This window comes from Phyllostomus hastatus, unplaced genomic scaffold, assembly GCF_019186645.2.
Source record: "Phyllostomus hastatus isolate PE091 unplaced genomic scaffold, TTU_PhHast_1.1 phas_scaffold_1066, whole genome shotgun sequence".
Taxonomy (NCBI): domain Eukaryota; kingdom Metazoa; phylum Chordata; class Mammalia; order Chiroptera; family Phyllostomidae; genus Phyllostomus; species Phyllostomus hastatus.
In genome coordinates this window covers 13,926,170-14,066,804 of record NW_025334004.1, presented here as the reverse complement: position 1 = coordinate 14,066,804, position 140,635 = coordinate 13,926,170, and the positions used below count along the sequence as shown (strand labels likewise).

General features: G+C 48.4%; 4 protein-coding genes and 1 non-coding gene across 8 annotated transcripts; 4 read left to right on the top strand and 1 right to left on the bottom strand.

The window, feature by feature from the left end:
• The first annotated feature begins 40,920 nt into the window (after positions 1-40,920).
• Positions 40,921-114,030, top strand: FBXW4 (F-box and WD repeat domain containing 4). Its single transcript, XM_045854680.1, has 9 exons — positions 40,921-41,704; positions 54,549-54,644; positions 56,982-57,167; positions 57,638-57,770; positions 62,937-63,031; positions 103,148-103,213; positions 112,356-112,496; positions 112,965-113,106; positions 113,294-114,030. The coding sequence occupies exons 1-9, from the start codon at positions 40,926-40,928 to the stop codon at positions 113,411-113,413; spliced, it is 1,758 nt and encodes a 585-aa protein (XP_045710636.1). The 5' UTR covers positions 40,921-40,925; the 3' UTR covers positions 113,414-114,030.
• On the top strand, positions 65,403-65,630 carry LOC123828997 (small nuclear ribonucleoprotein E-like). The gene has a single exon (XM_045854492.1). The coding sequence runs from the start codon at positions 65,424-65,426 to the stop codon at positions 65,628-65,630; it is 207 nt and encodes a 68-aa protein (XP_045710448.1). The 5' UTR covers positions 65,403-65,423.
• Positions 93,903-94,007, top strand: LOC123829192. Its single transcript, XR_006787577.1, has one exon. It is a non-coding gene; the product is annotated as a small nucleolar RNA U13 (small nucleolar RNA).
• Positions 114,031-114,682: 652 nt separating the features above from the next.
• On the bottom strand, positions 114,683-131,979 carry DPCD (deleted in primary ciliary dyskinesia homolog (mouse)). 2 transcript variants are annotated; one of them, XM_045854387.1, is made up of 6 exons: positions 131,875-131,979; positions 128,459-128,539; positions 122,760-122,884; positions 122,285-122,418; positions 115,391-115,493; positions 114,683-114,978 (listed from the first exon to the last, which is right to left on the bottom strand). In XM_045854387.1, exons 1-6 carry the CDS (start codon positions 131,936-131,938, stop codon positions 114,874-114,876), a joined length of 612 nt encoding a protein of 203 aa, XP_045710343.1. In that variant the 5' UTR covers positions 131,939-131,979; the 3' UTR covers positions 114,683-114,873. The 2 variants fall into 2 exon arrangements, with proteins under 2 accessions (XP_045710343.1, XP_045710344.1); XM_045854388.1 differs by lacking the exons at positions 122,760-122,884; positions 128,459-128,539; positions 131,875-131,979 and adding an exon at positions 118,963-119,008 and having other exon boundaries at positions 115,391-115,522; positions 122,281-122,348.
• Positions 131,980-132,164: 185 nt separating this feature from the next.
• Positions 132,165-140,309, top strand: POLL (DNA polymerase lambda). Of its 3 annotated transcripts, none has more exons than XM_045854622.1 (9): positions 132,165-132,423; positions 132,886-133,050; positions 133,796-134,090; positions 134,282-134,444; positions 134,815-135,132; positions 135,891-136,064; positions 136,565-136,693; positions 138,808-138,976; positions 139,404-140,309. In XM_045854622.1, exons 2-9 carry the CDS (start codon positions 132,936-132,938, stop codon positions 139,766-139,768), a joined length of 1,728 nt encoding a protein of 575 aa, XP_045710578.1. In that variant the 5' UTR covers positions 132,165-132,423; positions 132,886-132,935; the 3' UTR covers positions 139,769-140,309. The 3 variants fall into 3 exon arrangements, with proteins under 3 accessions (XP_045710578.1, XP_045710576.1, XP_045710577.1); XM_045854620.1 differs by having other exon boundaries at positions 132,291-132,423; positions 132,910-133,050; XM_045854621.1 differs by having other exon boundaries at positions 132,296-132,419; positions 132,910-133,050.
• Positions 140,310-140,635: the final 326 nt, after the last annotated feature.

Here is a 140,635-nt window from a genome sequence, read left to right as displayed (position 1 = left end):
AGAACATGGCTTCCCTCCATCTATGACAGTGCTGTCCAATAGACATGTAATGTGAGCTACCATATCATTGTAATTTTCTAGTAGCCATGTTACAAAGTTATTTTTTAAAATATTTCATTTATTTTATTTTTAGAGAGGGGGAAGAAAGGGAGAAAGAGAGGGAGAGAAACATCAATGTGTGGTTGCCTCTTGTGTGCCCCCTACTGGGTACCTGGCCTGCAACCCAGGCATGTGCCCTGACTGGGAATCGAACCAGTGACCCTTGGGTTTGCAGGCTACAAAGTTATTTTTGAGAATAAAATTAATAATACATTTTACTTAACCCAATATATAAAAAACATTATCATTTTGACATGTAATCAATATGAAATTATTAACGAAGTCTTACATTCTTTTGTTTATACTAAGGCTTTAGAATCTGGTGTGTATTTTGTACCTACAGCATACCTCAGTTTGGACTAGCCACATTTTAGGTGCTCAGTAGTCGCATATGGCTAGCGGCTACTAAATTTGACAGCTCAGGCTGTAAGTCAAGTCCAAACTCTGACATGAGTTTCCAGGCCCTTTGTTATTTGGCCTCATTCCTAAATGCTTCCTTAAATGCCAGCCAGACTGATCCATTCTGTGTCCCCTAACTCAGATGGAATTATTTTTTCTTTCTTTCTTTCCTTCTTCCTTTCTCTTTCTCTCTCCCTCTCTCTCTCTTTCTTCCTTTCATAGCTTTATTCAGACACAATTCACATCTCACACAGCCCACCATTTACAGTGCTCAATCAATGGTTTTTAGTGTATTCAGAGCTGGGCACCATGAACCCATCAATTTCAGAACATTTCATTACCCCAAAAGAAACTCCATTTCCCACATCCTCCCCCAGCCTCGGGCAACCAATCATTAATCTATTTCCCGTCTTCATGAATTTGCTTAAGCTTGACATTTCATATAAATGGAAGCGAACAAATATGCTCTTTTGTCACTGGCTTCTTTCACTTAGCACAGTGTGGTCAAGGTCCACCCCTGTTGTAATGTGTTGTAACAGTTCTTCACTGCTCTTTACCGCTGGATAATATTCCGTGGCTCTTTTCTTTCTGGTGTGATATCTTCCTCCAGTAACTTTCACTCAAGAGATTACACCCCAGGGTTCCAGCAAAAACCCAAGAAGAAAAAGAAAAATCTTCCCTTTGTAGTCCATAATATTTAAGATCAAACATAGGATCTGTTCAGATTTTTAGAGGAAAAAAAGAAGATAAAGACTTTGTCAAATCATTACATTACACTACAAGCAATGTATTTAGTAACAAAATACATTTTTTAATAACTCCTCCACCCCCACAACCTGGTCCAAAGGGAAAACTTCAGCTCAGATTGTTGGTGACTCCAGAGCAGCGTGCCGGTGGGGCCCATTCGGTGCACCAGTAAATTGAGCCCGCAGCTCAGCCTCCACCGAGAGACCCCCACAGCGTAGGCGGTGAGATGTCTGACCTCACTTCCAACTCCCCACCACCTGACACTCTTGCTGAGCTGACTAGTCTGCTGACAGCTCCATGGGCAACGATCCCCATGCTCCATACTTTCACAGCAAGGAAAAAACAAACCACAAACACCTCCTAAACTCCAACCCTTGTTCCTTCAGCCCCTAGGATTACGCCCCAGGTGACTCCGACTCCTCCAGGACCCTGCCCGCATTTCCTGCTCCCCCTGCCTCTGGTTTAACCCCATGTTCTGCCAGAGCTCCTTTCCTTTCCCTCTTCGGATTCTTCCTTTCCTGTTGTTCCTCCTAAAGCCTTCCCTTTCCTCCCCACTCTCCATCCTTTCTCGGTCTCTCCTCCTTTTTATCTCCTTGTTCTCAAAGTCTTCCCTGCTTTTCCACATCTCGGTTGCTGCCATCTTCCCTCATGGCCCCCACTGCCATCACTTGTGCTCTTGGCTCGTCTTTCCCTCGGAACGTCCCATGTGTGCAGGTGGAGCTGGGAAGGGACTGCAGGTGGACCTAGGAGTCATATCCGAGACTGAGATTTGGCGCCATCACATAATAGCTGTGGAGCCATGAGCGAACGATTCAACCTCCCTCACAGGACTAAACGAACACAAAGTGGCGTACAGTGAGCTCTCAATAATCTCTCTTCATCCTTTACAAGTCCGCACTGGGGAGCAGGCGACCCTTCCGCACGGGTCCCAGAGCCACCTGTTAGGTCTGCGATCTTTCCCTCACGCCTTCTCCTCACTTTTGTCCCTCCCCCACCCTGTACGCATGCTTTCTGTTTCTGGAGGTCACCTTTTCTCTGCCTCTCCCTGTCTTTGCTCTCCTCCCACACCTTCTACAGCTCTGCTGCGTTCCCTTCCCCTCCTTCTTCCCCACCTCTTCTGAGCCCCTCCTCAAGCCAGAGCCTTACTGCGCAGGCACCACCGGCACCCTGAACCATTTTATTTTTATTCACTTATTTTATTTATTTATTTTAGACAGAGGGGAAGGGAGGGAGAAATAGAGGGAGAGAAAGGTCCATGTGAGAGAGAACATCAATGGGTTGCCTCTCAAAGGCGCCCCAACGCGGAGGGAGGAACCTGCAAGCCAGGCCTGTGCCCAGACTTGACACCTTTGCTTTGCGGCGGAGACTCTCAACCAACTGAGCCACGTGGATCAGGGCACCCCCTAAGTCATGTGGCTGCACAGGGCCTGATCCTCCTAACAACAGATATGCTGGCTCACCTTAGTGCTTTCTGATTGGCTGGTCCCCTCAGCCAATGGTTTCTTAGTTCCACTGCCACCTAGTGCACAAATGCACCACGTCACAGGGTGCAATCCTTTGATGTCTGGGGTCAGTACTTTCTGATGGGGCTGAGTTAAGCTTGAGTTTTAAAATTTCTCCTTCGCCCCTTGCCCTCCTGTTTGTTTTCCATGTTTTCCTAGTCACTAGTTGCTGATGCTTGCTATAGAAGCTTTTGCAAGTACATAAAAGTGAAAATAGTCCATTTCTTTTCAAGCCCTGCTGTCCCTCCCTAACCCTAGTGTCTAGGTGGGGATGTGGGCTTATCTGTATTATATGTGATATTGTACATCGGGATCCTGCTGTAAAAATAGAAGACAATAGGTAAATATAGTATTGGGTTGGTCAAAAAAGTCTATGTTTTTTTTCTGTAAAATAAAAGACACATTTTTCATTTTTGTCAATAACTTTATTGATTTGGATATTTTGAGTGTGTCGGCTATCTCCTGCATGGTGGAACATTGATTGTTCTCGGTTAATGTCTCGATTTGATCACTGTTAATGTCAGCTGGTCTACCCGACCGTGGAGCATCGTCCAACAAGGAATCTCCAGCACGAAACTTCGCAAACCACTTTTGACATGTTCGATCAGTCACAGCACCTTCTCCACACACTGCACAAGTCTTTATTTTGCATTTCAGTTGCATTTTTACCTTTCTTGAAATAATAAAACATAATATGCCGAAAATACATTTTCTTCTGTCTTCAATATTAAAATGGCTACACAAAACTTCACCAATTTTGATAAGTTTTTTTTTTTTTAAAGGCATGCTGAACCCTCCCTGGTGTGGTTCAGTGGATTGAGTGCCATCCTGTGAACCAAAGGGTTGCCAATTTGATTTCCAGTTAGGACACATGCCTGGGTTGCAGGCCAGGTCCCCCGTAGGGGGCGAGTGAGAGGCAACCACACAGTGATGTTTCTCTCATTCTCTTTCTCCCTCCCTTCTCCTCTCTCTAAAAATAAATAAATAAAATCTTTTTAAAAAAATGCACGCTGATATGGCAGCTGTCATAATATAATCTAACAAAATTGTTTCGAATGAAGTTAAAGACAACTAAGTGCTACCAGAGACATCTTACGGAAAAAACCAAATGAGCTTTTTGGCCAACCTGTATTTCCTGCTTGCACTATGCTAAGTGCTATTTGCACTTATATTGGTACTATCATTATTTCCAAACCCAGCGGGCTAGTTTGTCCTAGATCCTGCATTTGGTAAATGATTGGTAGAGGCAGGATTCAAATCCGAGTCTGACTCCAGAGCTGGTGTACAGCCTCTTCCAGGTGAGGCTGTTTTTTACATGCAGTATCTATTCTCTTTCTGCTTTGGGAACAGTTTCCCTTGAAACTGTTAACTCCCCTACCATGTTATTTCCTGTGTGTAACATACCCTGTTGGCGAATGTCTGGGAGATGGAAATGCCAAATGAGAGGACTGGGTTAATTCCTCTGTAAAAGTCCATCAGGCCTGACCGAGAGCCAGCCATCCTAACCTGTCTCCAGGGATCCCAAGAGCTAGACCACAAAGAGGCTGTAGCCACAGCTGCAAATGCACAGTAACAACAGTGACAGCAAGGGGTAGATGCCAGACAATTTACAGACGTTGTTTCAATCAGACCTTACAACAATTCTACAAGGTGGAAGAAATGATTAGACCAAAGCCAGTGTTGTTAGGTTCAAACCCAGGCCTGTCTGATGCTGGATGCTGTGGTATTTCCATCTTGCTCTTTGCTTTTCTGTAAAAAGGTAACAATCACTAAGAGTGAGCCTCTGTTCCGTGCCAGCTACTCTGCTGGGTTTCTTACGTACAGGGCTGGACAAAAGTAGGTTTACAGTTGTGAGTATGCACAACAGAGTTTATTCTTGTATTACTTATTAATTATCATATTATTTTCCATATGAACAACTGTAAGCCTACTTTTGTCCCACCCTATATATTATTATATCCTTGAATCTGCACAATAATTTTTCAGAAAGATATGACTTCTCTTTTACAGATGAAACTGAAGTTCAAAAAAGTCCAGTAACTTACTCAAGATTACACGGCCTCTATGTAAGAAGGGGAACAACACCCACACCTTGACTGAATGACTCCGCAGCTCCTGCCCGGTTGGCCGCCCCATGCCAGGGGGCGAAGTTTTGATCTGGTTTGAGGGTGTGGGGTAGAGCTGGCTGTAGCCTGTTTAGGGAACCAATAGGAGATAAGATCTGTCTGAAATGTCTTCAGGACCGCGGGAATTTCTTTCGACACCCTCCATGGGGGTGAACCGAGGAAGGACCTCAGAGGAGGCAGCTGTTCCCCTTTCTGTGAGGGAGTCGCAAGGAAACTGACTCTGTGATGTTTCTGTTCTTGTGCATTCGTTTCCCCATCCTGTGCATCTGCAAGAGGCTCTGGCTCTCTTAAATTTAAAAGAAAAATAGCCCACGCACAGACTCACAGGCGTGGAAGGGACTTGGAATGAGAGTTACCAGGTGACCTTCCATTTGATGTCTCTGCGCCCCAGTTTCTTCCTCTGTCTCCCAGAATTTCACAAGGTCTTGGGTAGAAGAGGTAAAATAATGGAAACGGTAGCATAAGAACAGAAACAAATAGTTCATGGTTCTGAACACTTCAGATCGGCAACTCTCAAAGTGTGGCTTGGACACCCCTGGGAGTCCCCAAGGTCCCTTTGGGGGTCTGCAAGGTCAAACTATTCTCATAGTGATATTAAGATGTTACTTGCCTTTTTCACTTTCATTCTCTCACAAGCAGGACTTTGTGGACTTCGGCAGAAGGCTTCACTCAGTTCACTCACTGTGACAGATTGAATGAAGGAGCAAATATGAGAGTCACATCATCTATGAAGCCAGAAATTAGATAGGTGTGCAAAAATGCAAAACAACCCGGTTCTTTTTCCTAGTTTTCTGGGGACATGTAGTTATCTTTAATAAAAAGGTGTTATTTATGCCGTATGTAATAGGTTTATTATCTTAAAAATAAATGAAAACTACCTTTAAAAGTTCTCAGTTGTAATTTCTGATGTGAAAAACAGACCCCAGTATATTTCAGGAGTGTAAAAGTGCCCTAAGACCAAAGAGTTTGAGAATGGCTGCTTTAGGTCATCAGCAGCAGCACATCGACATTGCATTGGGCCCGGCTGTGAGCGGTGCAAAAGGTTTCCTAGAATCACAGTCCTGCCTAACTGGAGTTTCCAGTGAGAACAGCTGGGTCCTCTCGCCTCAACAGGACCCAGAGACAACAGCAGAACAATCTACAGCAGCCCTGGCTGGTGTAGCTCAGTGGATTGCGAGCAGGCTGGGAACCAAAGGGTCACCAGATCGATAATAAAAATAAATAAATAAAATCTTTTAAAAATCCACAGCAGTCAGGCTAAGCCCTATACTATTATTATAGCAAAGGTAAATGCATTTGTGGAAAGGATTTAAGGGATGGGATTTCGGGGGTACTTTTTTCCAACCTGATTGAAGTGTAATTGAAGTACCCTAACTTGCACATATTTAAAGTGTACAGTTTGGTCTGTTTTGACACGTGTACGGCTGCGGAAACATCACCACAATCAGCATTGCAAACATTCAATAACCCCCCTAATTCTGTGTGCCCATTTGTAAGTTGTCCCTCCCCACCCCCAGGCAGCCGCTGATTTGCCTTCTGTCACTACAGATTAGTCTGCATTTTCTTTGTGTTTTTAAAGAATTTATTTATTTGTTTTTTAGAGACATGGGATGGGAGGGAGAAACATCAATCTGTGGGCTCTTGCATGCACCCCAGCTGGGGGAACCAAACCTGAAACCTGGGCATGCGCCCCGACTGGGGAATGGAACCGGTAACATTGTGCTTTGCTGCACAATGCCAACCAACTAAGCCACACTAGTCAGGGCACATTTTCTATGATTTTATTTACATGGATTCTTACAGTAAGGACTCTTATTTTTTGGTCTGGCTTTTTCACTCTGCGGAGTGATTTTGAGATTCATACATGTTATTTTGTTGGGGATGAGATTTAAACTCTAGTTCTGCCACTTATTAACTGCATGACTGGAGAAATTACTTAACCTGTCTGTTCTTCTGAAGGGAAACAATAAAAAATTCCTATGTTGCATAGTTGTGAAGATAAAATGAGTCAATATAAGTAAATAAAACACTTCAGTTCCTGGTACTTACTGGGTGCTTGATAAACAGTGGTTATTTTTGAATATATGTTTGGGGTAGGAATTAAGGAGGGTAACTAGCACAGCACGCGATGGGGGAGAGTTTTGTTTAGACTAATTTGATTCATGGCTCCGGTTTAACTATTTGTGAAACATTTCTCACTTGCATACCCCAAACCTGCCAACCTAACCAGGAAATTTTTCTTTAGTGAGAGCTGGGGACATGGAAATTTGTAGCTTTGAAAGTCCTGCCAATCTGGAATTACCTTATTGGAAAAAAAACACCCAAATCCCACTGGGCTGCTTTGAAAATGGAAAAGGTGTGTTTTCTTCTTCATCCTCATTGACTCCAAGTCCAACTGTCCAGGTTTCCTCAAACTTGGAATGAGGACCCCTGGCCTGGGGATGGGGTGGACTTCAGAAGGAGGAGACAGGTTTTCTGTGTGACTCGTTGCAGCTGAGCCTGGGATGGGACAGAAGTGGTCGACGTGAGGCATTTCTCAGAGAATCTGAATGAGATTCCCTGCTTCTCGGCCTTTCTAAGTACCAAGGGCCAGGGGACCTGTCGCAATCAGCAATCACGGGTGTTCGCTGCTGGCAACTGAAGCTTCTTGTCTCCTCACGCTGCTGGGAGGTAATGCTTTTCCCAAGCCTGGAGACATCGTCCGAGAGAGGAAAAGAGAGAGAGAGAGAGAGAGAGAGAGAGAGAGAGAGAGAGGGAGAGGGAGAAGAAACAGCAACAACAAAGAGGACATGAGAGAAGAAGAGAGGAGGGGGCCGAGGGAGAGCTGAATTGATTGCTGTCTGTTCAGGTCTAGCTGGAAAACACAATGAAGTGAAAAGCCTTCTTGGTTGGTGTGCTTTTCTTCATTTTTTCCCAGGGTTTGAAGCGGGGAGGGAGGGACGGGAAAGAAGAGAGGAAGAGGTGGAGGACTGGCGGGGCCTGCGCAGGAGCAGCACGGAGCCCCCGGGGTTGGGGAGGGGGAAGTGACTTGCTGATTCCAGGACCCTCTTGTGTCACCCCTTTGCTGGCCAGTCCCCTCCTTCCACCAGAGACTGCAGCTTAGAGTGATGTCATCAATACTGTGTTTCGAATGAAGAAAAACCCAGTAGCTGAAGCCTGCCCATCCCTACCCTAGAAAAAGATACCACCTAATTTTTCTTCCAGTTGGGGTGGGTGGGCACTGATGTTGGTTGTATTTCTTTCCAGTATAGAGTATTCACAAACTTTTATAGTTTTGTGTCGAGTGCTAGCCTAAGTGCTTTACAGACATTACGTCACTTAATCCTTGCAACAGCCTTGTGAGGTGTGGGTTCTATTATTGTCCCCATTTCACAGATAAAGAAACAGAGGCTTAGAAAGGTTAAGTAAGGAACCTAAGGTCATGCAACTAGGAAGTGGCTGAAACATGTTTCACCCCCGGGTCTGTATGAATTCTTAGCCTGCATTCTTAAGTACTGCACCTTGTGTATATTTAGATACAGTCTCTTAAATAGCTCACAGTTTGCTATTGCTTGGAGGGAAGGAGGGTCGGGGCTGAAGAGTCATATGGGAAAGCAACTATAATACAATGCATTCTGGGCCTCACCAGCAAGCTGAAGTCAATGCTTTTGGAGGCCAAAGAAGAGAATACTTATTCTATAGGCCTGGGATAATGGGGTTAGGGAAGACTTTTAAAAACGTTAAGAGCTCAAGCTGCAGAGCTTACTGCCTGGCATCAAACCCAGCTCTGCCACTTGCTAGCACTGTGGCCTTGGTCCAGTTAGTTACCCTCCCTGAGATTCCAGTTCCTCATCTAAAGAAGCAGGACACATTCATTTAGCAAATGTTTATTGAGAGCGATTTTGTGTCAGGCACTGTGCCGGGCAACAGAGATACACTGACGGGCAAGTCAGACAAGGACTCAACTCTGCTCACGGAGCTCGCCTCCCAGTGGGGATAATGCCTGTACTGCCCCATGGGGCTGGCATGTCTGGACCATCCTAGCTCTTCACCCCATCTTTTCTCACCTCAACTCCAGCTCCCTTTTCTCCGTTTTTGGAGAAGTCTTCCCTGATGTGCTGGATCAGGCCAATCCCCCAGGACCATGGGCCTGTCCTTTATGGGTCCACGTATCGTTGTAAGTTGTGTGACTCTTCAATCAGAGTCTGTAAACTCGTTGAGGGCAGGCACACGTCTGATTTCTTGTTTTTGTTTTGTTGTTCAGGTCGCCAGTGACTGGTTCATATTAGGCGTTCATTAAATACTTAGGGAATGAGTAAATGAAACGAGACGGTGCAAGCGAAGGACTCGGTGTGTCCTTGGCACAGGCTGCACTCCAGGAAACGCTGTCCCCTGGGATTACACTACCTGACATAATTACTCTCAGTTTGGAGACTGAAGTGAGCACGTCCACACCCGCCTGCCTTGGACACCCGTGCACTGACCTCTGTGGGTTTCACTTGCCTGCTGTGGCCCCATTGCTCCCTGCTGGCAGGTGCTGGGTATGGTGTGATTGTCTGCCTTCCCCTCCACACCAGCAAAGGGCACTCCTGGGATTTGAATCGAAGCATTAGGCTCCATGGCCTGAGCTTTTAACTTTTAAAGAAGTCAAATATTGGTAAATACTTATAAAATATATATTTGATAAAGAATTAATATGTAAAAACTATAAAGAGCTTCTACAACTCAACAGTAACCTAAAGCAAACAACCCAGTTAAAAATGGGGCAAAGGACTTTGGGGAAATAGATATTTATCCGAAGAAGATATACAAATTGCCAATCAGATGCTCATGAAAGATGTTCAACTAATAATAATTATTATTATAATTATTAATTAATTATGAAAAAGTCAACCAAATCCACAATGGGGTAGTACCTCACAGCCATTAGGATTGATACTATATATATATACATATATATATACTTAATATATATAATATACTTTATATATATATATATATTAAGATTTAATTTATTTATTTTTAGAGAGGGAAGGGAGGGAGAGAGAGAGAGAGAGAGAAACATTAATGTGCGGTTGCTGGGGGTTATGGCCTGCAACCCAGGCATATACCCTGGCTAGGAATCGAACCTGTGACACTTTGGTTTGCAGCCCGCGCTCAATCCACTGAGCTACACCAGCCAGGTCTAGGATGGATACTATATTTTTAACCCCCCCCCAAAACTGAAACAAGAAAATACCAAGTGTTGGTTGATGTGGAGAAACAGGAACGCTTGTGCACCGTTGGTGGGGATGTCAACGGTGCAGCCACTGTGGGAAACAGCACGGCAGCTCCTCCAGAAATAAAAAGTATACTTACCGGTTGATCTAGCAATTCCACTTCTGGGTATGTGCCCAAGGGTACTGGAACCTGGGTCTCAAAGAGGCACTTGTACACCTGTGTTCATCGCAGCAGTAGCCAGAATGAGGAGCAACCCAAGTGCCCGTTGACGGGTGAATGGGTAGACGAAATGTGGTGTGCGTGCACACGTAAAAGGATATTGCTCAGCCTTAAAAGGAAGGAAATTCTGATACATGTTACAACATGGATGAACCTTGAGGACATTATGCTAACTGAAATAAGCCAGCCACAGAAGGGCAAACCCTGCCCTTCCATGAAGTATCTGAAGGAGTCGGCTCCACAGAAGCAGAATAGACCAGGAGAAGGAGGAACGGGGAGTTGCTGAGTGGTGGGCACAGAATCGCAGTGTGGCAAGGGGACAGGAGTTCTGGGGGTGCGTGGCGGTGATGCTGCCACAATGGTGTGAATGCACGTAAGGCCATTGAACTATAGGTTTGAGGATGGTTAAAATGGGAAATTTTATGTTGTGTATATTCTACAATTTTAAAAATGTTAATGATTAACAAAATTTTCCATTCAGAAAGAGTCAAATATCGGTATGGGACTTCTATTTCAATATAGCTGATGTATGTATGTCTGTATATGTGTGACATGGGTGCGTATACACTACAGGGTGGGGCAAAAGTAGGTTTACAGTTGTAAGTATGCAAAACCGAGTTTTTTCTTGTATTATTACTCATTAACTGGTGTATTATTTTCCCACCTAAACAAATGCAAACCTACTTTTGCCCCACCCTGTGTACGTATGTAAAGTCACATATTAAAATTAAAGTGAAGGGAGCTCTATCACCTGGGGAGTTCAGGCCCACCACCAACCATGGCCGTCCCCTTGGTCTAACCGGTAACTGGTATGCAGAGGAGTATGAGGGGAGATGCTGACCAGTGGGGTATGAGAGTAAGTCTGCTAGGGGGTTTCTAAGAGAAGTGTCCTCATGGTAAAAAGAGAGGCACAGGAAGACAGGGCCTGTGTTCTGCTAGATCTTGTCCGGTCCACACGAGATGCCGAGAACTGCAGCAGTAATCTTGGACCCGGAAAGGACGCTAACGGAGACAATGCTGACATGCTGAGGATGTCAGGGCCCAAAACCATTTTGTCCAAAGTGATGCCACTATGATGACATCACTGAGTTCTAAACAACCCTGGGGGCCTCCTTCCTGCAGACTTCTTATGATGAGATGATAACAATTCTTCATTGTTCAAGCCACTCTGAGTTGGACTTTCTATAACTTGTGGCCAAAGACCTCCTCAGAGGTACAGAATGACATAAAATCAGGGCTTGGATCCTTTGGCCCGTTGAGTGCTTTTTCTTTCTACGACCTTCCTCAAGTCAGAATAAATCACATTTCTTCTCTCGAGAAAGCACTGTGGCTCGGACAGCAACGCGTTTACAGGATTCCCTGTGTGAGCCCAGGAGTTCGTGGCAGCTGTGCAGGCACCACTGAGATCTCCCTTCCAGGAAGAACTTGCCACGTGGATGCCCTTTCAAGTCAAGTCCTGTTTGTCACAGGCAGCCCTTGCTAATGACTGAGCATGTTGGGAATATCAGGGCCTGGCCATTTCTGCCAGCGTGGGACTCCTTCAGCTAGCAGTCTTTCCTCTAAAGCCTCTACCTGCCCAATTCTGCTTCTTCCCATTTTTGTCTTTGCCAGGTGTTACCCTCTCTTCTCACACATACACCCTAAACTGCACACCTTTCTCTGTCGCAGTATCTGCTCCCAGAGGGCTCAACTGACGCAGAGTTGAAGACCCATAATGACTCCTTTGGAGGGATTTTTCCAGCCTGGTCTGCAAAGAGGAGGCCTACTTTCTCCTTTTTATTGTACTGCCTGTTTCCCAATATATTGTTCCTAGTCTCCTGAGTAACAGATCAACAGACTTGCAGTGATTTAGCACTTGTTAAACGCCTACTCATGCTAGCACAGTACTGGAGACCTTGAGCTCCTCATCTCGTTCCGTTCTCAGCAGAGTCCTGTGAGATGGGTACAAGCGTCCTTATTTAACTGATCAGGAAACCAAGTCTTGACATATTAGTGATGTATCCAAGGTCACATCACCAAAAAGGTGATATGGGTATCACCCCCTTAGGGAGCCTTACCTTCCTGTCTAAAAACTTCCCTTACCTCCATTATTCTCTGTGCCTCTGCCCCACTTTAACGCTCTCAGAAATGACAGATTTATGCATTTATTGTCTGTCTCTGTCTCCAAAAGGGAAACTTCCCTGAGCATTGGGCCTGTCTTATTTGTTGCTGTTTCCCCAGGACCTAGACCATTACCGGGCACTGCACAGTGCTCACCTCATCACTGAACGGATGTGTGGGGGAGGCCAAGATCATCTTTAAGGCATGTTTATAATCATGGTTTGCAATAAAACACACCACATTGGAATAATGCTACACTTTAGGAAGTGTTTCCTCTGTCATCTCATTTGACTGACACTGTTACTGCTTCTTCAGAGTCTTCTTACACTTTCTGTTCTTTCTGCCTCTTTCTATGCCACTTCCTTAGGGATGCTGGCCCCGATCTCACAGCTTGTCTTAGGAACTAGTGTTAACACACTCTCTTCACACCTCGTAAGTCCCCTGTAGCCCTGATCACAGAGCTAGCTCAATAATTATGTAGTTCTTTTATGACTATCTCCCCCACTAGCTGCGGCTCCATGAGGACAGGCCTCGTTATGCCTGCATATGTTACATGCCATTGTGCTGGCATACTGTGGTGCTCAGTATAGGATCATATAGGATCCTTAGACTTCTGGTCAAGATAGGATCACACTTTGAGGATGAGGTAGGTAAACACACTTTGCCTCCTCATCCAACCACAGAAAGAATTACGAGTAGGCCCTAAAACAAATAACACCCAGAACCATCAGAAGATCAAGCTTATGGAAGTCCAACAACCAAGGATTTGAAGAAACCACATTTATCCAGATGGGGAGGAGGAGCAGAGACAGGCAGAGACGTGCAGAAAGGCAGTGGCGGTGGAATGGGCGATCCCACATTGCTGTGTGGTGGATAAAAGTTGGGAGGGATACCCTGGGAGCAAGTGATCACAGCCCCAGGCCAGACTGCACAGCCCAGGGTTCCAGCACTAGGAAGAGAAACCTCCATAACTTCTGGCTGTAAAAACCACTGGGGGTTGGGGTAATAGGAGAAACTGCCAGATTTTCAGGATACTCCACTTAAAGGGCCTGCATAGACTCAGAATGTATGGAAACCACCCACTCTGGGATTCAGCACCAGGGTAACAGCTGGAAGAGTGTTGGTCACATATGGGGAGCAAGTTAAGTAACTGGAAACAGAGCAAGTGCTGAAGTCAGGCAGCAGCATTGTCCCCTCTCTGAGCCCTCTCCCCACTCAGAGCCACAAATTGGTGAAGTGGGTTGCCCTGCCCCAGTGATTACCTAAGGCTCTTCCCCACACAATTTATAAGTGCCTTTCCTACAATGGGCCATGCTACAGGGAGTCAAAGCAGCTCTACCTAATGCCCAGAAACAAATACAGGGAGACTGCTAAATTAAGGAGACAAAGAAATATGTCCCAAATGAAAGAACAGAACAAAACCCCAGAAAAAGAACTAAACAAAACAGAGATAACCAACCTATCAGATGCAGAGTTCAAAACATTGGTGATCAGGATGCTCAAACAACTCATTGAGTATGGCAACAACATTAAAAAAAAAACAGGAATGAAGGTTACACTAAGTGAAATAAAGAAAAATCTATAGGGGACCAACAGTGGTGGGGGTGGAGAGAGTAAGCTAGGATTCAAATCAACAATTTGGAACATAAGGAAGAAATAAGCTTCCAACAGAACAGCAAGAAGAAAAAAGAATAAAAAAAAATGAGAATAGTGTAAGGAACCCCTGGGACATCTCCAAATGTATCAACACCCAAATCATAGGGATGCCAGAAGGAGAAGAGGAAGAACAAGAAGTTGAAAACTTATTTGAAAAAATAATGAAGGAAAACTTCCCTAATTTGGTGAAGGAAATAGACATGCAAGTCCAGGAAGCACAGAGAGTCCCACGCAAGTTGGATCCAAAGAAGACCACACCAAGACACATCATAATTAAAGTGCCAAAAATTAAAGATAAAAAGAGAATCTTAAAAGCAGCAAGAAAAAAGGAGACAGTTACCTACAAAGGAGTTCCCAAAAGACTGTCAGCTGATTTCTCAAAAGAAACTTTGCAGGCAAGAAGGGACTGGCAAGAGGTATTCAAAGTGATGAAGAACAAGGATCTACAATCAAGGTTACTCTACCCAGCAAAGCTATCATTTAGAATGGAAGGGCAGGTAAAGTGCTTCCCAGACAAGATAAAGCTAAAGGAGTTCACCATCACCAAACCCTTATTACATGAAATGTTAAATGGACTTACCTATGAAAAAGAAGATAAAAACTATGAACATCAAAAAGGCAACAGATTCATAACTATCAATTGAATCTAAACAAACAAAATAAGCAAACAAGCAGAACAGGATCAGAATCATAGATATGAAGATCATTTGGAGGGTTATCAGTTGGGAGAGAAAATGGTGCAGGAAACAAGAATCATAATTGATAGGTACAAAATATACAGGGGGATGTTAAGAGCAGTATAGGAAATACTAAGGGGGGCATTGCTGCAGGGAGTGGGCATACTAGGCAGAGGGGGGGCAAAGGGGGAAAATTGGGACAACTGTAATAGCATAATCAGTAAAATATATATTTTTTAAAAGAAGTACAAATAGGTAGTTACAGAACAGCCATGGGAATGTACAGTATAGTAGAGGAAATGGAGTAGCCAAAGAACTTATACACATGACCCATGGACATGAACAATGGTGGGGGGATTGCCCGAGGGAGTGGGGGGTTCTGGGTGGAGGGGGAAATTGGGACAACTATCATAGCATAATCAATAAAATGTAATTAAAAATAAATAAATAAATAAATAAATAAATGACTGAATGAAAAACTACCATTTACAATAGCACACACATACACACAAACCCAAATACTTACAATAGCATCAAAATCCCCAAATACTTAGTATAAATCTAACAAAAGGTGTACAGGATCTGTATGTAGAAAAGTGGTGAAAGAAATAAAAGGAATCTAAATAGATGGAGACAGATTCCATGTTCGAAGGTTGTGTACAAAAGTCAATTGCTTTCCCCTATATCAGGAAGGAACTGCTGGAATCTAAAATTTTTGAAAAGATATCATTTAAAAGTCTTCTTTATTAGTGTTACGTGGTTCATTAGCACATTAGCTAGGTGAGTAGCAGTTTCAGCTCGACCACGCCCTTAAGTCGGAAATCCTGGGGTTGCCCAGACCTTCAGGGAGTGACCTGGACCTCGTCTTCAGTTTTGAGTCGAAGCTGTCCTTTGAGTGGTTCCACCCATCCCTGGACTCCTCTGAGGTCCTGTCTATCAAGCCTTTTTCTTTTTCTCCGAGCTGCTTTTATTTCAGCAGCCACATTTTCTCTGCAGGCTTCCTTTCCTCATTTTCAGACCTTCCTGCCTCTCTTGCTCCCAGCAGGTTGCTGAACTTTGGTCTGATGTGTCCAAAGGCTCCTCCGACCCCCAGCAAGTCTTACCGCCCCGTGTCCTGCTTCCCAAGTATTGTCTGGTGTCTCTGTTCTCCACTCTTCTTCGCCTCCAACTCCCCCATGCTCTTGGTCTAAGCACAGGTCAGTCTTTCAAGAGTGCATTTATTTGTGTTTTAAGATTTTATTTATTTATTTTTAGAGAAAGGGGAAGGGAAGGAGAAAGAGAGGGAGAGAAACATTAATGTGTGGTTGCCTCTTGTGTGCCCCCCACCAGGGACCTGGCCTGCAACCCAGGCACGTGCCCTGACTGGGAATTGAACTAGCAACCCTTTGCTTCACGGTCTGGCGCTCAATCCACTGAGCCATAGCAGCAAGGGCAAGAGTGCATTTATTATGTTTAAATCATTTCTCTGCAACAAATATTTGCATATGGGAACCCCACATTTACCATCTGGTTTTTCCCATTTTCCAGCCAGAGGAACTCTCAATTTCATATATATTTTGAGAAATGAAGTTTTCCCCAGATGGTCTCTCCAAAGAACCAAAGCAAGGTCAGGGTTTATGCATTCCTTCAAAGGTTCTGGGCAGAGGTTAGAATTACTCATGTATTCTCGGTCCCATCAGCAGTTACTTCGTCAGTGCACCTGATAATGGGACATGACTTGCCTCTTTTTTTTTTTTTTGTAGCTAAAAACACACCAGAGTTTGAGAGAGATGTTGAACCATAAACTGGTGTCCCCAGGGAAGGGAGAGAAACCTGCCCAGTTACTCAAATAATTTCAAACCAAATCCCCTAGGAATATTTCCACAGGGAGAGAAAAAAGTACGAATATTAGAAAGATGATGAACCAGGTGTGCCAAAAGATTTCTTAGTCATTCTTAGCCCTAGAAAGGGTTGGGGGCAGCCCCACATCTCTACTGGGAAACATATTTCCCCTTTTAAATCAGGAAAGAAAAAAAAAAAACAACAACATAGCCCCAAATAGAGAATGTTTTCTTTTGTAACTGGAAGCAAACATTGCTGATGGCTTTAACAGCTGCCTGCCAACACTGCCTGAGAAGCAGGCAAGCTCAAACATTTTTTGAGATCAACACATGTACAGACATACAGTATATTAGGTCAAATTATAAATCCAGGAATAAAAGAACAAATAAACAAGTTTCAGCTTTCTCTATCCTTCTGCATCCAACACCGGCTAAGCTAGATTCTGAAGCTGAGAAATCTAGATTCCAAGAAGGCATGTCTCACAGGGGTTCAAGGCAAAGCTCCCTCTGGTAGGAAAAGAAGGTGCTGCTGTAGATTAACTGGCTGATGGCTGGCCAGGTGGAGGCTGACGGCCCTGCCTGGCCGAGGCTTCCTTGGGTCCTAGCCTAGGAGACTCTGACGATGTGGGGCAGGCTGACTTTAGGCCTGCCATTGACTTGATCTTTGACCCCAGTAAATCATTTAATATGCCATGGGCCTTTGTCCATATGTTCCCGTTTGGTGTAATTTGGATGAGAATTCCAGCAAGTCTGGGTGTGCCACCCATTAGGGCTAAACCTTTCTCCGTAGAGCTTCTAGGAAGAACCTTCGGGACAGCTGCAGAGCAGAGAGCCAAGGTATCTGGACAAACCACACTGAAATGCCTGCAGATGATGAGATTAACTTTCCCTTAATTCTGGCTGAAAGGTAGAAGGACACATTTATTCTTTGGTTATCCAAATGGACACAAGACTTTTGTGATAGTTTTGCCTTAGGGCCAGAACCCCCGCAGCGTGTAGCGGGTAGCGGGTGGGAGGATACTGGGTTATTCTCCTGATCCCACCACCATATTAGCTGGGTGACCTTGAGCAAGTCACTCAGGCTGAGGTTGTTCAGACTTTAGCTGGTCAAGAAATCAACAAAATGGATCAGAACTAAACATTTTTCAATGAAGCCAAGTTGAATAAAATAAAAAATACAAGTGCTTAGGCCACATTAAATATAAGCAACTGTCACATGTGGGTGTGGTTGTATGTCCTGTGGTCAAGATAAGCAATACATATTTTAAAAATTGTATTTTATTGATTATGCTATTACAGTTGTCCTGATTTTCCCCCTTTGCTCCCCTCTACCCAGCACTGTCCACTCCCTCAGGCAATCCGCCCACCATTGTTTATGTCCATGGGTCATGCATATAAGTTCTTTGGCTACTTCATTTCCTCTACTGTACTTTATATCCCCATGGCTACTCTGTAACTACCAATTTGCACTTCTTAATTCCATCACCTTTTCACCCATTCCCCCACACTCCCCTCCCATCTGGCAACTGTCAAAATGCTCTCCATATCTATGATTCTGTCTCTGTTCTTCTTGTTTGCTTAGTTTGTTTTTTAGATTCATTATCGATAGATATATATTTATTGCCATTTTATTGTTCATAGTTCTTTTTAAAGATTTTATTTAATTACTTTTAGAAAAAGGGGAAGGGAGGGAGGAAGAGAGGGAAAGAAACATCAGGGTGTAAGAGACACATCAATTGGTTGCCTCTCACACGTTCCCATTTGGGAACCTGGCCTGCAGCCCAGGCTTGTGCCCTGACTGGGAATGCGTCCAGCAACCTTTTGGATTACATGCCGGTGGTCAATCCACTAAGCCACACCAGCCAGGGCTATTTTTCATAGTTTTGATCTTCTTTTTCTTAAATATGTCCCTTTAACATTTCATATAATAATGGATTGGTGATGATGAACTCCTTTAGTTTTTTCTTATTTGGGAAGCTCTTTATCTGCCCTTAGATTCTAAATGATAGCTTTGCTGGGTAGAGCAGTCTTGGCTGTAGGTTCCTGCTTTTCATTCACTTTGAATATTTGTTGCCAATCCCTCCTAGGCTGCAAAGTTTCTTTTGAGAAGTCAGCTGACAGTCTTATGAGCACTCCCCTGTAGGTAACTAACTGCTTTTCTCTTGTTGCTTTTAAGATTCTCTCTTTATCTTTGGCCTTTTAATTATGATGTGTCTTGGAGTGGGCCTCTTTGCATGCATCTTTTTTGGGACTCTCTGTGCTTCCTGGACTTGCATGTCTATTTCCTTCACCAAATTAGGGAGGTTTTCTTTCATTATTTTTTCAAATAGATTTCCAAGTTCTAGATCTTCCTCTTCTCCTTCTGGCACCCCTATGATGCAAATATTGGAAGATTTGAAGTTGTCCCAGAGGCTGCTTTCAATATCCTCATTTTTTTGGATCTTCTTGTTGTTCTAATTGGTTGTTTTTTGCTTCCTTATATTCCAAATCATTGATTTCATTCTCAGCTTCATCCACTCTACTGTTGTTTCCCTGTAAATTGTTCTTTATTTCAATTAGTGAATCTTTCATTTCTGATTGTATCTATTTTATACTGTTGAGGTCCTCACTAAGTTCATTGAGCATCCTTATAGCCAGTGTTTTGACCTCTGCATCTGACAGATTGCTTACCTCCATTTCCTTTAGCTCTTTTTCTGGAGTTTTGTTTAGTTCTTTCATCTGGGCCGTGTTTCTTTTTCTTCTCATTTTGGCACCCTCCCTGTGTTTGTTTCTATGTATTAGGTAGAGCTGCGTTGACTTGGTGTCTTGGTAGTGTTGCCTAGTATAGTAGGTGTCCTGTAGGGTCCAGTGGCACAGCCTCCCCTGTTGCCCAAGCTGGGTACTCAAGGTGTGCCCTTCGTGTGGGCTGAGCATAGTCTCTTCTTGTAGTTGAGCCTTGACTGCTCTTGGCAGATCAATGGGAGTGATTTACCTAGGCCAGTCACCTTTAAGGATTGGCTATGACCACTTACCACCAACCTCTACCTTCTACACAGGATCAGCTGTGTAGAACAGGGTGGTGGTGCTCTAACATGGTCTGTAGCTATCCAATGGGTACACCGGCCCTGGGGTTCCCAGGTAGTGCAGGCCAAGGTCAGTCACCTCCTGTGTTGTGCCTGGGACTACCCTGCCTGAGATATATAGCAATTTGAGATGGCTACTACCTGTGCTGGGCTTGGAGATTCCCAGGCAAAGGCAAGCTGTGAATCTAGGCTGGCTGCTGCTAGTGCTGGTCCTGGGGCCACTTAATAAGAGGTAAGGGGGCTGGGAGCTTACTGAGGCCAGCTGTTGCTTGTTTGAGAGGATTTAGAATGTTGTAAAGCATGATCCAAGACCAGCCATTCATATGGAAAAGCCACTGTTAACAGTTAGGTGGGCCCTGTAAGTTGGGTGAACCTCAGGAGATCTGGGCAGGGCAAATAGTGTTAGCCAGGTTGATGGAATCTCAGATATGGTACCCACCTGCTGGTTCTGTGGTTCTGTGAGGGAAGGGTTCAGAAAAGGAACAATGGCTTCTGCCCACCTTTCTATCTGGGAGGAAGCTGTTTCCCAGCTCCTACCTTGATATCAGACACTTCAGTTCCTCCCTGTATGTCATTCATATCTTTCAAGCTGTTACCCCAGTGCTGGAGCTCAGAGGGAGTGAGTCTAAGTAGGTGGGTCCATGTGTGGGTTCTTTAAGAGGAACTGCTTGGGGGTCCAGAAGTTCCTTCCACCAACTCAATCCCCACTGGCTTTTATAGACATAAATGATGGGGACTTATCTTCCTGGCACTGGAACCCTGGGCTGGGGGTCCTGGTGTGGGGCTGGGGGTCCTCACTCCCAACATATCCTCCAATATTTTTATGTACCACACGTGGATATGAGACCAGCCTATTCTGTGTCTGCGCCCCTCCTACAAGTCTGGATGGATATGGTTTCTTTAATTCTGTAGTTGTCAGGCTTCCATTCATATCAATTTCTGATGTTTCTGAGTGATGGTTGTTCTATATTTTAGTTGTAATATGGATGTGGTTGTGTGAGGAGGCGAGCCATGTTTACCTATGCCGCCATCTTGACTGGAAGTCTTAGTGTAAATGGTACTGTTTTTTCAAATTCAAGTCCCAGGACTTCTGGCCAAGATGGAGGCATAGGTAGATACACTTTGCCTCCTCACACAACCCAAAGAAGGAACAAGAACAAATTTAAAAATAAAAAAATAACCATAACTGCCAGAAAAATTGAACATTATTGAAGTCCAACAACCAAAGAGTTAACGAGGAAACATAAAGCACACACCAAGGCACATCATAATTACATTACCAAAGATTAAAGATAAGGAGAAAATCTTAAAAGCGGCAAGAGAAAAGGAGGCCATTACCTACAAAGGAGTTCCCATAAGACTGTCAGCTGATTTCTCAAAAGAGACCTTACAGGCAAGAAGGGGCTGGAAGGAAGTATTCAAAGTCAAGAAAGACAAGGACCTACATAGAGCTTTGCTGGGTAGAGTAATCCAACATTACTCTGCCCAGCAAAGCTGTCATTTAGAATGGAAGGGCAGATAAAGTGCTTCCCAGATAAGGTCAAGTTAAAGGAGTTCATCATCACCAAGCCCTTATTCTATGGAATGTTAAAGGGACTTCTCTATGAAAGAGAAGGTGATCAAAAATATGAACAGTAAAATGACAACAAACTCACAACTATCAACAACTGACCCCCCAAAAAACAAACAAACAAACAAAGCAAACAACTAGAACAGGAACAGAATCACAGAAATGGAGATCACATGGAGGGTTATCAGAGGGGGAGTGGGAGGGGAAGAGAGAGGGAAAAGGTACAGAGAATAAGTAGCATAAATGGTAGGTACAAAATAGACAGGGGATGTTAAGAATAGTATAGGAAATGGAGAAGCCAAAGAACCTATATGTATGACCCATGGACATGTACTAAGGGGAGGGAATGTTGGTGGGAAGGGGGTGCAGGGCGAAGGAGATTAAGGGGAGGAAAAAATGGGACAACTGTAATAGCATAATCAATAAAATATCCTTAAAAAAATTCAAGTCCCGTCCTGGCTGGTGTGGCTAAATGGATTGAGTGCTGGCCTGAGAACAAAAGCATTGCTGGTTCAATACCCAGTCAGGGCACATGCCTGCGTTGCAGGCCAGGTCCCCAGTTGGGGGTGTCTGAGAGGTAATCACATGCTGATGTTTTCTCCTTCTCTTCCTCCCTTACCTTCTCTCTAGAAATAAATAAATTAAATCTTTAACAAAAATTCAAGTCCCAGTAGTTCATTGCTGATCTTTAGGGGCGCATAAGAAACTTGACTTTTGTCTTTTTCACTGCCGTTTTGAGTTTGTCCCCAAAGACACTCTTAGTGAGGAAAAGCTGGGGCAGGACGGGTCGGTAATCACAGCTGTCCCCTCCCCATCTTTCCCTCCGTCCCCACTCTGTAAACGTTTATTTCATTTGAGTTGACATTATGCTAAAGAGCAGCTAGAAAAGAGCGGTTACTGTTGAGAAATAAGGGGAAAATGTCTAAGTCTCAAGGTTAAGATCTTTGGAGGAGTCAGGTTTGAGCGCTTAGTGTTTGAAAGAGAATGGTGGGTGTGGGAAAATCAGTGGTAACGTCAGGGCTTCACCAAGCGATGTGAGCAAAGGTGAAGGCATGTTGTACCTGGGGTTAGATACAACTTTCTACCAAAACAGCATGTGAATTGAGATTAAACTACCATTTTTGGCCCAGAGTAATAAGGATATAATTAAATCACTGCAGTATTAATATTTATGCTAATGTTTGTTTCTGAAAACAGTAAGAAAATATGAACAGTCCCTATGCATCTTAAAGGTTGTTGCTGATAAGAGGCTTGCTGGTTGTGAGAAAATGAGGCTTTCAGTGGAAACTGGGTTGAGAAAAAAGGAGAAGATTCCAGACCCCACTTCTTTCTCTTGTAGGCACTGGGAAGTAGTTCCCAATAAGTGTATATTGAACAAATCTGGAAGGAACTCAGCAAAGTTGACTTTAGTACCCAAGTGTCCAAGGGCAGCAGGGCAGAAATGAATCCACACAACTGTTATCAATAGAATTCAGGGCAACAGCTAAGTCAAGGTTCATGTCGCTTCTCGGGAGTTTTACTGGGACAACAGGTAGACTGACACCCCGGACAGAAAGGTTGCTGCTTACTCAGTGACTGAGGTTGCCGAGAAACGTGGCTCTGCTCTGGGTTGCCGGTGAACTCTGTGGACTCCTACCTTGCCTAAATCTGAAGGATGTCTCCTGAGCTGTCAGCGAGTTAAATGCTGGGGAGACAGGCTGGGTAGTAATAGGACAACCCTTAGAATCTCCTCAAATTAGGATCACCTATGACTCCCTTAAACTGCAGTTAAAGAGTTGTGCCCTTTGCTAGAGGGACCCCAGTTCAGGAAGGGCGACTGCAGGGTGAGAAGTCCTTGGAAGCCAGAGCCAAGGCCTCGGAGCAGAAGCTGTGGGGGCAGGTTCCCCAGGACGTTACAAGTCAAGTGCGGCGGGGAACCGTTTCTAAGAAGGCTGCTCTGAGTCGTAATTAATTAGGTGCAAGGGAAAAGACACCTTCTCACCTTCCCAGCTTTCATTCTGGGCCCCAAGGAAATAATTTACACAAGGTTCTCACCTGGAACATTTCCCCGAGAACTGGCGTATTGTGCACATTTCTTTCGTGCCTCTGCAAACACTACAGAAATTTCTTTAGGCAGTTACCGTACCCCCAAAACACCACCACTTTCTTCTTAAACAAGGATCTGAAAGTCAATGATCATATTACTTCAGAGAGGGACAAATGTCCATTAACAGTTAAATAGGGAGGGACGTTTTATTATGTGAAGCCAAGAGCAGGAGCTTTGCAATCAGTAGATCTGAATTCAATTTTCCATTCTGCCACACACTGGCTTTGTGACAAATCACTTGCCCTCTCTGAGTTTCTGAGAAACAGGGATGACGACAACAATATCCCGTCTGTTGCCCACATAGGCAGTGGTTGTAAGCAGGGACATGCTACACATTAATTATGATCATTGTTGGGGCAAAATTGGTACAAGCACCCCCTGAAAGCCGCCCCAGGGGAGAGTCCTTTTAGAAGGATACAGGCAGGTCACGAAGCGTGGGGAGAATGAAAAGGTCAGCCAACCAATATTTATTGACCATCTACTATGTGTAAATCATTCTTACTATAGAGGGGGGGCAGTGGGGTTGGGGGGAGAGTTAGTAGGCATGGCTCCCACCCTGTGACAGGCTCCCTGGAGAGGACAAATACACGGTAAAAAGTACAACTCACACCAGGTAGTATAGACATACTACAATACAGGTAGTAAGTAAATAGCCCAGTCAGTGAATGCTAAAAGTTTTGTGGAAGGACTTTCAAAGGGGCTAAAACATGAGTTTGCGTTGGTAGAGGGGCAGGATTCAGATGAAAGAGGACTCACTCAGAAAGAGAGCAGGTTGGAGCAAAGGCTTAGAGGCCAGGATAAATGAGACATTCACGTCGCCTGTCAGACGGGTCGCCTGGCAGACACTCACTGCAAACTCCGCACTGTGCTAACTCCTTTCACATGCTGTTGTTTAGTTTAACATATACATAGTAATACAGCAGATTGGCCCTTGTCATCTCTGTTTTACAGATGAAGAAACTGAGTCTCAGAGAGATTAAGTATTTTTGCCCAAGGCCACCTAATCAAGAAATAACAGAGCCAGGGTTCAAATCCAGATTTTCTGACGCCAAGCCCAAAAGTCTTTCCTTAGTATGTGTTGCTTGTTTGGAATACTGAAAATAGGTCAATATGAGTGGAATGGAAATTTTCATGCTGGGGCAATGAGAACAGTGAGAGGTAAGGGGAAACCAGAATGCTGCCTGTGAAGCCCGTGGGTGGCCCAGGTCTCTGAGTACGGGACGGAGGGACATAAATTCTGTCCAGGATTCCTAAGTCCACAGGGAGGCTCTGTTGGGGCACGGGCTATACCGACTAATCATTAGGCAGTTCAGGAGGGAGAAAGCTAGCCCCTTGTTATTCATTCTTGGGTAATTCCTCATCTTGAAGTTACTTTCTTGGTTGTTAACCTTGGGTACCTCGGCAATTTCTACCCCAGAGGTGGCATCGGGTTTTGGTAATGAGAATAAGTGAGGTTCAAGTTGGTCCTGGATCCCATGAACTACAGGGAAGAGAGTGCTCACACACAGACTGCATCGGCGCCCTGAGCGCTGCTGAATCGGGCCTTCCAATGACAGGCTTCTAACACTCTTTCCCTAAACTGAAGATTTTGATGTAGGTCAATGGTGACAGACAATGCCCACTCTTTACATTGTGTGTGGGAACTTCTCAACTCATTAAGTAGTAGTTTGCTTGGGGTCTCAAGCATGTGGCTGCAGTGGCGATTCTTTCTCCCTCCAATCCCTCTTTCTGAGTGAATTTTCAAGTGAATATTGATCTTCAAAGCTTTAAAAAAATATGCTCTATGACCCAGCAATATCACCGTTAGCAATTTATAAGCACATTCAAAGCAAAGTCAAGTATATGAATATGGACCACTCTTTAAAATGCCCCCCAAAACTGGTGACACCTAAGTTTCTAATGCTACAGTAATAGGGAATTGGTTGAGTAAATTATGGGGTGTCTTATTCAGTGGGATGCAATGCAGCCATTTAAATCATATTGAAGAATGTTTAATGGTGTAGAAAATGTCAAGGTTATATCAAGCTAGATTTGAGGCCACTTTTTAATTTTTAAAAGGATATAGCCATCTACAACTTTAAGATGGCTACTACATATGTAAAACCTTGAAAACAAGTGTTAGTTTGGATACAGAGAAACTGGAACCATGGTGTATTGCTGGTGGGAATGTAAAATGGTGCAGCCACTGTGGCAAACGGTGTGGTGAGCTCTCAAAAACAAGCACAGAGTAACCATTTCAAACAACAGTTCCACGTCTGGGTATATGCGCAAAGAACGGAAAGCAGGAACTCACACAGGTATTGGTATTGTACACCAGTGTCCATCTCAGCTCTTTCTCAAGAGCCCGAAGGTGAGAACAACCCAAATGTCCACCGATGGATGAATGGATGAACGAAATGTGGTCTGTACATACAATCAAGTATTCTTCAGCCTTTAAAAGGAGTGAAGTTCTGATGCATGCCGCAACACGGATGAACCCTAAAGACATTAGGCGAAGTGGAATAAACCTGACACAAAAGGACAAATGTATGATTCCACTTGTATGGGGGACCTAGAGTGGTCAAATCCACAGAGACAGACAGTAGGACGGTGGTTCCCAGGGCTGGGGCCCGGGGTGGGGTGGGGGGTTGCTGTGTAACGGGCGCAGAGAGTCGGTTTGGGAAGATGAAAAAGTTCTGCGGAGGATGGTGGGGATGGCTGCACAACAGTGTGACTGTGCTTGCCGCCACTGAACTTGACATGGCTAAGACTGTAAATTTTGTTATGTATGTTTTAGTACAATACATTTTTTTTAGAAAAGTATATAATATACTCAAAAGACTATCCAGAAGGCTGAGTAGTGGATTATGGGTGATTTTCTTTTCTTTTTAGTCATCTTCTAGTTGGTTTTAAACATCATTTAAAATTTACTTTCAATCACATAAGAATGATAAAAATACATTCTCCATGGAAAAGAATAAAACATGTCACACAAAGTTAAAATCCCCTTAGATCACCTCCCTCAGTCCCAGATATATGTATATACATCTGAACCCACTAAAATTATATAGGATTGTTTTACACGTAACGTGTTTCAACTTTTATTTCAATCGACACTATTTCTTAGACATGCCTCCGTGCCACGCTTTCCCAGTTCCGCTCTGTTTAATTATTGCGGGTCATTCTGTGGATGGAGATGCTGTAGTTTATCCAGCCAGTGGCCCACCAATGAACAGTTAGGTGGTTTCATTGCAATTTTTTGCTATTACCAACAATGCTGCATGAACACAATTTGTGTGTTTTTTTACATCGATTCTAATAAAATATTTTACATTTATAAAGAGCAAACAATTTTTTAAAATATTAAAAGTATTTGCTGTTTGAATTTGGGCTGGAACAAAGGCAGTGGCTTTAATTCACTGTGTATCCCTAGTTTCCTAGAGGCCAAGGGGGCCCGAGACACGTGTGTGCCCTCACACTGTGGGTGTGTTAGGGACCGAGTGATAACACTTGGCCTCTATTATTTTTTTCCTCACAGAATTCAGAGCAGTATAATCCATCAACCTACCCTCCCTCCAATTTTCATGATCCATTTGAAAATTGAAAAGACCAAAGCTGCTACAGATAAGGGATTGAATCCATTCCTAAAACCTCAAATCAAAGGAATTGAAACCTGGGGAGAGAGTGTTCAGCCTCTAGCAGGGAGGAGGTGATAAGATAGATATCTCAACCCCTATGGTACATCAAAATTCTTAGGTAGAATTGATATAATTCGGTCTCTTGGATATGTAACCACATTAGCTCCTGCCACCATCTGATCTTCAACTCCTAACCTTAGACTTGGGATGCTGGAGACGCTGGAATTAATGAGGAAATCAGCAAATTCTCAGCACCTCTACTTAGTCCCACGTCATCTTTAACCAAAGGTGCAACTGAGTGTAAAATGAGTAAAGTTCTTGCATTTGCTAAAATGAGTTACAACACAAAGGCTCTCCAGTTTAAAAAAAGAGAGAAAGAAAGAAAAAGAAAAAGGAAAAAACTCCCCTCTCTGCAGCCTCCCCTCAAGCCTCTAATCTCATCTGTGAAAAAGAACTGTACTTTACTGTCCACAAAACAGTCTATTTTCAAAGTGGGGGGAGAATCACTGGGCGAGGACAGCCATCAGTAACTGCGGTTCACGAATTCCTGCTTGTTTATAGAAAGCAGTGGCTAAGGATAGACACTTTGAAACCACCTGTGAAAGAATTAAAGACCGAGGGGGGCAAAACCCCCATCACAAACAGAATCTCACTGATCAAGTGTGAAAGAAAGGGAAGAAAGAAAAAGCCAAGTAGATCTTTGCAGGCAACCACTAGATGGACATAGAATTCAAAAACATTCTTTAGTGAGATCAAGGATGGCAGGCTTTGAAGCCTGGAGGGCTGGCGAGTCTCAGAAACGGCCTGGCCGTGGCAATCCCCACACCGAAGCATCCACAGTCTTGCACTTGCTGGAGGAAGGCATTTAAATGGGAACAATGTCAAATTTCACAGCTATCTTATGTCCAGTGACCTCACTGGACCCTAAGGGAGAGACAGATAAAAAATGATTGTTCTCAACAAGGTCCTGAAAGCGAAGAAGTCACATAGGCAACCTCGAGAAACAACTTCGAAATGAAAACACTCACAAATGATTGCAGGCAGGGTGGTAAGCCAACAGTGCTTATTTATTTATTCCTCTATTTATTCTTTTTACTGAGGACTCACGGTGAGGCTTATCCCTTACAGAACACACACAAAGGTAAAGCTCCATCGCCACACTACATGAATTCCTGAGGATAAAGTTATTGTGGAAAAAAGGAGGTCACAACTATCCTAAATTATTTAATCAATTTGAAACAGGCTTCATTGTTGTTATAAAGAAAGTGAGACATATCTAGTACCTGACAAAATAGTATGTGCTCTTTATGTGGGAGAGTAATTGGAGGACAAAGATGAGGTCTCAAACCTCTGCTGCGTTGCTCAGACGAGAATTTCAATTGTACTTCACGTGCCTTAACTACAACTTAGTGAATCATCTTAGCCAAATTGTTTTGTCCCCCCTTTTAAAACAAATGAACATTATAGACGCAGCTAAAATTCCCTCTCACCCCAATCTCATTTTCCATCTTCCTTCCCAGAGGCAGCCACTACTACCATGAGTTGAGATGTATATGAGTTGAGATGTATAATCCTGTAAATGTTTGTATTTCTACATACATATATATGGTCGCTAATGAATTGTGATATTGTTTTGTGTGTTAATTTTCCCTAAATTGTGTCATGCTATATATATTGTTCTGAACTTATTTATTTTGTGCATTACACTTAACTTTATGTTTTTGACATCTATTCAGATATGTGTCATTCCTTTTTTGGGACTTAATATTTTTATTTTTTAAAAGATTTTATTTACTTATTTTTAGAGAGAGGGGAACGGAGGGGAAAAAGAGTGGGAGAGAAATATCAGTATGTGGTTGCCTCTCATGTGCGAGCCTCACTGGGGATCTGGTCTGCAACCCAGGAATGTGCCCTGACTGGGAATTGAACCAGTGGCCCTTTGGTTCACAGGCTGGCACTCCATCCACTGAGCCACACCAGTCAGGGTAGACTTAATGTTTATTTTTAAAAATCATTTAATTTTTTTTCACTTATAGTTGACATGCGTTATATTAGTTTCAGGTACATAACCCAGGATTTAACGTTTTAAAGGAAGAAACCTAGGAGGAAGGAAAAGTTTATTCGTACCTGAACAGTTGCATGTACAATACCTAATGTTTCTGCCTGTCTTTGATTGGGAGACTAAAGTCAGGAGGCCTTCTTGGAAGAAGGCAGGCCTACATTAAGTTTTTGAAAGAGATGAAGAATGCTTAGTGACAAAGCATGTCACACCTAGGGCATTTCAGAGATACCCCTTAAAATAATTTCCCAAACCAGACATTGTGAGATTTGCTGTATGATTTTTTCTTCACTGTTAAGAATATAGGTTTTATGGCTAATTTTAAAAAAAACACTTTGGCTAGATGAAGATTCTGACTGTGAGAGATATGTTTAAAAAGGGATGCTGTATTAATTAAGTCAAGATTTACTAAAACTAAATGCCAACAATTCTATAGAAAAGTATCATTTAAGTGCAACAGGTGGACACAAACCAATTACAAATGAAGGAATCTTTGATCCATGGAGTCGTTGGTGTGTGCTGAATAAAACACATTCAGAATGTATTTGAGAGTGAGATAAAGACATGGAGGTCACAAGGGGTGCTGCTTATGTTAGTCGTTTTAATTTTACCTTGTCAGCACGCCTGTGCACAAAACTTGAGAAAGCAAGACTTTGATTTGTTCAGGTTTCCTCGAGGAGGAGTCACAGAATCCTTGAAGCATGATTTGTAAAAGATGGATAAGATATTCCACCCAAAATTCAACATCACCTTTAATCTTGCCCTCTCCTCCTTTAATCCCTAGGTAATGTTTTGTGCTTCTTTTGCAGGAAAGCAATTTTGTTAATCACTTTAGCGCCAATTCTTGCATCCCTGGCAATACTCAGAACTGCTTCCATCCAAGTCTTTGATGTGGGAAAGAAACACACACACTCTTTCGCATGTAATCTGAAAACAATTCACCTCTTGCCAATGAATGCACAGCACTCCACTTTAATAGAGAGCGAGTTCTGTGGAGGTTTCTAATCCTTTCTGCCAAAGAAGAGAAGAGAGAGAATCACTCAGGTAGCCCAACCTCATTCAGGAGTTAAAATCACTTGGAATGTTTTGTGGTGTGTTTGGGGCTTTTAAAAAATATCACTTGCGGAAGATTACGGCTCTCAGGGGAAATCAAAACAACTCAAGATTTTAAAAAATAAATAAATAAAAAATAAAAAGTAAAAGAGGCTCCCCATCCGCAACTCAAACAGGATATTCTTCTCAACTCAGATAACTCTTGATCTGAGTGTATTACAAGAAACCTGCTTTAATCCCTCAAAGCATTGGTGTTACAGATAAGTAGCGGTAACTGAGGTGGCTTAAATTCCAGAAATGTACAAAAGCTTTAGTTGAGAACAAAACTAAGAAAGAAAGAAAGCTCGATCTGCATTGCAGTGACTTGGAGAGGTAAATTTAGAGCAGTAAAAATGCAAAGAATGACCCCCTAAAAAAGAAATAGCCGTAAAAGTCCAGAGTTGTCTGCACGGCCTCACAGCTTCTCACGGCGTGTATCTGACGTTGTGTGTGTGTTTCAGGGGTGTGTTGGTGTGAGCATTTTAAGAAAGTGGAATTGTTTTACTGATTTTTGGATCTGACAGAGTTCATCTGCAAGTTTACTTATACATTTCACTGTGATATTACAACATTCTGAAGCTTCAGTACACAAATGATTTTTTCCTTTTGCAGTTTTTGAGTTCTAGTGTTTTCTCCATTTCAGCCTTTTCCCTAACATATCACTACTTACTGCAATGCAACAAGACAGACTTTATTCTTTCTCCCTCTGTCAGTAGTGATCATGTTTTCACAGTCTGGGCATTCATTTTGATCTACCTTCTGACACCCTAGTCAGCATATTGCAGAGTTCCCTAGCCCCCTGCTTCACCACGCCGCTTTATTGGCAGGTAAGGCAATTTATTTCATGATGGCCTCTTCCATTTACTCCAAGTATGCTCAAAATGCTCTTTTATTTCTCAAAGAGTCCCCCCTCCTTCAGAAAAAAGAGATAAAGCTTATTATTTGACAGGTAATATACACAAATACTTAATAGTTAGAAATTCAAAAGGTATGAAAGAGCATATATAATGAAAAGAAGCACTGCCCAACACCCACTCCTTAGAAGCAAACACTGATACCATCTTTTTGTGCATTTTTCCAGAGTTATTCGGCATACAAAAGTCAAAGCGCATAAATATAGTTCCCCCTAACAAATGGCAATGTGTTATATATAGTTATGCATTTTGCTTTTTTCACTTAATGTATTTTAGGGATCCTTCTATACCAATGCATGTGATCTTCCTTGTTTTTTTTTTTTTTCATAGCTGCTTATTATTGCATTCTATGGATGTTCTGTGACTTGTTTAAACAGTTTAGAATATATTTGTTCCAAACACTTCCATTCTCTTAGGTTGTTTCTATGACTCTACCTTGGGTGCTGTTGAAGATGTGTAACATACAAGGCTCTTGAACAAATTTAAAAATTTTATTTTCTAAACTTTGAAAACTTTAAAAAAAATTATCCAAAGAAATATGGGTCTATAGTTTTCAAAAGACCAGCATTATGGAAGTTGTGTGATGCCAAGACTTTCAGTTTCTTCCCCTTAGCCTCATCGTGGATCCCACCGAGATGGTGTCATGACCTAACAGCTTAAACATTTAAAATGCCGTTGTTCATTGATTTCCCTATGGGGGTTACTGTAGGGTACCGAACCGAGAATTTTCTTTTCTTTTTTTTTTTAAGGTTTTATTTATTTATTTTTAGAGAGGGAAGGGAGGGAGATAGAGAGAGAGAGAAAGAGAAACATCAATGTGCGGTTGCTGGGGGTTATGGCCTACAACCCAGGCATGTACCCTGCCTGGGAATCGAACCTGCGACACTTTGGTTCGCAGCCTGCACTCAATCCACTGAGCTATGCCAGCCAGTGCTGAGAATTTTCTTTATTAACTTTAATTCTTTTAACCTACAAAATAGTAAGTATTAAATATTGCTTTATACTCCTTTAATTGAACACTAATACAACATGCAATTTCATACATGACTCAAGACTCAAATCAAGGAAATTGGAACTTCTAGTTGACCCTAGTCTTTCGGAAGAGTGGCGCAAGTCATGGGCCCTGACCGTTGTGATTCCTGCCCTGTGGTCGAGTGGGCCGGGAGATGGAGCTCTTGAGAGACTGTAGATTAACAAGATTAACCCTCTTGGGTTATGTCACACATTCCACCAAGACTGGTCATGTGTAAGGGATGCTTGAGCACCTGGATCGAGTTCCTTTCTACTTCTTGGTGGCTCCACAGCACTTGGAGGCCCAGGCCCTTGTCAAGTGAGGATTTAAACTTTTAACTCTGTCTTGCCAGGGCTGATATCTATGCAATTGTTGTTTGGTTCTCCTATTAGACTGATTTCAGTTTAGCTTTCTAATCTGTCCACTTAGCTCCTAATTTATGAGCTCCCATCATAGATATGATGTTTAGCTTCTCTTTGCTATTCTTTTACTGGGAAACTCATGTTGTAAAGCCTGTATTCCAGGTTTTTTAAAAATATATTTTATTGATTATTACAGTTGTCCCATTTCCTCCCTTTATTCTCTTCCGCTTTGCACACCTCCTCCCACCTGCATTCCCTGCCTTTAGTTCATGTCCTTGGGTCATACATATTAGTTCTTCGGCTTCTCCTTTTCCCATGCTATTCTTAACCTCCCCCTGTCTATTTTCTACTTACCATGTCTGCTACTTATTCTCTGTACCTTTTCCCCCTCTCTCCCCCTCCCACTCCCCTCTGATAACCTTCCATGTGATCTCCATTTCTGTGATTCTGTTCCTGTTCTAGTTGTTTGCTTGGTTTGTTTTTGTTTTTGTTTTAGGTTCAGTTGTTAATAACTGTGAGTTTGTTGTCATTTTACTGTTCATATTTTTTTCCTCTTTTTCTTAGATAAGTCCCTTTAACATTTCATATAATAAGGTCTGGGTGATGATGAACTCCTTTAACTTGACCTTATCTGGGAAGCACTTTATCTGCCCTTCCATTCTAAATGACAGCTTTGCTGGATAGAGTAATCTTGGATGTAGGTCCTTGTCTTTCATGACTTTGAATGCTTCTATCCAGCCCCTTCTTGCCTGTAAGATTTCTTTTGAGAAATCAGCTGATAGTCTTATGGGAACTCCTTTGTAGGTTAATGTCTCCTTTTCTCTTGCTGCTTTTAAGATTCTGTCCTCTTTAATCTTTGGTAATGTTAATGTAATTATGATGTGCCTTAGTGTGTTCCTCTTTGGGTCCAACTTCTTTGGGACTCTCTGAGCTTCCTGGACTTCCTGAAAGTCTATTTCCTTTGCCAAATTGGAGTTCTCCTTCATTATTTTTTCAAATAAGTTTTCAAGTTCTTCCTCTTCTCCTTCTGGCACCCCTATGATTTGGATATTGGAATGTTTAAAGATGTCCTGGAGGTTCCTAAGCCTCTCCTCATTTTTTTGAATTATTGTTTCTTCATTCTGTTCTCATTGAGTATTTCTTTGTTCCTTCTGGTCCAAACCATTGATTTGAGTCCCAGTTACCTTCCTGTCACTCTTGGTTGCCTGTACATTTTCCTTTATTTCCCTTAGCATAGCCTTCATTTTTCCCTCTAATTTGTGACCATATTCAACTAATTCTGTGAGCATCCTGATTACACAGTTTTGAACTGTGTATCTGATAGGTTGGCTATCTCTTTGTTGCTTAGTAGTATTTTTTCTGAAGCTTTGATCTGTTCTTTCATTTGGGCTATTTTTTTGTGTCCGCATGCCTGTTACGTAGTAAGGGGCGGAGCCTTAGGTGTTCACCAGGGTGGGGCAACTCACCTCACTGCGTTGTGATGCTGTCTGTGGGGGAGGGATCTGAGAGGGGACAGTGCTGCTTGCTCCGCTCTCTGATGGTTTTCAGTCACTTCCCCTGCTACCCACAAGCAAATTGGGCCCTTCTGGTGCTGATTCCCAGGTGGAGGGGCTTGAGTACATTCTAGGACCCTGTGGGTCTCTCCAACAAACTCTCCTGTGAGGCTGGGAGTTTCTCCCACTGGCACATCAAGCCCCACAGGTGTTTTCAATTAGAGGTTTGAGGCTTTATTTCCCTTTGCTGGAACCCTGGGTTGTGAGGTCTGTCTCGCTCCCCGGTTGTTCCTCTTGGTTTATCTGCATGTGAATGTGGGACCACCCACTCCGCCAGCTGCCATCTTGCCACAAGTCCTCTCTGCCTGGCTGCCCATCTCCGCCCCTCCTACCAGTCTGGATGAATGTTTCCTCTTTAACTCCTTGGTTGTCAGACTTCCATACAGTTCAATTTTCTATCAGTTCTGGTTGTTTTTTGTTTTCAAATTTGTCGTCATCCTTCTTTTGGTTGTGTGAGGAGGCACAGTGTGTCTACCTACACCTCCATCTTTAAAGCCTGTATTCTGTTGTGAAGGAGAGCTGGTGTCGAAGCAACAGAGTTGGTGGTCCAGTGGTCACTGTCCTACATTGGAGCAGGTGGTGTCACTAGGATCCATGTGTTTGAAAACCTTTCTGACCAGTACCTGCCCTGAGAAAGGAAGGAGAGCTCAAGTTGTACGCCTTATTTTCAAGTCAATCTACTGACCCTGGGAAGATCCCCAGGGGCTAGCTTGGACTAACCCCTGCTTTTCTTTCCATGGTGGATTTTTAAATATAGGGAATTTTTCTCATTCATTTCTGCATTTGTGTTTGAAGTAGCTGCTGTAAGAGAGGGGAAAGGCACATTACACTGAATGTGTCATTTCTTTTTAGAAGCAATGATACAGATTCTTAAAGAATAACAAATTTTGATCCAAAAGCCATAATTGAGTTTTCCTTAGTATATGACTGTGTAGTGGATTAGTGTTTTTTAACTAAAGTAAAACCCCCCCAAAATTAAATAAGACTTACCCTTATCCTATTCATACCCAAACTTTTATATTTAACAGCCAAAGACAACCCCCCATCTGTCCAAAAGAAAGTATTTGAATAATTGAATAATACTCCAGAAAAGTTGCCTTTTGTGTTTTTCACATTTTTAAAAAAGATTTTATTTATTTATTTTTAGAGAGAGAAGGGAGGGAGTAGAGAGAGAGAGAAACATCAATGTGCGGTTGCTGGGGGCCATGGCCTGCAACCCAGGCATGTGCCCTGACTGGGAATCAAACCTGGGACACTTTGGTTCACACCCGCACTCAATCCACTGAGCTACGCCAGCCAGGGCTGTTTTCACATTTTTAACAGGACTCAAAACTTAGCACACAAGATAAATAAATTATATCCTGAAGTTCATTCGGTGTAATGAATGTCTTGAATGAAAAGATGCACCTGAAGTTAGGCACTCTTAAATGGTAATAGTCATTATAGAATCAGAAATAAGAATTTTATATTAGACCTGACACTTTCTTCCAGAAGAACTGAATATGCTTAAAGAAATTTTTAATGAGAACATATCATTCTTTTCTTAGAAAAAAACTCATTAAGGTTATATTTGCATATAATCTGTCTCAGTGGTGACCTTATTTTTATGTATCTATTTAAAGAAATCCTCAAGCAATCATAAAAATTTCACACAATTTTGGGGTTCCATTCATCTTCACATTTTATACCTTCCATCGTCTGTTGCTGAATGACTCAGTCTTCTGACAGAGATCAGAAAAATCACCGATTCTAATGCCAGATGGACACACAGGAATTCATCTTGGATCCCAATGCTGATGGCGTGCTCTACGTTTTATTCAAAATCTCTTTGACCACCACCTAGTGACTATTGACTAGTGACTTCTCCACCTAGTGAAGAAGGCTATTTTAGACTAATAAAGCACATCACTTCCTTGGCCAATCTGGAAATCTGTTTTCTGTACAAACTTACATTTTATATTTTTATCCTGCCCATCCCTTTTCTTGCTCTTCTATCCATATAGATATAGGATCCTTAAATTTTGTATTCATATGTATATATTTATTGTATTATACATAAATACATATATAATTTATAAAAAATTGTGCTTGAAAATGTCTGTTTTCTCACAGTTGTGAAGTCAGGATAGTATCTTGGGATGATGTCTGACCCCTTGGATAAAGAATCTTTCTAGTACAGCTGTTAATGTGGATAACTAGAATCATACGTAGTGGTTTGCTTTTTGTTGGAGACGACTATGGTACATTATTTTAACTTTTTTCTTTCAAATTTGGGGAGACAGGACAGGATTTCAAGATACCATAAATCTTTATAACTCAGAAAACACACTGCCTTCTTTTGCAAAGATTTTCTGTAAAAGTGACAAAAGGCCAAAGTGAACTTTTATAAAAACTTCATTTTGTACAACAGATTCAGACTTACAGGAAACTTGTGAAGCCAGTATAGAGAGGTCCCGCCTGGTCCCATTATCAACATCTTACATTAGTGCAGTTCATTCGTATCAATTAGTAATGGACAGGTCAGGTCTGCTGAGTTTTCACCTAAAGTTCCCTCTCTTTTCCATTCTAGGATACCACATTGCATGAACTTGTCATGTTTCCTTTGGCTCTTCTTGGCTGTGACAATTTCTCAGACCTTCCTTGTTTTCAATGACCTTGGCATTTTGGAGGAGCACTAGTCAGGCAGTTTTGTAAAACATCCCTCAATTGGGATCCATCTGATGTTTTTCTCATTATTTGGCTAGGATTATGCGTTTTAGGGAGGAAGACCACAGAGGTAAAGTACCATTTTCATCACTATATCAAGGGTCGATGTTGAACTTGATCACCTGGCTGAAAGTGTTTGTCAGCCTTTTCCACTGTAAAGTTACTCTTTCCCCCTCTGTCCATATTGTACTCTTTGGAAGGAAGTCACTGTATTTAGCCCCGTTAAGAGTGTGTGAGTGTGTGGTACAGTTATGCTCCACCTCCTTGAAGGTGAAGTATAACATAAATTATTTGGAATTCTTTTGCATGGGAGATTTGTAAAATTAACTTTTAAAATATTAAAATAAACTAGCTTAATTACATTAAATTATTTCTTATTTTTCTAACACTCTAATTTAGGTGTAAACACCTCTTAGGCTTTTTTTTCTTTTAAAGAAAACTGATTATCTGTGTAATACATGCTCACTGCAGAAAACTTAGAAAACGCAGACAAGTGTAAAGCAATGGCAAAATGAACTACCCATAATTCCACCTGTGATAAGCATCCATTTCTAGCATTCCATCATATTTCCTTCTAGTCTCTTCAGCATAAACTATTTTTAAACAGTACATACTTTAAATTGTTTCATATGAAAGAAAAATATTTTATATTTTCAATGAGAAAGATAGTGGATTTCCAGAAAAAAACAGAAGATCTTGCTGGTGTTTCTAATATAGTTTCTGAAAACAGTTTAGATTCCTTCCATTTATGACTTGCTCAAATGTTTACAGATATGGCATTCACTGTTAGGCCTCCTATGTCTTCTAATATGCTAACTTGTTCTTTATTTTACTGTTACATGACACGCATTTTAAACGCAGTAAGTACAGTGTGAAGAAGCTTAGGTGGCTAGATACAAACCCTGACAATGACCTAGGCTGCAGACCTCAAGCTCTCCTGTTGCATGGCGTGTTTGGACCGGGGACAACACTATTTTTCTTTTTGAGAGGTTTTATTAATTTTATAAAAGTGGTATATGCTTCTTACAAAAAAATTAAGCAGTGCAAAACATTACAGAGTAAATTCAAAAATTCTATGACCTAGAAATAACCATCAACATCATTCTACAAAATCTCCATGTGTGCGCACACACATACATACAGGCAAGTGCAGTGATAAAAAGGGTCACATAATACAAACCATACCATACATTGTTACTTAAATTTAACAGAAGAAACTGAAGCTTAAGCAAAATGAAGGAGTTACTAAAGTTTAGTTGAATGTTCTTTTGCAAGATAGTTTCTACAAATCTGTTTGAAGATTATGAAAAGCATTAAGAGGTTGTAAGTCTACATGGTTTCTATGAATCTGTTTACAGATGATCAAAAGCATTAAGAGATTATAAGTCAACATGGTTAACTCCTAAAAAGTAATTGAAACAAGAACAGGAACTAATTTAATTGCTTAGAAACAGCTTTTATTTAGATACTAGACTGCTTGATAGAGGTATAGTATTATTAGGTGTTCTTTATTAGTTATAAGGCATCTTAGAGAACCTTGAATTCAACGCCTCACTCCCTTTTCTGCTGTGTGTGGTGAAGGCATTGTTCAGAGTACAAGCTTTGGGGTCAGGTTGGATTTAACACCTGCTCCACCATTCAGGAACCATGTGATTGTAGGCCACGGTTTTATCTTCCACAAAAAACCGGTTAATAGTATCTTCCTCACGTGATTGTTGATAGGAATCAGTGAGAAAGCACAATGAAAAGCTCTTATGATAGTGCCTGATATATAGTAAGTGCTCAATAAACATAAGCTATTATTATAGAAGAACAACGGTGAGCATCAGAACCAATGTATGATATTGAAAATTGTAGGTCTCAAAATAATCTTTCATTTCATAATAATTCCCCTGTTAAATCTGCATATTTTTAAAGGCTGGGGCCTGAGGGCTTAATCACTGGGCATGTGGACGATGGAGTACTAGATATGGGAACAGCTCATATCTGAGACTGTCACCTATGTTTATAAGAATGGACAGAACACAAAATTCTAGCCTCTTTACCATCCTAGACATGCATATACACTACTAAAACAGTAATATTCACTACTATGCATGTCATTTACATGGACATACACAATGAACTTTGTACTTAAAAATTCTCTTTAAAAGTAAGCTAATACAGCATGTGTTTCTAAATACTCAGTATAAAAATTCACATTGATTTTTAAGTTTTAATATAGGTGGCAAAATTAGTTTATTCTTGTATTATTATGTATTATTTTATTATTTTCCATACAATCGTAAGCCTAATTTTGCCCCACCCTGTATATTATGAATTTCATGTTTTTGGCATCTTAAGTTTAAAGTAGTCCAATGTTTTCAGTTTACTTATTAACATGCAAATTTAGAAAACTTTTTAATAAGCCCTGACCCGTGTGGCTCAGTTGGTTGGGCATCATACAGCAAAGCAAATGGTCACTGGTTGGATTCCAGGTCAGGGCACATGTCTGGGTTGCGGGGCCAGGTCTGCAGTTGGGGGTGTACAGGAGGCAACCATCAATGTTTCTCTCAAACACCAGTGTTTCTCTCCCTCTCTTTCTCCCTCCCTACCCCTCTAAAAATAAATAAATAAAATCTTCAAAAAAAACCCCACATTGTCAAACAGTAGGAAATTACAAATTGTCTAACACAGATCTGAACACAAAATGTAGGAACCACATACTGTATTTATCTCTGTCTTCCTTCCAGGGTTGTTCGCAGCACACACAGGCAGCAAATCAATAAACGTTGGGTAGATGATGACATGGCCTCAATTTGTAGAGTTCCTACCTCAACAGTGTTCTAACAGTATGAATAAGTAAATTTCTTTACAGTGATCTCAAAGAGATGGCGTGAATTCTTTAGGTGTACTGAAGTGTTGTATCAAGTATCGCTTTTAATAAGTAAACCACTGGCTGAAGTTTGGAACTCTTTTTCCACACAATGCCTTTTTTTTTGGTAAGGGTATTTTTTTTTTGTAACAAGATTTGACCTGTAACTATTATTGAGAATTTTCTTAGCAGAGTTCAAAGCATTTTACAGGGATCATCTCATTTATCCCTCGAAAGTAAGGCAGAGGCATTATCTCTGCTACAGACTGAGAACACTAAAAAGCCAAGGTAGGTGGGGCTTTTTGTTGTTGTTTTGCTAAGATCAAAAAGTAATTCTAGGGCAAAGCCAGATTCCGGTCTGACCTTGTTACATGATGCTTCTGCAACACCATAGTGCAATGTAGTTGCTTCCTAGGTCTCTCTTTGGCTATGCTAAAGTGTTGAATAATTTCCAGAGTTGATTTTTTGTTCATTGTTGCTACTTAAAAATGAGTCTTAAGATGTAAACACAAAATAAAACCCTCGAATCCTTCCTATCAGAATTTGGGGTACAGGATACACAGGCAGGAATAGGTATTTTCTTCCCTTCCCTCCAGATCTCACTGTCTAGCCTAGTGCTGTCCCATGGAAAAATAATACGGGCCACAAATGTAAGTCACATGTATAATTTTAAATGTTCTTAGTCCAATGTATCAAAAATCTTATCACTTCAACATGTAATTAATACATTATCGACATACTTCACACTTTTTCTTGTATAAGGTTTCAAAATCTGGTGTGTATTTCACATTCATGGTCCACCTCATTTTGGATTAGCCACATTCCAAATGTCCAGTAGCCACGTGTGACTGGGGGTAGGTGGGTCGGCCATGCCAGCATGTCTGAACTTCAGGTTTTACTTAGCTCTCCCTTCAGACTGGTGCCCTTGTGAATGGAATTAGTGCTGTGGGGAAGGGCTTGTGGGTGACCCTGGAGAATCCATTTGTGTGTGGGTGGTGACTAATAACAAGCCCTAGCTTCGCCATTTACTGATGCATTGGGGAGTTAGGGATTCAGGATCTAGAGGGCTGCAAACCTTCCCAAATACCAGCTCACTGCCGAACGATGGTTCATACCCTGTGCGAGAACCCGGGCATGCCACCTTGAAGGGGGATGCAGTTTGTGGGGTGCTCGTGGCTTGTTGGAAAGGAGGCATCACCTGAAGATAAGAGTGCGCAAGCCATCGAAGTGGGTGCTTCTTGAGGGCAGGAGCTCCGACTAGCCGCTTCTTTAAGGCAGATGCTCCTTTTGCGTGCGGCCTGTGGCCAGGCTCTCAGTGGGCCTCACGTGCTACACGGATGAACGCATGTGCTTGCACCAAACGCTGCAGGAGGTCCAGGGACTGGGAACCGAGGTCCACTCTCCCGCCCGAACCCCGAGGCCGCTCCGCAGCCGTGGATGTTAAGGGGCGGGCCCAGGTCTCGGCCCGCTCCGCCCCATGTGACCCGGTCCGACATGGTGTCGCCTCCTCCCGGGGCGACGGCGGCCGCTCCGGTTCGCCTGCCTGTCGGGCCGGCCCCGCGGCCGCTCATGAGCAGCCAGGGCCGCTTGGGACCCCCCGGGAACGGCGGGCCGGGCGAGGGCCAGAGCGGGGAGGCGAGGAAACTGCAGGAAGGGAGGGTCGCGAGGAGGAAGCGAAGGAAGGGGAAGGGAAAAGCAGGAGCGAGGAAAGGCGGAAGAGGAAGCGGGGCGGAAGGGAAGCCGGAGCCGCAAACGGCGGAGGAGGCGGCTGGGTTGGGAGCCGAGGCGGGAGCCAGGGCAGGCCCGGGGGAGGAAGGAGAGGGAGGCGGAAGCGTGGAGGAAGGGGCGAGAAGGGTCGTCAGGGGAGATGAGGGGAGCGCAGAGGCAGGGAAGGAGGCCAAAGGAGGAAACGAAGGCAACGAGGAATGGAGGGCTAGGACTGGGCGGCGGGAGGATGCCAGGCCGAGCAGAGCACAGGAAGGAGAGGGTGAGGCTTGGGGCCGCTTCGCGGGGGCCGGGGCGGCCGTGGCGGCGGAGGCCGAGGAGGAGACTGCGGCTCGTCAGCCGGCGGGCCGCCCAGCCGCGGGGTCGGCGCTCTGGCGCCTGCCAGAGGAGCTGCTGCTACTCATCTGCTCCTACCTGGACATGAGGGCCCTCGGCCGCCTGGCTCAGGTGTGCCGCTGGCTGCGGCGCTTCACCAGCTGCGACCTGCTCTGGCGCCGGATAGCGCGGGCCTCGCTCAACTCCGGCTTCACGCGGCTCGGCACCGACCTGTAAGCGCCCGCTCCCCGCCCCGGGCCCGGCCCGCGTCCCGGGAAAGGGCGGGGCGCCGCGGCCTGGTCAGCCTGGGGCCCTGTCGCACCCCGAATTCCGTGGCCCCGGCCGGCTTCCGCCGAGACCCCTACCCGAACACCCTTCTCTTCTCGGAGGTCCCCATCCGAGGAAGCCTCCCAAGAGCATCCCTCAGTCTGCACTCTCCCCGTGGGCGGCTCCTCACAATTAGCCATCTTAAGCACTCCTTCAGCTTCTGATTGTGCCTTTTCACAGACCTTGACTCGCCGAGCTCCTCAGTCCCAGAGAGCCCGGCGGGTCTGTGGCTTTGGAGGCCTCTTCTGGCCCGGGTCTAGGACTCAGGTTCACGGTGTTGTCTATTTGAACGTTTTGTGGTCCTTCATCCGTTCACCCTCTTCTAACGGTTGTTAGGCTTCAGAGCTCAGATCAAGTCACATTTGGAGAAAAGGGCTCAGACCCAAAAAGGAGGCCCTTGGTCCATGTGTCAACTCTGGTTTATGACTTGATACGGGCTGAACGACACACACAAGGGTGCCTGCTTATGGCAGAGGGTTGGGTTAGGTTTAGGCTGTATGGGAGGGGATGGTATTGCAATTTGGCTTGTTCTTAGCAACTTTTTGAATCACTTAAATCTATTAAATAAAAGGGAAAAAGATGTATGGAATTGGAGGAGAAAAACCTTTCAGATTGCCCCCAACTCCATCCAGTTTGAGTTAAAAAAAAATAGTTCCGATATAGTATAACTTTGAAGAAAATCTTTTGAAAACATAGAGATATAATGCCACCACCTCTAGACACCAATTGATCTTAAAAATTACTTTTCAGTCTCACGCTTCTGAGTTGCTATCTTAACTGATCCTAACAGAATAGGTACAGAATTAATGTTTTGGGGCTGTACCATAATGAGACTAAAATGTTTGTTATATCCAGCTTTTTTGCTATTACAGATAACAGAAATGAGTAATTTAATCATTTTTGGTAGCAGCTTTATTGAAACATAAGTCACATAGCATCTAATACATATATTTCTTTTTGGATTAGTTACTTAGGATAAATTCTCAAGATTGGCATTATTGGGTCAAAGGTTATGGTTTGTAAAGGTATACCAAGTCACCGTGGCACCAGCAATGAATGTGAAAAAATTTTAAATCTTTGCTATATTGGGGCATATAATGCTATCTCAAAATTTTGTTATTTTGCATTTCATTTTACCACTGATCAGGGTAAATATTTTCCCATATGTGTGTTTCACCTGTGAGATTGTCTGTTCTTAGTCTTTGCCCATTTATTATTGGGGTCTTGATGTTTTTCTTGTAAATTTGGAATCCTTGAGGGTTATAGGTATTGGGCTATAGATATTAGGCTATAATTTGACATGTTTGATGCAAGTACTTTTTCCCAGTTCTTTTTACTTTACTGTTTTTAGCCTATAGAAGTTTTACACTTACATACAGGGTGAGCAAAAGTAGGTTTACAGTTCTATGGAACAATGATATGATAATTAATAATAATACAAGAATAAACTCTGTGTATTGCCTACTCACAGCTGTAAACCTTATTTTGCCCACCCCTGTATATCAGTCTGTCAGACTTTTGTAATTTATTTATTTTTTTCCCCTAAGTGTGAGAAATTTAGAACTCCTCCGTAGGCCTGAAAAGTCTTCTCTTTGAGTAGCTGCTGGTTTCTTTATTATTTGATTTTTTTAGAATAGTTAACACTTCAATCGCTATCACTTATCTGTGGAAAGGGTGAGTTAACTCTTATTTTCTAAGTGGCTACCTGGTTATCACTATACATTTTGTTAAATAACTGCTGTCTTTCCCTTGTTTTAGAAAGCTTATTTTAAATACTGTTGTTTTTTAATAGGCTCTAATATCTGTTAGGGTGAGGTGATCCTTGTTGGATTTGCGTGTGTGTATGTGAGAGAGAGAGAGAGAGACATTTCTATTTCCACTCAGCCACCCAAACAAGAAGAAATTCTGTGCCTTTTCAAAAGTTTTTGTGGTTTTCATTATAAAGTTCCCACACACCTGTTGTTTTACTTATTCTTAAATATGTTATGCATTTTGTTTTTATTATGAATGTAATCCTTTCTTAGTATGTTTTCCAGTTGGTTATTATTGGTGTACAAGATTAATTTTTTTTTGTAAATTTTGAGCTTGATCATTTTGTTTAATTTTGATTAATTCTAGTACAATTTTGTTGTCAGTGACAATGATTCTCTGGGATTTGGGGCGGATGTACTCTTGTTACCTTTATTTCTTAGAAGAAAAACTTTCAGAGAACATACCAGTTGACTTACAAGAGAAGTTGGCTAAAACGACTGGAATCCAAGCCAGCCAACGCATAGTTTGGCTTTCTCTCTCTCCTTATAGAGGTTGAATGGATGAGTGAAAGAATTGGTGTTTATTTTTCTTTTCTTTTTAAGTGCTCTAAAAGAGAGCTAATGGGAATGAGTGTGTGTTCTATAGGCAATAATAACAGGAAAATAAAAATGAGTTTACGTGTACAGTATACTCATTTATAGCGCTTTGAGACCGCAGAGGGACATGGCTTTATTATTTATTTGCCATGAGTGTTTTGGGTTTTTTTGCCTGTGTCCTAGGATGAGGGACGTTGTTTTTATCACAGCACTTGATGAAGAGCAAGGTCACTGTTTGTGTTTTCTGAGTTGAGGGGAGAAGTTATGTGTGTTAGAGCAGGTGGAGATGTGTTTACTAGTGTGGTCTCTTTCTGGACAGCTGCAGAGACGTGATAAGCCACCAAGAGAGGTGGCTGTCAACCCTGGAGGGAGATGGCTTGCACCCCATTCCTCTTACAGCATGAGGGTGCCAGGGCCCAAACTTCAGTGAGCGTATGGCTGCTTGGGTAGTGGCAGGGCTGCAGTTCATGCTTTGGGCTAATTAATTGCAGACTGGACAGTGGGATATGTTTTTGTAAGTACGACACAAAACTCCATTTTATCAGAGGCCACACATCACTGCACCAGAGTTTTATCCCCTATAAAGAATGGGAGTAACATGTCTCATAAAATGAGCCTTAAATGTGTAAGTGCTAGCAGAGTGTCCAGCACAGAGTAGGCACTCAATAAATTGTAAAATGGAACTTCTTAATTGCTAGGCTTCTCCTGTAGTCCGTCTGCATATAGCAAGAGTGGAGGTGGTTTGACTTGGAGATGCTGCCTAAAGAGCAGGTGAGGGAAAACACACACTGTGCTTCGTTTCTCTCACCTGCCCGAATGTTTTCAGAAACTTGACAGCAGACCCTGTGAGCTTAGGGTCTGCACTCCTGCCGAAGAGCCTCTTGATTCTCAGAAACACAAACTGCTACGGTTTACTGACCTTCCGGCCCAGGGCAAGTCCCATTCAGTTTGGCTGTTCCTAACTGATCATAGCTTTGTTGAGTAAGATGAACTGCTTTGGTTCCTTGTGATTTGTTAATGGTCTTATACTTGTGCTTGAAGGCATTTTGGCCACTTTAAAACCACAAACAAATAATTTGCTTCCCTTTAGGCCTCTTGCTCAAACACTAAACTCTGGTAGATATCCTGAGGTTTTGTTTTTTTTTTAAGCAAACACAGAGACAGTTTGAGGCAGTCATCTGGTTTGAAATCAGCTTTGTTTGAAGGTTTTATAAAGCCTGGGAGAGTGGCAATATCTGTAATATAAAAATCAAGGAAATGTTTAATATAGCGACCTTTTAAGTTTTCCCTGGAGTGTGAGGAAAACTAACCTACTTCAGTCTTCAAAGGCAAAACAGTGAAATTTGACTCTGGCAGTTTATAATGGAGGCTACACGCAGGGAGTGGGTATGATAGGCGGAAGAGCGAAGGTGCTATCTGCAAATATCCTGATGCTGAAAATTAACAAAGCAGAGAATGGAAAGAGAGAAGTGTATCCGTGTTTTTAAAAAATACTTCTGCCAGTCTTATGTTAAAGGAAGCTTACTTAATCCTTTTCCTTCCAAATTAAGTCCTACATGTTTTCAAACTTGACTTTTATTTTAAATATCCTTTGAGCAATACCCGGGTGCCCTTGCGTTTGCCTGTGGTAGATTCGCCTAGAACTCACAATAGGTGTTTAGGGAGTAAGGCGCTGAGGTGTCTGCCCTGGCATGCACATTCATTCCTCAGACAGGGTCTTGTGGGCTGGGAGCACTTTGAGGCTGGGGAGCTGGGGTATCTATTTCAGTGATGATTAACGTCCAGAGTGGTGAGATGGACACAGATAAGCAGAGTGTGTTTGTTTGTTTTAAAATGATTGCACCTAAGAGCATTTTTTTTGGCCCAGAAAGCATAAAGTTTCCTTTCTTAGCCCCGGACAGGGCATCGCTGACTGGTTACATTTAAGGTCTAAACAGTGGTTTTCAGGAAACAGTGATTAGCTTAAAGTCACTTTGGCTTTCCCCTTCACCTTTCTGCCTCACCTAGGGAGGAGAGTCACTCACTTGTTCCCCCATTCATTGCAAGGTTTCATGTATGGATCTTTTTTATCTTCAGTCTTTTTGGGAAGGCTTTCTTTTTAATGGTTCTGTGAGTTAATAAAAGTTGAGTTCAGTTTACATGCTTAAAATAAATAAAACAATAGACCTGTGGAAGCAGGAAATGGTCTAGTGCAGTCAGTACCTCCAAACGCAAACTGGGAGGATGGAAGAGGCCTTTTCCTCCAGGACCGCGAGATGAGAGAAGCTGCTTGTGTACTTCTCGTCTTGTGCCGTTTGAAGAGTAGAAGATGCGTTGGCTAGCTTTCAAGGCAGAAACGTGGAGAAACCCAAAGACCTCACAGTCTGGAAGACGAGTAGTTCTTACCGGGACGAGATCTCTGACCATGTTTCAGTATGCCATACTTTCTGTTTTCTGTGTCTGATGCCTTCACCTGAGGTAGAAATTGTGTTTGAGCCACTGGAATCAAACTGACAGCGAGGTTACTGGAAACATACAGATTAAAGTAAACTAAAACTATTTTTGAGTGTTTGACAAGGAAAAGAGTTACCTTTGTATGTCAACTTAACCTTAACTCTGGGTCGACTCTGGCATTGGATTGGTTTCTGGTCCAGACTTATAACCACGGGGCAGGGAGAAGTTCAGGTAGACTCTTCTTGAAGCCTGGCTCCAGGAAATTTGGAAAATTTAAGATGACCTAAACTGTTTAAAAGATGAGAAAGTTGAGTTCTGAATTTTCAGTGAAAATTGGCATACTCCCCACTTTGATTCTTAGAAACTGATTTTTGCTAAGCCCCAGAATTCACCTCGTGTGTTGACCAAATTCAAAGATTTGGTTTATTCTCCCTACTTAGCAGTCTTGCTCGGGAATGACTAGGATTCAGATGGAACTTCGGTTGTAATTCATAGAAGCTAGATGGTTGGGCTAATTAGGAATCTGTCTATGAACCCTGAATCATGTATATGCTTGAACTGCATCTGAAACTTACTGTGAGCCTGTCTGGAGAAGAATTTATCTCTTGTTAGAGGTTTGCCGCCTTGTCTCGGCTTTGAGTCCGGTCTTCGTCATATCCAAACTGTCCACACGGCCCTCCCTGGAAGTCTGGGCCACCCAATGGGCCCCCGTGCCTGCCCCTCTTTAGCCCACAATTAATTGCCAGTACATTCTTTCTTCTTCTCCTTCTTTTTGGTATTTGACATGAGCTCAAATTGCTGAGAAAGGTGACAACTGTGAAATGAAGACAGGGCTTGGAGACACCTTAAAAAATACATGTGAAGGCCACTAAATGACAAGAGCAGACTGCCAGGCTCTTTCAAAACATCACCACGTCTGTTGACTTTCCATTCCTTGTCCGCAGCACAAAATTGGAGGTCAAAGAATCATAGGAGTTAGAGATGGAAAAGACATTTGGGGTCAACCAGTTCAGCCCTCCGCCTTCCCCTGCCCCTGATTCCAAATCATTCCTTACATTATATTTTCTCCCCCAGCTCTTGTACAGTTTTCACGGTCTTCACTCAACCCCGGCTGTCACCTTTGGGGAATGATGCTGGAGGCTCTGTCCGGCTTCTCCTCAGCAAAGAAAGATATTGCTTCTGCCCCCAGTTGACATTTGTGAACTTCTTTGTTGGTGGTCTCAGCTGAGAGGCTGAAGGCTAGCTGGAAGTCTCTCTGCTGCCTGGTGATGGGGCTTTTCTGGACGGAGAAGTGCATTTGGTGTGTGATGATGTTGGGAACGGGGCAAAGGGCTAGGGTGCAGTGTAGCCATTGCTGACTTTGTTCCTAGACCTTTGTTTTTCAGGGCTCTTGACCTGAAAAGAGATGTGTGTGTGTGTGTGTGTGTGTGTGTGTGTGTGTATCTACAGGAGGTGTTGGAGAGGTGGATGGAGGTAAGGAAATTACACTGAATAGGAGTTTGATAAGAACCCTACCTTGCAAATAAGTAGGTTAAACAAAGAAACAAACAAGCAAATACTAGTTTGGTGAAGTAGTAGAGGATTGTTTCAAGAAAACATGTTAGAGAAGAAAGAGTGGCGGCTTACTGTATAGAAGTTTCAGCTCATAGTCAAGTTGAGAGGAACAGATGGGCTGGGCGCGAGGATTTTGGACTAGGGTACACAGTGCTGCTTTGGGGGGTCTCCCCTTGGTTTAAGTAGTAGAGAAAGAAGTTCTGTGTTTACTGACTGCAGGGTTTGGCAGGGAGAATGGTCATTTTTAGAGGCAGCTTTGGAAGGTTACCCCCGCTCCTCCTCTTGTTCAGCAGCTGTTGGGAGCAGTCCGAAGGGGGTATTATATTTCTTCTGGTAACTCTGCCAAGAATGAGAGGAAATCCACAATCTGTGGGCTTTGGGGGGAGGGGGGGTGGGGATGGTGGGGTGGCAGGTGATGGGACAGGGAAATTAAATTGTTTTATAGTAAATATGTTGAGATACTTTTCCTGGAAAGCTGTTTCCCTGAAAGGAATGATGTTTCCCCTGCTGACTAGATCTGTAATGGGCTTTTCTAGGACTTCATTTTCTTTCTTCCCTGTAGCTCCCATGTTTCTTTGAATTCTCCTTTCGAAAGCCCACATTGAAAAGGTGAGTCAAGATTCACGTACAGGTGGTGCACGTGCTTACGTGGCCTTCCTCTAGGAGTGAGTTACTAACAGAGAACCTCTCATTCATCACTTGTCTTGGCTGCAGCTTAGCTGCATCATAATGCCTAGGAACTGGAGACGTGAAACTTTCTGGGTGGCGCCTGGTTCCTGTTCTCGCCATCCCTTCCAGGCTGGAAGGGCACCAGGGATTTTGAAACTTGGCCACCAGGGCTGAGAATCTGCTTTGGTGGTGAATGTCGAATACAGTTACAAGATGAAAAACTATGAAATAACCCTGAGGAGTGGAGTAGTGTATTCCTCACATTTCGGGTGGGGAGCCCAGGTGGAAGTCATTTTGAAGGTATGAGAACAAAGTCCACTTCTGAGTCTGTTAGATGCCAGTCTATGCCTTGGTTAGAAGATGGCCCGTTCTCAAAAAATAATGGCATCTTTCTTGCTGCTGTCTGTTCTCAGAAAGTGCCAGATCAGTCTTGTACTGTGCAATTTTTTGAAAAACCGATTCTGTGACCCAGGGAGCGTGGGAAATGCTGCGCTGCACACCCCCTCTCTTGGGGACTCACCATGCCTGTTGGTAAACGAGAGGCATTGAATTGTCCTGTGATGGAGAGACCCATTTAGTTCTGTTGCATCCAGCACTGCACAGCATGTTTTGATGATAAAATTCTTTTTTTCACTGCTTAACATTTCTTGACATCTTGCAGAACATGCACAGTGGTCAAGTGCCCTGCAGGCACTTGATCAACAGCAGGAGGACATGAATGTGAACATGACCGTAAATCCTAAGCTCACCTCAGGAATCAGGATTATGCCCAGTTCTTCTAAAACTGCTCTGGACAGCTTTGACGTGTGGGTGCCACCTTAAGGTACTTTACCTGCTCAGATTCCTTCCCTGGAGCTTCTCTAGCATAAGAATTTGGAAGCCTTGGTTGAATTCCTGACGATGTGCTGTATTGTACATTTTTAGGAAGGGCCTTTGGAGCTTGAAGGTAGCGTGTCCAGGCTCCTGAAAATCTACAGACATTGTTGGAAGTGGGACTTGCTACAGGGAGAAGCTCATTTACTTGGAGTGCTCATTTAAGCAGTGTCTATCAGAATACCTGTTCTCCTAGGACTGTGGTTCCCACCTTTTGTGTCTACAGCGTACTTCTGGGTGATGTTAGAATTTTTGATAGTACGTTAAAGGATTAAACACTGAATGTCTTTTTTCTTTTTTCAAGCAAATTTCAGAAAGTTGAAAAGCTTGTACTTGTTTATCATGTAGTGTGTTCCTGTTTGAGTAGAACTATTACTGCCCTGACCTTGTTCTCTTACAACCTGCTTTGAGATAAAGTTTGTATCTACTCCTCTGAACACCCAGCCTTCCTCTTATTTTGCAGCAACTGTGTCATTAGTCGCACTGAGGCTCAGTGGTGTGCCTGACAGAAAGCTTTATAAAGGTGCGGCTCTTTAGTTGAATGGAAATAAATGCTGCACGTTGTTTAAAATGTGATGGCATACTTATTCAAGGTTCCTGTTATACCATTGGTTGAGATCCACTTTTAGAAGTGCTAAGAGGTTGAAGACTTGCTCCTGTGGAATTTATGCCTGTATTGGACAAACAAGACATACAGCCGTGAAAAACTAACAAGCCTAGGTTTACGATAGGTTTAGTCTGTGCGTTAGCAAGAGAAGGCGAGGCATGTTTGGAGGAATCAGGGAAGTAGAGGTTTAAGCTGGATCTTGAAGAATGGGTGAGTTTGACTAGTGCCCAGGAGAGGGAAGGAGGCATTTGTCAAGGACAGTGGTACGTTGGTGCTGGCATTGTAGGAGAAGGTGTGGATATAGTTATGAATGTAGAAGAGATGGATGTGGCTGGAGCTCAACTGCATAGTGCGGAGCTTTGGGAGGTGAGGCTGAATGAATAAGGTGAGCTGTCATTTGGGGCCTTTTGACGGAGATGCGGGTCTGCTCCATGCTCCCCTTGTGCATGGTTCTGTCTTCATGCTGATGTGTTCCCTACAGTCTCACTCCGCCTGCATGTTGGTGTTATTCCCTCTTTCCTGGCTGAAAGGGTAAGCGATTTAACACAATATAATGATTTTTCATTGATTTTTTTTTAACCTTAATCATGGACCTCTGCTGCTGAGGGCCTTTGGAGGATTTAGTCTAATGCCAAGTGTGAATGAAGAGATAAGTTTCTTGTCTTAGGCTATTTAAATGCTTGTTCCTAAAGCCAAATTCTTAGTTTTAGTAGAAGAGCTAGTGGGTACAGGCACTCTGCAGGGAATCTGCTTTCTGGAGAGCGAGCAGATCAAAGAAATCAAGAGACAGTATTAACTTAAAATTTCAGCCCCCCAAGCATCCTTTTGCATAGCTCTGTTCCCCCGCTCAGCCCAGTGCCCCTGATTGTCACTTGTGGACAGGCGCCCTCCTTTTCTGAATTTCCAAGTCTGCAGGAAGTTATGCTTACGGTAATCATGCCAGTCACGCAGGTAGGCAGCTTGGGTGGCATTGAGGGGAATCAAACTACAAGGTGAAGCAGGGAGGGGCACTGATTTGTGATCCAGGAGTTTTCTGATCTTAGGGACTATACAGGTTTAAGACCTCTATGATCTATCCACACCTCCCTTTCCCTCACCCCCCAGCCATTTTCCTTCTGACTAGGTTTATTTATTTGCTTTTGGTTTGGGGTGCGGTGAGGAGAGGTGAAATGAAAGGGGAATCTAGATAACTGACTAGATTAATTTCTATCCCTCTGGACCGACTTGTTGCCAAGGTTTTAAGGGGCCCGATAGCTTACTGTGGGTGCGTGTTGTATTGTTTTTGTTTAAAATAGGTCATGTGCCCAGGAATGCAGTCAAACTGTAATGGGGACTAAGTGCCGGAAAGCTGAGAAGGTGGGGGCCCAAGTGGAAAAATGAGCCTGAGGCAAGAGAAGGCAGGCTGGGAAAATGGAAGTTCCAGTAGGCCCACAGGCCAGGTTAGGGATCCCTGTGCCTTAACAGCCATGCAAGAGGTTTATTTTCAGCACACCAGTCGTTTTTGGACAGAGTATCCCCACTTTGCACCAGTAACCATGGTGGAGAAACAGCCAACCAGAGAGCATTTCAAGGGTGGGAACAAGGGTCCTTATTGAATTCCCACTTCTGCTGCCTTGTTTTACTGACTCCTGTTGGCTGGGCCATGACAGGTCCCCACAGGGAAGGAGGGATGCCTACTTTCAGAGAAGGAAGGCTTTTTTTTATTCCTTCTGATTTTTCAGGTCCTGAAGCCAATAAGGATATGTTTATGATTTGTCCACCAGCTAGGAAACCACTAGAGATGACTAAACCAACAAAAGGGATGAAAAAGCCTAGTTGTTGCTTTTAACAAAGTGGTACTCTTCTCAAGTGAAAGCCAAATGGAACGGCTTTAAAGAGCTGGAATTTGATGTGAAGGACCAGGGCCCATATCTTGATTATGGTGTGCATTCTGGGAGAGGGAGCCCGCACCTGCTCTTTGGTAGCTGCTTCTAAAGTTCAACTTTGAAAGTTTCTTGCTGCTGTGATCAGGCCCTCAGGGCAGTGCTTTGACCCTTAGTAAAGTGTCACCAAATTGCAGTTAAGTGAGCAGGGAGATGAGAGAAGTGTTGTCCTTATCCCAATTCAGGAAATATATTGATTCTTTCCCCCCTTGTTTCAGTTTTGGTTTCATCTCTACCTATGAACTTAGACCGAACTGAAGAGGAGAGAGGAGAGGTTAGCTACAGACGGTCTCTTCCTCTGTATCTGGGAGGGATATGCAAATAAGATTTCACAGGGAGTCTAATCTCTTTCATTAAGAGTGCAGTTCTTTGGGCCGTCCTGTTGACTGTCTGTTACTGTCCTCAGCTCTCTGTCTAGCAGTAGGCAGTACAGGGTGCTTACTAGTAATGTGAAACCAGGGACCATATTCACCCAGTGGATGAATTTAGTAAATTTATTTTAGCTTTAACATGCGTACACCCAAATCCTGATCATTCAGTCTGAAGGGGACTAAGTTTGACATGAGAAGTACAGTTTCTACTAGTTATAATTGAGTTAGAATAAAAACAAATGACTGTTGAGTTAGCTTTAAAGATGACACCATTAATGGATATTAGTCACTGTGTATATTTATGTAATAATAATTAACTGTTTTTTAGAGATTTATAACATGCTGTACTTTTAGTTGTCATCTCTAAAACACCACAGTTGTGTGAAATACTGTCCTCATTTCATAGATGAAGAAATTGACAATTAGAAAAGTTGAATAACCAGGTTTGGATCCCAGCTTCCTAAGTCTGCATTCTGTACTTTCCTCATAACTTCATTTAATCTATAATTTAGATGTAAATTGAAAGACCTAACACTTTATAATTATGTGATATGTTAAAAAAATTGCTCACTTCCTAAACTGCCATTTATTTACCTCTTCTGTCCTGTTATTTATGGAGATGTAATTTTGTGTAGTCTCCTCACCTTCATTTTATAAATTTGGCTTATTTAAAGTTTTTTTTATCCTCACCTGAGGACATTTTTTTCATTGCCTTTTTAGAGAGAGGAAGGGGGAGAGGAAGGGAGAGAAGCATTGATTGGTTGCCTTCTATACTGTATGCGCCCGCACTGGGGATTGTGCCCACCAGGACCAGGGACCAAACCCTCAACCCAGGCATGTGCCCTGACCAGGAATCGAACCTGCAGCCCTTTGATTACAGGATGATGCTCCAACCAATTGAGCCACACAGGCCTGGGCTAATTAGACTTAGTTTTAAAATTACTGCTCCTTGCTCTAGTCATTTCCAAACTATTTTATAATCCTCACATTTATCATTTCTAGTAGCAATATATTTTTGTGCATTAGTACACCATTCTCCCCCATTTGGACTATTGCCAGATTTTAGCTCTAATATATAGCTGCAACTATAAATATCTTTATAAAAATATATTTTTCTTTTGAATTATTTCTTTGTGATAGAGTACCCAAAGTGGGAATGCTGGGTCAGAAGCTGTCATTTAACAACTTTTCTCAACAGAATTCTTTTCTGAAAGGCTGCTCCAGCATGCTGCTAGCAGTGTATAACCAAACCCAAATCCTTCTATCAAACCAAAGCTAGAGTGTATTTTCCATTTAATAGATGTGAGGTGGTGCTTCAGTAATTGTTTCAGTGTGTATGTCTGTAAACTGTTGTTGTGGGGTGTTCCCCCCGTGTTTTATCATGTGAGCACTGGGGGGCCTGTTCTCATCTGTTGTTGGATGTGGGTGACAGGGTATTGCAGCCTGGGTGTGTTGTCCTGGCAGATTCCCATCAGTCCCTGAAAACTTTTAAGTGTGGAACTTGTACCTATGGTATTAATTGTTCATTTTACCTACTCTTTTGGGGAGATTTCAGTCTCTTTTTTTTCTATGCAGTATTTAAAATTTAAATACTTTAAACTCTTTTAGTTAAAGAGACTGTTTTAAGTTCATTGTTTCAGTATTGGGGAGTGTATTATATTGTGCTGTGAGACGATAATCTGAATCAGTGTTTTCTTTACGGACAGCCTGTGGTTCCAGCAGTGTTTGTCGTCTTTTCTCTCTTAGGTCGCTTTGGCTTTATTAGGGACACTTGAAAGGAAAAACTGTCCTCCTCGGATTTCTTAGTTACCCTAGTATGGAGAGTGGAGTTTTTCCTTTCTCGTTTCCTAGCCCCTTCACTTATATCCAGAAATGTTCTGGGTGTTCCCGAGTCCTGACTTGTAAGCCCATGGCATTTTCTCTGGCTGGTAGTTCGTCGGAGTGACTGGACTATCTGTTCTGTCTCTACACAGGATGGCCAGTGTGCCAGTGAAGGAACGAGTGAAGGTGTCTCAAAACTGGAGGTTGGGACGCTGCCGGGAGGGAATTCTGCTGAAGTGGAGATGCAGGTTAGTAGCCTCTTGACTCTGAAAGCTACTGGGACAGAAAAGCATGCTGGGAAGTGAAAAATCAGGTCCTAGCTGGGGCACAAATAGCCTCTCTTGGGTGGTATGGCCCTGGTGATCCTTTAAACACCACCAAGGGGCATCAGAGGGACAACTTTTATTCACATTACCAAGAGGATTACAGAAACTGTAATTTATTTTAATGAGTTTCATATTTTTTATGATTTTAAAAATAACATGTGTATTGTAGAAATTTGGAAAAATAGAAAAGTTTAAAACTTGTAAGTTACCACTCAGAGGTAACCACTGTTAAGGTATCTCATCAAAAGACATAAATGAAGCCAATATTTCGATGCATCTTGTTTTACAATTATTTTTCTTTAATTCTTCCAGTGTAGGGAGTTAAACCTTCACTCCTGGCTTCCTGTAGTTCTCTCCCTTTACTTTATTAGAGGGCAAAGTAGAATATAAAGTTTTGGATATATGTATGTTACGGGAGGCAGAGCTTAGGAAAAGCACATTAGATAATGGCTTTGGTAATGCTAATGCTACAGATTCTATGCTTCATCAATGCTAAATTATTTCAGTTACTGTATGACTCCCTAAAAAAAAGTGCTCCTTGTGGATTGGTTGGAGTGGATAGTGAACGCCATGATTCCTCATTCTTGGTTTGCCTATACCGGCACCGACAGACGCAGGCTTCTTCTTCTGGGGGCCCTTTCTCTCCTGCTCGTGTCCGGTCTGCTGTTTCACTGGCATCAGTTGCTGTGAGTGATGTGGTAGTGCTGATGGAGAAACGTGGGCTTTTATGATGAAGGACTTCACCCTTAGCTTCCCACTTTTGTCTTTTAATACCAGAAAGTAGAGTTTATTTCTCTATCAAGGTTTTATCCCTGGCATTTTTTTTTTTGGCTGGTTTAAAGCAGTTTGGCAAATAAACACACAAAACAGTTAGAAGGCTGCCCCGGGATTCTCCACTGTTCACCTGGCATGAACCGAGTTTCTTGTCCTAGGCAATTGCTAGGCAATGGCTGCCTACCAGGTGGCTCTAAACATGAATTCCAAACCCCTCTCTGTTTGCTGCCCACTTGGGTGTGCCATGAACTTCTGCAAGGGGATGTTGAAGAGGAATGTGTATAATGAGTGAGAATGCAGGCATCTATACACACTGTACACATGTTGCACATAATATATGCACACACTTGTAAAACCTCATGAGCAGAAAGTCGGTTACTACAAAGTCCAAGCTGCATTTAATGGCCCGTCAAGTCAATTTGCAGAACTTTTCCACATTCCCATGACGCTTGTATTAAGGAGTCTGGGGAAGAAACACAGCCCAGTTTGCTCAGACGGGCTTGGCAGTGAGAGCTGGTGTCTCCGTAAATGGGGTGAATCAACTGTCCCTGTGCTTTGCTTGGGACCTGGTAGCTCCAGAATCCCTAGGTAGACTTGGCAGGCTGCTGGGATGTCTACCTTGGGGAAAGGGCTTAGTCCCCACCAGAGAGCCTGGTGTCTGGCAGAGTCTTCTCTCTTCCTAATGCTCACTCTGAGCCATGGGACTGGTCTGTGGCTTTTAACCTCTCTTCTTGCTGCCGGATTGTAAAGGGGAATCTTTAACTATGTGTGGATTTCTTTTATCAGCTACCAATGAGAGCTGTTTCTCTTTAGCCCCTGAACTATAGTAAACTGCCCTAGGGGCTGTGCTTTTCCATTGCCACTCTTACCGTATACCTTCTAATAGAGAAATGCAGATACCCCTGTGAAGATCTAGGCATCTAATCAGTACACTATTAGCATCCTTTCCTAAATGGCTTTATTCCTTTTACTTATAAATGACCCCTTTTCTCTAGCAGGATAAGAGAATGGAGCTTCCCTGGGATCACTCTTCTCTTTTCTCTATCATAACTAACCAGTCTGTTGGAACAGAGGCATGTAGGGGAGTCTTGGAACCATGAAATGTAAGCACTTACACTTCAAATTAGTGAAAATACAGAATGAAAAAAGATTAGTTCATCAGGGTAGAAGGTTTCTTTTTGGCCCTTCCCACCCCTCAATCATTGCATTTTCTAAGCTCTGCCTACCCAGTAATTCATGTCTTAAGCATTCTCCAATTAAAAGTACTATTTAATTGGTTTTCTAATTCTCACTTTCTTTTGGATAGTCCAAAGATGATAAGGTCACCACAGAGTTCTTGGAAGAAGGGGAGAGTGAGGCATATATAGGCTTAGTCTTGCAGGTCATCCTCGCTAAGTTGGGGATCAGTCGGCCTCTCCAAAGATTGAAGTCAGGTTTTCATTTTGTATCCTGATGATCCTTACATGTTGTGTTTCCTCTCTGCAGTCAGATGCCCTGGATGCAGCTAGAGGGTGATTCTCTGTACATATCCCAAGCTAATTTCATCCTGGCCTATCAGTTCCGCCCAGATGGTGCCAGCTTGAACCGTCGGCCCCTGGGAGTCTTTGCCGGGCATGATGAGGATGTTTGCCACTTTGTTTTGGCCAACTCACATATTATCAGTGCAGGAGGGTAAGTGCTACAGGTTTCTCCTTTCATCCTCTTCCTCAGGACTCTTCAGGGAACACCTGCCTGTGTCTGACTGTTCTGTCTTAACTCTGAAGGGATGAGGACGGAGACTAGAAGGAGTAATTATTCTCTCTCCACGCCCCCCGCCCCACCCCCCCTTTAAAGCACAGAGATTTACCAAAGGCATTTGATAGGGTTAGCTGGGAAAGGAAAACAGGAAGAGCCTTTAATGAAAAGTGAAGCTGGTCTTGATACTCCCAAGGGGGAAATTTGTTTGGTCTCTCAGCTCTGTTCAACCCCAAGTATACTGAGGAACTAAAGGTATCTGGAAGGTCAGAACTTTATTGGACTGAACTGCCTAAAGCTTAGCAAATTCAACGTCATTCCAGGCTTGGGCTATTTCTGTAGGCTTTTTCTCTTCTTACAGAGAGAATAATTGGCTGTTTGGGGTGGGCTCCTTATTTCTCTCCTAGAGATGGAAAGATTGGTGTTCATAAGATTCATAGCACCTTCACTGTCAAGTATTCGGCTCATGAACAGGAGGTGAACTGTGTGGACTGCAAAGGGGGCATCATTGTGAGTGGCTCCAGGGACAGGACGGCCAAGGTGAGGTGGTTGCCCCCTTACATACCGTTATTCCCTTCTGTCTATAGGGAGTGGGGCGGGAGAGGGTGGATAGGGCCGAAGTCTTGGGATTGGCTGAGAGCCTCGGGTGGGGGCGGAGGAAACAACGCAATAAAGGACTCACTTATGTGCCTCTGGCATGCAGCTTGCCATGCCAGGTTGTGTCCTTGCCAGCTGGCCTGGGGAAGGAGTGGACAGTGGCTGGGAAGCTTGCCACTCACTTGAAATGTGGCGTGAACTCAAAAACAGAGGGCCTGGCCAGCTTTTCCTCCCTGGGCTGAATTTCCTCAAGTTTGTGGGTTGAGTTCTGACCCCAATATTTTATTTTAAAGTCTCCCTCTTTTTACTTGCTCTCTGTTTAGGGAGGTTAATTTTTCACCACCTTGTTTATAAGCAATCAGGTTGATAATTAAAATGTGTTTTTACTGCTTCTCTAGAGAGTGATGTGGTCAGTAAGCAGTAGAAAAATGACAAGAGAAGGGTGTTATTTGTTGCATCACTGCCAAATTGTCTGGTCTACAGTCAGACATCTGCCAAGACCCAGCAGAAGGAGCCTGATAAGTAGTGTGACCCCTGCTTTATGGACTCAGCTCCTCCCATTTGAGTCAAATAGGCTCCCACTCGTGAGAGAGAGAACCTTTCCTTTTGAGTGTCCAGCAGCCCAAGGCAGGGCCTGCACATGCCTGGTCCTTTGGGGCTGCTGTGGGAACTTGGCTGACAGTTCATTCGGGGGTGCAGGAGGCCTGGTGGTATCTTGCCTGTCCGTTTCTCAGCATCTGGAGACTTCGTTGTGCTAATAGGAGCAAACTCCGTGTTCGTGTCCGCAGACAGGCCTCTAGGACACATAGGGAGAGAGGACTCAGGTGAGGGATGTCCTAGTCTTTGCTCACTAACTTTTCTGACTCCGTGCCCTCTCTGGTGACTACTCCATCTTGGAAAAATGTCACTAATTTAGACAAAAAGAAAAGCTGAGTATTTTCTTTTTCGTTTGTGGAAGTTTTCCCTTCCTTTGCTGTTTTCTTCCTCGCACTTCGTATTCTGTCGGAGACATGCGCACCGGCACAAGGAGCCCAAGAAATCCAGAAAACCTTTGAACCGACGTGGAAACTGAATTTCCTGTCACCTGCTCCCACTCCCCTACCCTGTACTTCAGGTTGCTGATCGGTCACTCTCTCTGTACCCTTGAACTGCTGTGTGTGGTCATGAGGCTTGCAAAGCCTCCTTGCAAAGAGACTGGACTTCAGTTTCTCTACCGCTCAGAAGTCAGTTTGCACAGAAACATTTGGTGGCATGTGTGACCTAGATCATCCCACCTCACTACAGCATCTTCTTGTCATAGCTTCAAGCTTCCCCTGGCTCTTCTTTCTCGTTGGCATCTCTTTCTTCCATCCTGTTCTTTGCTCTGCTACCCTGGGCAGTGTGAAACTAAGCCTCATGAGCAAACACAGCAGTTCAAGGGTGTGGACTGCTTACAGTCAAAAGGTGACAGCAGTTCTCTGTGGGATACTGGGTTAAGTACCAACTCAGCCCTACTTAGTGACTTAGTTTTTAAAAAAGTACTGAAATAGGGCACTATTTAATTCTAAAATCGTCACCGAAGCATATCCCGTTTCTTTTGAGGATTTCTTTTAGGTCAGTGGCAGCACTCTCCCTCCTGGTTCTTCAACTTCGGAAAGCTAGTCAGCTCTCTGGGGCTCCCCAGTGACCTCCAGGCCGGCTTGTCTTTCCCGGCTTTCTGGATGCTGCTTTCGTTTCTTCCTTTCTGTTGCTGGCTTTGCATTTCTCCACCTTCATCTTCCTGGCCCATTTCTGCGTTAGTTAGTCTTTTATAACTGACTCTCCATTTTCTTTTGGTGGCATTTGCAGTTCTACCACTGCTACTTCAGGCTTCTAATATACATGAACCTGTGTAAGAACTACCATGCTTGCCTTCAAATATCTAAAGCCTCTTTTTGAGGGAGTTCCCCAAATATGTACTGTGTCTTAGGAAAGAGGTTTGTTTTATTGGTGTGAAGGAAACGAAAACATTTTCTTTGTAAAACTGCTGAGCAAGAGACTTCCCCAAAAGCCCTCTTCCTTCCCCTCTCCAAACTTCAGTTTTAAACTTACCGTGACTTAGCTGGAGTTGCTTCTGTGGGCTTCAGTGGGGCCAGCCCCATTCCGAGATGTGGCAGAAAGGTGGCTTATGTTCTCAGTGGGCCTGGGCTGGAACTGGCCATCCCTTTGTTTCTTCCTTTTTCTCTGTTCTTTCATTCATTCTGATACGTGCCTATGCAAGGCACCCAGGGCTCTTCAAAGGGGAGGAAGATCCAGCCCCTCACCTCAAGGGGAGCTGAGACCTGCGTGCACTGTGAAGGGGACTGGAAATGGCTGGAGACTGAGGTGTGAAGCTCTCGGGAAAGGGCCAGAAGGTTCAGAGGGTGGAGGGATCACATCTGGCTTGGAAGGGGAGATTTTCTGTAGAGGGTGCATTTGAACTTATTTTTTCTCCTTTTAGTTATTTTTCAGTGCATACATTTCTTTGTTTGATTTATAACCATATAGAATGTAACCAGGCACTATGCTAAGCCCTTTACATTTATTTATCTTTCTCATTTTATCTTTTAGGATAATTTTCTGTTGCATAATATGCTTGTAATATATTTTAGCTGTCCAGTGTACACTGCTGTATCGACTTTATTTTATGAAGTTTTCCATCATTATTTCAAATTATTTGTTAGTGTCATCTTTAATGGCTTCACAATGGACTTGCCATAGTTTAGTCACTGTTTTTCCTCTTGGTAATGTTTGTATCTAGTTTTTTTCCTATAGTATTAAGAACCATTATTATTGATGCCTAATATCTACCAAATTCTTTGCTACTGTGCTGAGTAATTTATACATATCTTCACTTTTCCACACTGCAACCCTGAAAGATAGGTATTTGTTCCCATTTTATACGTGAGGAAGCTGAGGCTAAGGAGTTATGAAACATCTGTAAAACCAGGGACGATAAGTAACAAAGAGGGTTCAGCCCAGATCTGTCTGGTCCTAAAGTCCTTTCTGCGACTGCAGGCTCTAGGAAACATTTTCATCATTTAGTTTTCTTCGATTTAGGATTATTTTCTCAAAATAGGGTCTCAGCAATAGAATGACTAAATTAAAGGCTTTGATGATTTAAGTTATTTTTTTTCTTTTATTGATTCTAGAAAGAGGGGAGGGAGGGAGAGAGGGAAGAAACATCGGTTACCTTTTGCACATGCCCCGACCGAGAACCTGGCCCACAACTCAGGCATGTGCCCTGACAGGAAATTAAACCCATGACCTTTGGTTTTCAGGATGACACTCAACCAACTGAGTCACAGCAGCCAGTGTAAAGACTTTGGTGATTTTAAAGGTCTTGGTACATACAGCCAACTGCTTTTTAGAAGAACTGTATAAATGTCCACTCCCACCGGGTTACGTCTCCAGGGATGGGTCTTCTTCGTATTTGACCACTGAGGGTGAAGGCGTGTTCAGCATACTCACGTTTCGGGTGGATGGGGCACTGCTGGGGCAGGTCAGGAGGCCTGCATTCCCGAGATGATGCTCGGGATTGGCCACGTGCTCCCTGAGCCACTCCTGGAGACCAGGAGCCTTGTTCTGCGGCTTGCACGATCTGGGAGTGCACCGGCTTGTGTCCTGGGGGCACCAGTGAATTCAGGCCTAGGCTGTCCCCATAGATTTTATAATCAGAGTCCTTAGTGTCTTCCCACCAGCCATGCAAGAGCATGCCTTCTAGGGGGCTTGCATCAGGGAAGAGGCAAACCTCTCTTTCCATATGGGGCCGTCTAAGAGAGGACATTGGGAGCACATCTAGTTACTACCAAAGTGGCCTGACCGTAGATCCAGAAGAGTGAGCCAGAATCATGGCACGCTGAGAAATGTGTGGTATTTACCTTTGTTTTCTGCCCCTCCTCATTCAGGATCTTCGTGTTAGATTTATTTCTTTTCCCTTTGTTGAGAAAATTAACTCATGCCCACTTCCCCCCATCATGCACACAAAATCTGAAACACTTTCTCCTTTTATAGGGAAGAGATATCATGTGACCCCAAGGAGGCCGGACTACCCCCACTCCATTCCTTACCCATTAAACTCAAGGAATGTTTCCTGAAAGTTCTTCCATCTAAGGTGCTGACTGACCTGTGTGTTCCCCTTATAGCACTGCAGGGACCCTGAGAGGTCATTGACCCATCCGGCCATCCCAGGGTCCCTCCTTGGCTGCTGTCTGGGGATAGCCCTGTATATTTGAGGTTTCCTTTCTGTTTAGTTAGAGGCTTCTATCCCTGTGTGTGTCATCTGGGGTTGGGTGAGGTGGGGGGGCCTCGTGCTTAATGGGAGATTTCTAAATGCACTGACTGCTGAGAGGGCTCTGTGAGTGTTGATTAGAGTTAAGCCCAGAGTGGCTGCTAATGTACATTCCTGACTGATAGGGACCAGATAATGTGCTCCAAGCAATATTTTTAACCTGTAGGAGATATGGAAGCTTAAAAGAGTTAAGCTTTTCTGCTACTTTTGGTGACACTAGGTGCTAAATTCCGTGCCGACATGAATAGCATTGGATCCTGGGCATTGTCAACAAACAAACAACAACACACCACCTTGCTACTTCGAGGTTTCTCTTCTTCCATTCTTTCCTTCTCTTGCATCTCTCTTTTCACTCCTCTCTCTAATTCTATCTCTTTCCTCCCGTACTGCACCTTGATCTTCCCCCCCTCCCCTCTACGTCCCCAAAGTGAAATCTTGGTGAGAGATAGGAGAAAGGAAAATCCACACACAGGGGGAGGTTGCTAAGAGAGGCGAGCCACACCACTCACTTGTCTTAGTCAGGCCTCAGCTGAGGAATGTGAAACTTCTGATTCCCTGGTAGAAAGTCGGCTGGGAAGTAAGGGCCATCGGGTGGAGGCGAAAGAGGGTGGTTAGACTGGGAGCCAGGGTCTATTTGGGTGGTAGGCTATCCAGAAGCCGAGAGGCCCCTCTGCTGGTACCCTGTGCTCTGTGTATACAGGACAGAAAGGGCTATCCATTGCCGCCGCCGCCACCATCACCACCCCCACCCTGTGCATCTTTCCTTCACCCCACGCCCATCCAGGCACTGCCAACGAGAGCATCTCCTCTCCTGTTTCCAGGTATGGTCTTTGGCCTCAGGCCGGCTTGGGCAGTGCTTACACACCATCCAGACTGAAGACCGAGTCTGGTCCATTGCTATCAGTCCGTTACTCAGGTAAGGGAGATATTTTTGGATATGCTTATGTCCGTCCCGTGTAATAATGCTTTTATTTTACAAAGTCAGGTGGGCTAGAAAATCTCCTTTCTACCTGTATGTTCTAGGTTGCTTTAGGTTACCCTCCTGGAGGTTTTGGGAATCCTCCAGAGACTTGAGGTCTGCAGGTCACTGCCTATATGCGTGGGCTTGAGCTAACCTTCCAGGAGCCAGCTTCCTGAGCATCCATCTGGCCCAGGGATGTGAGGGAAAAGGTGCTGTGTTAGAACGTAACTGAGTCCAGCTATGACAACAGTGTCCTATCTGGAATAGATGCCGTTCTGGGTTGTTACTAAAGCGGAGGCCTCTCAGCACCCCTGGGAGGTGACAGTGCCAGCCAGCCTGCTCTCACAGGTCTCACATCAGTGGTGTGTCCCCTTGGAAAATGTCTCCCGGAGAAGCCCTTACAGAGTTGAGGCATCAGGAGAGGCACGAGGCCTGTGGGCTGTTGGGCTTTCATCTGAAGACATTTCATCCAAATGTGGTGTAGATTTATTGACCATCGTGGCAGAAGTGCCAGGTTTTTGATGATGGCTCTACCCTACCCTTTGGCCTGACCGGTATTTCTCTAGCTTTATCTATCCTGACTTCTGCTTTCTAGGCTCTCGTGGACTTGGGCAGAGCCCCTCTCCTCCCCAGCAGCGGGCACTGATGCCCTCTCCTGTACCTGCTCTGCCACAGTGTTCGCCTCGGGTCTTACCCGCTTCCTCCGTCCCTCCCTCCCAATCCAAATGATCAGAGGGAAAGCTGTAGGGCCACCACCCCCCAAAACTGAGTTTGAGTCAGTCATTTGTTTTACGAGAGAGTCAGTTCCCTCCTTTGCTCAGCCCCCTTTCCTCCTCTTCACCCCAAGGAGCTTGCACCCCTCCTCCTGCCCCCTTCCACAATTCCCTTTCAAATTTTTTTCTTCCTAAAGAATTAGAGCCGATTAGCCACGTCATTAATTCTTCAATTTGACGGCTGATATAGCAGGACCTGAAACACATTGCTGACCCCAGAGAATGGAGACCCCATTCCTTAGCATATTGACGATGGGAGAAGTTAATTAAAATTCCACAGAGCGGAGGTGTCGGCTAACCTATAAACCTGTCGCTGTTCGGAACAAATCATTGCAGCGATCCTAGGGAAGCGGGAAGGAAAGAGCAGCGGGGAGGAGAGAGGCCTAAGTGTGTGGGAGCGGAGGGTGGAAACCGGAGCCGGCCGGCTTCGTCCGCTCCTCAGTTTCTTCCTCATGCTGCTACCCCTGTTTAAGCCAGTGAGCCCGGCTTCGGGGTCTGTGGGCTGGATCTGTGTGAAGATTGAAGGACAGTGGGACAGTCTGTGGGAGATGACAGGTGCCCTGGTGACTTTGTCTTGGTGGTTACCTGTGGACGTCTGCTGGCTTCAGGGGATTTGGGTGGGGTGGGGTGGGGTGGGTGGTGGAGGGCAGTTCTTCTGAGCTGGAGATGGTCCGCGTGCTCCCTGCCCGTGTGTTTAGGCCAAAGAACACAGACAGACTCTCCCAGCACCCCCGAGCCATATTCTTCTCCTCCAGCTGCCTCTTCTGGACTGTGCCCTGCTACCTGTTAACAGAATGGAGCACAGCAGCTGTCGAAGATGGTGCCAATAAGAAGTTGAGGAAAGAGTCTGCCCTCACCATTAAGTAGCAGTTTAGATTACAGTTAAGAGAGTTTGGGAGGGGGGGGTTGGCTACAACTTGGAGACTGGCTTTGAGGAAAGACCTAGCTTTCTATTACGAGTATGCCCCCTGACTGCTACTGCTACTAGCAGCTAACACCGATTAGTCAGCAGCCCCGCGCCAGACCCTCTGCTGTGTCCTTGATGTACTTCATCTTTGGTGAAAACCCGAGTCTTACATTTTCTTCACATTCTCCTTCAGAGGCTTCTTGGTGTACTTTCTTGACCCTGGGATGAGTCTTTCACTCACTGTTGGTTGGCTCTTCAGCTCCTCACCCAGAGTTATTTGAGATGACCTTTCCCCTAACTCCAGATGGTATCTTGGACTCTAAAAATAGTTTGTAGCTTAATTCCAGAAGTAGATTTTTGAGGTATTGCATGGGTTAGTATGGTCTTTTTTTTTTTTTAAGATTTTATTTATTTACTTTTAGGGAGAGGGGAAGGGAGGGAGAAGGGTGGGAGAGAAACATCAATGTGTGGTTACCTCTGGAACACCCCGCACTGGGGAGCTGGCCCACAACCCAGGTATGTGTCCCGACTGGGAATCAGTCTGGTGACCCCCTGCTTCACAGGCGGCACTCAATCCACTGAGCCACACCAGCCAGGGCAGTTAGTGTGGTCTTTTGTCAGCTTCCACCATGGCATATGTGGCCAAGCCCAAAGAGTGCAGAAGGTGATGGTGCAGCCCATCAACCTTATCTTCAAGTACTTGCAGGACAGATCTCAGATTCAGCTGTGGCTTTATGAGCAAGTGAGTGTATGGATAGAGGGCTGTGTCATTGGTGCAGAAGAGATTCATTCTAAAACAAAGTCAAGAAAACAACTAGGTCAGAGCATGCTAAAAGGAGATAATAATATTCTGCTCCAAAGTGTCTCCATCTAGAAATGACTGACAACATGAGAAATTGTTGAGAAGCAATTCCATTTGTGTTCTTTAGGTGTTCTTTGTTGCAGATAGTCCTTGAACATTTATTCATATTGTTTTGATTACCCTTTTGTTATTACCAGATGACAATAAATGCTGTGTGGCTTTTTATTAAAAAAAATAATTTGCTTTTGGGATTCTGTCATTGCATTGGGAGACCAGAATATATGGTGGTGTTATCTCTGCTCCTTTTTGTCTTATCCAAAACTATTCTGGGATAGGGGCCTTTTCATCTTAATGTTAGATCAATTTCTTCTCTCTCTGTCCATGGATTTGAACTTTTCAACAAACTTATCCATTTATCCTGATCTGGGAGGCACTGCCTCCCAGCCTTGGGGTCTCTTCTGGGGGACTGGAGTTCTGCTTTGCCACCAGCCAACAGAGCGACCTCAGGTAAGTCGTCCCCTTCGCTGAGCCTCAGTTTCCTCATCTATGAAATGTAAATATTTTTCCTTTATAGACCTTTCTAGATTATCATGACTGTGACATACAGTAATGAATGAGAAAACACTCTGCAAAGCTAAAAGGGCTGTAATACGGTGCCCACCGGAATCTCTCCTCTCTGTAGCATTTGCCCCGTGGCCTCATGTCTCAGCTCTTGCCCCAGGCTTTGGCTGGCCCTGGTGGAGTTACTTTGCTCTTTTGCAGTCTTCTTGAGGTGGGGACTCAGCAGGGATCTCTCTTTCCTCTCCTTTTCCTCCTGTAATATTCTTGCCCTTGGTGGCTGCCTTCTGTTCCCCTTCCTGCCACTTTCCTATGGACTGTGGTCATCAGTATCACTAATGTGATGAGACCCTGAACTCATGAAGAACATGGGGGTGCTGTTGGGGCACCCAGCTGTCCTCCTCTAGGGCAGGGACTCCTGGTTTACCTGACTCCTTCTTTTTAAAAAGATTTTATTTATTTTTAGAAAGAGGGGAAGGGAGGGAGAAAGAGAGGGAAAGAAATATCAATGTGTGATTGTCTCTCCTGCGCTCCCTTACCATGGACCTGGCCCACAACCCAGGCATGTGCCCTGACTGGGATTTGAACTGGCAACCGTTTTGTTCACAGGCCAACACTCAATTCACTGAGCCATACCAGCCAGGGTGATTTACCTGACAATTTCTCACGCCCTCACAGCTCCCTTACAGTTAGAAGGAACCTGGATAGTTAGATCTGGCACGTCGTTTCTCTTAATTAATCTCTTTCTGCAATTTCAAATAATATGTCAGAGGTATTTATCATATCTATCTGATGCTAGGACTTTTCTGCCTTTTTTTCTTATGTGTTAACTTAGACACTTGTAGTGTGAAACATGAAACCTCAAGCCCTAGGCTTATTTTGAGGTGCTCATGACTGAAAGCAAGCAGGTACTCTTTCCTGTGTCCAGATGTCACCTTTCCTTCCTTCCATGACCTTGAGTTCTTGATTCGTAAACAGTCATGGAAGATGATACTTAACACCAGTTATGTGCTTCGAGCTGTGTTTAGGCACTCAGAAAACACAGGAGGAAAACCACTTGTCTCCACAGCAGGGTGGCAGGCAAGGGCCTTTTACTCTGCCTCTTACCCATCTTCTTGCCCTGATAGCAATGGTTCTGTTTCTGAGATTCATGACTTGGAGATGAAGCCCTCCTCCTGCAGAGGAGGCCTGGCCTGGCACTGTTAATGAGCGGTGGGTTCAGATGGAACAGCAGTGAGCTCCTGAGGCCTGCCTGGGTGGCAGGACAGTGTCCGGGCGTGTTTGTGGGGCTGCGTACGTCAGCCCAGCTGGTCTCACAGACCAACCTCCTGAGGTCGCATTGGATTCTGAGCACTGTTCCATGAGTAACACGGATAAGCTGAGTTTTTAAAATGTCCAATATGTTTTGTTGCCATCCAAAATTATTGCCAGCTGAATAAAGTTAGTAAATCCTCAAGAATGAGGAAATGCAGAACTGTTAAAGACTTACTTTCATTCCCTTCTGCTTTTCATCTTTTCCTTTCCTTCTCCCTTTTCTCCCCACTTCCTGTGCACTGACCGGACATGTGCTGCGAGGCAGGTCCCCCAGAGGGCCTGTTCGTAGGTGGGAATAAGACGGGTACATAATTGTGATGGTCGCCATGTGATACTAAGTGCCTGAAACTAGGCTGTCTTTAAGGGGGAAGAAGGGTGCCATTCCAGGCAGAGGGAGAAATCGAGGCTTAGAGAAGCTCAAGGTAGGGCACATGTGGCATAGGGTGGAAGAGGCAGCAGTTGGTGCTCCGGTCTGCAGCCTGTCATAGTCCACCCATGTCCTGTGGGCTCAGGGAGGACCACGAGGCAGGCCCCAGGTCATCGCCATGCCTTTACCACTAGCGCGTCTTGGATAGTAGCTGTGGCCCTCGAAGGGCTCTGTGGGAACCGGGGCCAGAGTAGAGAGAGAGAGGGGTGGGCTCACTCAGGTAGCTGTAAATGCCTGCCCCAGTCCGGGAGTGCGGGTCCTCGTAGATCTTCAGTCTGCAGGGCCCCCTCCGAGCCAGGCAGACGGGGGGGCCCTGATGGTGAAATCAATCTGTAGGCCTGCTTGCCCTGCTTGCCTAGGAGGGGAGGAGAGAGGAACCCACAGCTTCTCCTTCCTCTGCAGACACCATAGTTATTACCCTCAGGAGAAAGGAGGTGCTCGACAGAATCCGCCCCCTCCCCCAGAACAACGTTTGCTATCGTGAGAGCGAGTGTGGTCAGGAAGGCTTCCTAGGACACTTGGGTTTTAATCCCTTCTCTCTTGTTTCTGTCATTAGGGAAATATATGAGTGGTATAGGTGTAGAAACTCGACTTAGCTGTGTTATTAAATATACAATATAATTTTGTGTTACTTTGCTCACTGTGGTGGCCTGTTTGTTTTTTGGGGGATTAGTCCAAGTCTGCATGAAATGTACCGATTCAAATTTGTAAAGTGAGTTGTGGCCTCTGGGGGGTTTTGACAGAGCAGCTGCCCCTTCTTGCTTCACTTCTCCCAGAGGTGAGGGAGAATCTGGACGGAGAGCAGGCACTGTGTACTGTTTGGTAAGGGGGTGGGTTTCTTGGGAGAGCAGGGTGTTTGTTCCAGTGGCTACAGGGTTTGCTGTGTGTTGTGTGGGGGGTAGATGCATATTCACTAGCCTGTTGAAATGCACCTTTCTTTAGTGAAAAGTAATTGCATCTGGAGTTTTCCCTGACAGAGAGGTTTGAAAGATTGGAAAAAGAAGCAGCCAACTTTTGGTTTGGAATCTTTTGGTTCCCAGTGGTTCAGCAATCCTTTGGCCCTAGGCTGCATAACTCACTCAGGGCTTTGAGGAGGAGACGAATCAAAAGGAAAGGTTGTGCCTCTGAGTTTTGCTTTTTCTGATTGGCAGTAGAGAGCTGGGTCCTGAAGAGGATCCCTAACCTTGATAACCTGAAAGAATATTCCGTTGGATGACTTTGTCAGACCTCATATTTGTCGCTGGTTCTCCTGATGACTTGGCCCCTGGCCAACTCAAAGACCTCCCTGTTCTCCCTTCCCAGGGCTGGGACAAGAGGGAAGCTTCCGCTGGGGCCTGTCTAGGGAAAAGATACCTTGCTAAGGCAAGAACTGGCCCAGCGTTCCCCTTTGCCAGGCTGTAGAGCACACAGGAGGGAGCTTCCTGCATGTGGTGCCTCTGGATGAGAGGGTCAGAGGTGCAGAGGCACCATGGTGGGCTGGCATGGCCGGAAGGGGAGGCATGATACCTGGAGAAAGAAGGAAGCTCTGGGTAATGCTAGGTGGGCCCCTTGGTCCAGCCTGAAATGACTGAAAATTGGAAAATGATCAGTGTTGGGGATACAGTTGAATCAGGGTCTGGTCCTGCTGAGTCTCAGGGCAGTGCCCGCCACCCTAGAGTTCATTGCCTGTGCTAAGCCACGCCTCTCTGGCGGGTATGTCCATCAGTAGCAAGGACGAAATGCCACAGGGACAGGGGTGGGTTTCATTTCCTCAAAACTCTGGCTCTCTGCCACTAGCCAGGGCAGGATGGGCACGGGGAGGCTCATGTGCTAAGCTGCTGGCCTGAGACCAGCACCCCAACCAGTCCTGGCTGGCCCAGAACCCATTTGTGGGAGTGACTTTTCCCTGGCCAGCAAGGTTGGCTCTGTTGTCAAGAGCTGACAAATAAAATACCACAGGCAGAAACAGAGGCCGCTGTAGAAGGCTAGAGACAGAGCGCATGCCACGGAGACCCTGCCCCTGCTGACGGGTACATTTCCGCCCCTCAGTCGCAGTGTCTCAATTCTTTCTCCACCTCCGTCTCTCTCCCACCTGCCGCCTGCTGCACTTTCTCTCTCTGTCTCTGTCCAGGTACTTAAGCGTTACTATGTGCTAGACCCCTGGGGGAACAGCAGTGAACTAGACAGCATGGTCTGATGAGACCATGGTCAGAGACAGACTAATCAAATGGGTAACCTGTGTGCTAAGTTCTCAGATGGGGGAACGGAGCACAGTGGAGGGGTCAGAGCTTTCTTTCCCTCCTTCCCGCTCCAGTCCCCGCCCGCACTGCTATTTCTGCTCTTCCTCCATCGCGCAGGGGAGAGGGAGAAGATCGTTTTCCTGCCACAGCTGTGGCTGACTTTTCTGGGTTGTGTGTGCACCGTGCCTGTGTTTTTCCACCTTTGATCACTGTTCTGCCTACAGATAATTTAGCAATCACATCCCAAGGTGGAAGCATGGAGTTAATGTTAAAATTAGTTGTTTTTTTTTTTTACTCTTTAAACTTCAGTGGGTGATGAGGCAGAGAGGGAGGCGGGAGGGTGAAGGGGAGCCATAAATTCTGTGGCTGGTGTAGCTGTTCTCTAAGCAGCCGGGAAGCCTCTGATGTCTCCACAGCACTTTCATTAACATTTAAATTAAGGGTTTGTTTTCCAGTCTGTTTTATAGGCAGGGACCTTTCATGGCCTGTCACATGTGGCACCCCCCACCCCTCCCTGTCTTCCAAGCAAGTGTGTGATTGTAGCCACTGCTCTGTCCTAACTCCGGTTGCAGCTGGAGTTCAAAGGGAACTCCTGGAGATGGAGCTCTGGAGGTACAAGGTGCAGCAGTCAGGATGTGGGTGTTCCTCCCCAAATGCAGGCACTGCACAGGAGCTCCTTGTCCACTTATCTGGCCTGTGCTTTTCTCTGCTCTTTCAAGGGACACACACTTCAGTCCAACACTGACCCCTCCCCACCCCTCCTCCCCTGGGGCCACGGGGCCTGCGGGAAAGGGGGCATCCACGAGTGGCTTCTCCGCGTAGCACAGGTCAGGGCCTGGGACAGATCGTTCTGAGATACGGTCTTCATGCTTATCTTCCTCCTTCTGATTTTTTTTTCTTTTTTGAGCCTCAAGAATACATCCTCCTACTCCACTTACAGAAGCAACAATATGAAAGAGATTATCATCTGTGAGGAATTTACAATATAATAGGGTCCTTGGTCCTGGAAAGTGCATTCTAGGCCAAATAGCTGTGCGCACACACACCACACCTAGTTGCCAGCTCCGAGTGGACAGTGTCTGAAAGAGCGGGCTGATGTAGGTGGTCACTGAAGAAACTGTTTCCAAGGTCGTGGCGTTTAAGAATGCCAACAGAATGGATCTGTTTCTAAACTTCTTTTACACTAGCATATCTGGCAGCATTTGGGGGTGTTTTGAAAAGATACCCCTGCCCTGCTCCCTCTCCTCCTCATCAGCTGCCTGTAGATCTGTAGATTGTGAGAAAGTATGCCAGACACTCACAGAGCACCTCATAGTTCATGACCTCTGAGGGCTTAGTTCCCCCACTGCTGCTCTGGAGCTAGCTTTCCTTTCCAGAGAGGGGCTTTGGGCCTTTTCCTCCTCCTCTTCAGAGGCTCGGAATAGTCTTTCTCTTGGAGCCTTGACTTCACTGCTTGGGTCACTGCCTCTTTCCTCCTTCCTTCACTATCCACTCATACAGTTTCTGACTTATCTGCAGGATTGAAAATGGCTGAGTGTCCTGCCCTCCCGTTCCAGGTAATCTAGTCAACAGGTGGACACCCTCATGCCCTGGAGTCCCGCCCAAGGGGAGTGCAGGAGGGGCCAGGGTGACCCCGTGCAGGTGCTGCCGGGCTCAGATTGCAGCCTGGTGTCCAGGCCCTGCCTGGTGGTGATTAATCTGGGACACGGGCCGGCAGAGGCCCGGCCAGGGCGGCTTTGGTCCCTCACTGTGAAGACCTTTGGCTTGGAGACTGAACTGATCTCTGCTGCCTGCATCGGCTTGAGTTTGATCTGTCAAGGCTAAAGAGGAACCTGGTGGCGGGGCGGAAACTTCTAGTCCTGCCTGACTTACGGCACCGATCCGTGCCAGTGGCCCTGTCATGACAATGCTCGTATATTTAAGGTTTCCCCACCTGTTAGCTGTGGTACTCAGACCAGTCAGAAGAGGGATCTTCATGAAGTGTCTGTGGTTTTAGTTTCTTGAGCCAACAGAACTTATTCTTGTAAGTTGACTGGGGGCTGGGTGGACCTAAGTGAAAAAGGCAGTGATGGGGGTGTGGCTGATCAGTAGCATGAATATACATTTGTGTATTGGGGGGGTCACATCTGAGGTAGGAGGGTTGCCCTATCCTCCTGCAAATAGGTGGCTATCAGGCAGTTTGGGGCAGATTTCAGTATTCTGGAGTCATCTTAAATTCCTTGTTTTTCTGTTTATTTCAAGCCAGATTTTTTGAAAATGTGCTTCCTGCCCTGGCTGGTATGGCTCAGTGAATTGAGTGACCCCCTGTGAACTAGGGGGTTGAGGGTTCGGTTCCTGGTTGGGGTGCATGCCTGGGTTGTGGGCCAGGTCCCTGGTGGGAGGCATTCAGGGGGTGGCTGCACATTGATGTTTCTCTCCTTTTCTTTCTCCCTATCTTCATCTTTCTAAAAATAAAATCAAATCTTAAAAAAAAAAAAAAGAAAGAAAGAAAATGTGCTTCCCCCTTTCCACCCGTGAGCACCCTCGTCCCTGGATCACTAGATGGCAGTCCATAGTGCCAGCTGTATTTCTTCTCCACGTTCAGGACAGTCGCGTGTGGCTGTATCGGTCATGGGATTAAGACCTAGGAACAGGAGTTCTGCTGCCCATGACCCCTGTATCAGTGAGTCTCAGTAAGTTTCTTTATTGTAGTTCCATTTGGGGGGTTAGGAGATTGGAACCCCAGAGCTGGAACGTTTTCTTTACACCGAGAAAGAGAATAGACGTCTGCGTGTGCCACCACCAGTAGCGTATGTTGGCCCCGTTGGTGTGAGCTGTGCAGATGCTGTGCATCACAGAGGTCAGCGCTGATGCTGAATTCTGCTGTGCTGACCAGAGTTTCTATGTGTGATGGCTATAAAGGGTGCATTTATGCCTCAGCAAGCCAGCAAATGATTTTGCTCTTCTTCACACTGAAAGATCTTTGGCTTTGTGGATTGGACAGGGTCTAACCCTTGTGTTTCTCTAGCAGCTTTTTGAACAGGACTCTTAAAGTTGCAGATCAAGAACTTTGGGGAACAGGTTTTTATTTGCCATCTTCTATGAGAGTTATGTACCTGAGTGCTACCCCCATGCCCCTGGGGTTGCCTATTAAGCTGACTACCCAGGATCCTTGCCCCTTTTCCCAACTGACTTGTGCTCCTCTCTCTGGCCAGGGCATTTTCACAACAGGTAGTTTGTAACATGGCCTGTAGCACTCTGTCAGACAGACTTGGCTCAAGCAGAAGTTGCTGGCATAGGAGGGAGGAGTGGAGGGAGGAGGGAGGAGTGGAGGGAGGAGGGAGGGGAGGGTGTGCATACAGAAGCCATGGTAATTGCGAAGGGAATATTAGTCCAAGAGCTGCTGGCCCAGGAAATTGCTTTCTGCAGAAGCTTTCCTTTTTCATAGTTTGCAATGCAAATTTAAAACATGGATAGGGAACAAAAAAGGTATAGGAAGGGCAGGTGGAGTGCCAGTTGGGATGTGATAACATCCAAAATCTTCAGCAGGGTCTTAATTTGTAAATGGGAATTACAATAATGAGAGTGAACCTTTTAGGAGATTAAAATAATTATAAATCATTTTTGGCTGTGACCCCCACCCCCACATGTACCCTTTCCACATTCTTCTGTTCAGATTTGTCTCTGGCCCTGCTCAGCTTGTCCTGCTGTCTCCTTTCCTGCTCCTTCCTACAGCACAGCCATAATCCAGCTTCTGGAACAAGGGCCATGGTGGTCACGGTGTAGTGTTTTGATTTTCGCAGCAGGCTGGAAACAGCAGCCCCCTCTAAAGTTGGTACACTTAAGAAGACGTGCACAGCAGCCCTGGGGGCTGGGGCCTCTGCGTACAGGCTGGAGAGCTTGCATCTGGAGGCAGGAACTTGCCTGCTTACTGAAGGCATTACAGCCAAGGCTCTTCATCATATGCTTTCTCCGATCCTCTCAACACTGTGGGTAGGCTTGATGAAGCAGAATGTGGGACCAGCAGGCCTTTTTCCATTCTCAATTTTCCAGGCTTCACTGGCCCCATCTAGAGAGGTGTGACTTTTTGCTCACAGGCTGGACACATTTACCTCTATGTTGCTTCTGGTGGTGATGGAGGTAGGGATAGGTAGGAGATGGCCACCACTTTCATTATGCTGGCATAGTAAGTGGTCCGGTGAGGAGCTTCTGACCGGCTTCTTTGTAGGAGCTGAATTACATAGGAAGACACAAAGGCTAGAAGGAAGAGCTTTTCAAGCATAAATGTGCCTCAGTAGTAGAGGCCCTGGGCAACTGTGGGGACTACATCTCCTTTAGTGTGGCTCTGTTGCACATGTGACGTGCACTGGCTGAACACACAGGGAAGGAAAGGCTGAGGTGTGTGGGGTAAACTGAAATGAACCCCTTTCTGCCTGTGGCCACCATGGGTGTCCCTCCCTCCCTTCTTCATTGATTGGGGGATTTTAAAAGAGAGATTAGTGTGAGTCTTGCCCTGGGGCAGTCCTTTGGTGCGTGGTCCAGGCTCTGGAGTCTCAGGAGCGCAGTCTCCCTCTTAGGATGCTGTCCACATTCAATGGCCATCACTTAGCACATGCTCCTCACCCTGAACTCACTGTGCAGTGGCCTGCAGGGCTGCGGAGAGGGTGCAGTTCAGAGTACATGACCCATTGCCTCTCTTTCTCCTGAGGATTCTACTCTTATAGGTCAGCACTTTCTCCAGTCATTTTCTGTCTTGTTGCAGCTGTAGCATTAGCTGTCCTGGCAAAGCCTGGGCCTCTTTCTTCCTGGGCCTCTTTCTTCCCGGGCCTGAATGGGAGGAGACTGAGTGAGTGATTGGGGTGGGGTCCTATGGTAAATAACCCACGAGAAGGGTCAGCTGGGCATGAGGGTGAGACTTGTAACATTTGGCAAAGAGAGGGACATGTGAGTTGATGTGTTTGAAGCCCTCTACTTTCCTGACCAGTTTGAATCTCACTAGTATCCAGGGTGAGCTGTGGTTGAGAATCAAAACAAAAAAAATTAACACAAAAATGTAAGCTGTTCAAAGGATTCTTCCACTTGTTAGAGGTCAGTGGCCAGGGAAATCCTTCTTTGCAGGCAGTAAAGGTGGGCTATCTGCAGGAAGAGGGAGAGGAGAAGTTAGGGTTTTACACTTGCATTAGTTTGGCAGTGAGTATCAGAATAAAAATGTGAAAACCTTTTGATATATAAATTTTATTTCTAGGAATTTATCCTAAGGCAATAACCAGACAAGTATACAAGATGTACTTATAAAGACTTGTATTAAGAACACCTATATATCCATTAATAGGGGTCTGGTTAAATATTTTATGATATATTCATTCAACAGAGTCCTACATAGTCATTAAAGGAATGATATAGATGTGTGTTAATTGATCCCAAAAGATGTTATAACTTCGTTAAGTGAAAAAGGGTCACAGCATGAGTCATTTATTTGACTATCTCATTAGAGTTATTTCTTATGTGGTGGATTTCTCTGACATTTACTTTCTTTTTACTTTTTTTGTATTTAAACTTTTTTATGAGCTTATTTTTATAATTAGAAAAAACATAAATTGCATTTAAATGTCTGTTTTAGTATCAGGCAGGTGTATGGAGAATCCTTCCTCTTTTCTTTACAGTTATTTAAATTAAGGATGCATGCACCTACATTTACTTTTTTATTTTATACAGTTTTATTGAAGTATAATTTATATATCATAAAATTCACTCACTTTAAGTGTACAATTTAAGTGCACAATTCTATGATTTTTAGCAAATTTACAGAGCTCTGTAACCATGACCACAATCCACTTTAGCATATTTCTGTCACCCTGAAAAGATCCTTCCTTATGTTTACTTTTGCAGCATTAAACGCAGTTTCACACTTGGGACATTTTGTGGGCATAGAACTCAGTTAAAATATTGGAATTTGTATAAAAAGGCAATGTACACCCAGAAACATTTTTCTGTGTGTAATGCATATTCCTGAGTGCCTGCCTTACAGATGCGTCAAGAATGCTATACTGTGTAAGGTCTCGTGGGGAATATGAAGTAACACAAGAGACCGTTTTTACCATCCAGGGGCTTACAGTCCAGTCTGCACATCTTCAGATTTATTCCACTGTATGTGCGGTGTGAGAGCCATCAACTATCAAGGTTTTTGACAGGGAATCAGAGGAAAGCAGTAACCATTTTTGTTATATCAGAGGAGCTTCTTAGGTGACATGGAATTTGAAGTGGGACTTCAAGGATGGCACTCTTTAAGTTGCATAAGAAAGTTTGAGGTAAGGGGACAGATATGAACAAAGACATAAGGGATGTGAAGCTAGGTGTCAGTTTGGGCGTTCAAGGCAGACAAGTTTGGCTGCCTGGGGAGGAAGGTTTGTGTAATGACGTGGTGGGCAAGGAGGCCAGAGCGGAAGTTTGGAGCCTGGTTTAGAAAGAGCTTTGAAGAGCAGAGTTTCAATTTAACTCTAGGATAATAGGAAACCATAGAATATTTTTGGCCAGATTGAAGCCACTAAATGATTTACCTGGTGGCACAATGTAGGGGATACTTTGGAGGGGGATAGACTGAGGGTGTCCGTATGCGCTCCTGGAAGTACACTTTGTTAGCAGTGAGGGGCTGGGTTCCTTGGACCGTGGGAGGATGCCCTGGGTTCAGGAGAAGCAGAGGACACAGCCTGTGGGCAGTCATGACTGCATTTGGGGTAGAGGGGCGGAGACCCGCGTGAGCTCCTCTAGGAGCCTGAGGGTCAAAGGGGCCCCTGGCTTCGAGAAGGCGGAGTTTTGTTTGAAACATGTTGACTTGAGTAGGGGATGGCACAGTCAGGTAGCCCTTGCCAGAGATAGCCAGGGAGGTGGCCTGGAGCTCAGACCTGGGGTCAAGAAGCAGAAGGCATTGGTACGGAGACAATAGTTGAAATAACATGAGGGATTAGCATCAAAGGAAAGCTCAGAAAGAAATAAAGACATCCGGGCAAGGAGAAACCAAGAGGCAGAAAGTACCATCAAAGAGAGCAGAGCATCCAGTAAGACTAGATTTTGGGCAATTTCCATACATTCACTTATCACTAGCTTGCTTTGTTAGATCTCTTCCTTATTCTAAGTGATGGTAAGAGATAAAGTAGAAGTCACAACCTTGATAGTGATGCATGGAAATTTGCAAGCATTTTATTCTCCTTGCTTGATTTAAACGTTACGTACTTTTCAAACTATAATAAATTCCAAGTTTTGCTCTCTCTCAAGTTCTTCCCTCTGGCTCTTGTTCTCTATTGCTCTACCCTATGGTTATTTTTTTTTTCTTGAGGGTTGCCCACTTTGGGCTTGGTAATTTTTTCCCCCTCTGCTCACAAAATCACTTAGGGTACACTGGGTTGTGGAGGGTCAGCAGCTGATCTAGAGATGCCAAGTGAGGTAGTAGCATTAATCCTTGCAATTTTCTCCATGCAGAGTGGTATCAGGGAAATCAAGAGAGGCCAATTTAGGAGAGAGAAAAAAGCCAGCTGACCACGTGGCCATTTAGAGGGACGTGGCACCAGAGCCCCAGGGGCCCCTCAGGTTCTGGGCTTGCTTGGGCAACTGTCCCTGTCTGAGAACTTTTTCTTTAAAGAAAATTAAATAGAAACTTTCAAATCTTCCTTGGGTTTTTTGGGGTAGTAATTCCATGGGGCTTGTCATTTGTGTTTGAAGCCAGTGGTGAGGAGGGCGGAGTAAGGAGAAGCGAGGGGGTGGAGATGGGAAGCGGAGAAGGAATCAGAGAGAGAAATTTTATTGAGGGAGAGTTTGCTGGGTTTATGGGAGGGAATCTCTCCCCTCCTCCCCATTCGGATTTGAAAGGGCCGGTGAATCTTTGATTAGGTGCAGGTCAAAAGAATTTACACATTGTGACCTTAATAACTAGAGGTGATTGGCAGGCGGGCTCTAGGGAAGGGGCCGCGGGCCCCTTTCATCTCACTTAGCACAGAGGAGAGACAATGGGCCAGCCGATTTTCCTTGTTGTCCCTTGTTTGAAAAGGTCTGGTGTCTCTACTAGGTACCTGTGACATGGGGGTCTTGATTGGGGTCTCATAAAGGCCCCTGTCAGTATGTCCAAAGGCCAAGAGTACAAAGGCAAGCAGTGGGTGGGGGTCTCAGCTGACCACTGAAGAAGGGAGGGGAGGGTCCTGGAGGCAGTGGAGGGAGAAGCAACCCCCTATGGGAGCCCTTACAGAAGGAGGGGAGGAGGGGGGCAGAAAAGGGCCATTTTTGTCCCTAACTCATCAAGCACATCTGCAGAATTGTCCAAGCTGCTGCCTCCTGGTTTCAAAAGAAAAAAATGATTGTTTGATAAACCGTCCCCGATTCACCACTTTCTCACAAGGGTGGGAGACCCAGCCCTGACCTCTGTATGATTTCACATCAGGACCGGGCTTTCTTTCCTCCACCCCCAAATTGCTAGAGAAACTTTGAAATGTATCCTGTGGCTTTCTCTCTCCCTTCTTCAACGCCGCCCCCCCCTCCATTTCCCACCCTCTCCACCCCACTGGCCTCTGTTTTCTCCCTGGCTGGGCGCTCCAGAGTGTAGGCGAGTAATTAGTCCCCTCTTTCTGGGGCACAATGAAGCCAGGGTGTTTGGCGGGCCCCTTCCCACCACTCATGGAGCTGGGGGCCTGGGGGGAAGGACCAGGTGGCATGTGCAGTGTGCTGCAGGCCTGCACAATTGCTGGGGCACAGGGCTGGGGGCTCAGGGACTGGTGTGCTGCTTCTTCTCGAAGGAATGTGCAGAGGCGCATGCATTAATGGTCCCCACACAATGCTCACATTTTTTTCCAGGCAGAGGCATCTTCCCTGTGAAAAGGCTGCCGAACCTGGAGCCCAGGCGGGAGCTTTGGCTGCCACGACGGCGTTATTTCCCACCCTGCGCTTAGTCACTTGGAGCTAACATGGGAGACCGACAGGCCGCGTCTCCCGAGAGCCCGATCTTTGTATCTGGTGTGTGCTCCCCCTCTGCCCTGTCAGTTTTGTGTGTTCACGGAGTGTTGATTTTAATGCGGGCCTGTGTCGGGCTGGGAGGCCAGGATGGGGGGGTGGGGGGTGGCTCGGGTCTTTGTCTTGCGGGGCCTCTTCTTCTTGGAGGGTCTTCGGCCCTGGAGGCTAGTGGCAGATTTGAGAGGTAGGGTGAGATGCCAATTCTGGCTGGCAGAGGGTTCCCCCGTCCGTGCGTCTGTCACGGACCATGCGGGGTGCCCAGAAAACAAGAGCACCTTGGGATGCACAGGCACACGCTTGCTGGCCCCCACCCCCACCCCTTCAGGAGGGGCGGTCAGTTCTACCACACAGGGCTGCCAGCTTGAAGTGAGTTCCACCCCTCTGGTGACAGAGTCTGGCAGGAGCACAGATTGTGAGCTTCAGGGAGCCAGGGCAGGGCCTTGTCTGCAGGGGTTCAGCGGGGGTGGGGACAGACGGGAGGGGTGCTGGGGGAGCACCAGTCTGCTGCCTACAACTACCCAGCAACTGGTAAGGGTCAGGAGAGAACAGAACCAGAGAGAAAAGAGGCACGAGCCTGCAGGAGTGTCGGCAAACCTCTGATGCTTCTCTCCAGCAGCTGAGAGAAGAGTCCCTAGAAACTAGGGACAGAATGGGAGGCGTTTTCCCCAGTGCAGAGAACTGGGGCCTCATCGCAGGTAGACCCACTAGGGACTGTCCAACAGGATGACCTCTGCCTTTACCATCCGCCTCGCTGCCATGTAGACTCCTGCCGGGAGCTGAGCGAAAGGGCCCTTACCCATGCTGGGCCCCTAATCTTGCTGAGAGAGAAGATGCATATGCATGACTTGAGGACGGGGAGATTCGGAGCATTGACCTGGCTGTGGCTCTGCTTCTGGGGAGAGGGAAACCCAGGGGTACTCCCGAGGCAAGGAGCTGGTGGTGATCACCTGCCTACTGCCACCTGCGGCCAGGCCATGGTCCCGGCATCCGGTGTGGTGCCAGGAGTGAGGCCCTCCTCCGTGGCATCAGGTTGTCAGAAAGGAACCATGTCTTCACTTTCCATGTGATCAGAAGGCAAAGACGCAGGCTGGCCACTGAGATGAGGTGGCCCTGGAGAGGCATTCCGCCAGGCTCCCGGAGCACAGCGGCCCCTCTGTGCTGCTTTTGGCGCCCTCCAGACTGTCTCAGGAACTGGTGCCAGTCACCCTGCCGGGCCTGACGAGGGAGAAGAAGCCAGAGCCCCAGGGCCTCTGAGGGGCCTGCATCCCAAAGCGGCCTACCAGTAAGGAGCAGCTCCTGCTTCGGTCCACTCTGGGGCCGAGAACATTTCTCTCATTAAGAAATAGGCACTCCCAGCAATACACAGTGCCTCCCCTTTTCCTTCTACTGTTCTTTTCCCTTAATTTTTCCAAATGCTGTGTCTCCCCACCCTTTTCTTCCATTCTGTGGACAGCTCGTAACCCGAAAGAGTCAGAGCTTATGTGTATGGGTGAGATAGTGGAGGGAAGGGGTGTCAAGGATGGTCACGCCGGGGCTCCAAGAAAACACTGGTGCTCCCCAGGCTATCCTGCCAGGCCTGGGGGGTACCAACAGATCGTAACCTTTAAATGCAGACTTGGTGGAGGAAAGAGATGGAATCGTGGAAACAAATTAGATACGTCTATGGGGGGTGTTCAGCTGGAGAAAATGAGCATTTCTTACTAATTGGAGTGCAGGGCATTTCATTATTGAGCTCATTATAAGGGGGAAGAGTGCAGCAGGCCTCTCTGGGGGTTCTCTGGACTGTCTTTTTCCCTTTTAAAGTATAATTATATTTAGTTGGGGGAAGAGTCAGGAGTTGCCCTTGGTAACCTTGCAGAGCACCCAAGAACTTAAAGGAGAGTATGGAGCCAGGTAGAGAGAGGGAGATGGGCCAGTGGGAGGGTGCTTGGAGGTGCTCCCTCATTCGTTGTCAACAACACAGAAGCAGAGAAGCCCTGGTGGGGGTGGGCGTGGTGGGGGGCTTGCTTCTGGAGTAAGACTGAGGAATTTTGACAGACAGTAAAAATGTTGATCAGAAACCCTGCCTCCCTGGGAGACCATTTTAAAGTTTGTACTGAAAGTACCAAATGGGGAGATTCAGGTGCAATGCAGCGGGTCCACAACTGTTGTTTCCCAGCATGCACCAGATTTCACCTGTGGGGCCAGGGAAGGGCTGGGGGGACTGGCCTTTAACTGTGCTGGGTGCATATGAACTTTGGTCTAGGCAAAGGGTGTCCTGGTCCTGTCTGTGGAATGTCATCTTAGGTGATGTCGGCTTTAAGAAACGCTCCCATGACTGGGGTTCCAGGAGCAGGATTACAGAATCTCATTTAGAATCAGTGCTTGCTGGGTTTCATCAGGGTCCTGGAGTATTTGCTTTCTCTCACACAAACCATCCTTTACTTTCACCACAAATCCCTGCTTAGCTCAACCTCCCTGAGGTCCCTGGGACTTGAAATACACAGGATGTCTTTCTGTGGGTGTAGGCCCAACTCCTGGTGGAGACCCAATCCCACTCTTCGTTCTTCAGCCTGGTACCTCCCCAGTGATTGGGCGAACCTGCAGTTTGAGTTTACTGAGCACCTGTAGGAGGCGGCTTCTTTCATCTGCCTCTTTCCTCCTTTTTACCCCATCCCTCCCCATAAAGAGGGAAAAGTTTACCTTTGTGCAATTTTACTCCCCCGAGAAAAGGAGAAGAGATGATCAGAGGAAACAATTACCACCACATGAAAACTGGCTGAGTGATAGATAGCCAGTGCTCTTTTCTGCTTTTCTTTTTTTCTTTTCTTTTTCTTTTTCTCTTTCTCTTTCTCTTTTTTCTTTTTACTTCTCTTCTCCTTTTCTTTTCTTTTCTTTTCTTTTCTTTTCTTTTCTTTTCTTTTCTTTTCTTTTCTTTTCTTTTCTTTTCTTTTCTTTTCTTTTTTCTGGCACAGGTCCTGTGCCCTTCTCTTCCTAGCTCAGTGTGTACCTTCACCTGTTGCGGAGCCCGTGCTTCTGTGTGCATCAGGTGGCAAGCAGGCTCTGGGCGCCCTGCCCCTAAGCACGAACAGCCTCTCCCGAGATGACCCACACAGGACCCTGCCTTTCACCACCATACTCTGTGTTGGTGTCACTACTTCTCCTGGTACAGAGTCACCTCAAGAAGGCATCTCAGCATGAGTGGGTGTGCACGTGTGTGGATTCCTAAAGCCACTGGGCCCTTGTTCCCTTTTCCCCACAGCACGGAAGAGGACCCAGGAACCTGGTTACTGAGTTCCTGGCAATCACCATGTTTCCTGAAATCCTTTTATTCTCTAGATTATCTTCCCCAGCCTTCCCCACCGGTGGTGGAGTGCAAGGACCCGTTTTCTGAAAGATGAGGGTGGGTGTGGCCCCAGGGGAGAACGCAGACCCTGAGTGAGGGCGGGTGCTGGTCAGTTGGCGGAGGGCCCAGGCCTGTGAAGTGGCAGCTGACCTGAGGGTTCTAAGGGGGTTTATCATCAGGGTCTCAACTCCTTGGCTTTTTTGCAGAGGGAGATGGGGAGGTGGATGGGAAGTTGGTTTTCTCTGGAAACTTCCTTGAAGATACCTCAAGTCCGCAGCGTTCAGCAGGGTCCAGCACTTGGCACAGGTGCTGTGTAGCAACGGAAGTCTGAAGTGGGCTGGGCCACCCAGCCAGTGAGTCGGGAACCCACCCCTGCCGAGTGTGTTTGCAGGTTTGTGTGTCTTGTCTTTTCACTCTTCTGAGAGGTTCGATTCCATCCCAGGTGGCTCAGTGGGAAAGAAAGGAAACTTCCAATCAGCCTTGTTGGTATCTTAAGGTTTTTCCGGAGAGAGGCCCATAGTTTTTATAGTTTTCAAAACTGAATAACAAAAAAGTGCCACCAGAACAAACCTGTTCCAAAGCAAGGACTGAGGATGTGGGGGGATGGCGGGGCTGACCTTGAGGAAGTGGGCAGGACAGGCAGTTGCTTCGGGAAGGGGTTCCCAGGCCCAGCACCGCCCAAACTCCTCAGTGAAAGACCCCTTACATGTCAGAGGCCTGGTGAGAAGAGTCCCTCCCCTCTTCTCTAGGGCCAGAGGGCCTGGCGTCAGGGCTCTGGGGCCCAGGAGAAGGGAGACGATGGGGCAGAGGGACCTGTGGCTGGGGGCTTAACGAGGGAGCAGGCAAGTTAAGATCATCGTCGGAATCCTCTCGGCCCATTGCAGGAGACCTTGGCCAGGCCTGGGGCCAGAGAACATGGTTCTCGGGAAGAAGTGGGTTCTGGCAGCCTCTGGCGTCAAGCCTCCGTTTGGAAAGCCATGCAGACCCGTGACCAGCGGGACTGCATGGGTCTGTGGGGACCTGGGGAGTGGGAGGCCCCAGAATTTTGTGGTCAGGCTGACTGAAGCCATGCTTGTGCCCCATCCTTTCCACCATCACCAAGAAGCAGACAAATTCCCACCAGGCCTCTTGGGACAACTCTGGCTCCACCGGGACTTCAAGTCTCAGAAGAGGCATAATAGGTGTGAGGTGCTGCGGGATCTCTGCTGGCTGTTTATGATCTGAATCCTGGGTTTGAAATTAATTGGATTGCAGAAACAACTTCTTTTTATTATTCTTTCAAACCACCTAAATACCCCAAAACCAAATTTAAAAACCCCCAAACCTTTCATCCTTCTTCCCCCTCCCATGGCTGTATTTGCCGGGTAGTGAAAAGTGCCTCCCCAGCCTCCCTCAGGCTGCTGTGCTGGACACAGTGAGAAACCCAGGGAAGGAGGAAGGTGGTGCCAGGAGACCTTGCTGCTGCCCACCGCCCTTCCCCCGAAACGAGCTCTGAGTCCCCTGGCCTGCCCCAGCCGCCTAGCTGTCTGGGCTGCGGCCCAGACAAGCAAAGGCGCCTTGACCGACAACAAGCCTCAGTTGTGTTGCGCCTGTGGGGGAAATGCTTTCTGGAGCCCAGGGATCTCCTCTGAGAACCACCTGTGCCTCCTGGCCTCCTGTCTGGCCTGGGCCTTTTGGCACAGGGGCTGCTGCATTCCAGCCAGCAGGCTGACGGTAGAGTGGGGGGCGGGAGGGGGCTGAGGGGGCTGTGGTCAGTTTAAGGGGCACAGATTCCGTCTGCCCCGTTAAGGCCCTGGTTGACTCAGGGTCCCCCATGGCCCTGGTCAGGTTAAATTTGTCCTGACGGTCATCAGCACTGACAGGAGCTTTCTGAAGTGGTCAGCAGAATAGGGACAGGGAACCCAAGGTATCTCTTCTTACCTGGTTCTTGATGCTTCAGAAGGGGGACAGTACGGGCTTCTCTTATGGGGTCACTTCTCAATGAGTCCCTGCTGTCTCTCAATTGCCTCCTAGCCATTGATGGCGATAACGGCGAGGATGAGGATGACAGATGCTTATGGAGTGCCAGCTGAGTGCCAAGCACAATGCTGCACCCTTGCATTGAGATCTCCTTTAATCTTCCCCAATAGGTACTGTCACCACCTCAATTTATAAGTAAGGAAACTGAGGCCTGAGAGCGGTTAGTTACTGTGCCCAAAGGTACAGCCGTAATTGATAGGCCCAGGCTGTGAGCCTGACATCTGACTGCAGAGCTCATGCTTTTCAGCTTCTGTGCTGCACTGTCTGTTTTCTCAGCCCAGGCTGATCTCATTGTCATTTGGGATCAGAATGTCTTGATTATCTTGAATGGCTTCCAATTTTTAAAAAATATGAATTGAAGACTCGACTCTCTGGCTGGTCCTCCAGCTGCCTAAGGGCAGGCCTCCATGAGCCTGGTTTCTCCTGAACACCCTAGCACATAGCTGGGGCCCACTGTGGTGGCCCTGAGGTGCTTGTTGAAGGATTGAGGCCCCTGACCTGTCTGCTTCCAGCCCGGCAACTGCTGGGGCACGACCTTGTTCAGTGAGAGGGGTGGTCAGTCCCAGAGCGGAAGCTTCCAGCTGACACAAGGCTGACGCAGGGACAGTAGAAGCCGAGAAGACAGAGTCCAGGCCAGATGTGACCAGAGCTGAGCCAGCTGTTTTGAGCGGACAGGCCGCTTGTCCCCCGTAGGTTACTGGTCTGGGCTGCTCCCAGAAGGAAGGGGTTATTCCAGGAGCAGTGCAGCATGAGGAGAGGGTCTGTTTCCCCATTTCCAAACTGTGGGTGTTTGGACTAGCCATTCTTTCCTTGGTAGACTCTTATGTAGAGAATCACTTTGAATCTCTTTTGGTAGTCTTGAGCCAGGGGTGACAGGGGCGGGGTGGGGGTGGAGGACAGAACTTTCTAGCAACCCGTTCAGGCCAGTGCAGGAGCGGGGTAGGGTAGCACACCATATCGCAGTCATCTTGGTGGCTAGATCTTGTTGGATAAACAGGGGAAAAGTTGGCCGCCATCTACAAGCCGGGTGCCAGATTGCTCTAACTACCCCAGCCACAGTGGCCCCTGCATATAATTCACCTGGGCGCTCAGAGATGCCATCATGTTGGGTGTGGTTTTTGATGACAAACGGGAGTGCCATCCCCCTTGTCACTGCGAGTAGAGGGCAGCCGGGAGGCAGGGCGGTAGAGAGTGGCCTGCAGTGTGGGAAGCCCAGCTTTGCTCCTTTTCTTCGGTCTCCGTTTCTGCTGGGTCATCGTGTTAGTGGTGGAGTAGCCCTGGGGGGTATCTGGCCCCGGGGTCTCCAGGCAGAGCTCCAAAGGTCTGTGTCAAAGGCAGGAGGGTTGGAGGCCACGTGGGCGGGACTCAGCCCCCCAACGTCGTCTTACCTCTGCTCTACCGGAACAGCTGTCCTGGGTCTTGTTTTATAACTCTATTAGCGATTTAACTCACAGAAGTTTTCTGTGGCTGTTGTTAAAAGTTAGAAAACATTGTTCTAGGGTATCTGTTTCCCATTTTACAGACAAGAAGTGTGAAGCTGCAGGAGGGTACGGGCTTGCCCGAGGTCAGACTGCTCACAAGCAGCTCACCCGGTGTGGACTGCTGGCCTGCCGGCCCTGCCCTGGACCCTCCCAGTGGTGTGCCCAGGGCTGCCCTCCGTGGTGCGGCCCTGGCTGCACCTGTGTTCCCTCAGGTGCAGGCGGCGATCTCAGCTCCTCATTCCACCTCTCACCCAGGCACAGCTGTCTGTCCCCCAGCCCCTCTGGTTTTGGTTTTAACCTTTCCATTCCTTCCAGAGGATCTGCTTCCCTCTCTCTCCTGGGCCTGGGTCGGGGCCCTCCTGGGGTGGCTGTGGGAGGCTGGCAGTAATAAGCACATTGCTTCCACTGCTGGAGCCCACATCCTGGCCCATGGACACCTCAGCCCTGACCCCAGATATGCCTCCCTTGCCTCAAAGCCATCCCTAGGCAGGGCACTCCCTTTCCTCCACTGGTGGCCACAGCAGGTTTGGGGCCCTGGGTCTCCCTGTCCCCACACTCCCAGGAGAGTCTCTTTCCATGAAGCTTCTTGACCTGGGGGCGTTTGTGAAGGTCCACAGTGTAATGTGAGCCACAGCCCTGTGGCCCTCTGGTCCCCACCTCGTCCCACCCCAGCTCAGTCCCACCACCCTTTCCCTGCTTGCCTCATACGTGCAGAGCTGTGGTGCTAGGTACAAGCCAAGCGCCTTGCACGCCCCTGCCTCGCAGAAAGCTGTTTGGGGCCACTGGCCTTGGTTGGAAGACACAGATTGGGTGGTGATGCTGTGGGTCCTCGTCCAGGCCCCAGCTGCCCCCGCCAGCCCTGGCCTGGCTCACCATGGGACCCAATTCAGTGGCCTCTTTTGTTTGACTTGCACAGCGCAGCCCAGCTCACCGTTCCCACATGCCGAAGTTTCCCTGCCATTCACTGGGAAGGCTGAAAAGCTCTCAGCTAATTGCGCTGGGCTGAAAATTACCACTTCCCTGCATGCGTTCCCCTGCTGCTGAGGACATTTGTGTCACTGCTGTATTTAGGGGGAACAAAGGCCCCCTGTGGGGAGAGCCCAGGTACGAATGTGGGGTGGGGGGAGTAATTGCAGTCTCTCCAGGTGAAAGCCCCTGTTAAACTTCAGTAAGTCAATTAGGCTTGGGGGGGAGGGCCGGGACCCCACAATAAACTGTTCCCACTAAGCAATTAAAGAAAATCATTTTAGCTTTGAGGAGAGAAACTGCTTATTAGAAATTTTGTGGGTCCCCTCCTTCTTCCCTACCTCAACCCCCCCCTTGGGGATGAAACAACAAAACGCCTTCCTCAATAGAAGTGTTTCTCCTCCTCCCACTCATTGTGTGGCCTGAAAGCACGCGCTGTGGGAGGGCAGAGGGAGGGCCAGAGACGGGCTGGAGGGGGGAATGGCAGGGGCCGGACACCTGGGCTGACTAGACATCACTGCTGCCCAGGAAGGTTGGGGAGAGAGACTCCGTGGGGTGCAGCGCCGTGGCACAGGGCGTGGGCGTGTGTGTGTAGGGTGTGCATGTGCCCAGGGAACCTCTTTCCTCTGCTCCCCAGGCAGCGGGTGTACCTGCGTGACGGTGTGTGCGCCATCCTGGCTGCCCCCTCACCAAAAGGAACAAACACAGGCTATGTGTGTGTACCTGCTTCCACGTGTCTTCTCAGCACAGGATGGCCAAGAGAGCCCTGCTGGCCGAGCCCCTCTTCCCAAGGCTGTGACTGGGCCCATGTTCTCTTTCTTCCTGCGAGCCAAATACCGGTACCTGAGGCTGAGCCATAGCATAGCTTTCCACCTGCAACCTTCAACAACTGAGGGCTGAGTGGCCAGCAGCCACCTCCTGGCCCTGGACTGGGAAGGGGCTAGAGGGAGGACTGGATGGACATGCTGATCTCCAGTGTTCTTCCTCCTGTAGCTTGGATAGGGGTGAGGCGTGGAGACTCAGCAGAAAAGAAATCAGTGGCCTGGAATTCTTTCTTGATGTGCAGCTTGGCTGAAAGGGCTTATGGTGGGAGTCTCCAGGTGACACGGACTGTCCTCCCCCGCCAAGTCTCTGAGGAGCAGCGCGGTTGGGAAGATGGGTTGATCTTATCTTATCTGGGGAGGGTGATGGGGAGGAAGGTAGACTTACACATCCAAAGTCTATAATTTGGTTAGTTATAGATGTACGTGCACCGCAGGTCACGGGTAGCGTAAGTGCCGCACCTAGCTGCCCCCAGCCTTGGTACTTTGGGGGAGGTCGGGGTGGCGCTGATGGCAGCCATGGTGGCCAGTGCTTCCCTGTGGCTCATGATGTGTTTGGCTGTCACTCCAATGTTCCAGAAAGGTGAAATCAAACATCGAGGGGTTGACTTTTCCCAGAAAACAAATATGCCGAGTTATTTGCCTACCAAGGGGCCTTAGGAGGTAGAAGTTGGTGCCTACAGGCTGCCAGTGGGGAGGCAAGGGCTGTTGACAAAGTCCTGAGCAGGAGCGTGGAGGTAAGAGTTTATGGGGAGCAAATGCTGGCTAGCATTTGGGGGTCCTGGGGTGTGTATGGAGTAGCTCAGAGAGGAGCAGGAATGGGCTCCACGTGGTGGCTTCCTGGAAGGAGGTGGGTTTTCGGAGGAACCTGAAGCTCAAACACTGGCCATGTTTTGCGTCCATTTTTTGTATGTACATACCTATACCTGTGTTTGAATGTAGCTGGAGATATAGATCCGTATACATAAGTGTCTGTTTATGTAATATATAGTGCTATGTTTATAGGGTTTTTATGTGACATGATATCATTTATTATTTCATGTTCCAGAATGTGGTTTTCCACGTATGGGCAGGCCTTGGTTTCCTCACACCTAATTCTGATTTATGACTTCAGTGTCTCTCTGACCGAGGGCCAGCTCTCTTAGAAAAAGAGAGTGAGAGGCTCTTTTTGGACTGCTTTAGGTTGTGTGGGGCTTTTTTATTTGTTTTTTAAGAAAAACAAAATTTTACGTGCCGTGTGTGAGTTTTCTGTTTGGCCCCTCCTGCATTTGTGTGTGTGTGTGTGTCGCTGAATCACTAGAGGGACTCGGCAGTGGAGTATTCAGGTTTGCTCACGTGGCCAACTTTATTTTCCCCTTGGTTTTTGGGCCATTGGTATCGGGGCAGAGTAGGAGAGGGATAAAAGAAGTTGCAACAAAGGAGTTGCTTGGGGTTAAGTTTTAACTGTGTGTGTGTAATTTTAAACTTTTAATTCTGAAAAATTTCAAACACACAAAGAAAAAAATGGTAAAATTAACTCCTGTGTTTTCATCCCTAGCTTAATTATTTTGTTTGTTCTTAGTTCAAACTGGATAAATACCTGGAAGGTATCTTTCAGTTATCCATGTCTCGGGTGCCTGGCACTACTGTCGCTGGAAATAGAAGGGTCCGAGAGTGGACCAGACTCTTTCCCACCAGAGTGAGCCTCGTGGTTTCCAGCGGAACTTGCACTCTCCAAGGGCCCAGCTCTCTGAAGATCAGGCCTTTCTCACTTAGAATGACCATCCTACTCCTCTGACAGCCTCGTTATCTGCTGTGGTACAGACCGTATCCTCACCAACTACTGGGAGTGGGAGAAGAGATTTTCCCCTGGCCCAGGTGTAAGAGCACACTTGATCCCCCTTTGAAATTCCAGGCCAGCCTGTACTACCCTGTTCTAACTGTTCTCCTAGCTGACCCACCAGCTATTGGTTTCATGGCTGGGTGTGGGGGGTCCCTTCTTAGCCAGGCCTCAAGGTGTCCAACAGGTGTCTGACAAAGCCCTTTGCCCATCCATCAGTGGGGACTTTCATATGGGTAAGAAACCCATCAGCTCCTGAACGAGGCACTGGAGTGGTCAGGACAAATTGGTTGTAAGTGACAGAAACCACATTCACATTTACTTAAATAAAACTGGAAATGTTTGGCTCATGAAATCCAAGGGCAGAGCGGAGCAACCAAGTCAAAGAAGGGGCATAAATACAGATGGGCTCAGGGGAAATTGGCCTCAGAAGCCACAGTGCTGCCAGGATTTTATATTTCTGGGGCGTTCATCTTTCTTTCTAACTGGATCTTAGCTTCCTTCTCCCAGCTGACCAGCTTATTCTAGAAGCTGCCAAGAACTCTCGAGTTTTGGCAGCTCATTGCTTAAGTCACGGAGAGTGAATGACATCCAAAAATCTCAGGGCAGAGGCCCATTGGCCCAGCTTGGATCAGCTGCCCACCCCTTGATCAATTAACTGTGGCCAGAGGATGGAGAGTGTATAAGAACAGGGGAAGTCTCTCATGGATCACGTGTACAGAGGGACGGTGTAGGGCAGACAGAACAATAGGGCTTCTATTTTTATAGAGGCCAAATTGCTCCATGTCATCCAGTCCCAAAGTGTCTGTGTGGATGGCAGTGCCTTTAATCTCCACTTCCTCATTCATTACCGGTCTGCTGATCAGAGATTCTTCCTTTGTCAACTGCTAATGGTGTCCTTAGAAAAACCTGCCACTTTCCTAGTGGGACCTGTACAGGGGAAAGACCCTGGCTGCAGGCACGTGAAGCTGGACAAATGAGCATCCTCCCTTTGGGGCAGAGAGAGCCTGGAGCCAAGTCCTGACCTGGCTGGTCCTCCTCCAGAGGCAGATGACCAGCAGGCAGCCTGAAGTAGACTCTAGGGGCACAGTCTATATCGCAGAGCGGATGGAAGACAGAGACTCCTGCCTCTTCCCTTAGTGCCGTTGTCAAGAGGGCAGGAAATCTTGGGGAGGAACAGAGTTCAAGGTCATAATTCCTGGTGCTGCTAACTAATCTGGAAATCAGGAAGTTCCTCAGATCTCCATCTTCCCGAAGAGCCCTGTGGTGGAAATCTCGCGTGAAAGGACCTCAGCACCCTCACTTTCACATCTCTCCAGCCTTGCGGCTCTTCTGCTTCCCCATGTAATGGAAGTCTCTGTCTGTGTGGCCAGCGTGAGGACTCTGGGACCCTCGTCATCTCCCATCACAGGGAAGGAGTTCACACAAGAATTTTTTTTTTCCTTTAAAGGTTTTTATTTGTTTTTTAGAGAGAGGGGAAGGGAAGGAGAAAGGGACAAAAACATCGATGTGTGAGAGAAACATCTGTCAGTTACCTCTCACACACCCCCAACTGGGGACCCAGCCTGCACCCCAGGCATGTGCTCAACCAGGAATCGAACCAGTGACATTTTGGTTCACAGTCCTGTGCTCAGTCCACTGAACCAAACCAGCCAGGGCAACGTAAGAGTTATTGGTTGGATTTGCACACCAAGGTTTGGTGCTGGCTCTCCTCTACAATGAACACCTTCCTTCTTGAGGAATGGGTTTTACTTACACACAGTCCTCTTTTCTTCTTGTCATGGATCATACATCTGTAACGCTGTGGTGTGTAATTTGTGATACATAGAGGCCCTATAGGTCTACCAACCTCCACGCCACCCCTTCCCTCTCCTTAGTAGCCTTCACTCTCGGCAGCAGCCTTCAGGGTAATGGTGGAAAATGCAGCAGCAATCAGACCAGGTTGAAGAGTGCAGAACTTTACCTCCCCTTCTCCTTCCTCTGTCTTAATGGGAGAGAAGTGGTCCAGGGATAGACGGAGGTGGTGAACCTGGAAGTCGACACTCATGCCCTCTGCCTTCTTTTTTTTTTTTTTTTTAACTTGCTGGATGTCACCGTGAGACTCCTTTTCATTGGTGGGTCATCAGGGCCTCTCTTACTTTAAGCCTGACAAGAGTTAGGAGGCCAATGGATGGTTGTACTTGGATGCTTGCTTGATGCTGGTGCTTATGGAACATTGAGAATAAAAATAAGAGCCAGACCAATGTCTAGGGACTCCATGGCTGGTCTAAATGTTGCAGCAGTCAGGGACGTAGGACCTTTGGACCATAGGTCACACAGATTTTTCTTTGACCTGTTTCATCTCCTCTTCCCTGTTTCTCCTGCCCAAGTCTGGATCAAGTCTGAGTCTCAAGGTTCCTCTGTGGTTTGTTAATGTGGGTATGTTTAAAAGAGTCAGACTTTAAAATAAATTTGTCGCGTTGGTGTCCTGATTACCTGTGTGGCTTGCCAGTCGAGCTCTGCTTTCCTCTCTGCAGAGCCATAGTTGATCCTAATGGTTCCCATCATCCTTTCATCTCATGCCTTTATCCAAGTGCCAGCTGCTTACGGTACCTCTATCAGCACACCTGAAAAAAATCACCAGATTGTCTGGCCTTAATCTCCCCAGTAATCACCAGACCACGTGGGCCACCCGTACCCAGTAGAAGACAATTAGTAGTATGGTAGCCCAAGCCTTGGGCCTGACCACTAACTACCCTGATGTCCAAATTGACCACCTAAAAGGAAAAGTGATTTGTTTTGAAGCTGGAAATATATATTTTGTGCTTCAGGCCAAGGTAGCCATAGTAGCAACAGTCACTGAGTACCCAGTACACACAGGCACTGTTGTGAGGTACACCATCACCTCTGCCTCTGTTGGGCTCCCAGTGGAGTTCAGAAGCCCACCTGTTTAAAGAAGCGTTGTTCACCCCTTTACAGAAAGGGTGGTTATGAAGCAGAAGGTTAGGGGGAAATTGCTGTAAGAGCAGGGTAAAATCTGAGAAATTCTCAGAGGCAACTGTTTCCTAACCACTTGGAAGCCCTCCAGGTGAGGGGTCTATGTCAAGGCCATGAGCCAGGCTCAGAATGGAGCCAGCTGATTCCCTGGTTTGTGTGATATTATTCCTAATCTAAACTCAGATATTCAGAATGCAGCGTATCGCCAATATGCGACCCTGCTTTCAGGCAACTTCAAAATGAATATTGTTTTTACCATCTTTCTTTTAATTTCTCATTTTCTATTTTGTTTTTCTTTTACCTAAGTAATATATAAATATGTTCAATTGCACAAAGTTCAAGCAGCTTAAAATACACAGACTATAAAGTAAAACTCCACTTCAGTTTGCTGTGGCCCCTCACCACACCGCTCTTTTTGTTGGAAGTCCGTTATGTGTCACTCCGGATCTTGTAATGTGAAGCAAATATCAGACACATGCAACTTCATGAATATGGTGTATGTACATTCACACACAAATGTAGGGTTCTGCTTTGTTTTAGGCTCACATTATGCATTTGTTCTGCAACTTGAATTCTTCCGCGACCCTTGTGGTACAGAGGCCCTGTGCTGTCAGAACACACATCCCTACCACATGCCTTCACTGCTGCATTCTAGTTCGGAGAAGGCGGGTGCGCCGTGCTTTACTCAGCCATCCAACCACTGATGGGCACTCAGGTTGTTTCTAGCCGTTTGCTGTCGTCAACAGTGCCGTGGGACAAGCCTGTGTACTTACTTACCTGTTTGTGCATGTAATCAGATGTTTTTCAAGGGAAGATACTGAGAAAAGACTTGCTAGATTGAGGGATAAGTGCATTTAAAAGAAGTTTTAGACGCTGCCAAATTGCCACCCAGTTGGACCGTATCAGGTTAAATGCTTGCTTATAAACAGCGTCTACAAGTACCTATTTTCTCTTACACTTATCAGTCCTCTGCGTGATATCAGTTAAAAAATTTTTTTTGCCTTTCTAAAGGGTAAAAAAATGATACCTCATTTGGGAAGTATGTATAAAATAGTGATTACACGCTGAACTCTGAAGCCTAAGTGGCTGACATCAAACCATGAGTCCTCCCACGTACTAGCTGTGTGACCTTGGTGAGTTACTTGACCACTCTGTTCCTCAGTTTCCTCATGGAAATTTTATCATGGAAAATTTAAGCCCTGGCTGGTGTGGCTCAGTGGATTGAGAGCTGGCCTGCGAACCAAAAGGTTGCCAGTTTGATTCCCAGTCAGGGCACATGCCTGGGTTGTGAATTGGTCCCCGGTTGGGGGCGTGTGAAGGGCAACCCATTGGTGTTTCTTTCGTACATCAATGTTTTTCTACCTGTCTTTCTTTCTCCTTTCCACTCTATCTAAAAGTAAATAATAAAATCTTTTTTAAAAATTTAAAAATGTACTCAAGTAAGTGATCCGTTTGTAGTTCATAAGTGTGATGACTGGGTGTTCATTGCTCTTGTGTGACATGTGCCTCCCACAAACCGTGTTATGGCATTGGTGCATGGACTGTCTGACGTGAAAAAAAAAAACATACTAAAGTAGGATGATTATCACTTATTTGCCAATTTTGTTCCAATTCTGCCATATAACTTTCCCATATCATTTTATGGCAAATATCAGACATATAAATAAGTTTTTCACTGTATATTCCAAAAGATAGTGATGCTTTTAAAATGTAATTATAAATCCTATTATCATACTTAGAAAAATATCAGCCTTGGCTGGTGTGGCTCAGTGGATTGAGTGCCGGCCTGAGAAGCGAAAGGTTGCCGGCTTGATGCCCGATCAGGGCACACGCCTGGGTTGCGGGCCAAGCCCCTGGTTGGGGGGTATGTGGGAGGCAACTGATTCATGTGTCTCTCACACATCAATGTTTCTCTCCCTCTCTCCCTCCCTTCCCCTCTCTCTCAAAATAAATAAAATATTTAAAAAGAGAGAAAAATATCAAATTTGTAGGAATGTTTTGATTATTAAATGAATTAATCTATGTGAAGTGCTTGAACAGTACTTGGAAGTTTAACATTACTGCATATGTTTTCCTGGCCATATACATTTGTTTCTATAAATTACTTATTGACATTTTTCCTCACTTATCTACTTTTTCACCATTATTTATAAGATCTTTTTACATGTTCTGGGTATCAACCTTTGAACTATGGTATATGTATTCGATCATTCCTTTCAGCTCGTTCAGTGTCCTCTGTTACACAGGAGTTTTTATTATTTGGAAGTTAATTCTGTCATCTTTACCTTTGTGGCTTTAAAGTTTTGTCTGGTCTTAACAACGTCTTTCCTACTCCCAAGATTATAAATATTTTCCTGTATTTTCTTCTAATACTTTAATGGTTTTTCGTGTAGTTTAAAAAGTGTTTATGTCCTTCATCCATCTGGAATTGGTGTCTGCTTTGAGGCAGGGCTCCAATTTTATTTTATTTTCCAAATATGTGTCCTGTGGTCCCTATACCATTCACTGATTAATTCATTATTCATCTGCTGTCTGTAAAGGCCACATTTAGGATCTACTAATTCCCTTCAAATATATGAGTACGGCTTCAGATTCTTTATTCTGACCCATTAATCTATTTGTCTCTTCCAGCACGAACTTCATAATATAGCTTCACAGTATGTTTGATATCGAGCAACTTCTTTCTCATTGTTCTTTTAAAAACATTTTTGCGTATTCTTATGTATTTCCTCTTCCAGATGAATTTACGGTCAATTGATGAAGTAAAATCTGGCATGGATGGGACTCTGCTGGGATGGGATGGTAGACTAGTAAGGGGAGAACCAACAGTTCTGTCGTCCCGGGCCTCGCGTCCAGGAGTACGGCCGTCTCTCCACGTGGCCAGTGGTTCTGTGTCCTTGTGTAAAGCTTGACAGTTTTTGCGGTGGGGCTGTTTTTGTTCTTGTTTTTGTTTTGTTAAGATTATTCTTTGCTATTTTACAGTTTCTTCATTCTTTGTGTGTGTGTGAGTAGATTTCTAATTACATTTTGACTGGGGATTACTGGTGTATAATAATGGCTAACATCTGTGGGTGTTTGCTGTGTTCCATACACCGTTTTGAGCATCTATCTTATCTCATATAATTTTTACAACAAGCTTATGCATAGGTCCTCTTCTTATTTCTCCTTTACAGATAAATTAGCTGAGCCTTAGAGAGCTTAAAGAACTCTTCCAAGGTCACTAGGTGACAGAGCCCGGAGCCCTGAGCCTGCACTGGTTTCCACTGCCCAGCACAGCATGCCAGCTACTCAGCCGGCCCTGGTTTGTGTTGTAATAGAGTTTTAGTTGAGTCTTTTGGATTTTTAGGTAGATGATTATATTGTCTGTAAATAAGGACCATTTTTATTTCTTCTTTTTCCATGCCTCTTGTTGGATACCTAGCTTTGTGAATATCATCTCATCGTTTCCCGGGAAGTCTGACCCAGTCCACTTCACCTTTGGCACTGGAACACATTGCCCTTTCTTTCTCTAGGGAGTGGATGAAGCCATGTTTAGAGGCCATGTGGATGGAAAATACAGGATAGAAACTCTTCTCCTTGCAGCCCAGCACATTTCTTGTTAAGTTCAATAGATTGAATGAATGTGTATGTTATTCCATTGTACTGTGAATTTTTGTTTTTGATGTACTTAATGTTTTCCTACTAATTTTGTTCTTCCATTGCTCAAGTTCCTAAGTTTCGGTTTCTTGAGTGGAGTGGGTGCATTGGGGCAGAGCAGCCTCTTATCTAGCCTGGGCCAAGGTCTTCAAGGGCCAGGCTGACCTTTTACCACTGGTGACAGTGGAGAATAACCATTTTGTGTTTCTGTGGAGGTGTCTCCCAGCTGTAGGACTGCTCTCCTCTATGTCCTGCTTTAGTGGCCCTTGTTCATCAGAGCTGCTGTGCGAGGGTAGGCATCGGGAACCTCAGCCTTGGGATACTCTCTCCAGAGCCTGACCTTCTAGGTGGTTATTTGTACATCCTGCCCGGAGAGAGGCCTGGATGTGTGTGTGTGTGTGTGTGTGTGTGTGTGTGAGAGAGAGAGAGAGAGAGAGAGAGAGAGAGAGAGAGAGAGAGAGAGAGATATGGATGACTGGGAGAGGTGTTTCAGACCTGTGCCGGCTGAGGGTCAGGAGCCAGTCTTGCCCCCTATTGGCCAGTGCCTCATTGGGAGAAAGGGGCCAGTGGGGCCCTTCTCTTCTGATCTGGGGCTTTCTGTCCTAACCTTGGGCTACTATTTGGTCCCAAAGCTTCAGCACAAGGTGTGCCAGGGCCACCTTTGCTAACACCTTCTCCAGCAGGCAGCCCATTGTCGGGTTTACCTGCTCTTGGCCATGTGCCAGCAGACAGAAGTGCCTGGTTTTGCTGTTTTCTCCTATAGGATGTAAATGTTTTTCCCTTTAAAAAGTAGCACATGTTTATTAATGAAGATTTGGAAAATAAAGAAGGTTTAAGAGAAGAAAGAATTGCTAATCACTCTGTTTCCCCAACACATTTTAGTATGTTTCCTCTCACTGTTCCCTCTTCTATGTGCAGGCTATTTTTTTTATTGACATATGATTGACATATAACATTGTATTAGTTTCGGGTGTATGACATTATGATTTGGTATCTGTGCACACTATAAAATACTGACGCCAATAAGTCTAGTTACCAGTTGTCATCATACATAGTTACAATTTTTTTCTTTTGATAAGAACTTGTAAGATTTACTCTCTTAGCAGCTTGCAAATGTGCAGTGTGGTATCACTTACCACGGCCTCCGTGCTGTGCTTTCCATCTCCGTGATGTCTTCGTTCTTTTGAAGCTGCAGGTTTGTGTCTTCGACACCCTTCACTCCAACCCCCCCCCCCCCCGTGGCAGCCACCAGTTGATTCTCTGAATTTATGACTTTGTTTTTCATTTTGTTTTGATTTGTTTGTTTTTTAAATTTATAATATTAATTTAAAAACTGACCATAGTTCTAAGACATCATTTCATATTTAAATACAGCACACATAAACTAACATTTAAAAAAATTTTCACTTAGCATAATGCCTTCAAGACCCATCCATGCTGTCACAAATGGCAAGGTTCCATTCTTTTTATGACCGAGTGGCGCTCCATTGTGTACGTGGACCAGAGTCCTTTGTCCATTCATCTGCTGGTGGGCACTTGGGTTGTTCCCTTGTCTTGGCTCTTGTGAATAATGCTGCAGGGACTGCAGATACCTTTTTGAACGTGTTTTTGTTTTCTCCAGTGAAATACCCAGAAATAGTTGCTAAGTCATATGGCAATTCATTTGTAAATTTTTAGGAACTTCCGTGTTTCCCATGGTGGCTGCACAAATTTACATTCCCACCAGCTGTGTGTGAGCGTTCCCTTCTCCCCCCCGCCCCCCCCCACCCCCCTGTCCCAGGCCTGTTTTTCCTCATCTTTGTGATACCGCCCAGCCATTCTAACAGGTGTGAGGTGGCGGCTCGCTGTGGTTTTGATTTGAAGTGCCCGGTGATTTGCCGTACTGAGGATCTTTTCGTGCATCTGCTGTCCGTCTGTACATCTTCTTTCAGAATACATCTGCTCAGGTCCTCTGCCCATTTTTAAATCAGATCGCTGTTGGGTTTTTTTTTTGTTTTGTTTTGTTTTTTTGACGTTGAATTACATGAATTCTTCATGTATTTGGGGTATCGACTCCTTATCAGATACATGATTTGCAGATATTTTTCCATTTAGTGGGTTGCCTTTGCATTTTTGTTGATTGTTTCCTTTGCTGTGCAGAAGCTTTGTAGTTTAATGTAATCTCACTTGTTTATTTTTCCTTTTGTTGCCTGTGTTTTTGGAGTCAGATCCAAAAAAATTATTGCCAAGATCAATGTCAAGGAGCTTAACACTTGTGTTTATACCAAGAGTTTTATGGTTTCAGGTCTTACATTCAAGTCTTTAATCTATTGTGAGTTAATTGTTATGTGTGATGTAAGGTAACAGTCCAGTCTCATTCTTTTGCATGGGGCTGTCCAGTTCCCCAATACCACTGGTCAAAGAGACTGCCCTTTCCCCATTGTATATCCTTGCCTCCTTTGTTGTTTACAAAAAAAAGTCTTCTTATCTTTTAGTGAGATGAACACAATTGCGTTCACCTTCCCTCCCTGGTCTTACAGCTTTAGTTCTTGGGTTACCCCCTCTTTACAGGCGGGGCTGCTGTGGACAGCAGGCCCCCCCACAAGCATGCTCCCATTCGGGTGGGTGTTTCCCCAGCTTCAAGGAGAGATGTTTGTTGGAGACAACGAGAATTGTTTGCCTCTCTTTTCTTCCCTTCCCAAGCACATCTATTTCCTCCCGTCTCCTTGGGCAGCTCAGGGTGCCCTGTTGGCTGGATCTCGGAAACTGGCCGCCTCACCCTTTCACCTGCCCTGGCCTCGGTCTCTCTTCTTCCTGACTTCTCTTGACCTCCTGTTCCCGCTCTGCGGGCCCCTCCCTCACGGTGCTGCCACTGCACCACTGCCCCGGCTTCCCCTCGTGAGTGAGTTCGTGTGACCTTCGCACTGCACTCCTGCTTCGGGACTTAGCCGCCGTAATGATGTCAGTGGCGCAGGTTAGCAGATGGCGGCAGCAGCAATGAGACCTGACATGTTCTAATGACTCCCCCCTTCCCACCCTTGCTGGCCAAGCCGATGGAGGGGCAGGGATTTCCATGAAGCATTTTAGGAGTGGGCCGAGGGAAACTGGGGAGGGGCACTCCCAGGTGCCGATGAGGCCTGTGACCTTTGCTGCTATAATATCAGTGTTTCACCAGCGGGGCAGTTTAGGAGTCCACTTGCAGCCCATCAAAAATTGATTTAATTGCAATTTTTCCTCCAATTAGGAGCACTGGAGCCTGACTAATTGGAGTAATAGAGAGTAATAAGGCTCAGATAAAAAGCCTTCCTCGGCGGCCTTTGTATCTCGTGTCAGCGCCTGTCAGAGGTCAGAGAGCTTGCATATTCTATTAGGCAGCCCAGCCTTCATTTGTACAAATTAGTTTACCCAACAGTAATTAAAATGCCAATGCGGGTTGAAGAGAACTGAATACACTTGATGGGCATGTTGGTGAATGATGTGACAGCCCTGGTGGCCTCCCTTGCCAAAGTGTGTCAGCCCCGGCTCAGAGGCGGCTGGGGCCTGGGCCAGCTGGGTGGCTCTGGGCCAGCCACGGGGCACAGCTGCTGAGCACGCCACTTCTGCTGTCCCGCCTCAGAGCCACTCTGTCCCTCTTTTCTTCTTCCACGTGGAGTCATTTTGGTCATTTGTCCACTTGTTCGTTGCACAAGCATTTCAGTGTGTGTCAGGTATTACGCTAGGTGCTGGGGGGAGCTTTTCGGGCCAAGGGGTCTAAAGTCACTTGGGCTCTGGAATCAAGATCGACTAGGTTCAGATTCCAGTCCTTCTACTTGCTCCCTGTGTGAGCTCAAGCGATTTCCATTACCGCTCTGGGCCTCAGTTTTCTTGTCTGTAGAACAGGGAGATAGAACCCACTGCGCAGGGTTATGAAGACTAGAGAGAATAATGCTTTTGAAATACTTGCTCAGAACTTGGCACCTAGTAAATGCTCAACAAATCACTCATGTAATTAAAAGGGCCTCAAATAAGCAGAGGCAGCGAGAATCTATCTTCTTTTCACTCTGCCCACACCCAGCTAATTTACCTTCTTACCTTCCTCTCTCTACTGTAACTTGTTGTTTTCTCTTCCTCAACTTGAGTGCCAGAGCCCCTCGTTCTCCTGGTGTGTCTCTCTCTGATGTGAGGGCTCCTGTATCTACCACCGGGGCCTGACAATGATCTCTGTGATACCAGGTTTGCCCGAGCTGGGGCCAGGGACCAGGAAGGTAGGCGGGGGCCCTGGGCACAGAATGAGACACAGTAGAAGGCTGGCTTTTGGCCGGGGCTTTCTTGTCCCAAAAGAGTTGAGTTTATGGAGTCAGAATGACTTCTAGACCCTCAGACTTCGAGAGTCTCCCGAGTTGTATGTGTGTGACAGAGAGTTTACTTTTTAGATGATTTTTCTCATCTATTCTCTGGTTGTGGTGCTCAGGAAGGACTTCACAGCTGCAGTGATGTATGACTGTGTCGTGTGTCATTCAGGTCTCAGTTTGCTGATTGGGCAATTTAAGAAGCAGAGGGACCCCCTTCACAGCCCATATGACTAGCTTCTCAGCCTATTTGGCTGTGAGCTCTGGAAGGCCCTCTCTGTTCAAGTCCACTGATTTGTCCTGATCGCCTCCCCTGGGCCAGGCACCGTGCAGGGCACTGGAGTACACAAGAGCCAGCAGATGGTTCATGATCTCAAGGGGAACGTGGGAAGATAACCCCCAAAATACCATTTGTCCCAAGAAGGTGAGATCAGAGTGTGGGAGGGACTCAGAGGAGGGATAGTGAAGCCACCTGAGAGTCAGGAGCTTCTGTCCCTGCCCGTTTGGCACAGGTTTGCCATTCCTGTCCCTGGCAGTCCCCATGGTTTGGGTTTGAGTCCTGGTGAGTGTCCCCAGTGGAACCTGGTTCTGGATCCGCTTGAGTGCTGTTTATATGTTTGGGGTTTTTTGTTTGCTGAGTGTCCAGTTTGGCTAAACTCTTAGGTCCTCATAAGTGCCAGAGGGACTCTCTACTTTTCCTCCTCTTCCTCCCTCCCTCCCATGGTGAAGTGAGGGGAAAACCAGTTTGTGGAAGGAAACATCATGAGTGTCATGTTCAGGCAATTAAGAAAGGCCTTCATGGGGTGTAGGGTGAGAGGCACCCCTCCTGGTGGCAGCCGGACAGGGCCGGATGGGGTGGGTGGTGGGCAGGGTTAGAGAAGCTCGGGGTCCCCAGGGGAGGTACTCCCATCTCCACCGCAGCCTGCTGGGTGTCAGAGCTGGGGGAGGGGCAGGCATTCAGGTCCCAGGTGCCCGCCATCTCTCTCTCTCCCTTTGACTTTCCCTGATGCTACTCGGGCCCGTGGCAGGTCAGAGGCCTGCCTCAGGCCTCCTTAAGAGATGTTTCTGCTGGCGCCCCTCACCTGGGTCCAAATCCTCAAACATCTGGAGAGCCCAGTTGCCTGCTCAAATGATTTCCAAGTGGCCATTATGTTTCCAGCCCAAGGTCATTAGCTTTACCAGTTATTAATGGATTGCCCTCAAGAGGAAAATGTCGAGGGGAGGGGAGGACAGCACCTCCTGGCTTTATAGTCGGGAGCTTCACTGTCCAGTGGCCGCTTCCCAGGCTGGGGGTCACCCGGGATGTGACAGAGTGGCAGCTTTGGCACACCACTGCAGTTCGGTGGCTGCTGGCACTCCTGTGGGTTGCGAGGAGGCTAGGATGATGGAGCATGTCCCCAGAGGAAGTCTTGGCTTGAAGGATGGAAGCTACAGGGTGGCTCACGTGGCCATTTTGTTAGTCTGGGTCGAATGCAGACACCTGCCCTGCAATTTTGATTGTAAATCAGTGGCTTGGCCAGTGCCTGCCCTAACATCTCCCCAGTTGGTAACTCTCGGGCCAACTCCCCCCTCCCTGCCCCCAGCCAAAGCCACTGGCTTCTTCAGAGCCCTCTGCGGAAATCCATCTCCCCGCTGACACGCTCGGGATCAGAGCAGCACAGGTGCCGGGCAGGGCCAGGGCGGAGGGGCTGCTGCCCCGCGTTGCTAACGTGTCATTAGTATGTCCAGTCCCCCTCCCCCCGTGCTTGACATGTAGGGACCTGGCCCTTCCCTGCCCCGGGCTGCCGAGTGACACAACTGCTTTCAGCTCTGCTGCTTGTGGTTTGGGTTTTCAAGCCCTGGGTTGCTGCAGGCTTCCCCACCCACCCCCGCCAAATCCTCTAACAAAGGAGTGGCCGGGCTCCTAGGTTCAAGTTCTAGTCCTAGCATTACAGCCAGCCTGGCTCATTGCATGGACCCTTCTCCCTGCCTGCACTGAAGAAGAAACTCTGCAGATTGTATTGGTTGAGGGTTTTAAGGGTATAAGACACACTCTGGGAAATGTGGCAGGAGTGTTCCTTCTCACCTGCCTCTTGTGTCCGTCATTGTCCTCTAAACTCAGCCTGACCCCCGTTCTTCTCCAAAGCAGCCCTGGCTGCCAGCCCCTCACGTTCCCTGCTCTCTCACCTTCATATACTCGCATTTCTCCCGTTTCACCTTTCTGTATTCTTACTCATCTTCATTCGTTTTCTTTTTCTCAGATTGGTGCCTTTACATCTGCCCTGTGCTCGTACCATATTACCCGATTCCCTGAGTTCTTAGAACCTTCAGGAATGTCCCCACCCACCCTCCACTCTGACCAGGGCATCACCTTCCAGCAGCCCACAGCCATTCCCAGGAGACCGTTTCCATGCCGTGGCTCTGTGAACTTCATACAGCGGAAGCCCGGCAGGTGTGCTCTCCCTTGGCCTCAGATTAGCAGCCCCAGAGAGCTGCTTTTTACGGTGGGCAGAGACCATGCCACTGGGCCTGAGCGGCGGGCTCAGTTGTCGAACCTGTGGCTCCTCCGGCCGGTCGCTGTGAGTCGCAGCCCTCACCGCGCCTCCAGGGTCTTCCTGCCACTGCTCTGGTGGCTCTCTGGGCCGCTCCTCTCATCCTGGCTTAACCCCAGAGCCCCTGGAGAGTGAGCACCGTGCCTTCGACTGTGCAGCGTTTCCGCCACAAGTTCTGACAGGCCAGCTCTGACTCTGCTCTCCTTTTGTTTGGCAGCTCTTTTGTGACTGGGACGGCTTGTTGTGGGCACTTCTCACCCCTAAGGATCTGGGACCTCAACAGGTAAGAGATTCCTGAGCCCACCACGGCTTGCGGGGGGGGCCAGAGCCGCCAGGAAGGTAGTGGAGAGAGCTGGCTGCCGGCGGTCCAGGAGGAGGCTGGGACGGACCCCTGCCCCGAAACCCACTGGCCGCCTCTGCCGTGGCACCTTCTCCCACGGAGTCCTCTGTTAGCTTGGGTCGACTGTTGAAGTGATTTATCCACTGAGCCACACTACCAGGGCGGAAGTAATTATCATAGGAAGTAAATAATTTCAGGTAAAATTATGATAACAACAACTTGGACTTACAATACTTTTTCTCCGAGGAGTGCCTGACTGTGTGGCACTATCTTCAGAGATGGTTTTTTTAAAGTTTAAGAAATTTTGGAAGTGGCCTACAGATCCGTAAAAAGAATTACACAGAACAGTTACAATACATCCAGGTTTTATTTACAATTCTCAGCCTTGGCAGGCTTGACACATTCCCATCTGATTCCCTGCCTGTGTGGTTTTAAAAAACTTTTTATTCTGAAAGAATCACAGATGCATAGGGAGCTACAAGCACAGGACAGCAAGGGTGCCCGTGTAACACCAGACGCAGTACGACATCCACACCGGGAGATGGACGCAGGCGAGGTCTGCAGCCCTTGACTCGGGGTCCGGGCGCGCCTGTCTGTGCGTGCATGCTTGGGTGTGGCTCTCGGCAGTTTTGTCTCGTGTGTCCATTCGAGTGACCACCGCCACGCCAGCACCGAGACCCCTTATGTGTCCTGTACAGTTGTGCCCACCCTCCGCATCCTCAGTGGCATTTAGTGTTGTCACCACTTTTGCATCGAGTCTAAGAACTCTTCACCTCGACCAGGCACCTGCCCACCTCCTGCTTTCCAGCGCCCAGCTGGCCACGGGGTGTGCTTCTCTCACCTTCTCCAGCCGCGGCTGCTCTGGCTCGTCTTCTCCTTTCCTCCCCATCTCCCCAGGAAAGTATTGGCCACACCTTTTTTCCTTTTTTTGAAATATCCATTATGCTGTCAGTCTTCCCAATTGATTTTTGTGTAACACATGAGCTATTATAATTAACGATCCTTTAGTGCCTTTAATGATCATCCAAGTGCAGGAATAGGAAAGCCGGGACTTCACCAAATGCCACATCACATCACTGGGCAGCTCTAAGAGTTAGGACACTGACCCTCCACTGAGGGTCAGTCTGCTTCCTGGAGGTGTGAGCCTGACCAGAAGCAAGTTGAACCTCTCCTCTGAAGACAGGCCTTTAGGTTTCAGAAAACTTTGGTCTGTGAAAACGGTCACCGTGGCTCATTCTGCCCAACTCCTGCTACATCTGAATGGGGCGGAGAAGGAACCCCTCCTCCGGTATGACTGGGGTGCTGTGGGGAGCGACCGACGGCGCACAGACTGTAGGGTCAGACACACCTGGTTCCAGAGCTGATTCTGCTGCTTATTAATTCTGTGACCTGGGGGCCTCTCTGGGCCTCAGCTTCCACACTTGTAAATTAAATGGGATTTAATTATCTCTGTGTAACAGAACCAGTGTGAAAAAAGTGCCCACGCAGTGCCTGTCACCTCGGGGGTGGTCACCCACTGTAAGCTACCTCCCTCCCTCTCCTCCTCCCCATCCACAGCTGTCTGCCACGAGGGGGCTGTGGAGTTGGTGGGGGCTCCCCTTTCAGTCCTCTCAGTGTGTGTGGCCTGTGACCAGTGGAGGCGGGCGAACCCGCTGACTTCGTGGCGTAGAGAAGGGTGTAAGTCACAGAGACGGGCGTTTCCGCTGAGGGCCTGTTTGACCTACTCATGTAGCTGGACCTGACCCAAGCCCAGGATGGCGGACAGGCCAGTGGGTGGGGGTGCACCACTGTGGCCCAGCTTTGTCTTGAAGGCAGAGTAATGTTGAAGTTCCTCTTTGCCTGTGGTTGCCTTGGGAGGAGGTATGCCTGGGCACAGATTTAGGATCAGGATGGAATTCTAAGTCACCAATCCATGAACGGCATTCCGTTCCACACTGACCCCAAACGCTGGGTTTTTGCAGGGCCCCAGAAGAACCAAAGTGAGAGTGGGCACAAGGTGGTGGGTACAGTCCCCCCTAGAGCCAGACGAGAAACAGCTGCAGGACCCTCTGGCCAGCCTGTGGCAGGGCTGCCCTGGGTGTCCCTTGGCAATGCCGTCTCTCTAGCCCCCAGACTCCCCTCCTCACCACTGAGAGGAGCCAGGCTTTGTGCAGACACCCCTCCTTCCCCCAGGGGAGCTTGGAGGACCAGGCGCTGCAGGGACCAAGGTGAAGATGCCCCGGTGGAGACATCACCTTTGGGTGGGAGGAAATGGGTGGACAGGACGACTGTCCTCCGCTGTCTTTCCCAGGGAAGCCCGAGCAGATAATAAAGCCGTGTAGAAAATAGGATTAAGGTAATGAACAGGCAGGACAGAGTTTGATCTTTCAATAACGCCAAAGCCTGACTGACAGGCCAATCTGGAAGGTGGAGCGACATCGCCGGCAGGACTCAGCAGCGGGGCCGAGTGCGGAGCTGGGTGGATTCTTTTGCTTTTAACCTGTCACTGCTGAAACTTGAGGAGCACTGAGATTTTCTCTTTTATGTGTGCAGGGACTTGGGTGGGGGGGCAGGGGGTACTGAGGGGCAGTTTTGCTCCCAGCATCACTCCGCCAGGGGCTGCCCTCAGGAAGAGGTGGGGGCTGGGATGGAGCTCGGAAGTGGAGGCACCCTGCTGAGTGTCAGTGCTTCCTCAGCCCTGTGTCCCTCAGTGCCTGTCCTCAGGCAGCCTGGGTCACTCACAGTACCTGGGACTGCTTTCGAGGTCACCGTGGCTCCCTCAGCCCTTCATTCTCTCAGCACCCCTGGAGACTGTTCTCCCCGGGGCTAAGCAAGGGGAGCTCCCGGCTGTAGGTCAGAGGGCAGCTGTGGCACACAACCATTGCCTAGATGTCAAGGAACTTGGCTGTCCCCACCCCTCCTCCACTTCTGCCTTTCTTTCTCCTAGAGCTGGGGCCCCTGGGGTGGGCCCAAGGATGGGCAGATTCCCAGCCTGTCTAGCCGGGCAGAGAGAAAGGTGGAGTCCTCCCTCCAGCCTGGAGGTGCCGATGTGTTCCTGCTTCTGAGGGTGGATGTTCTTCAGGCCCAGTCCCCAGCCCTCAAGGGCTCCATCTGGACAGGCAGTGCCAGTAGCCAACCACTGAGGTGTCCTTAGCTAGGCCCTGGGGTCCCATCGCACCCCAAGGTGCTGTGTCAAAGCCGTCCTGCTCCTGAGCCTGAGGCCTAGAGGAACCAAGGCCCATCGGTGTCCTCTGCCTGCCTGTGAGCAGGCCCCGGCTGGGCCCGGTGGCTGTTGTCTGTGGGGACTGCCTCCTACCTGCCGGCCGGCCAGACAGGGCCCACCCCTCCCCCAGGGCGTGTTCTGGCTGTGGGTTATACTTTTCTGCCAAGGGGCTTTGAGCTGGGCCCAGCATTGGTGCCCTGAAGGCAGGGCACCCTGGTCACCCTGGGGGTGGTGGGCAGCCAGGCAGTGTGACGAAGAGGCCTGAGATCCCAGACCTGGAGGGGTCACCGTGGGTCCAGCCATAGCTGTAAGCCAGCCCGGGGGCTGTCTGGTGGGGAAGGGGGTAGCAGTGGGCTTTGGTGACCTGGCAGTTCCTAGGGACTGAGAGTTTGAGCCCTTGGCTAGGCACTGTGCTGTGTACTTGTGTGACCCATGGGCGTGGCCCTGCTCACATGCTCTCATTTCCCCTCCCCCTCCAACCAGGGCCCTCCCGGGTTCCTGTTCCTCCTCCATTTCCACCCTAAAGCCCCTACATCTCCTTTCACAATGAAGGCTGGGCAGGCGGGCTTCTCGGACGTTCTGTCAGGTGCCCTCTGCTCTTCCTCATGGAGCCTTTGCTCACCTGACCCTTGTGCCTGGGTTAACCCTTCTCTGCCTCCTGAAACTTCACTCACACTGCAGCATAAACAGCACCTCCATCACAAAGCCCACCCTGATCCTGACCCCCGTGGCTGGAGTTGGTGACTTGGAGAGAACTCACAGGGCCACCTCGTCGGCCACCGTGTACCCTAGCATAGCTCCCCGTTGGGCTGGGAACTTGTCTTGGGACCCTGGACTGAGCATGGGAGCTGCATATCAGGTCACCTGCTGGCATTTGGGATGGCAAGGGCACCTGGCTGCAGCCTGCCGAACTTGCTGTCATGGGGCCTGGTGTCCTGCGTGCAGGCCGGGTGGCTCTGAGGGCACCGTGAGCGCCCACCCCGCCCAGGTGTGGCTTTGTCCCTGCCCCAGGCCCTCCGCCTCCGCCGGGCAGGGGGTCTGGCCCTCAGTCAGGCTGATTAAGGGAATTGCCCCTCTTTAAAGTACCTGCCTTCTCCTTTGAAAGTATTACTGACAGCGTTTTTCATTTTCTTTTTTCTTTACCTCTTTAAGGAACCCTGTAATTTCTTTCTCTTTCTTTCTTTCTCCCCCCCTTTCCTTTTTCTTTCTTGTCCCCTCTGTCCCCCTGAACTCTTTGAAATTGGCTCTCTGCCTACTGACACCAAACTGATACTTTGCGTTTCACTTCTCCTTATCCCTTTATGGCAACAGATGTTGAAATTTTGTATCCTTTTATCTGCCCGGCTGCCCCTTCCTGTAATTACCGTCCCCTTGTTAGCAGCACAAAGTGGGCTGCCTGGCCTTTGAGCCATTGTGTCTGAACACGTGTGCTCGGGCGGGTGCTGGGGCCGTGCACGCGGATGCACACGCATGTGAGAGGCTGTGCCTGGCGAGGGCCCTTCCCTCTCTCCTGGCGGGGCCGGGGCAGGCGAAGCTTTTATGGGATTCTTGTCTCCACCACTTCGTGGCTGGGACCCAGCTTCCTCTTTCTCTCACTCTCCCTGTTGGAGGGCTGGACTGGGACAGCCCTGCCTGCTCAGAAGCCTCACAGCTCTCTGCCACTCGTGGAGTTCTGCCTGCTGAGCAGCGTGTCCACCAGGGTCTGGGAGCCAGGTCACGCCGACTTGCTCCCCCACAAGACCCAAGCCTCCGACTAAACCAGATTGCCCACGGCTGCCCTAGCTCTGCACTTCTGCTGTGGCTGGTCTTTCACCTGGGCCATCCCCTGTCCTGTCATTGCCTGTCACAGTCCGGTCGTTCACTGAGGAGTCACTCGATACCCACAGCCAGAATGTTCTCTGTGCCCTGTGAAGCTTCCGTCATCTCCCTTCTGGCGCCCGCCAGGTCATGCTTTGCGTCGTTAGTCGGACACACGACAGACTTCTCCCCCGTACTGGACTACGGACAGGCGTTGCGTCCTTTGGAGTCACACTCCTTATCTCCCTGCAGTTCCTCCTGAGCGCGGTGGCTTGTGTGCAGGGAGCTCAATAAGTGGTCCCTGGTCAAAGAAAGGGAGAGAGAGGAGGTGGAAGAAGGAAGGACAGAGGAAGGGAGGGAGGGAGGGAGGGAGGGAGGGAGGAACCTCCCACTTTCTTAACAGCCATATCGGGCCCAGCTTATCCCTTCAGGCCATCTGTCTCCTGGGAGCCAGAGAGATCTAGGGAGATGAACGGTTTGCCACCCTCCCATCCACCTCCTCTCCCAAAAGCCGTTGTTGCATTTTGGGGTACATGTGCAAGGTGGGGTGTCCTCACACCCAAACAAATGCAGGAACGAGCAACTGTAGGGTCTCCGGGGAGCGCTGTGGGGAACCCGGTATGTGGACAGTGGCGGGAAAATGGCGCGGGGCTGCGGGCACTCTTCAGTGTGGGTGGGGAGTGGGCTCCAGGGGTGTTTCGGGGCATGTTCCCACAGGAGGACTTCCCCTGAGCCGAGGCTGTGGCGGGGGCACCAGCAGGCCAGGCTGGGGTGAGAGGGCGCAGGGGCGGGAGGGTGTAGAGAAGGGAGGGGAGTAGGACGCCAGGCTTGCAGGCTCTCCAGGGCCCAGGCCGGGGAGGGGCGGGGGCTCTTCCTGCCAGGGGCTGCCCCACTCTGCCGGACTCTAGCCTGGAACTCAGGGCCTTTGCAGATCAGACATCCAGGTCTTCGGGGCTAGCACCTGCCTTCTGCCAGCTTTCCCCAGAAAGATGGTCACGGGGATGGGGTGGGGTCAGTGTCTAAAACTTCCCTCCTCCTTGACTGTCAGGAAGTTCTCTACCCTCGCACTTCCCTCCAGCGCGAGGAGGGTTGCCGGGGCAGCAGGGTGGTTGGGCCAGGGGGACCCGTTCCCTCACCTGATCCCCTCTCCAAGGCTCCCTGGGACGAGGCCCCACGTAGCCCGCTGCCTCCGGGCCTGGCCACATTCCTCAGGCTCCCAGGGGTGGCCCCAGCCGTCTTTCTCTCTACCCGGGCGGGGAGAGAATTGGCTTTCGGGAGGCTGGTGTGGATGCCCCCAGCCCGCAGCGGCTCCTGGAGGCCCGGCTTTGTGCGCAGGAGTTGCAAGGGAATGGACTTTTTGTCTGGCCTTCTATAGCGACAGACCGGCCCTTGCTCCTGCCTTGGCCGGGGGCTGTGAGCGGCAGCCCTGTTCCCACACAAGTCGTCCCGGCAGCCAAGGCGGTGCACCCCCGCCCACCCCCACAGTGGCAGGCCAAGAAGCATTCTTAGCATTCTTTCCAGAGAAAAGGGGTGAAACGTCTGAATTTGGGGGTCACCATGTTATACAAATTGCAATCTAATCGTTTTTTACAAGAAACACTTGCAGTAAGAAAAGCAGCTCGGAGGAGGGGCTGAGGAGACAGCTTGTTTTGTCCCCCTTACTTCCAAAGTTTGGGGCTATTGTCGGCCAGCCTCTCTCTCCCCACCACAACAGTTGAGCTACACTTTTCTAGTTAAATTGGTCCTGGGTGAGGGCCACAAAGGGCCCACGGAGCCATTTCTGCTTGTTTTCCCAAATCAAAGCCCCAGCAGGGCTCCGAGGGCACCGCCAGGAAGAGCCCGGCCGTTTCCCAGAGCGCCGCGTGTCGGCTCATGCTGCGAACTTAACCCCACGGCGCCGCTCAGCAGAGCTCCACGGTGCTGGGCCCAGAGGCCAGAGAAATTGTGTCTTTTTATTGGCCCATTTAAAGTGTGTGTGGCCACTTCAGAGAGTCAGAGACAGTGCGGCAGAAAGAAAATTGTGACCCCTGGCTGGGCTGGGCTGGCAGACGAGGGCCTTTGGGACGTGTCCTGGCCCCGGGGCTGGTGCTTACTTGTGCCTTCCGGTCCTCGGAGAGGAGAGGCCTGTGTGTCTCACTGCATGTGTCGCCGCGTGGCACCCTCCAGCGGTGGCACAGACTCTGGAGCACAGGTCCAGGTTGGCCACTTGGTCTGGGTGTGGCCCTTGTGCTGCTGACCCTGCCGAGCCCGGATGCCCAGCTCTCCTTCCCCCCGAACCCCGGGACCAGGGTGGGCAGGTAGAGCCATGCTGGGCTTCACGCCCCCCGTCCCACTGCCTTTCATCTTCTGTTTCAAACAGACAAACATGAAATTACTTCTATAGATTAAAGGGGAGAGCTCCTCAGTCATTCCTGAAGGCCTCACTAATGGAGGGGGCAGGGCCCCCAATCTGGAAGGAGAGGGGGAACCGTGGAGCGAAACAGCCCGACCTGATGTACACAGGTGTGCTCGTGTACCCGGAGGGACAGGGAGAGAGGCCGCCACTTCTGGGGCTCCGGCCTGCCCGGCGAGGGTGAAGCGTGGCCGGTGGCCCGTCGGGCAAGGCAGGGCTTCCTGGGAGCCCAGGTCAGCGATCTCAAGGAGATGCTGACCTGGACAGAGGGCTTTCTGCCTGACCCTCCTCGGGACTCGCCCAGTGTCGCCCTTTCCCCCCGTGGATTTGTCGTGTGCGACCCCAAGAGAAAGAGGAGCGCTGCCCTGGAAAGACGGCTGGGCGCAGGTGCCACCTTAGGGCCTGGTCCCCACCGGACAGCAGCAGTGCTCCTTGCTGGGGTCACCTCACTGCCCAGGGCTGAAGGGGAAAGGCAGAGTGGGCAGGAAGGAGCCGCAGCGGCCTCCTTTCCTCCTTCGGTCTCCAGGGGAGACGGCAGCCTGCTGGGGAGGAGGGAGGCTGAGGGTCAGCGTGTGTGTGAGGTAGAAGGACTGGTGCTGAGGGCCGCATCCACATATGTGACCGGCAGCCTCGTCTGCCTTAAGCCCTTTGATGGCCACTGTGTGGGCCAAACCTGGGCTGGCGTGACCATGGAGTCCTCCCCACTCCGTGCCCAGGCCTCTTACCTGTGTGTCCCTGTGAAGTGTCCAAGGCCTTGTTTCTCTGGTCTTGTCCTGGAGGAGAGCCCAGCATCTCTGGGTGAAGCTGGAGAATGGGGCCTGGAGGGCGCCCCTCTTCTCCCTCACTCCCTCAGCCATTCTGCAGACTCATTGCTTCCACCCGCCCCCTAGGCACAGGGATTAACGGGTGCACTTGATGTTGAGGGGCAGTTGCTAGGGCCAGGGGGCCCCCCTACATGGTTGCTAGGGGTCTGGCATCGGGTGAGGGGTCTGCCCACTGCCGCGGTCACGGAGGGAATTACACAGTCACAAAGAAATTGTTCTTCTCAGTAATCTGCTCTCGGCCACCGGGAGGGGCGAGGGTGGGGGAGCAAGCTGGAGCCCAGCAGGCTGGGGGCTGTGATCACAGAGGCGTGCTCGCCCCGGGCTGGGGGCCAGCCTGGCCGGGAACACTAGGGACCAGCCCGCTAAGCTGCTTTCTCAGCGATTTCGCTCCCCAGACACAAAGGTGTTTACTTGTTTTAACATCTCCTGGGACTCCCCTTCTCCCTTTGTGTGGTCTTTATCCCCACTGAGGTTTGAGCCCCAGATTACAGGCGGGAATTAAGGCATTGGACTCAGGCAGCTCAGAACGGCATGACCTGCGGATCAAGGAGTATAAAGTAACCAAATGTGTGTGTGTGTGTGCGCGCGCAACCCCTTCAGCAAGGCCCATTCATCGTCCCGAGGCAGAGAGGCTGGGTGGTGGGTGGCCGGCGTGCAGGTGTGATGCAGGGACTGCTGGCAGTGATGGAGGTGTTGTTACGGAGAGGGACTGGGGCATCTCCCCTCTGGACCCCACTTCTAGGGAGTCTACTTCTAGCTCCGGGAGGAAAGCCGCATTTCCTCAGGGACAGATGCCATTTGGAGGTTCAAAGAGTCTGTTCAGGCCAAGGTGGGACAGTGGCTCATCCTCTGCCCGTCCTCTCCCCGCAGTGGGCAGCTGATGACGCATCTGGGTAGCGACTTTCCCCCAGGGGCTGGGGTGCTGGACCTCATGTACGAGTCCCCTTCCACACTGCTGTCCTGTGGCTATGACACCTACGTTCGATACTGGGACCTCCGAGCCAGCGTCAGGTGAGTGCGCTGGGCAGGAGGACAGGTGGTGGGAACCCTGGGAGGAGAAGGTGCAGAAACTGCACGTCAGGGGGCAGCCAGCAGGGTCAGGTCAGGCTTACACTCCTCACCTTGGGCGGTCCTGGCCTTGGGGCCTCGGGGACAGTAGCCACCAGGCCCTGATCAGAGCCTCGGGAGCTGTCAGGGTGCCATCCCTGGGCATTCTGTCCCAGCCTTCCTCCAGGCCTTTCTCCGCCCTGAGGCCTTCCCAGTCCTGCGAGGCAGTCAGCTGGGTGGAACGCAGATGGGGGCCTCATCCTCTCTGGGGGCTGGGGCCCGGTGAGGAAGAGGCCTTACTGAGGAGGCTCGTCCCCCGAAGGCTGGCTTTTAAAGAATGTGGTGATTCAGCTTCTCTCCCTCCCAGCCAGAGTGGGGGGTGGGGGTACCCTGAAGCTCCCCCCCACCCCTGCATCTCCTCTTCCTGGACAGGAAGTGTGTCATGGAGTGGGAGGAGCCCCACGACAGCACCCTGTACTGCTTGCAGACAGATGGGAACCACTTGCTGGCCACAGGTTCCTCCTACTACGGCGTCGTGCGACTGTGGGACCGGCGCCAAAGGGCCTGCCTACACGTAAGCATCCCGCCCACCTCACAATCTTGCAAGAAGCCAGGACTCATTTTTACCAGCTGCACCTGAGAGTGGGCGTGCCCAGAGACGGTGGGTGGGAGCCCATTGCACTGGGTCTGGAATCCTGGTTTCGGGCTCCCCCCCCCCCCAACTCGGGCCAGTCATACCATTCTCGTGCCCTCCCTTGCAGGCCTTCCCGCTGACGTCGACACCCCAGAGCAGTCCTGTGTACTGCCTGCGCTTCACCACCAAGCATCTCTATGCTGCACTGGCTTACAACCTCCACATCCTGGACTTTCAAAACCCGTGACAGTCAGGGCCACCCCAGCCTGTGGGCCCAGAAAGCCAGCTACTCAGGGACCTATCCTGCTTGGAGGGTGCAGTGATAACGCCTTCCCACCCCCGTGCCTGTGCTCCCAGACCTGCAACCACAGTGCTCGGGCCCTTAAGCTAAAGGCTGCTGACTCCCGGGAGCTGGGGTTACCCAGAGACACTGTCCCTCCCAGGAACCAGTGGAAAGAAGGGACCTGCTGCTTTGGGAGAGTGAAGTTGAACCCACTAGGCCTTGCTCTCCTGTTGGCCAGAGCAAGGATCTGGCCTGGAGAGGCGCCCCCCGTACCCAGGATAGCTTCGAGTGAGGTGAGGTACTCCAGCCTTTCCTGTGGTCCTTCTCTGTCCTTTCCCTGGAAGGAGGGGTGAGGCTGCCAGTACCCCTGCTGGCACCAGCGCCCCCCTCCGCAGTCAGACCCCACCCTGGATCAAGCTCTTGGGGCTGAAGACTCATTCCTGGGGCACTGTGGCCTGGTCGCCCTTTGAAACCAAGAAAGGACAAAGGAACCCAGCAAGCAGCTTTGAGTTCTAAGCCATCCCAGCCTCAGGCCATGCTACAATGTTCATTTTTGTAAAAATAAAGCTTAAATGTTCACAGATCTGGCTCCTCACTGGCCGGGGACTCCTGGGAGACTCCAAAGAAAGGGGGCAACAGATTCAAATTTAGGGATGTGCATGCTGGGGAAACAATGAGACCAGCCTCGTGGCTCTGTGTTCCAAACAACAAAGGTTTCTTTTTTTCTTCAGGAAACCCCCTCATTGACCATCTACCCTTTTGGCCCTGGTGGTGGGGTGGGTATCACCTGGAGGATGTGGAGAGAGGACCACCAGCAGCTAGGCTGCTGTCCATCTTCAGTGCCCCTTCCTCACCCCAACCCAGCGTGCACATGCTCTTCACGAGGCTGCCGCACTACCCTGGCTCTCCACCCACAGTGTCTTTGCCTCCTGACTCTGTGTCTGAGGCTTCTGCATTTTTAAATAAAAGCTTCTCCCTCACACACCCTTACCTTAGGGAGTTCCTTTGGGCCACATCTGTAAGCCTAGTTGTCTTCTGAGTTCATGCAAACAGGTTGGGGAAGATGCTAGCCCTCCCCAGCTGGGATCACGGTTCCCCCACCCACTTTCCATCTAAGGCCCACACCTCCCTTTATAGGGAAGGCTTTATGTGGACGGTCCCTAGGATAGAGAAGGGAATGTCACCACCAGCACCCTCCCTGGGGATAGAAGCACAGAGAAGTGGACCACAGGACAGTGACTCAGAATGACTTTACTCAGGAGATAAGGCATGGCTGGGGCCAGGAGTGCCCCGTGGTCCAGTTTTTGCAGAGCCTGGATGAGAAGAGGCCGCCCCTTGTGTAGGAAAGGCCCAGGCTGCAAAGTCTTGCCTGCTGATGGAAACAGCGCCCCCCTTCATGCCAGAGGTGCAGGCTCAGGGGTCCACTACTGGGTCTTGCAGTCCCCGTCACTGCTGTGGGCCACCTTTACCTTCTTCAGCATCTCCTGCAGCTCTGATTCGGCCACCAGGACCTCCTTCGGCTTCTGGTACTGTAGATGGAGCCAGGATGAGGACATAGTTCAGTCACTTCTCCCCATTCTCTCTCCCCCGCACCTCTCACACACACATGTGTGTGCATGTGTGCACACTCAGGGCCCCTTCTGATCCCTTTATTCAAAAATGAGGAAATTGAGGCCTACAGGGTTAAATGATTTTCTCAAGTTACAAGGCTGGGTAGGAATAGGCCTTGAACCAGAACCCCAGTCCTATGATTTCCACCCCTCACCCTCTATTCTCTTCTAGCTCTGAGCCCCACCCTGCTCTCCCCAGCTGAAGCAGAGATGCCTGCTCTGTAGCAAGTACACCGCAGGGGTTGGGGCTAGAACTGGGGACTCATGGCCTGACAAGTGTGCAGGGAAAGGGGGAGCCTCTCCCTGATGCAGCGGCCTGGGTGACTCTTACAGAGATGATCAGGGTGCAGTTGGCATAAGCAAAGCTCAGCAAAGAATCATCCAGCGGCAGCTGGTGTCTGTCCAGGTCAGGAACGGAGAACTTCTTGTAGTACCTGTGGGGACATGAACGGGCCACTGGGACCTCCAGTGAGGCTGCCCCAACCGCTGGACGTCAAGCCTTGTGCTGCCAAGCTTGCACACGGTGCTGCACACCTGCCGGCAGCCAGAGAGGAAGAATGAAGCCAGTTCGAACCCAGCATTTCGGAGCTTAGGGGCCTTGCCAAGAATGAAAGGCCTCTGGCCAGTCTGGAGGTGAAAGAGCAGAACTGCCTGTGATTCCTTGACTGACCAGGCGTCGGAGGGACTCGCACTGCAGGCTGAGCGTGACCAAAGACATGGAGAGGAGACGTGGGATGTGCAGAGTGCTCGGGCAAGCCAGACCTCTGTGCCCCGGGAAAACGGGACGTGTGCACAAGCAAGGGACTGAAGAAGGGCTGTCCCCCAGAGGTGGGGGCCGACAGTTGCCATGTACATGGATTTCCACGGAAGGCCTCAGCTACCTTTTCCTCTGCTGGGGTCTCTCAAGGCCTGATTAGCTTGTGGGCCAGAGAGGGAAGCACATCCACAGGAGAAAGCTGCCGGAGGGGACAACCGTGTGACTCGTTGAGGAGGCCGGACCCTGGGGCGCTGGACCACTGTGTCGGCCCTGAGACCGCACTCCTCCCTTTTCACACCCCACACACACCACGGCCATCTGCAGGTGCCAGTCCAGAGATCAGCGATCACTTTTAGCAAACAAACAAACGAAACAAAAAAACCCAGGCAGCAACACCCAGTCCACAATGTGTGAACTGGACTTGCTTTTGGGGGAAACCGGACCTCCTTTACCAAGGAGGAAGCCTGGGCTCCGAGAGGTGAGCCGCTTGCCCGGTCTCACAGGGGACTGTCAGCGGAGTCAGGGCTGAAATCCCCAGCTCCCGGGCTGCTGCTCGTCACGCCAGAGCACAAAGAATGGCCTGCTCGTCTGCAGCAGTCGGCCCGTCTGGCACGTTCCCTAGTGGAGATGCAGCGAGGCCCTGTCAATGGCTGCCAGACCTGTCGCCCGGGCATGGCATCCCCGCTGCTGCCGAGGATGTGTGGGCTGGGAAGGGAAACGCCGCAGGCAGGTACAAACAAACTCAAGTGAGGGGCCTGGAGAGGATGGGGCTTTTAGTACTTCAGAGGAGCCTGGTCCTTGTGGTGACAGCTACCTCGAGTCCACTTCAAAAGCCCTGATGCCCTGGGGACTCAGAGAGCTGACATCAATGCGGTCCTCTGGCCCTGCTCTCCCTGCCCAAATCCCTCAGTGCAGCGGAGGCTCTCCTCCCAGGTTCCCCACTCCCCGCCAAGGTGCGGGACCGTGGCAGGAAAAGAATGTTTACTTAAAGGCTGACAGTTCAAAAGGAGTGGGGGCTGGGAGGCCCTAATGGCACCACGGGTTTGCTTTATTTTCCAAAGCTCTGCCCCAGGGAAAGGCGATCCATCTGCCTGCACACTGGGGTGGAATGCTGGCCTCATCCTCTTCCTCACCAGCCCAGGCTGAGGCCTTTTCCTGGGGCCCTTGGTCTGACCAGCAAAGGTGGCAGACACTGATAATGGGGGGTGTCAAAGGTTAAACAGAAAAGATTAGATGAACACAAAGGCTTGTTAGGAAGTGTTAACATCTTCCTTGCAAATACAGCAAGGAGCTGAACTGGGAGAGACGCAGCCCAGGCACATGCGGCCCAGGCACACCCCAGGGGCCTGCGTAGAAGCCTTGCCCTGCAGAGCACGGGGCATCCTTTCTACCGGCCTGGCTTGTGTGCCAGGCAGGACAGGGACACTCCTGTGCACCCTCCGAGGGGCGCTCTCACTCTCGAGCCACATGCCCCAGGCTGGGGCAGTGGGACTAGAAGAGTAATTCCGGAGCTTGGCCTCAACGGCAATGGTGGCAACAACCTCAAAGAGAACTTGAGGTGCATGGCTGCCCCCTTCTCGCTCCTACACCCACCTCCATTCACGAGGCCGGGGGAATGGAAGCAGTGCGTCTGGAGACTCAGCTTTGTTTTGAGTTTATTCTAATAGGTTTAGTTTATTGGTCAAGGTTAAACAATTTTCCTCAGAAGCTCCTAACAGGCAGTGTTCAAGAGAGTATGGGGCATCCCTTCCCAGGGGGCAGCCCTGGGGTTTGCCTTGAGAGGAACTGCACTTGACTGTCTCGCCAGCACCTGGACTAGAGACAGGCGCGCTGTGCTTCTGGAGAAGCCAGAATACCCAGCCTCAGGCAGCAAGCATTTCTTAGGCATCAACTGTGTCCTAGGCCTTGAGCTGTGAGCCTCGGGATTTAAGGATGAAGAAGCAAGGCCATATCCCTGCCACAGGAGACCGTGCTGCGTTTCTGCTAAAACTTAAACTTGGAGCAGGGGGTCCCTGGGCTCTCTGAAGATGCCCCAACACACCCCCAGTTCCACCCCCTTTCACTGTTCCCAGTCTCAGCCACACAGTGAGAGGTGGCATTTATTAACACTCGGTGCCAGACATTGTTCTATGCACATTGAATCCTCAAAACAACCCTCTCAGGTTGGTTACTTCTATTATCCCCTTTTACAGAAGAGGAAACTGAGGCACAGAAAAGTTAGGCATCTTGCCCAAGTCACAACAGTGGTACACAGAGATGCTCTAACAACAAATGACAATTCCCCAGTCTCCCGACCCTCCCGTCATTCCACAGTCCCACTGCTAAGTAACAGACACTGGTCTAAACTCCCTGCGTCTGTCCAAGGACAGGGCAGATACAGGAGCAGGGCTCCCCGGGACCCAGCCACCCTGCGGGTCCCCGAGGTGCTCTAACACACGGTGGTCTTTCTTTCTGAACCTTAAAAGTGTTCAAAAGACGCATGAGGAAGCAAAGGCTCTCAGAAGGACTCCTGGCCCTGCCCTGTGACCTTGGGCAGACCATTTCACCTGTGGGCCTCAGTTTCCTCCTCAAATAAAGGAAATATCCTAGATAAACTCCTAGTTTGCTCGTCCAGTGGGCCGAAATAGGCCAACCTTCTTCAGTGCGTGCCGAAAGGACAGTTCCTTTATTTTGGCTACTTCAGGAATGACCTGCCAGCCTGGCCGGGGATGGTAGGAGCATTATCCCATACACCAAAGGGCTGTGGGTCCCATCTCCGGTCAGGGCACATACCTGGGCTGCAGGTTCAATCCCCAGTTGGAATGTGTGTGGGAGGCAACTGATCAATGTTTCTCTGTCTCTGTCTCTCCCTTTCTCTCTCTCTAAAAATCGATAAACATATCCTCAAGCGAGGACCATTAAAATCAGAAGAAGAAATGACCCACCACACCCCATCACCCTCTTCCCCCTGTACTGCCCAAACCCCCGCCCTTTCCCAGCCCATTTTCCCTTCGGTGGGTGCAGTGCGCTGGGGACAGGCACAGAGGCCAGGTCTTCAGGGAGAGACGCCGGAGGAGGACAGGCTGAACGTGGAGCAGGGTCGCTGGGGACAGTCACACGGGCCACGCTGCACACACCTCCCCAGGGCGTCCGGTACAACTGCACACGGGGGCGGGCCAGAGTAGCCCAGAGACGCCTCCAGCCAGTCCAGCCCTGAGCAAATCAGTGCGCAAATCTCCCTTCCTTCTTAAACGCCAAGGCTCTGGGCACACTGCCCGCCCCGGCCTACAGTAGCCCTCCTGGGAAGTCACAGGCACACTCATATATTAAAGGCTCTCAGAAGCCCTACCAATGAAAAACTTGTTTAATCCAGGGTTTCTTAAACTTATTTCAGCATAGAATCCTTTTTTCTAGCAACATCTATTAACACCTCCTGTAGTGTTAGTATCACCGATGTCAAATCAGCCAAGCTCCCTTCACATGACAATTTCCAAAGAGTTGCTGAGGACCTGCTTATGGCCGGCCATTGTGCTAGGCTTTGGTACCTGTGCGATGCCATCAAATTCCCCAGTCTGTGAGGAAGGTATGAGTGTTCTCCTGTGACGGATGGGGAAACCCTGCATAGAACACTACAACTAATGCGTGGCAAGGGCCGTATTTAAGCCGACATCTTCACACTCCAGCACTCGGCTCATTCCACTTACAGCTGCCAGCTTCTAGGCTGAGGCCAAGCACCTTCTTTTTGCGTAAACCCTCTGAACGGGGACAGGTGGTGCCACACGGGGATCCCGGGAAAGCACATTCTTCCTTCCCTCACTCACACCCAAGGCCAAGGACATGACACACTGGATTCGATTCCTGCAAGAAAAGCAGCCAGCCCAGCCCTGGCCAGGCAGCTCAGTTGGTCCCAGTGTCATCCCGATACGCCAAGGTTGTGAGTTCAATCCTCCATCAGGGAACATACAAGGATCAACCAGTGAGTACAGAAATACGTGGAAGGACAAGTCACCGTTTCTCTCTCCCCCGCTCCCCACCCTTCCTCTCTCTTTCTCTCAAATCAATAAAAATTTTAAAAAGAAAAAAGCAGCCAGCCCAGTTCTCCAGTGTCAAGGCAGGCATGGACAAAGGAAATCCAGCTTTTACTAGCAACCACATTGCAGAATATTAGAACGGGGGCAGGCGTGGAGCCCCGAGGTGAATGAAGAAGGCAGAAGGGAGAGAGAGGCCGTGGCACGGTGGAAACTGCAGGTGCCCGGGCCTCAGACCGTCACCGACCTCACCTTCGGCAGGGCAGTTCACCGCCCTGACTCTACAGATGCACTCCGGCAGCCGCGAACACACCGCACGAGAACAAAAACAGGCGCCCTGCCCACCTCCAGACGGCGCGATGATCAGAAAACAGATTTTTAAAGTATTCTGAGAAACTGAACCATTGCTCAGAGGAAAGGCCATTCAATTCTGTTTAATTAGTGGCAGTAAAAGTATAGGACACATTACTACTCCAGGTAGAAGATGGAAATGCCACTAAACTCTAAGGACTAAGGGTGCAGTGACCCCTCTCGCCTCCCTCCCTGAGGAGGGACCCGAGGAAGGCTGGGCTGAGCCAGGCTGGGCCAGTGGACCAGCTGCGCGGTGCCGGCTCCAAAGTGGGCACCGACAAACTCCTCTCCCTTCCGGTCTCTGCCCCTGTCCCCTCTGGAGGCTCTACTTCCATCCCACCTGGCCTCACCCATCAGTTCAAAAATGCACCCCCAGCTCCCCGGGCTCCGACGTCGGCCTCCAGCCACGGAGCTCCTGGCCAACAGCGCCACCTATGGCTGAATGCGCGCAGGAGATGGGACCCAGAGGATCTGCCCTCAGATGAATTTTTTGGTGAGCTAGCTTGCTTCTCTTCTCTCACTCCCTGGTAATCACATTTCTGCCTGATATCTGTATTCGACAGTGACCTCTGGGGGACAAAAGGGAGGCAGCAGCCAGCTCCACAAACTGCTGGGCTGCAGATTCAAGTGCTATCAGAAGCACTTTTGTTCCCAGTTTGGACCCAAGGCCTCTTACGCCAGGGAATGCTTGCTGAAGTCGGAGTTTGTTTTCCTAAAGGCAATTTCTCAGTTGTCTGAAATTGCTAAATCCCACTTTAGGCACTGACTCCTGTTAATGATGAGAACAATAACGGGAATAAAGTGCCTTTTGTCTGAGGGCTTCAAAGTGCTTTATAAACGCAAACCCTTATTACTATGACTTTATATTTATGGACAAGGCCCACTGCTGGGGCTACTGGCTGGCTGCATGTACAGCAATAAACCTGAAATTAATTCATTCATCTCCACCCCTTCCCAGTCTCCTTAACCCTGCCAAAGTGATGGGGGTTGGTCCTAAGAAGTGGGCAGGACCCAGGGCTGCACTGAGGGGGCCTGGGAACCGTGCTGCTTCCCTGTGGGCCCTGGGGACCCGAGAGACAGGAGGCGGGGGGCTGGCACCACACCATCTGAGAAGATGGACGAAGAGTTGGGTCTTCCTTTAATGCACGGAAACCAGTACAGTTAGCTAAACTAAGCTGAGCACCTCAAGAGGCATGTTGGGTGGCTTCAAAGCTTGTGGGCCAGTAGCTCATGAAATCTTCCACTTCGATACCCCAAATCTATGTCACGGGAGTTGGCCCCACACGGCAACCCCCCGGCCCACGGCAAGACTGGTTAACACAGGGCTCTTCCCTCTCCTGTGATCGAAGCTCCAGAAACCCAAACAGGATCAATACATTTCCAAGACAGGCAGCCCAGCAGCAGCCCTGCCAGGATCCAGCGTCCACCTCAAACACCTCTGTCCCCTCAACCCCACATGTTGTCTCCCGCTAGCAGACCACAGAGAGAAGAGCAAAGGGAAGCTGAGTGTCCCTTTTGAAATAAAACGTGAGAGACTTTCAAGAAGCCCGAGCGCCTGCGCACTGTCCCTCAGTCCAGGGAGGGGTCAGGTTTGCTGCTCCTGGGCCAACACTTCAAAGTCCTGTAACCGCCACCTCAGACAGGCGTGCCTCCCAGGCCCCAGCGCCCTTCCAGGCCAGCTCTGACATTGATATCACCAGGCCAAGTTCACTATGGGCTGGGTCCAGCCAGAGGTCAAGGTCACAATGACCTTACAACAGAAGCACCTAAGATCCCTCATCTTCTTCATTCTTCATTCAGAAAATACTTATTGAGCCCTAGTAGATACCAGGTATTAGACTAGACGCTTGCTCAAATTTCCTCGCCCAGATGAAGCTGACCACATGGCCATAGCTGGTCCTGCAGGGAGGAGGCCCGTCAGTGTTCATTGCCTTCTCGGGTTCCAGAGCAGCCCTCCTCCCTTCCTCCCTCAGAGCTGGAAAAGGAGGCTTCTCTGCCCAACACCCCCCACTCCACCCGCGGTAGGGAGCCCTCTGAGCCCCAAGCCAGGGCCAACCCCACCCACATCCTGCTGACTCACAGGCAGGCTGCTGCTGGCCACGCCACTTACTTTTTGTTGGTTGTTCTGACAACGATGCAGCGCTCCTTCCGGTCCACAGAGACACTATAGACATCCTTAGGGTAGGGGAGGTTTCGAATCCGCCACTGGAAACACACTTTGGTGTCCTTGCGCAGGAAGATGGGCTGCAGAAGGCAAATCCAGGACTGTTCTTGGGGAGCGGCGGGCAGGGATGGCTCCCCTCCACAAATGTCTGCCCTCGGGCACAGTGAGGGGCCCTCAGCTCTTCTCAGCTCCCTCTGATGCTCCCATCGCTGTGCCATTCCAGGCCTAGAGCCCTCACCCTGGGATGCCCAGGCCCAAAGCCCTGTGGGCGCCCCTTCAGGCAAACACTGCCACAGCTCTGTGTGCAGGTGGGCACGCAGAAGGTGGAGGGGTGGACAAGACACGGTCCCTGCCCTCAAGCTCTGACAGCCCCCTCCCCACTCAGCCCCGCCTCCCCAAGACACCTGACAGATACACATACATTGGCATTGCTTTCCTTGATGAGTTCAGGCCCCAGGTTCCCTGCTCCGCGGGGTGCTGGCTCTCCCACCTCAATCTGCCACTGGCCCAAGGCTCCCAGGGCACTTTTTACACGCCATTTTCTTACTGGGGAGAGAAGGAAGCAGTGGGACTATGGGAAAGAAAGGGGCGCTGCTCTCTCTGCTGAATCATTGACATCACATTAGGTGAATGGAACAGGATAAAAGTGGGAGCTACAGGCCTGCTGCACTGGCTTTGTCCATCCAAGCACACCTCTGCAAGAAGCCAAGAAGAGGTAAGAACCACCACCCCCTCCCACAGCGGTGGCTGCCAGCAAGGGGGAAATGTGAGAGTTAGGAAAAGGGTAGCTACTAATACTGGGAAGATTTGGATCCCAAAATGAGTGAGTTGACATGCATTTTTTCCCCTCTGAAAATGTGCAAAGGAAAAACGAATTAAGAGGGTGAAAGCCGATAGGCAGACTTGTCTCATGACTCAGAAAGTCCACCTGTAGAAAGGCACTCATTTCAGGGGTACCTGCACATAAGCAGGCACACGCCACAGCTTAAATTCATTATTTATATACGATCTAATGTTTTCTTGTGAAGAATTATCCTTTTGTAATGCAAACAACTATCTCTATGTTACCTTGTTTTATAAGCCAGATGTTTGCATAAAGCTTTTTTTCCTTCAAGTAAGGAACATCCATTATGGAAATTATAAGCGGAAAAAACGAGCTTAATGGACATTACCTGACCAGCGCTGCTCGAAGGCCGCTCAGCCGTGCCACCAGGACCGCAGTCACGGCGCAGCCTGTCACTGCAGGGCACCCTCTGGGCCTGTGACCTCTCTGCTCCTTCCCTGTCCTGCCGCACTGGGGGGCACTCTAGCCTGGGCAGCCCTGAAGTTGCTCGAGGCCAGCGGCCTTCCCGACACCGCTGTCAGCAGCCAAACAACCCAAAGAGGGCCAGGGATTCTGCGGCAGCTACTGCCCTTAGCTGCTCCGCTTTGCCTGGGCTGGGGCGGGACGAGAGCTGCAGTCTGACTCTCCGGATCGGAGCGGTGCGTTTCTCTGAGACCTTTGGAGCAGCTGTGCCAAACCCAAACACCCTCGCCGCTCGGAGTGCGGAGTGCAGCACGCAAGCTGAACACCACAGTGTGCCGTAAAATTAGAATTTTCCCTTGAATGTGCGTTTTTACAAGGTCTACTGCATTCTGCAGTGTGGTTTTATTACGTCTTAGGGCCAAAAATTCTCCCTAGAAACACATTTCCAAGTTTATAATGAAAATTAATATGGAAGAGTAAAGCTTGGAAATATGCTTTATAGGCAACTTCTTTTTCTCTACAAATACTTCTACTCTTTTAAGTGAATGGACTGTGACCAGGAGTATATCCAAACCTGTTCACGTAACACAGCGCCTCGCTTAACTGGAACCCCCGCTCCCCGGCCTTCTGGGGGCCTGTGTCCCAGCCACAGACTCAGAAGTGACCAGCGCCTCCAAGCAGCAGCTTCTTGTGACAAGACCACACACCTCCCCCTGCACCGTGGGAAAGACCACTCCTGGATGCTCACCCGGACTGCGTGTATGAAATGCTACGTGTGCAATGCGGCAGGAAACTAATTGTTTCCCCAGGCACACTGGCAGCAGTGTGAGGGGACAGCTCACCTCAGAGGGCAGTGTCAGAACTGCTAAGCACAGGGGACCATCTAGTGTGAGGGCGAGTAAGCACCCTTAGCGTCTGAAGGGGTTGCTACAGAGTGAAATCCAGTCATCACAGACCTTCAGGGTGGCGGTTCCCTCAGGAAGCCCCAGTGCAATGCCTGTGTTTTTAAACGAGAAATAGCATTTCTTCCCTTGCCACCACTCTGCAGGGGACAGAGGGAGGAATAGCAAGGCACAGGGGTAAACTAACTTGCAAAAGCCACAGTTAAACCTCAGGTCTCTTAACTCCAAGTCCAGAATTTGAATCATTAATAAAAGGCTAAATTATATTCTATAAATATTTGCTAAACATGTATGATATTTAGAAAGGTTACTATGCTTTTAAGTAGCTCTACTCCTCTTTTTATATTTTAGCCTTTAAGGGGAAAACTTTGATTGTTTGAGAATATAATTTACGAGGCGCACCTAACTACCTGGGGCTGGGCAGCGCGGTGGCCCTCTAACCTCGGGCCTTCTGAAGCCCTGCGTCCTGCAGCGACACCAGCACGGCTGCAGCTGCGAGAGGCAGTGCTGACCCCAGGATCTCCCATCTCTTCTTCAACTCCGGGAAATGCTGGGGCTTGCACCTAAGCCTTCCCAAGGAGCGCACTAAGGAGGAGGAAAATTAGTTATTTCTTTACTACTGACCTTAAACACTATTCAGGTTACAGGAACCTGGCACCTTTGGCTGTTTCAGCTCTTACAAAACAACAACAAAAACACACAGAAAAACTTGGGATTAAGTTTTTGTTGGAATGCAGAAGAGAGTGTCCCTACTCATTCCCTCATGAGATCCAGTAACTGGTTTTGGTGCAGTCCCTGTTGTTTTCTCCCACAGACGTGGGCACGAGTGCACACGGGCAAATCCACATTCTGTGCTTCTCGTCCTGTCTTTGTTCCTGAACTCAAGGACAGCTCCTGCGGCAACAGAAGACTGTTTCCACCTGCTGTCACTCTGATTTGATTATATGCTAAACCCAAACTGGTGTGTACGAGGCAGCTCCCTGGGACGCTGTCATATCTTCCCGGCCGAGCCAGGCCCAGACCTTGGAAAGGAGACTTTCAATGACCCTATAAGGGGTCTGATGGGGGATATAAGGAGGAAGCAGTGCCTGGGGCTTTTTCCCAAGTCAGCAGGAAGTAGGCTGCCGTCCCAGACTGCTAGCTGAAAGGAGGCCCCATCTTTCAGGTGGGCTGGTAAGTGGTGGTCCTAAAGGCCTCCTTCCCCAAAGCTCCAAGCCCTGGCCCACTTCCAATGTGGATAATTACATTCCCCCTTCCTAAATACTCCCTGCAGCTTAAACTGGATGCAGGATTCTTCTTTTCTGCCCTAAAACACTGCAACATTGCTATGTGGCTATTAAACAGCTGCCACGTCCCATCCCTAAGGAGGCTGAAGGGAATCGAGTGGGTCATTTATAAAGCTGGTGAAGTGCTTGGGGATGAAAGTGCTCCATATCCTCCAAATGCAGCCTGGGAGGGGGGTACAGGCTGGCGGTCAAATACCAAAGCAGATTAGGCCGATAATCCAAATGTAATCGCTGGGGGATGGCCTGCCCTTCAGCCTCTGCCCCCCTGGTCCTGCTGTGTTCCACTGGGGCTGGTTTGATGTTCCGATCATTGTTACGGGCCCTTCAGCTTCTTCCTCCATGAATACAGAGCGCCTTCCTTGCGGGGGGTGGGAATGAACAGCGCTGACAGGGTGGAGGAAAAAATCTGACACTCCTGCGCTTACTAACAGCGCGGAAGAACGCCGTCCCAGACAGGTGCGCTGTGGGCAATTCTTCCCCTGGAAATCACTGTCCGTTTTTCTAACAGAATACCAGTTTGGCCAATTATCAAATTTATATAATTAACTTAAAAAATGGAAATTATTCCCATTTACAGCCACAAAAACCCTGTCCATATTTTACTTCACAGAATGCACAAGTAAAAGTCAGCTCTGGCTCTGGGAATATTTATATTTAAAAGTTTATAATGAACAGTATTTTGCCAGGGCAGCTGCTGGGGGTACGGAGGGCGCTGGTTAGAAATGGGTAAGAGAAGGATCAGCGGCTCAGCGGACCGGGTGGTTGTCTCTGCCCATCTCTTCCCTGCTCTCTCCGGCCCCTACTCAGGTCATTCTGAGGACAGCAACATCCAGGGAGGAGAAAATAAAGCAGGATTAAATATTCTCAACTCCCACCAGTATGCTGTGGTGGACTAACGCTCGCTCAGGCTCTTAATTGGACAGACCTAGGTTTAAGTCCTAGCAACGTGATTCTCAAGAAGGTGCTTAACCTCTTGGAACTCCCTCTTTACGTTTTAACTGTAATACGGGGACAGCAGGACCCACCTCACTGGGCTGCAATGTGGGTGATGACATGAGACCATTCACCCCAAGCACTCAGCATGGTGCCCGACAGAAGTTATGGTATTAACATCATTCTCAGGTAAACTTTAGACAAACAATGTTCTCCCATGAACCTCCATTTCTGCTGTTAAGAAAAAGGAATTTCGCCGGTTCCCGGCGTTTGGCTAACCAAGATCAAGTGTAGAAACCGAGTTTGGAGGTCTCTATTTCCCACCTGCCGAGAGAAGTGACAGGTTAACTACAGATGAAGGAATGTGGACTTTTTTCATTTTAATTTCATGTCCAAGCACAACGAAGAGGCCTGGGTTTTACTTGATGTTTGTTTTTATAGACACAGCAGCTAAAGCTGTTTGATTTGCTCCGTGTGGAGGAGAGAGGCGATGCTGGGGGCTGGGGGAGCGGAGCCGCGCCAGGCTCTGGCCCGGCAATGGCGGTGGTGAGCCCACGTGACCTCTGCTTTCATAAGCTCGCCCCTGTTAGGCATTCCAAGGCTGTCACCCCCTGGGAGCGCTATAAATTACAATGCATTGTGAGGATATTACTACTGTATTGGTTTCCACCAAATCAGTGTCATATGCTAAACACATCAAGATTTTTAATAGCACCAGACTAAACCAATTGGGACTAGAGCCCAAGCAGCTCATAATAAGGAGGGATCAACACTTCACTCTGTGACTGAACATGCGCAGGACACGCACTTTAAGACCGGAGACGAAGAGAATGCAAACCAGTGTAATCTGTGTTGTCGGTTCGGGACATTTATGAGCTGTCAGAAAAAGGGAAAAAGAAATTCCCTCACCAATGCTACCTGTCGATCAGACCCAGGAAGAAATTAAAGTCAAGAATAATGACAAGAAAATAACCCAGTGCGTAATTCCATCATTGGTCTTAGCATTTCAGGTAGAACTTAATAAAGAGACTAACTCCCACTGCTGACAGCCTCAGGCCGCGGGTCAAAGGACCAGCCGCCTAGCCGCGGGAAGTCAGCGAGTGCTGATGTGCGCACCTGGGGACGGAGAATGGGCAAGTCGAATAATTCCCAGAAACTCGCACTGGGGCCCCTAGTCATGAGCCTATTTTCAGAGGGAAGGAGCTGCAGGAACGCAAATGATAATGTCACAAAATCACCATTTCTAGCCCCTGCTCCCTTTGATTCAGCCATTCTCCAAGATAAAGGTCAGTATTTAGTAGTGCTGCCTCTGAGACCTGCTTGTTCCTAGTGTGGTTTCAAAAATAAGGCACAAAACAAGCAAAAAACAAAAACAAAACAAAAACAAAAAACACCCACAACCCTGCAGTGAAAAGCCTGCCCCTACCACTATTCGGCCTAGAGGGATCACTTCCAGTTCCACCTTTTCTGTAAACCTCTTCCCAACGGACTCTCCACATTCCCACTCCTACCTTGGAAAACCCATGCACTCTCATTTGTTTGCGGGTGGGATGGGATTCAACGATCAAACCAACTCCCACCCACGTCTGGCGCCCACCCTGCCGTCAGATTCTGCTCAGGAACAACCTTGCCACAAGGGCTTGTCTTCCCCAGCTTCCGCATCTGGTGCCGGGCTCCCCCCTCAAGCCTCAGGCGGGAGTGTGCTTCGGTCACCCCAATGTTCTTAAGGGCCTGCTGGGAGCCCGTCACTTACCGAGGAGTTCCTTGGTCTTCTCATCATATTCTTCAGCCATTTCCTTCCCATCTGGGAACAAATAGTGCACCTTCCTTCTCCCTACGCACAAAGCAGAGAGTGCCTTAACCCCGGGCCTCCTCTCCTCCTCTCGCCGTGTGCTTTACACATCATCAGATCAAGGGGTCTGCTTGGGGAACACCAGCAGCCTTGGGCGCGCTGAGAAACCCCCCAGAGCCCCCCGCTTCTTGCCAACAACTGTCCACTGTTACTTTAAGACATGTCCTGGGACTGTCTTCCTCTCTGAAGCTTCCCTTCAGTGAATCTTGCTCTGCTGTTTCCTCTCTCAGCAACGGCTCCACACTTCTCTCCTCTGTGAACTCCTCCTCACCCTTCAAACCCCAGCTCAAATTATCACCTCCACTGGATGTCTCCCTAAACTGTCCCCCCCAGCCACCTTGGCAAAATTGACTTCCTTGCTTGTGCCTCTCTAATGCTGTATTCAGAGGAGCATTTACCACGTAGTACGATAATTTTAGAGGCACCTATCTCTTCAGGAATGGTGTATTTGTCTTTCTCTTCCCGGTTCCTAAAACAAGCTTATGTTCTCAGGATGTTAAATTGGGTTTCCCAAGGCAGTGCTCCCTCCAGCCAGGCCGTCGCTCTGCCTTCTTCCGCACACCTCTGGGCCCTGTCAGTAGCCACACAGTGTCAGTTCCCATGTGTCTTCATGGCATTTACCTTGGTTATTATTTTACATGTGTTCCCTCCCCTGCCTATGGTTTTCCTAACACCAAGCATAGTGCCTGGCACACATTAGGAGCTCAACTGAATTCTGACTGAGAATGAACATGGACTCATCTTTCACTGAAAGAAAGAACCCAACAGAACACCCTAGCCCATCTCTTCCACCGGTGCAGTGAAATCATAAGCATTTTTGTAAAAGTGGCTGTGCCACTCCCCCTATTTTTAGGTAAGTGGATATAGGTAGGCTCCTTGGTGAGGCTGGTACCAGAGGACTAATGCCCAGTTGGCGGCCCCAACATACACTTGATGAATACAAGCCCCAGTACCCTTAACCAAAGGGTTAATGGTGCCACTAACCAGACCCTGCAGTTTTACCCTACTGCCCAGCCTTTTTCCTATCCAGTTCACTCCCCCGGGACATTGTTCTCTAGAGTTGTTCCTAATGTAATATATTCCGGGGAACTCACCCCCCAAATCTGCATGTCTCTCAGCGGTCCCCTAGGTCACATGATCCTTAATCATTTGGATCGCTCCAAGAGCTGGAAGGGGTTTTTCTGTCAGGAGTGGGGTACAGGGGTTGCCTGGGAATAGCTGAGGGTGTCTGGCCTGACTCTCTTCTCCCCTGGAGTCCAGTCTTGAGTCCAGGCAGGAGGCAATGCTTACTATTGGCACTTTATATGTTTTATTGCATTTGAGTCTCATAATAATCCTATGTGCCCATTCACAAATGAGGGAAATTGAGGCTTAAAGGTTATACAATTTGCCCAAGGTCCCAAAGCTAGGACATGATGGGCCCAGTGTTAAACCCACTCGAGGCCCAAGCCCAAGCAATCTGCATAGCTGAGATACGTGTAAGGTTGACGCTGTCCCACAGGTTTCCCGGTCCTGTTTCTAGAGAATTACCTGTGCAGGCCTTAGCCTGTTTTACTTGGGTACTCATGTTTTCCTTACTAACCTAATTGAGCTTTGAATTTATTAACCATGTGTCATATATATTGCAAATATTGTTTCAATATAAGTTTGACAATAATATTGTCAAATATAAGTTGGTTTAAAGTGAGTTTTCCCAAATATTTAATTTTTATAGTCAACTGTTTTTCCCTTTGTGGTTTTTACCCAGTTGTACTTAGAATATCCTCCCTTACCCAAAAATTAAATAGCATTTATCTACAGTTTATTCTAATATATATCTGTTATATAAGTATGTACATATGTATGTGAATATAAAAATTTTTAAGTATATTAGTATGATATTTTGCTTAAAATATGTATGAGTGTACATGCATAGAAAAAATACAGTTTATGTATGAAAATGTAAATTATGGTTATCTCTGGATGGTCGGGCTATGGTTGGCTCATTTATTTATTTTTCATATTTCCACAATGAACATAAGTTACTTCAGGAAAAAATGTAAAGTGTATTGGGTTCTCATTACTAAGAGCAGTGATTCTTGGTGGGAGGTACCCTCACCCACCCACCCACACACCCACACCAGGAGGGTAAATCTACAGCAGAGGTTTGACGAGGTGCATCCATGTATTTAATAATGGTTTGTTTGTTGTCTTTTTCTATCTGCTCTAGTACACAGCTTGGCACACAGCAAAGCCTCCCTGAATTCTGTGTTTATAAGTGAGCAGATGATTTTAATTTCCAGGCTTCCCTGATTGGCCTCTGCCTGCAGTTGTGAATCTCTAGCGGTGAATGTAATTTCAACTCCTTCACAGTTAAGGAGTAGTTACATTTATACAGTCCTAAAATTATTTCGGCCCTTTGAAGGCAACCATAAGGTTGATGTGGACCCCAGTGAAAATGAGTTTGACACTCCTGTTCTAGTAGGTATCCTAAAAACTACAGGAACTAAGACCTAGTTCATTCAGGCAGCCAAGTGGGTCCAGGAAGGGACCTTTAATTTTGGGGGTGGGAGGGTCGGCTATACCCAACGATCCTAGGGTGAAAGTCACAGTCCCATATCCCTGCACCATCTCTCCCAGGCACAGCCCGGAGCCCTTGCTCTGTCTCCCCTAAAGACCCATGGGACATTTCAGAAGTTCACTTACAGACATAACAGCTGGAAAGGACCTCAAAGATAACAGGGAGACCATCCAGCTCGTTTTACAGATGAGGAAAGTGAGGTCCAAACAAGTACAGGGGCCGACTGGAGAGCCCGTGAATTAACGGCAGAGTTGTAAGTAGAACTCGAGGTCCCTCCACTTTCCATGACACCAGGCTGCCTTCAGCAATGGAACCCCAAGACTGAGGTTCCTGGGATCCCGGGTCAAGATGCACTTGTACCACTGATTGGTTGGGGCTCTAGGGCTGATCTAAAACCTTCTGGGATCAGTTTTCTCTTCTGTTAAATGGGGTAGAAAATTAACAGCCTTTTGGGACGGCGGTGAGGAGCAAATGACATAATGTGAAGGGAATTATGTATTATTTATTAGTAATAGAACTGCGAGCGGAGCGAGGTGGTGCACAGGAAACTAGGCGGTGTCCAGAGATGTGTGTCCCAGTTACGACATCTCTCCGGGCCTCAGTTTCCTCATCTGCAAAAGCAGGACCTGGCTCGGGAGGGGCCGCGACCCTTCCGGCCCTGCCATCCCAGGCTCTGAGGCCCTTTCCGGAGGCGCCCGCGCGGAGGGCCGGAACCTAGAGTAAAGATCAAGGGAACTCCCGGGGGACCTCGAGTTACCATCTTGCAGCAGGGCTGTCTTCTCGGCATCCCGCAGACTCTCCAACCACCCAGTCACCGCCATCTTCCCTCCGCCCAGTTGTGCGCCCGACCGCTACCATGGCGACCGTTCCGCCTGGGGGGTCACTTCCGGCTGACCCGGAAATTGATCTGGCCATTTTTTTTTCCCTCTTCCCCTCCCCCGCACCCCGCCCCTCTCTCACTTCATCCGCTCTCATTGGCTACTCGGGTAAGTAAGTAGTAATTTGCTCTTGCCCACCCGCCGGGTGGCCTCTTCGGCTTGAAGTTGACCCTACCCTGGACAGAATCCTCGGGCAGGGTCCGGACTCGCCGTCACTGTTCTGGCTCCCCAGCTGGGAGTCGCGAGCACGCTCCAGCTGCGAGCCGCGGCGGATGCCCCACACCTGCCGGAGTCTTTTCTGTCTCCAGCTGGGAGGTCGAGACTCCCCCAATCCCGGAAGGCTCTGCACACCTGCTGTGACCGTGCCCCGTCTTCCCGCAGCTGCGGGGCTGAGCGCTCCCATGCCGAGAGGCCTGCAACTAGGGCAGGTACAGGGTATTCCGCCTGTCTCTTTAACTTCCCACAACACCAGGTTTTCCTCTGCGGGTCTGTGATGGGGTAGAGAAAGATTATGTGGAGTTTATGCAGATTCACCTAGTCTCTACGTCTCTTTGGAAACCAAGTCCTTCCTAAAGAGTTAGCTCTATTTCCTAACCTGGCCTCCCCATTTAGTAAACCCCTTTGGGGTGCGGCAGGGCAAGACACCGTACTGAATCTTTAGAGTAACCCCTCTGACCAGTGATACCGTTTGGTACCCTTCAGAAATTCCCCCAGTAAGTCTGTTCTTCCCTTCATTTTCCCCAATACTCTGTCTTTGAAAGGCTGGTGAGTGTAGAACTAGGCTGAACCACTGAAGTTCAAATGGGTTTTGGAAGGCCCTGGTCGGTAGAGATCCTACCGCCACAGGCAAAGGGGTTGGGGGGCCTCAGTTCTGGGTTTCCTCATGACAGTGGGCCTGATCACCCCTCATGCAGAAAGTCCAGGGTGCAGCCATACCTCCATGGACCCCAGGGGCATCTTGAAGGCATTTCCTAAGCGGAAGAAAATTCATGCAGATCCATCATCAAAAGCACTTGTAAAGATTCCCAAGAAAGAAGATGGTGAAGGAGCAAGAGGTGAGCAGACCCAATCTCAGAACCGCCGTGTGCTCGCACCGTTAGACTTTCTACATTGTTCACGGCCAGAACTGGATATTGGAGCTGACTCTGCCCGCCCAGAGCCTGCAGGCTGGTTTGTACCTGCCTTGTGCTAGGCTTGGTCCCAGGGTTTTGGCAGGCCACTTGCTGTGTTATCTTCTGCCCCACCCTGAGACCTCCATCAGTCAGAAAATACTCCCTGGTCCCTAAGGAAATGAATGACTGACCAACAGACTTCTTGGCTCTCCAGGAGGTTGCCTGCAATGGGGGGTTGGGGGTGCCCAGAAATCCATCTTAGGTTCCCAGAGTAGTAAGATACTTTGTAGCCAAATTGACAAATAGATGGCAGAAACATATCGGGTGGGAAGGGGGAATCTGTTAGACTGTGAGGCCTGTAAATGCAAGACATGTGTGCCTTGTGCCTGGTATACAGTAGGTATCTATTCACACTTGTTGAATGAATAAATGAACAAATTGATTTACAGGATGCCTACAGTGTGCCAGACACTGTTCTAGTTTACACGAGGGAACAGGACTTCCCAAAATCCCTGTCCCTCACATCAGGTGATGGCCCATGAGGAAGTTAGATGTGTGCTTGTGGTGGAGCCCCCAGAAGGTGGAGCCTGGGTGGGAAGAAAGTGACTGGGAGTACGGGACTCGAACGGGATCGTCTGGATCATGTCTGAATGCTATGACAGTAGGCATCTGGATATCTCCTCCACAGAGTGGCTGAGCTCCGTATGGGCCCACGTTGTGCCCACAGGCATTGGGCGAGCCCGGGCAGAGCTCTTTGAGAAGCAGATTGTCCAACACGGCGGCCAGATACTCCCTGCCCAGGCCCCAGGGGTCACTCACATTGTGGTGGATGATGGCATGGACTGTGAGCGAGCCCTCCGCCTCCTCAGACTGCCCTGGCTGCCCCCAGGTGCTCAGCTGGTAAAGTCAGCCTGGCTGAGCTTGTGCCTGCAGGAGAAAAGATTGGTGGACGCAGCAGAATTCAGGATCTTCATCCCGGACAGGTGGGCTGGTCCCAGACTTTTCTCAAATGTTTTCTGGCAGCATCTTGAACTCTTTCCTTGGGTTATTGAAAACGACTCTTATTGTCTTCATTGAACACACGAGAAGGCTGAGGTTTCCAAGTAGAGAAGGATTGGCAGCAGAGATAGTGTAAGGCCTTCAGTGTCTTATCTTCCCATCACCGTCCCCGCAGGTACCTGGCCCAACCGCAGCTCAGTAACTCAGACCAGGACTCTGCTGCTCCTCCTGGAGCCTGTGAGGCTCCGCTCAGGACAGCCTCCTCTCCTCCCCCTGCTCCCACTAGACCTGTATCTCCTCCCCAGAGAGCAGAAGAGGCTCCAAGCACCCAAGCCCAGGTAAGGAGCCTTTCTGCCCCCGTAGCTCCTTTCCGTGGGAACCAGGTCACGGAAACGTGAAGGGCCCCGTGGTTGTTCAGGAAGGCCGGGGCCCAGAGAGAGGAGGGCCGTCTGTACTGTGAAGCCATGTACATCTTCCCGACACTCTCCACTCCTGTATTGGCCCAGATCACATCTACCTCATGCCACTGGGCGTGCTCGGGCTGGGACTGAGGCAGTCAAATGGAGCACGGCCCCACACTTCAGGAGGCCCAAGGCATCAGGAGACCCAGGAGACCCAGCCTAACTCTTGGGTCTAACCAGGAGACTCAAGCCCCACCTTTGGGGAGCATTCATGGACTTACTGTCTGTTCTCCTTCCTTACCTCAAGCCCAGCTCTGACGATGGGAGCAGTGATGGGGAAGAGCCCCGGGTCAGCGCAGATGATTTGGAAGCCCTGATCAGTGGCCGATACCCCATCCCCCCTGAGGGAGACGGGAAGCCCATCCCAGCCCCTGAGGGCCTGGGTAGGTGGGTCTGCGCACAGCCTTCAAGCCAGAAGGCGACCAACCACAACGCCCACATCACAGAAAAGCTAGAAGTGCTGGCCAAAGCCTACAGCGTGCAGGGGGACAAGTGGAGGGCCCTGGGCTACGCCAAGGCCATCAATGCCCTCAAGAGCTTCCACAAGCCTGTTGCCTCCTACCAGGTACCCAGGGGCCAGGGCAGGGTGCGAAGAGGGGCTGGGTGTGATCTCTTTACTGGCTGGAGGTGGGTGGAGGCGCCGGTCACAAGTGGGGATCAAGCAGAGTGGTTAAGAATTTATGATTCTGGGACTTGCACAAAAGGAAAAAATGGGGAGGTTGGTGAAACAGATTGGCAACATCTTGATAATTACAGAAGCTGGTTAATGGTTGCTTGGGGGATTGTTACACTGTTCTATGTACTTTGGAATTTTTCCCATAACAAAGTTTTTAAAATGTTTAGACTCTGGAGGCCAACGGACCGGGGTTGTCTGGTTCCATCAGTCACTAATTGTATGACTTTAGGCAAATTACTCAAACGCTCTGAGTGTCGGTTTCCTCACCGGTGAAAAGAGACTAAGAATAGCACAGACTCAGTGTTCCGTGAGGACTGCACTGGGTGCTCTGTGCGTGCATGAGCTGCCACGCAGGACGGCCTCACTCAGTGTTAGTTCTCGCTGCTGTGACGACGATGGCGCCTGGTGTCCCTCCGTCCTGTGCCCATGGTCATCCCCCCAGACACCAAACGACAAGCCGCCCAGCCCACTCCGTGCAAACACCCCATCAGCAGCTGTGCCCAAGCGCTACACGGCCGCCAGCCACCAAGCAGCCAGGCTGGCTTTTCCTCAGACATCTGCGGAAGGAGTCCGCTCCCTGCCCCTCTGGCTCTACCCCTCCCGTCTTCTCACTGTTCTTTCCTGCCTCTTCCAACCCCCTCCTCTAGGAGGCCTGCAGTATCCCCGGCATCGGGAAGCGGATGGCAGAGAAGATCACAGAGATCCTAGAGAGTGGACACCTGCGGAAGTTGGACCACATCAGCGATAGCGTGCCTGTCTTGGAACTCTTCTCGAACATCTGGGGAGCCGGAACCAAGACTGCCCACATGTGGTACCATCAGGTCGCACCTCATCCCCGCCCCTGCTCAGTTTTGCTGTGTCCCAGAACTCCTGACCTACAGTTCTCGTACCCTGTGCTTTGATGGGAATGAACCCGGACTAGAGGGAGACCATTTTCCAAAGGGCCCGTCGGTGGATGCCTGCCCTGGCTCCAGAACTGCCCCGCAGCCGGGGTACTTGAGGTGTTCCTCTGTGGCAGGGGCAGGAAGCATGTTTCTCTGTCTCCCAGACCAGCAAGGACCTTTCTGAGAACACCATGCCTCAGGGCCGAGTGCCCAGGGCCCAGATGGAATCACAAGCCGGGGCTGAACTGGGACTTGTCTTCCAGGACCCCTGCCTTTTCCAAGCTCCACTGATTACAGACGCAACTGCTCCTGGGGGTGGTCCTGTCTCAGGTCTTCCTTGGAGTCTGGGGGTGATGGAAGCCTGGTGTGCACGCCCATTCACTGCCTCTTCCCTGGTCCTGGGTCCTCACGGTGCCCCCACTGGTTTCTTCCTCCAGGGTTTCCGGACCCTAGAAGACATCCGCAGCAAGGCCTCACTGACCGCCCAGCAGGCCATCGGTCTGAAGCATTACGATGACTTTCTGGAGCGCATTCCCAGGGAGGAGGCCACCGAGATTGAGCAGACAGTAAGCAGGTGTCTCCGAGCAGGAGGGGAGCCAGGCCCTGCCGTGAGGTTCGGGCCCGGCCAGGAGCCGAGAGCTCCTGCCCTCAGCTGGGGAGCTGAGCGGGCAGAGGCAGCCGTGGGCCACCAGAGGCCGGGACCAGGGAGCAAGGAGCAGGTCGAGACAAGCTGTGAGCCCAGAGAAGGGGCGGGCGGCTGTGGTAGGGGAGGCCTGCAGAACCAGCTCCTTGGATTAGGGCTTTCAGTGGTCAGCCAGAGTAAGCGTCGGCTTATATGCTAGAATGGTGTTGGGACTGGTTCCTGTTAGGGTTAGATTTGAGGTGGATTCTAGTCAGAAGTACTTAAGGATGATGTGTTTGCACTGGGCTAAGTTAGGGTGGGTCAGGGCAGAGGTTCTTAACATTTTTTGGTTCACAAACTTCGAGAGAACCTGGTAGGAACCATGGACTCTTTCTCTCCGGAAGTGGTGCAAATGTGCAGTTTTCTATCTCCTTCCAGATGTGTGGACTTTCTGAAGCCCACCTTGGGGCTAGAACTGGTGAAGAAGCCCAGTGCCAGTAGGACTGGGTTTAGTTCAGGATGTTTAGTTTAGAAGAAAACTAAAGCAAGAGGTGAGTTAGGGTTAGACCTGAATTAGGAGTAGGGTTTTCTTAGTGTTGGATGCTTTTAGTTAAGATTTGTGGTTGTCATAGAAATAAGGTTTGGCCAGGATTAGGTTTTCATTCAGTGTTGGGGAGGGATCAAGTTCACATAAAACCTAGGTTACAGAGACTAGGGTGCATGTGGGGTTAGAGGTGTCCTGTGTTCAGCTGGCGTTGGCGTTGGGGTGTGGGGGGGGGCTGGTTGCTGTGGGCGGGGCTTGCTCCCTGTGGTCAAGGACTCTGACGGGTCGGACTAGGGACAGCTCAGTTGAGATCGGCTGTCAGCTCTTCTCCCGGCCACTGGCACAGGACGGACGATAGGCCCCTTTGTTCACCTGTCACCAGGCCTTGGTGTTAGTGATGACACCGTCACTCAGCCACGGTGTCCAGGCAAGGAGAATGCCCCAGTGAGCCTCTGGGCCCCCTGCCCACCTGGCCTGCTCCACGCCCCCCACCCCCCCCACCCCCCCACCATTGAAGGGTCCAGCCGTAGGGGGTTTTGATGGGATTACTCGCCCCAGGCCGCCTCCTGTCTTCCTGGGAGGCTGGAGAGGAGAGTGAGGGGATTAGCAGAACTGCCTGTCCTGAGAATCGAGGTGTCATGCTTGAGGGTACCCAGGGCCCCAGAAATCTCAGTGTCCTGGGGTGGAGGCAGGAGGCCATCTGCATATGAAAGGCCAGTGTCCGTGGGTGGGGTCGGGACTAATGAGCTTACCCCTCCCAGTGAGGGATGACCCTTCTGCTGACAGCCTCCTCCGTCACAGTTCCCTCGCCCAGCTCCATCCCTCCCTCCCAGCAAGGACAGAGACTGGCTCTGAACTGCCTCTCTCCCCTCCCCTCTCCAGCCCTCCTCTCCCCTCTCTTCCCCAACCCTCTTCTCCCTCCTTCCCCATCGCAGGTGTCCTTCTATTTCTGGCCTCCTCTTCCCCTCCATCCCCCTTTCCCCCTCCATGCAGGTGTGGTTATATTTCTGGGCTCCATTCTCCCCCAGACTTGGGCCCAGGGCACCCTGCCAGCCACCTGTTCAGGCCTCAAACCCCAAGTCACACACTCCGTCTGTTGCTCCGAATCCATGGACACCTGGGCTGCGGAGACCCAGCCCTTTGCCGTCAGTGGGGTTGCTCAGACCCGGCGCACGGGCGTGGGCGGGGCCGAGGGAAGATGCGTCTCCGCCCTGGAAGAACCCTAAAGGGAAAGATCAGCGCCTTCCCTCAGCCCTCGAGTGCACTTCTTGTCTCTCTCCCTAGGCTGCCCTGTCCTTCTGTCAGTCCCGTGACCTTAGAGAGCTGCTGCCCCCAGGGTGGATTTCTGGTCTCTGTTCCCTGCCCCTGTTTCCTCGTCATGTCACTCGTCAGGGACTGGCTTGGGGCGTAGGCTGGGGGTGGGCCCCTGCGTAAGGGAAGGCCCCTGCTGACAGAGAGGAACCCCTTGAAAGGCTAAGGGCCACAGCCCCTCGCCCCCTGCTGCTCCTTCCCAGGTCCGGGCGTCGGCCCAGGCCCTCAACCCTGGGCTGCTCTGTGTGGCTTGTGGCTCCTATCGACGGGGGAAGGCGACCTGCGGCGACGTCGACGTGCTGCTCACTCACCCCGATGGCCGGTCTCACAGGGGGATCTTCAGTCGCCTCCTTGACAGCCTCCGGCAGCGAGGTATAAGCTCCACCTCCGGGTGAGCAGGTCGGCAGGGGCAGGGCAGTGCTAGGTGGCCCCCAGGAGGGAGAGCCTTGAAGTTGCAATCTCCGGGCAGCACACAGGGGCAGGTGGTTTCATGAGAATCTCTCTTTGTGGCCAAGCCGTTCCAGGAAGAGACCAAAGGGCCCCACACCACACAGGTGCTTAGTGCCACCTGCAGGCTGAGTGTCTCACCTGATCTTTCTGTGGCACTGTGGGGGATGGGAGGGATTTTTATGCACATTCTACAGGTAAGGAGACAGGCCCAGAGAAGGCAAGGTCACCCAGCAAGGAAACGGGTGTCCTGGGACCAGCGGACCAGGAGGACCGACAGAGCACTGGGAGGGTGGGATGGCCCCCACAGGGCCTGGTCCGCACCCTCCACCGCCCTCTTGTGCTGGGCCAGGGTTCCTGACGGACGACTTGGTGAGCCAGGAGGAGCACGGCCAGCAGCAGAAGTACCTGGGCGTGTGCCGGCTCCCAGGGCCCGGGCGCCGCCACCGGCGCCTGGACATCATCGTTGTGCCCTACGGCGAGTTTGCCTGCGCGCTGCTCTACTTCACCGGCTCTGCCCACTTCAACCGCTCCATGCGGGCTCTGGCCAAGACCAAGGGCATGAGCCTGTCGGAGCACGCCCTCAGCGCAGCTGTGGTGCGGGACACCCGCGGTCTCAAGGTGGGGTCTGGCCGTGTGCTTCCCACCCCCACCGAGAAGGATGTCTTCAGGCTCCTAGGCCTCCCCTACCGCGAGCCAGCCGAGCGGGACTGGTGACCCAGGGCTGGGGCGGAGGGCACGCCCAGCCGGACCCGCTGCCCACCGGCTATCCAGTGTGTCCTTCTAGCCTCTGCTGGCTGGACCTCGCCACTTCAACCGCCAGCTCCCTGGGCCTGAGGGAGAGGGCCAGCCTGGCTCGCAGGGTCTGCCCACCCTCCCCCGACAGGAGCAGGCTGCTTTCCCCTCTGCTCCACGACTGCCCTGGCAGAGCCCGGTGCAGGCCCCCGTGCTCCGTTCCAAGCAGGAACAGGTGGCTGGTTTGAAGCCAGCTTCCTGTGCTGAAGGCCCGGGCATCCCCCCTGCTGGCGCTGAGGGGGGTCTAGCTGTTGGAGGCGGGATGGGGGCCGCAGGGGGAGAGGCAAGCAGCTGTGGCCCAGCACTACCCGTGACCCTTCGGAGCAGGAGAAGGAGCCTCTCTGAGTGCTCCCTCCGCCCACCCCACTTCCTGTGCAGCTGGAGGTGTGGGAGGGGTGCCCCAGGCTCCGTGAGGACAGCGTGTGGAGGCCCAGGGGCCCAGTAAAGTGCACTTGACATTCAACCTGACTGGTGTCTGTGAGCTGCGGCAGCCCCGCCTGCCTTCTTCCATCCGGGTGGGGCTGGAGCTGGGAGCTGCTCTTCAAACAGGCCAGGCCTGAGTCGGCTCCTGAACTAGATGGGGACTGGTGGACGTTACAGGGAGGACTCATGGAGTCCAGACATCCAGGAGGAGTTCTCGTCTAGCTGTCAGTGTCTCCCGTGGGCGCTGCCCTGGGACCGGCTGACTGGAAGCATGAATAAAAGTAGCAAAACCTGATTAGGAACAACTGAATGGTGACCTGGGTGCCACCGTCAGGGCTGAGGCAGGCAAGGAAGGCTGCCTGGAGG

What these genes read in the sequence shown, in the direction of transcription:
- FBXW4 (XM_045854680.1), top strand. Translation starts at nt 40,926, where the DNA reads ATGGTGTCGCCTCCTCCCGGGGCGACGGCGGCCGCTCCGGTTCGCCTG. An exon ending in ACGCGGCTCGGCACCGACCT is followed by an intron (nt 41,705 to 54,548) that starts GTAAGCGCCCGC and finishes GTCTCTACACAG; the next exon opens with GATGGCCAGTGTGCCAGTGA. An exon ending in CCAGGGACAGGACGGCCAAG is followed by an intron (nt 57,771 to 62,936) that starts GTGAGGTGGTTG and finishes TCCTGTTTCCAG; the next exon opens with GTATGGTCTTTGGCCTCAGG.
- LOC123828997 (XM_045854492.1), top strand. Translation starts at nt 65,424, where the DNA reads ATGGTGCAGCCCATCAACCTTATCTTCAAGTACTTGCAGGACAGATCT.
- DPCD (XM_045854387.1), bottom strand. Translation starts at nt 131,938, where the DNA reads ATGGCGGTGACTGGGTGGTTGGAGAGTCTGCGGGATGCCGAGAAGACA. An exon ending in TCAAGGAAAGCAATGCCAAT is followed by an intron (nt 122,419 to 122,759) that starts GTATGTGTATCT and finishes TGCCTTCTGCAG; the next exon opens with CCCATCTTCCTGCGCAAGGA. An exon ending in GTCAGAACAACCAACAAAAA is followed by an intron (nt 115,494 to 122,284) that starts GTAAGTGGCGTG and finishes ATGTCCCCACAG; the next exon opens with GTACTACAAGAAGTTCTCCG.
- POLL (XM_045854622.1), top strand. Translation starts at nt 132,936, where the DNA reads ATGGACCCCAGGGGCATCTTGAAGGCATTTCCTAAGCGGAAGAAAATT. An exon ending in AGGATCTTCATCCCGGACAG is followed by an intron (nt 134,091 to 134,281) that starts GTGGGCTGGTCC and finishes CCGTCCCCGCAG; the next exon opens with GTACCTGGCCCAACCGCAGC. An exon ending in TGACAGCCTCCGGCAGCGAG is followed by an intron (nt 138,977 to 139,403) that starts GTATAAGCTCCA and finishes GTGCTGGGCCAG; the next exon opens with GGTTCCTGACGGACGACTTG.